Source organism: Plectropomus leopardus, chromosome 1, assembly GCF_026936395.1.
Source record: "Plectropomus leopardus strain MGB_pleo_1.0 chromosome 1, ASM2693639v1, whole genome shotgun sequence".
NCBI lineage: Eukaryota > Metazoa > Chordata > Actinopteri > Perciformes > Serranidae > Plectropomus > Plectropomus leopardus.
Window position 1 is genome coordinate 30809222 of NC_142176.1, and position 144179 is coordinate 30953400.

Genomic DNA, 144179 nt, shown 5'->3' on the forward strand with positions numbered 1-144179 from the left:
AGTCCCTTTTCAATGTTTGTTTAGTTTTTTTTTTTTTACTTCTTATGTGGAGAAATCTTGTTAAACTAAATGTTAATCATAAAATTTTGACATACTTTAAAACATATCTGAAAGGAAATTTAAAGGCCAACAGAAAAGACAGCAGAGATTGAGTGACTTTCAGCTAAGGTCACGTGGCAGGGCTGTATCCATGATGTCATTACCACATACGTACACCGTACAGCGTACACCTATACAAACTAAAACACCAGCAGCTTTTATATGGGGACGTATAGCAGAAATAGTCGAAGAAAAGAGAAGTGGTCAATATAATGCTTTTAGAGTAAAAGTTTGAAAATGAAAGAGCCACTATTGAAAGACGAATAAACTGTGACATTTGCACATAAGACTGTCTTAACCTACTTAGAAGACAAGATGGATGTTACCATATGGGGCAGACAGTTGTGGAAACGTCAGGATGATGTTTAAGAGGTACAAACTAGATGGCCATGTTAGCAAAAACATAAAAATGCACGAGATCATTGGGATCTAATAGAGGGCCACCATGATTAAAATGCCACATTTTAAAGAAGTAAACATTCCTTTATTGATAGATACTTTTGTGGTTGTATTTCTGCTCCTGGAGTTTCTAAACTCTTTTCTTTAATGCACTGTTGCAAAATGGATAGTAGAACTGCCAGTTTCCACAAGCACAAAAAAATGATTTGCAAATACTCGCCAACCCAAGGGTTTTCCTGCTGTACGCTTTGAACTGTCAGAGAGCACATACAGTTCAGCAGTGAAACAAGCAAAGCTGACGCTGAAGGTGGAGACTGTAGTAGTACACTACTACATTTGCAGAAGCAGGAAGAGGCAGAATGAATGGGCTGATTCAAGAGCTTCGCACAGTTATTTCCCCACAGGCGGTGAGCTGTACCTCATGAGTCCAGCCCTCACCTGACTCGCTGTGCTCCACTTGCCTGCCCCGCCAATGAAATATGAGGCATGCTGAATAGCCCAGAAACCACTTGGCTGCTGCTGGAGGATGGAAACACAACGCACACACTAATAATACACATTCAGACAGGTGCATAGGCGGGTTCAGTATAGTATGAGTATGCATGCATGCGTGCTTGTACAGTATTTGTCTGTATGCTCATTGGTGATATTGTGTGATCATGTGTGGTTTTGTGCATATGTGTCCTCTCTCAGACCTCTGCATAGGAGCCTCGCCCTCTGATTAACGGCGATGAGTGGCTGAAGATAGTGAGCCCGACCCCTCTGTCGCTCAGCGAGAGCTTTTATCTAACTTCTCTGGGGATTCTGCCATGTGATGTCGCCTCACTGCTCCTGTCTTAACTCTGTGCCCTCATCTCACCCTCTTATCTCCTTCACCTCTCTCTCCTGTCTTTTTTTCAGTCTGTCTGCCTCCTCTGTTCACACGTAAACATACTCAGAACCACAGACCCCACACACAAACATGCAAGCATGCACATCAGGGGCACAGCCAGACTGACAAGAAGACACAAATGCACACACATTTCTCACACATTTTGTATTTCATGATATTAGGATTGGGTTTTTTCACCTCCTTTTTTCAGTTACACTAGAGGTGATGTACTGTTATAATGAAGTAAGGAATGAAGGTGATGTATTCTATACATTTACATAATCCTGCAGCTAAGGCAGGTATGTATGAGGTCAGCTCAGCAAATGAGATCCACTACTCAGGCAGCAATCTCAATGGGAGTGGCACAGGGTTACTGTGTTTCTGCTATAAAATCATTAGGAAGGATTACACTGCCCCCTAGTGGTTCATACAAAAAATACATCTTTAAGTATGACTGATTATTACCCTGAGGCTGTGTGAGAGTGAATAGGGTGGGGCACAAAGCAACTGTTACCTGGCTGATGTGTGTAAAGGGAAACTGTGAAGCCGGCCATTACTATGGAGGATTTATTCAACTTTAGCCTGTGTCCTAGAAATAACACACTTTGTGTAAATAGTAAGAATAAAAAGTAACATTTCTATTTCTCCTGTTCCTATATTTAAATTTAAATGGCAATATTTAAAAACAACTAAATGCAGTAAATAATTTACATCTACAAAAAGATCCCCTCTGGCCTATACAAATTTCGGATTTACAGATATATTATAATCATGGAGTCACAGCATACCAATATGAGAATGAAGATACACTTATTTTGGCTACAGCCAGCTGCAAGTTACCTTTTTAGCTTGGCATAAACTGAAGACCAGAAACAGTGGAAACAGCTATGCCTATAATATTTCTGTCCTCTGTCTTCCAAAGGCAAAGAAATCTGTCAACCAGCACTCTCACGAATTAACACGTAATATATTTTTATTCAATCCATATAGATGAAGTGTACAAACAATTGTTGGGGTGTAACGATACATTTTAACAACGATACGATGAGTGTTATGATACATGGTTGGTGACACGATACAAGAATGATAAGGGCTCATTTAGAGTGATATGATATGATTTGATTCAATGTATAGAAATCTATATAGTAACTTTTTCCCCCCACAATTATAAGAAAAGAAAATGCCTATTTCTTTTGCAGAGTTAAAACACTGGAAACACATGATACACTGAACTGCACAAACAGTCAATGTTTTGGGAGTGGGGGGGTGGGGGGGGTTTGCAAGGTAATCAGAGATTAATCAACATAATAGGTCACAATTGAATGGCAAATTGCCATTATATTTGATCTCAAACCTGTACATTTTGCAAAAAGCATCAAGAACTTCTCCGTTTTTAAGCCAAAATGTGTCCAAATTTTGGACCACAAACACAGACTAAAAGTCTCTCACTCTCCATTGGCCTGGTGTTTCCCTGCCATGATCTGCCATTATCTGAAGCGAAGCTGCTGAATGCTGATACGATACACATACCCAGAGCATCTGAGAACGGGAGAATGAACCGGAATAATGTTTACAATTCTATACCATTATAAGTGTGAAAATACATCAGCCTCTGTAGTTAGCAGCCCCTCCATAAAAAGCAGTGTCAGAAAAACACTTTTTGTTTTTTTAACATGACCTACTTCATTCAGTGCTTTTACCTCTTTAAATTTCCAGGTCCTTTTGGTTTGGAGTGGAGACCTCTGTGGATAATTTGGGTCCTGGAAAAACCCTCCTAGACATCTGGATCTTAAGTCATCAAAGAAAAAAAAAAGGGAAGCACACATTGGCAAACTGGGTTAGTAGCCTGCCGGCCACATATTAAACAGTGTAGGATTAACACTCATTTGTAACATGAAACTGCTTTATTCATTGTTTTTACCTGTTTAAATTTCAAGGTCCTATTGTTTTTGGAGTGGAGAAGACCTCTGTGGGTAATCTGACTCCCAGAAAACCCTCCTGAATGTCTGGATCTTAAGTTATCTGAGAAAAAAGGTAAGCAGATGTTAGCAAAAAAACTGCTTAAGAGAAACACTCATCTGTAACATGAAATGCTTAATTCGGTGCTTTTACCTGTTCAAATCGCTTGGTCCATTTGTTTTGGAGAGTAAGAGACCTCTGGATCGTTTGGCTCCCTGTAAAAAGCTCTTCAACAATGAAAACTGAAGGAAATCTAACTGGGAGAAGTCTTAGCCGATTGCAGTCTGCTATCCTCACCACTAGGTGCCACTAAATCCCCCTACATCTAACACAGTGGACCTTCAAGTGGCATTGCAATTATAGATATGTAACTCTTGGTAAAATGACAAAATATTGGTTGCAACAAAGTAACAAAATAACAAATAAAGATGTTGCCTACTGCAAACTACTGTCTGATATATGAATGACTGACTGAATGGCTGGGAAAAATAGACAATAGGTTCAATGTTAAGTGAATCAGTGTTTTGTTATATAGCATACAGTCTTTCCTTCAAGGGGAACTACTTTAGCTCATACATGGTCTTTTTGTTTCATTGCAATTTTTTAACATACACTCTATCCTATGCAATGCTTCTATCACAGTTAAGAAGGTGAGCTTAATTTAATCTATGAATGCAAGCCCACACAGCACAATGTATAATACACTGAGATATAAAGTAAAGGTCAAATTGATTGAAATAAGACAATAAATAGCCCAAGAAGTCAGGCTCCGTGGTGATCTTAGATGTCAGTTTTAGGAATGTAAATTCCAGGAAAAGCAGTGAAACAAGGAGTTAAATTGACTGATAAATCTTTAAAGACAGAGGGACAGGAAAGGGATTTAAAGATAAATTAAGATGAAGAAAACAGAGTTTGGTTTAGGTGAAAAGAAAAAAAACATTGAGCCTTACCTTCTTTCTTTGATGTTTATTTACAGAAGAGTAGTTTCCACAGACATCTTGAGAGTTGCTGTGAGTTTTGACATTTTCACATATGGTAACACAGTGGAAATATTCTTACAAACCACAAGTTCTACCTATCCTGTTATGGTACCTCTGAACAAGCAATGTTTCTATCACAAATCATGACTACGGTCGCCATGACTAACACTGAGTTATCCATCTGTCATTTTACAGACTAAGAAAATTGCACTTCTAGAAATGTAAAGATGACAGTCCAAAGTTGCTCCTGGCCCAAGAAGAAGTGCTAATCTAAGTGCTCCTACAGTAGCGTCTTTTGACATAGATGAGGTCTTGTTCAGCACACAATGATTACAAAGGTGTCTGACTAGCTGCAGAATGTCGCTGGTGGCACATGAACACAGAGTCTGTGCTTACACACTTCTGAGAAGCACGACCGAGCTGGTACACACAAAACTAGAGAAGACGTACAGAAGAATGCACAATGTGACATCACTGGACAAAGCAGCTCACCACCAAAGCACCAGAATGTACAGAGAAAAGCCAGAGACAAAAATACACTGCGTGATTTGTACAAAATATCATTTATGCATAAGAGTTTCCTTGATTTGCTTTCCAAAAGAACAAAATGAGGCATCGTTTGACAACAAATGACATGTATCTGAATCGGACATGCTGGCATGATCCTCTACAATTTTATGCAAAGATGGGGCACCTGAGAAGAGACAATTATTTCCAAAATGGCTGTCTGCACTGAGAGGTATGACCTGCCTGGGGAGGATGTCCCTTTAGCCCTTCTCCCTGCTTAGTACTTTAGTCGCCTGGGTTGTGTTAGTTGAGTTCTTTCAAATAGTGACTGTTAGGTTGTTATCCAGCACAAGCACATTTTTTTCTTTTTCTCCATTCACAAGTACCATTTGAGTGAACCCAAGCTTTTAACTCTTCAAAAACCAACTACTATTGCAAAATACCAATGTAAAAGTCAAACCAGATTGCTTCCACTGACCAGTCCTCCCCTCGTTTGTTTACCCCTTCACCACTAGACTGGACCATCTAGGCCACTGAGTAAAAACTGTGAGGTAAAACGAAAACAGTCTATTCTGTCCTCTCTCAACTCACAACACAACCGGATGCTAGCGTACGGTATATATGTTCTACTCATTACAAAATGTGCAGTATAGAGAAAATGATCTGAATCAAATCAACAAGTTACCAACATGAGGTATACTGTTTCATAAAACCCTTAAAAAAAAAGAGGATGAGATAAACAGAATTATCCAAGTAATTATCATCTCTACAAAATGAGAGCATGAGCATGTATCCTCCAACAACAAATCTGATTGTTCTAGCCAACAAAAAGACGAACAAAACCAAAAGAGTTACATGTTTTCAAAAGATAGTGGTTAAAAGAGTTAATAGAGGTCCTACAAGGAAAGCATGCAGCCTTAATGCTGGAGGCAGGTTTTATGCAAATCCCCACTTTAGAGCCTCTGTGTTGGCTCCACACACCATAATAATCCACTACTGCATTGAGACTTGAAACAAAGGCAAAACAGCGGGATTTGACTGAAACATTTATGAAACCCCTAATTGTCAATACTGTGTTACTAAAATGAAATCTACTGTACACTGTACCATTTCGAAGAACGATTAGATTTTGGCAGTTATCGTAAAATCAACATCCAAATGCTGCAAGTCGCTGACACAAAAATAATTTTCAATCAATGTATTAAATTCAGAACAAACCAAGAATTACTGAGCAGAAAGGCATAACCGCAAATAATTAGTACTTTATGATAGTTTACTTGTATTGCCAAATGCTGTGGTCTGTCTTTGTGACAGAATTTCATTCAACACTCTCCATCATGGAAGAGTGACCCGCTGCTATGTAATAGATGGAAGGTAATGGTTGCTTTGCATCAACTTAGAAAAAGACATACAAAATAAAAACCTTTCTTTTGAAAATTCTATGTTTGGTGAGAGAAAACTTCATGAACACTACACTCAAAACAAGAAAATGTTTGAAAAGTCAATTTCATTTTTGTAAAAGGAATACTTCACCCACAAAATGATTTGTGAAGAAAACTTTGTTTTCTCTCATGCATTTGCATTGAATGGAGAATCAAAAAATTAAACATTCCTTACGAACTGAAGTAATCAGGGTCCACATATAACAACAGCGGAACTATATCAAAACATCACACAACTTGTGCAGTATAATCCAAGTCTTATTTATCAAGTCACAATGTTTTTGTGGAAACATTATGATTTAAAACCCATTAGTACAAACAGTCATAAGCATGAGCATGCTCAGGTTGCTTCTTGTACGTGTTTCATATTGTAACGTTTTAGGGAAAATGCACATGTTTGGGGAGTACTGAGCATATAACAGGATAAGTGAGACTTGGATTATACTGCAGGAGTTGTGTGAAAGTTTCTAATCAGATTTTTTTAATACCATTTAGCTTTTGGACCTCAGTTACTTCAATTCATGAAGGATGTTCATCATTTTTCTATTCTCCGCTCACCTTGAAGGCATGGGAGAAAAGTTTCCTTACAATTTCAAGCTAATATGGGGAAGGTAATTGATACACAAATGGTCATTTTGCAGGTGAAGTGTTTCTTTAATGGGTTCAGTGACCTTCATCCACTTGATCGTTGATTTGCAAACTCTGCAGCTCAGGCTTCAGTATTTGCAAATGCTGTAGTGAATGAAATAACTGAACCAAGATGTTCATGAAACCTGTCAGCGTAGGAACACAGTCTGGGGTGTTAGCACTTCTCTTCTTAAAGGTTCATCATCATGGCTGACCTGGACTGAGAGAGGTATGTTCAAGATATCGAACTGGAATGCTTTTTAGAATATTATGATTCTTTCTGCACTCAGGACATACAGGCCTTTAAAGACAACGAGAAACAGCATTACTATAGACCAGTATCAGTGAAGAACCTGGATCAAAAATATACACATTTTGGTGGTTTGCTTTAGCTTACTGCATATAAAGGACAAATGGTCAACAAACCACAGAGCCAAACCTGCAGCTGCACTGATGGAAACCTGCTCTGGCATCACTAATTGAAACGGGGCCACAAGTAAAGCATGCTTGTCACTTTAGATTGATGGGTTGTGTGGTGCAGCAGCAGTTTCCTGCCATAGGTGATCTTGATGTTGAATTGCTCTTTATGTACCATTTAAATGGTGTTTGTTAAATAGCACAGTACAATGAGCGCCATACATTTTAAGTCTAATAAGAAGGTATATCATAAACATTTCTCTAACTGACAGTTGGCAAAATTTGAATTTTCCCGATGTGGCAAACCCCCAAAAGATCTTGCAATTAATGTTTGACCCAGGTTTGCTATGAACACATTCACTTCTGTCCCTATATGTCTGCTACTGCTGCAAGAACATGCTGATCTTGTTGTAATGTTAAGTATACATACATGGCAAGGTTAAAAAAAATAATTCTCTTTAAGGTACCAACCATGCATTTTGTTCAGAAAGTCAAGAACTATATACTTTTTAGAGAAAGCACAATTATGTTGGTGAGTAACATGTTCAGGGTGTATCATACATGTCATGTCTTAAGGAACCATTTACATTTCTGTTGCTGATGTGATTGAATTGAGCTGGTGAGATTTTGACACTTGCATGGACACAGGTAGAAACATGGGCAGGATAGAAGGGGATTAAAAATAAGGTATTATTTAAAATGTGTTCGACAAAACATCCAACACAGACACAAACAAACCAGCATGTAAGAAAAGAAAAAAGTAGCAGTAACACTTTTTGCCTGAAGGTGGCACAAATGTGAAATTGCAGGAACTATTACTTTTCTTGCCCACAGTTGGCGCTGGTTTGGCTGGACCTAGTTTCAGGTGCTTCGTATCAAAGACACTAGGTGTTAATGTTTTGTTAGAGATTATATAGTAACATAATACTGAGTGACAATCTTTCAGAGATATGAGAGGAAGCTGCAATGCATTAAAGCGACATTAATTCCTTTGAAATAACATAAGAATGTACAGTCAGTGTCGGACGATTATTTCTGCAAATACCAAAGGCTGTAAAATCAGACAGGTTAAGAAAAAGATCTTAAAAAGGTGCCAGTTACATTAAACTAATAAAACCACACTGGAAACCTTCCTGAAAAGAAATGAGGTAGTGTTGTTGATAAGGAGTAGGGATGCACCAGTTCCGCTTTTACACTCCCAAAACCAAAACTGACTCACTCCGCTTTGCATATCAGTCAATTATGGAAAGCAATCTGATTTAATACTTGTTTGGGGTCAATGTAAAAGAAAATGGAGGGCATTTATTTTACTTTCTTATCCAAAGTCCTTTCCAGTGGATAAATTCAATTTTGTTTAGCTTATGTTGGTTTTTGGTACTATAGCAGAGTATAGCATTGTGGAAATTTTCTCACACTGCTGTAGTCAGATAGGCTTCTAGAGTCAAGTTGGATTCTCCTCTAATTAAAAACATGGCTAGCAATTCACTTTAGAAAATTATTATACCGGGTTAAAAATCGCAACCAAACACACAGTATCACAGTGGTGCATCCCTAATTGGGAGCCGAATCAGAAGAGTGGTCTACAGATAGGTCATTGTAACATCTTCGCTAGATCACCCACCAACATAATCAAACCAAGATGAACATGTAAATATTTTTAATCCAAAATGAGTGTCCCTGCTTTACAAAATCACACCACCTGGATAAATGGCATTTTAGAAAAGACTACATGTGTACCAAATCTGTATACTCCGTATCTTTTGACATTTTAAGCTTTGTTTTTTTTTTCCTTCATGTTGACGTGTGTTTTGTACTTGTACTTTATAGAATCATCTATAGAAATATACAGAGGTTATAAATGCACCTACAATAATTAGGCACCTGAGACCCCCACACTCCAGTCAGGAAATGTGTGTGTAAATGTGTGTTTATGGGTGGCTGTTTTGAGTTTGTTTGAGATACCGTGGAATCAGCCGTATCTTAGCTTTCTGTATGTGTGTGTTTCAGAGTGTGTGTGTGTGTGTGTGTGTGTGTGTGTGTGTGTACCCTGAGACAGCAGGAGGCTGGAGAGAGACACAGGTGTTCTGCACTCTCCGAGTGTGCAGAAACTTTAAGGCTTATTCCTCAGTGTCACGGTAAAGTACCATCCACACGACGAAGCCCAGGGAGATCATTCAAGCCTGCATTTCCTATCCTTCCATCTATGATGATAGCTTGTCTCGCAGAACATTCCAGGCTTTCTCATTCCTGAGTGGAACAGAGCCATGTGCGACACAGTGGGAATAGCCTCCTTCAATCCACTTATCCACTATGTGAGTTCATTCTTTCTTTTCTTTCCCACAGACAGGAAAAAAAACCCCAGAGGAAAATATGGTTGCAATACTAGAGAATGCATACCCATATAAAGTACTCAACCACTAAAAATATACTGTATGTGTACTGTATGTATGCACACAAGTATGAAACAATGGATTCAAAGTACCTATAAAAACTTTGCAAGGACGAGACAGGAATCCAGTAATGAGGTGCATAAAAATAATCCTTATGGACTCTTCCTGGGCACGTGAAAGAACAAAAATCAGTCTGACGTCTGTATGTGTAAGGGTCAACGCCCTACATGCAGGGGCTACGGGCACAGATAACTGTGTGCTGCTGAGGTAGAGTGGACAAGGCCCGAGCTGACAAAGGGGGCAGGGGACAGCCCAGCAGAGATGGTCTTCCCTGGTGCCGAAGGGCAGTGTCTGGAGTCCCCATTCTCCAGATGCTCTGACCTCAGCGCAGAACGCACGTTTTTTGGGGAGTGGAAGCCATTGGTTAACCCCATGTCCTGTTGTGGCTCTATGTCAGCGCTTGGCTGGCCTACTGTGCCCTGTAGCTCTCCGTTGTGATTAGCCACCAACTTCATCAAGGAAAAGCTCGAGGGGCTTTCAGCCAGTGATAGTTTTTCGAGACTGTCCCCCTCTGCACGTGGGCTCGGCTGACTCAAAGGGGAATATCTGTCCTCTGATAATGAGGGTCCCCTGGTGATGTTAGAATCCTTCTCTCGTTTGCCGTCTTCCTCCTCTTTCTCCACCCCTCGGTCCGACAGCTCTGAGTGAACAATGACTTCTGCCTCCACCTGGTTACTACACACGGATGTACACAGACGATCCTCTAAGTCCTGCAACAATAAAAATGTTACTTCAGGTTGTTCTATTAGTTGATCTATTGGGTAACTCAATCCATGCATGATTTTGGTTAAGTATATAGAAAGTGCACTGTTTGTAATTGTTACTCAAATACTACAAATAAAAAGCATAAGAAGAACATTTCACAGAGAGTCCAGCCCGTTCTCATTCCCAACTCATCAAATCCTGCCTCTTTGTCAGTGATTTAGGTGCCGTGGTATGGTATGCCACTGGGCAGCCCATGTGAAGGTCTAAGGACAGAGGGGTGTCGTCTGCTGTAAAGCCCGCTGAGGCAAACTGTGATTTGTGATAATGGGCTTTATAAATAAAATTGACTTGAATTAGACAGCATTACTTTAAAATGCTGTCGTAAAACATCAGTTTAAAAACGCCACTGGTAAAAATGTTATAAAAGGTGCCAGAAAGTCCCCATAGGGCAGGTGGGAGGGGAGGTGGATTAGTCGAACAAGCCCTCCACTTTCACCCTATTCGCTTCCCATGAGATTGTTGAGACAAACCATGATGTATTTTTCTAAACCTGACCACCAAAATGAGGTGTTTTACCAATGTTGTAAGAGTATTGGAAATGAAAAACATCCAATGCAATGCATCCAAGAAACTGTACATTTCCAATAAAAACAAAGGTATTCTTGAAAAGACACAATGCATATACCAAGTGTAAATTGACACACCCTCTTAGAACGTCAACAACAGATGCAGAAGGTGACCCAGCATGTTATATTTACACGAGAGGCCACTGCAAAAGCAGCAATGTATGACAAGCTGGGATGAGAACGCATTGCATTATCAGCAATCATCATTTTCACTGTCCACTAAACCCCTTCCCCAAACAGCCATGGGCCCATCTTAGCTTAGTGCCTGTAGCTGGACAATTAAGTTTTGAATTTTCCATGCTGATGGTAAGTGGTGTATATTTTTAAATAACAAAGAACAAAAAAGACTTTTACGTTTTGTTTTAGGATATAAAACACGTCAGTAAAAACCCCAATCATGAACTTTGAAGTTTTGATTATTTCAAAAAAGGCGGCTGCTAACAAATGACTAAATGAGACTACAGAACATTATTATGGCGAACATGGCTTTACAGCCTTAAAGAGGTGGCAGCATTAAAGTCGTGCTATCAAAGTTTAGTTTGTTTATAGCCTAATGTTAGCTTTTTACCTCTAACAATTGCATTTAGGCTTCAAAAATCCTGAAAGTGGTGTTAATTTGTGAAGATTATCTTGCTGAACAGAACCTGCAAGTATCATAAACTTTAGTTTGCCACAGAGCTTATTTTCTGCAATAACCTAAAATTCAATGCAAAAATCCCAAAAGCTTTTTGATGATGGCCTAGGGCGATGCTAACCTCCATGTTGGCCCACAGAAAAAAGTCATTACGTACATGTTTTTGTTTTAAACCGATCAGCTGGAAACCTCAAAAGGTCCAAAGGAGACAGCATTTTTAGTTTGTGGAGTTAAACTTAGCCTAATTAGCCAGCTAGAAATACCTGATTAAATCTGCCAGTGAAAATTTTCATTTCTAGGAATGAAAACCCGGATTTTGTTAACCTCTGTCTGTATTCATGGAGCTGTTGTTTCAAGAGTGACTAGAAATTTTAGCATAAAATCTAACCGGTGGCCCTTATTATAAACTATATATTGCTGCTGTCGAGTGCATACCTCTAATCTCCAAAATCGCTATTTTTCAGGAATTAGAAAAAACAAAGTGTTTCAAAGGATCCAATGGAGACAGGAGATTCAGTCACAGGCTTTTCAAAATAAATTTCATTAGTCGAGAAAAGGTTTAACCCACTGATACACATAGAGGGGGACTGATAGAATTAATTTATGAAACAAGGGGAAAAAAAAGAAAAAAATTTAAATGTAGAGATGCGAGGATTGCACCCGACAACAACGATATGTACCTTGCAAGAACAGAAAGCTTTAAAGGCATAGCAACAGTAACTAAGGTGGGTGTGGTTTAGTAAACAGTCAATTACAAATGCTATTTAACCAATTCATGCTACAGCTAAAGTTGCTTATCAGAGACAGGCTGATAGCTAAAATTGATCAGTCACTGAATTTAGTTTATTTATTTACCGTGCCGTTATCAGTAATTAGCATGTTGAGAGCTCCATTAATGAGTGATGGAGAGTCTTCTGTTATGGTGTCTCTGTATCTTGTGATTCTGTTGGCCCAGTTATGACTCACAGAGCCATTCCAAGCAGCCTGCAAGACAGTGGAATGCACCAAAATTACAACTATTATCCCTCTATCAACACATGAAAAATAACCCAGTATCCAAGGCCCATCCGGAGAAGAGCTAACCCCCCCCTCTTGCAGGTTTTGACCTTGGGTTCAGGTGCAGGGGCATCCTCCCCTTCCCCTGGATTAGCACTTGCCATCAGGCTCTGCTCCTCTGGGGCCTCTTCTAGCGGCTGACCAGACTCTTGGCTGCCTGGGGGCATCAGTGTCTCCAGCTCGTGGCTATCGCTGCACTCTGGCACGTTGGAAGGAACGGGGCAGCCCCCTCGCCTGTAGTGAGGGGTCACAGCTGTAGAATCCAGGACCCCAGACACCTCTCTATTTGGAGGAGAAATGAAAGGGATAGTATAAGAGTTGTGCACAATACAAGACTAAACGTAATACAGTTGCCAGGGTTGTTTTAGCTTGCTCTCTGTTTGTAGGACAAACAGCTAGTCTGTGTAAGTAAAACAACTAAAAAATGTGTCCTGACACTGTGGAGACACCTTACCTGGATTTACCATTACGAAAGCTGAAACACATGCAGAGCAGGATGCATATCAGTCCCAGACACACACCGACTATGATGCCTGTCACTGCATGGATGTCCAGTTCTGTCCAAATGTCACACAACATGGAACAGGAGGAAAACAATGTAAGAATTAGTGTAAACAACAATCAGTGTTGACACATGGCAGAGATGCTGCCACTCCCAGAAATATATGCCATATTGGTTGTCATATGTTGCCAGTAGCTTTGGCTCATATCTAGAACACCAGCTTGAAAAAATACTAAAATTTAAAATAACATATCTCGATTGAAATACTATTTGGCTCAGGTCTGCTGTAAAGAGACTGCATATTGATTCCTTAATTTAAGACAAAGTTACATTAGTGAAAAGATATGAGGCAACATTCAACCAGGGACAGCAGACCTTCATTGATATTCATTTATGCTGGGTATCTTTGGCAGCCTGGACATTGAGAGGAGAGGAAACAGATGGCAGGAGCTCTCACCCACCCACCAGCCACCTCACTCCCATACACACTGCATACTGGCAACACTTTTTCAGCCTATGTGAACAAAATAAACCTGTTACTCTCTCTTAGTAAGGATATGGGTACAACAAAATGCATTTGCACTGCTTATTGAATCAGGGAAGTTCAATATTTGGATATTCAAGATATATGATTCTTTTCGCAATCGGTTCCTACTGATTATGCACTTAATGACTGGCAAGAGAAAAACAAAATAAAAAGTCTTTGTGGATAAGTACTATTGGTTGGTGGATAGTATGAACACAACAATATTCCTCGTAGTTTGAAAGAGAAGTTAAAGGTATGGCTCAGATTTTTTGTAGCTTTGTTCTATGGGGTATTTATCCATAGACAGTGTGTTACCTACAGTAGATGGCGTTTGGCACGCCCCCAGCTTGGAAAAGAAGTCAGTAGTTCGACATGGAAACTAAGCAATCAGCTGCTGTAAAGGGGTCAGCAGCAAAACATGTTTTTTGCAACCTAAAAAAGTTCCATCTAAATATCAGTTTATGTGTAAGCTATATTACAAAAATTTTCACTGCTTTACCTTAATGTCAGACAGTGATTTCATACTGGAAAATAAGAACTCCATTGAAAAATACTATGAATTCTCACTGCTGAACACAATAGCTGCTAGTCTACTGTCTCGATCAGTTAGTTTGATTGTATTATTGTGTGATTTTGGCGTTGGAAATGGTTAGTTTTTTCACCAAAGTCACACAATAACACAGAAAACTAACTAACTGATCAAAGCAGTGGAAGAACACCAGCTCCATTGTCCAGGGGGCTAAAATCACTGTTTTTGTCAATGGCATCTGGTGAATTTGACATAAGCATAGATGGGGAACTGAAACCATTAACAGTTTACGCGTTGAAACAGACTGTCCGATGGAAAAGTAAAGCAGTGAAAAACCTCTTAATATTACATAAACTGATGTTGATATTGACTTTTTAGGTGGGACTTTTTTAAGTGACAAAAATACATTTTTTTGCTGACCCCAATCCCCAGCAGCTGATTTCTAAGTTCCCATTTCTGGCTCCAGCCTGTTTCTCTAAACTGGGGGCATGGCAACCAGCATCTACTGTATGTAATACACTGACAATAGATAAGTAACCCATACAACCGCACGCCAAAAATCCTAATTAGCCCTTTAAATGCTTAACTAAAATGTATACTTCTTATTTCTATTGCTGGTGGTTCACATAACAGTTTTCTATTTATGACTCCCTCTGTTTAAAGACAAAAGGGGCATTTAATAATTACAGGCAAAGCTAAAGTGCTGACTTATGGAATTAAAAAGTGTATAATGAGATTGCGTGCTTAAACACAAAGTGACATGAGAGTAAAGAAAGTGCTTTTCACAGCAAGTCTGCTAGGCACACAGAGCAGTAATTCAAAGATCTCCCCTGGGGGTCGCTGATGAGGCCGCCCCTTTGATATGCACACTTAATACTGTCCTCAGAACGCACCAGAATGGAAGAAGCGAAATAACGGTGTCCAGCCGAGCAAAACTTTCTCTGCTGGCAGGGACAAATCACCCACTTTAATAGGAAAGGCTGTGCAAGTGTGTGTGTACGATTATGGATGTGAAAGAGTGTGTGTGTGTGTGTGTGTGTGTGTGTGTGTGTGTGTGTGTGTGTGTGTGTGTGTGTGTGTGCATGTGCTCTTGTCTGCTTACGAAAGCAAAAATATCTATAATATTTAGAATCTTAGAGGCAAATCAATATCTTATTTTGTAATTTAACCAATACTTTTGAATACTTAGTGTTACAATCAAAATACTACAAAATGTACAGCACTGAATGAGTTTACTTACAAAACCATCTGAATCTACGTGGTTTGAATTCTGCTCTACATTTCCATAAGGTAAAAAAAAGACGTAAATTCAAAGATGTAATTTTTGAACTGAATGTAATTACTAGTGATTAAAGTTTACAGTAAGGTATTCCGCAGCTTCTGAATTCAACTTCAAATTATTACGAATTATTATCTTACTATTATTAAGAGTGTAGATTTGATTTTACGATTTAGGGGAAACATATGAAACAGATGGTTTGGGGATCCTCCGTCAGAAAATTTTTAGCGTCACACACTTAATTTATTGCTTTCTTGTAAACTTAATGCACTAAATTGTGCCTTTTCTGCATCAGTATATAATGTAAATGTCTTTAATTTGGTCATATTTCAAATTACACTGCTCCTTTCATGTTTTTATTGAGGAGTACAAATGCACACGTTCTAAATAAAGAGGGGGACATGTTTCCTGCATCCCCCCAAAAATCTACACCTATGTGAGAACTTGAATACATTTTGTTCAAAGAAAAGATGAAAATAGGGGCGAAAACAAAATATCTTATGTTACTTTCATTTTGTACACATTGAAATTAAAAAATAACAAAAGTATCAATGTTCTTGGAATAATAATAATCAATGGTTTATGTGCATCATAAAAGTAGTCCCTTTATGTATAAAAAAGGCATTAGATAAGAAAGGTGCTCTTCATTCTCCTGGTAGTCAGTTTCTATCTTAACCGTCACAGCCACAGTAATGCCTCTGCCCCTAGTAAAGAGATAAGTAGAGTCCCTTTTTTATTAAACATCTTTGGACCTTCTGATACCGAGACTGCCTCTTTCTTACTCCTTCTGTTGTCAATTTCCATTCACAAATTTAACCTAACTTAACTGCTACTATTACCACAACCATGACTACTGCTAATTTCTTGTAATGACTCAATTTCTTCTTATCATTGTCACCTGTTTATGTGCTTTTTGACACATACCATATTTCTGCAGGGGGATGTGAACATCCTTTACAGGTGAATAAGGCCCTGGTCCAACCTCAGTAGATGCTCCCAGCTTAAAAAAGTATTGGGTGCCACTGGACAAACCCTGGACCTCCACACTGGTAATGCTCCCTGAAAAAGACAAGAGTCAAGGGCCATCATAAATCACAAAGACATGGAACTTTATTGAATATCAAACAAGATTATAAAGATAAAGGGGTAAGTTGTGCTTAAACTTAATGAAGCTATGAGCCAAAAGTTCAGTGCAGTGAAGAGGAGTCATGTCATGACATCTGACACCCACCATCCTGAGAGAGGTTTTCCCACAAGTGCTCCGGCTGACTGAGGTTGCCACTGAACAAGATCCTGTAGCTGACGATGATACCGTTAGGCTCCAGCGGAGGGCGCCAGCTCGCCAGCACAGAGGAGGAGTCCAGAGCACTCAGCTGCAGCTCCTCAGGAGGTGTGGAGGGCCCTGAAGGAGAGAGAAGGACTGGGTCAGTAATTAGAGCCCAGAAATGAGGCCTCACAGCTGCAGAATATATATTGTCTTGGTGGGGGATTTGACATGTTGTGTGACAACCATCTGCGTCCTTGTGTCCCCGCCACCTGGGTACAAGAGAGAGGGGACAAGCAGGGCAGTGGGGGAATGGGCTGGGGCTCAGGTAATGATGCATGGCAGTGGGGAGCGTGGCAGGTGACTGGTGGTAATAATGTCATTAAAACAGCCCACTCTACACTCTCCACCCTTACTTGGCTTGGAGACAGAGCTGCTGGCCAACATGAGAGCCACTACTACACCTGGGTATTTCATTACAGCCAGTTATCAGCCATCAATGCCAGCTATGAATTCCCTTGTCCGCTGGCCACTGGCCAGCCAACACGCTGGTCCACACGTAACTGAGCACACTCACTTGCATGCACAAGCATATGCATATGCATATATTACAGTACTGCAGACTTCAGAGAGCAAAACACCTTTACCTGACTAGCTGGAGACCAATGTTAAAATAACAGAATAAAACTCAAGTGGAGCTAATCGGACAAAAGCTTTAAAAGTGTGCACTTCAAGAACAAAGATCGAATATCTATAAGGGATACGATGTAATATATTTTAACAGACACAGTGAAAAGATAAGTGTGACATATTTCAAGCCCAACTGTAAATGTAACAGTAGACAGGGTCAATTCTAAGGTCTTTTATAGCTGCATTGGTTTAAATGAATTTAAAAAGACCCTGAAGTTTAACCACTTACTTCTTTCTTTGACTGTTATTAAAAAGGAAAATGCTCACTGACCTCATCCTATTCAAAAAAAATATTCCCACACATTTACATACCTTTACACATAAACCTATCAAACAAAGAACTACACTCTATTTTTTGGCACACTGTAGTTCCCCTTGAGCTGTTCTGCGTTAAGTGTCTTGTTTAAGGGCACTGCAAAGGTTGTGACAGAAGGAGCTGCTTCCATTAATCAATATCAAGTGAGTGAAAAAATACTCGAAGTGCACACTTGAGTGTGTTTACTGACCATTTTTTTCCCAAGCAGGTAAATGCATGTATGTGCTTCCCCCTATGTCATAACTGTGCAAGTGTCAGAATGCCTGCATCTTTTAAAAATAACTTTACGAGCACTCTTCAAAAACAGTTACATGGTGCTTTTCACAAGAAACAAACAGAATTAGCACTTTGTAGCTTCTGCCAACCAGTCAAGTTACAGTTAACATCCATATCTATCCAGACTCATATGTAGTCATGACAGTAGGAAATGCTTCAAATGTGGATGTTGCTGCAAGGAAGCTATACATTTTATAAAAGGTGATCCTTCAAACACATTTCCAACCTAAAAGTGCAGTGGATCTATACAATCAGCCCAATTTCATGGTGGGCACCCAAGATTAGTGTTGATAGTTCAGTATCTGACCAAAGGTCCCCCTATCTGTTCCTAAGTTATAGCACTGAATAATGGTCAAAAAACATTATGATGTCACAGTGAAGTTCACTTCTGACCCTTTGAATATAAAATACAAAAAACAAATATCTGATATTCCATTAGAAGTTTGTGTGAAATATTGTTATAGATATTTTATGAGTTCTTGAGTTATGACCAAAAACATGTTTTGTTAGGTCACAGTGACATTAACACTCTAAACAGTTCATCCTTGAGTCCAAGTGGACGTTGAGCCGCATATGAAGGAACACCTTCAAGGCATTCCTAAAAAAAAATGTTTACACAAGAAGGGGACGGATGGATGGAGGACGACCCATAAACATAATGCCAGCGCAGAGTCATAAAAAGCAAAGAATAAATTGTTAAAAAGAAGAAGCCACAAAATACTACAGAAAAATCTTCAGGGATTTTGTTCATTGGGTTTTAAACACAATACAAACTTCACTGACTACAAAGAAAGGAAGCACAGCAGCGACTCACGGTCAGACAGAGTCGACTCCTCCACTGTGCTGCTGAAGGGTCCCACCACGTCCACTCCATTAGACTGCACCGCCAGCTCATAACGGGTGAAGGGCCTCAACGCCCCAAGCAGTATCTCCTGAGCAGAGCTGCAACACACAAACATAGCTGAGTTCTGAGTGTGTGCTTTATGTTTATATTCTGCGCTCACCCTATTGGATGCAAAATATATTATCTTTATATTGTTAACTCTTATTACCTGCCTTCTGCGTGACAACCATTTACTGTATTATGTACACTGCAAGCATGTACGCACCTCTTTAACCCTAGAAGGGGTAAGGACAGGCAGAATACAGGGCCTATTTCTTGGCAGAGTAAAATTAGTACCACTGTAAGTGTACAGGGTAAAATCAATGCAAGGACAATATTACATGCTTCATTTTGATCACTGTGTAAATGGTAATTATTAATGGAGCTACTTAAAGCTACTCAAAAGATAGTAAAGCCATTACAAGAAAAATGAATTGTTTTTTTTCCTAGTGTTTAAAATGCAGAAGCCAGGATGTAAAGGAAAGGCCTTTCTGACGCTTCCAGCAGAAAAAAAGGTATTAAAGACATTATTTAGTGAAGCAATTTATTGACTTCAAATGCAATCTAACTTTGATGAGAAAAAAAAAGTAACAACTATCTGTGTCTGAGGAATACTTCTTTTTGGTGACCATTTTTAATAAATAATATCATGGCACTTGTAAAGGTGTTTATTTCATAACAGTGTAGGTTTATACCATTACTGAAGATTTGTTCATACACACACACATTTAAAATGAGCTCTGTGATTAAAACATTGATACACAGGGAGTTATGCAGGAAGCAGTTTTGTTCAGGTGTTGGACTATGGTGACAAGATTTTAGATGTTACAAACAATAATTATGTTTCTGTTGTGCAAAGTGTTCTCTGACCTGGTGTAATAGGAGACCAGGGAGGCGTTGGTGGTTCCCGCTGGGCTGCAGCGCACTGTGTAGTTGATGATGCGTACGTTGCTGAACCTTGGTTTCTCCCAGCGCAGCCAGATGGAGGTGGAGCTGTTGGCCATGGCTTGGATGCTGCTCGGGGGCAATGGAGGGGGCCGCATGGGCGGTGGTGGCGCTTTAACACACACATAAACATTATTTGCCTCAATATAATTTCATTATTTATTATCCCATAAAAGTGATGGAGGTCATATTTTCTTTTATGAGACAGTCAATAATTTCTGTATGTATGCACACATGTAGTAAGAGAAATGTTACTTCTGTCATGAGCCTTGTCTGTCCTTCCCTTCCACACAGCAGCTGCTCCATCTACCTGCTTGTTGAACGCCCAAACTTTCACCTCATATTGCCGGTCCGGGACTGACACAAATATACAGTGAGAGCAAGAGAGAGGGGGGGGGGGGAGCAATGGAAACAGAAAAATCTTTTTTACAGCCATACCTGCCGTATGCATGTGTTACAAGTAAAGCTAGGCAGCCTCTTGCATATTGACACTCGGCCCTAGATGTAATTTAAAAGCAGTCGATCCAGCTCTGGTCTGATATGATGTGACATGAAACGGCAACTGAGCCACAACATTCAATCAAATGCTTTTGAATGAAAGAAAGCTTTCAAATGAAATGCTGAATCATTAATTACTTCTCATGAAAGGAGTCTGCCTATTTCTGCTCCTTTTTCTTTTTAAAAGTAAGAGCACTTCTGAAAGAAGTCTTTGAATGATGCACAACATCATTTGATTTTGTATTTAGTCGAAGTGAGAAAAATGAAAGCAGACTACATATCAGATTTGGAGAGGACTCTGTCAGGAACTCACCAAGCCCTGTGAGGAGGTGATACCTGGCCTTCTTACGGAGCCTGATAGTGTGGGTCTGTGTCGTCCTCTTTCCATTGGCTGATTCATCGGCCTCCACCTCTCGACATGACAGCTTGTAACCAGAGACCAGTGTGTGATTGGGCGAGAGATGCCATGTCACATTGAGGGTGTTCACTCTGGCTCTGACTTTAAGCTCAGTGGGGGCAAAGATCACTGAAAACATTTGGGAAAGGAAAACAAAACGATAACAAATATTTCCACACAATAACTGAAACACTAACTCAAGCAACATTTTGACCTGTTGCTTGTGGAAAGGATCAATGTCTAAATCCAAACAGTACTGCTACTAACTGATACCTCATATAACATGTATATGATAAGCAATTCACAATAAATCTATGTCTGTAATTTAAAAAAAGATGTATGAATTGAACAATAATGAAACAAGACCGCTGTCATGCAAGACCGACAAATACAAGATGAAAAGATTTGACTGTGGAGGAAAACAAGTGATGCGTATTAAGCATGTGCATCAAACTGAAAGTTCATAATCTTGATAATGCTATTTAAAAGTGCTGTATTTAATTCTGGAGAAAGAATGGTGTAATTGTTTGCTAGCACAGGGTTAATATAATCTCTTCTTTTAACATTGGGTTGTGTTGTTAATGTGCTGACTGGCTAACTAGCATCTTGACTCTGTCCTGTCAGTCTTATGGTCCTTTTTGGATAACAAATACAGACTAACAACATCTGCTGGTACAATTAGTTCCTCTCATGTTAGCTGTTGGCTGTTGTCTTTGCATTGTATTTAAGCGCAACTTTCCGGCGGAGAACCAGTCGGCCTTCATCGCCACAAGTTTTTGGATGTCAGCTTGGTGTTTCTGGGCCTTTATATATCTCTCAAGCAGAAAATTTACGTTACAAAAAATTAGTTGTTGCACAGTGAAATATTACAGTCCCTGTACGGAATATGACTGAGCACAAACAGAACAAATGCTAAGGGAGGCAGGTCGGGTGTCTTCCTTACCCATGCTGTGGTCACTGTGGCTGTAGTGGGCTAATGTTTGGTGCTGGGCCCACTCAGAGGGAACCCCAAAGCCTATGCCTGTCCCAGCTGCTATCCTCAGTCGGTAGACCTGGTTGGGCTGCAGCTCTCTTAGTGTGAACTGAGTCTCATTACCTCCGACTTCCACTGAGAACACTGCGTCCACTGTGGGAACACACAATACAGACATTCACATACTGTATGTATCTACTAATAGAGTATCTAATTATCATGATGTTCTGAATGTTTTCTTTCAAAAAATGCACAATTCATGGAATTCAACCTGTATTATGTATCACACAAAGAAAAAATTGCATGTTCCATGCTTCATTACATTCATTAATTTGTTGCTGTCTCTCAAGGACAATCTGGGATAATGGGCTCCATACAGAGTGAACTTGATCTGTACATTCTGGAGCTCTAGCTAATCAGCGTATACATTTTTTTTCCCTTCAAAATATACTGAACCCCATCATGCATGTTTCTTTGCACTATTAAGCTATTTTAACTATTATCAGAAACAGAACAAAAACACACAAAATTAGTAAAGAAGGTTGTTAATAATTGTTTTATATTAAGAACTTATGAGAGGACACAATAAAGAATACATCTCCTGAATTATGCTGTGTCATTATATTCTGTGTTCACTTGCACTTACAAATATGGTAACTTTTATGAAAGTAACCATTGAATCATATTTGCTGAAACTTTCACTATCTTCTGAAAGAAGTAGATGAGACAAGCAGCCTTTAAAAAAAAACATGTCCCTTGTCCTCTTCCTACTGGTTCTAATGGCATTTGCTAGGATCAGACTGCAGCAGTCAGCAAAAACCATTAGAGCCCAAGAGTCCCCAACATAGCTGTCAATCATGTCGATCACTGCTCAAGTACTGTGGTCAAATTGTAAACTAGGCAGCACTGATCAAACATGAATCAGGATTATGTTACAGCATTGACTTTTTTTCTCCTCAAATGTTTTCAAATACATATTTTGTGTCCGGTTTAGCTGTAAAATGAGAAAGTTGATCTGCTGGTGGGCGGTGCTTGGTGCTCCTGTTCAACTGTATCCAACATGGCAGCCAGGTAGCAAACTTTCTCATTTTACATGTAAATAGTACACTAACATATGTTTCTGAGAGCATTTGAGGTGATGAAAAGTGCAGCTGCCTAGATTGAGCAAAGCTCACAAGCTGTTATTGATATAATTGACAGCTTTGTTTGAGACTCCTCAGCTCTGTTTTGTTATTTTCCTTTACATGCAATAAGGCCATTAGAAAGGCTTCAAAGCATGGACTAGGCGGAGGAATGTGATTCTTTTTCACAGATTATCCGTCTCCTTCAGAGTTCTGTGAACATACTGTAGTGGCAGTTTCAGAAAATATGAAAAAGCTTTTTTTGTTGTGTTTTTTAAATAAAAGCACTAACTACAGCTTCAAGGTCAACCTGTTTTCCAGTCCAGCAGTCAACTCACCCTGATCCAGAGTGCTGTACTCAATGCGGTAGCGGGTAACAGCTCCTCGACTGTGCTGCGACGACAACGGATGCCACATCAGCCTGATGTCTGTGGGGGAGGTGCTGGCTATAGACAGCTGAGGAGGTGCACTTGGCACTGCAGAAGGAAATAAAATGACACACACTTAACTGTTTGATGATGAACATTCAAGGTATATCTGCACAGTTACTGGACGACTGTAAGACACACTATGTCTAGTAAACCTTTACAAGCGTGCACAAAGTCTGTGTTTTCTCAAAGAAGTGGATCAATTGTCTATCTGATTTTATAGCAAAAGTACTCAGTTGAGTCTCAAGTGAAATACTATACTATACTGCTTATAGTCTATATACTGCCTATACTAATACTGCTTTTTAAAAGCTAAACTGACGCTCCATGAACGGATGATATTGATGATTCACAAGCTCTTAAAAATCGTAAGGTGTTACAAGGTTGGTTTTGTAATGATTATTGCTCTGTGAGTCTGTGAGGCATCCAAGGCTGACCTTATTTTACCTGTGCGGCCTTATTTTACCTGTGCATTAGTCTGATTACTCACCGTCCTCCAGCATCTCTACCGTAACAGGCAGGGATGGGCGGCTGGCACCCATGGGAGAGTAAGCCACCACAAAGAATGTGTAGGCAGTATGGGGGAGAAGCTCTTTTACATGATACTCTGTGGTGTCGTTGTTCATCGCAAACTGGTACTCCACATTATCTGAGCCTGAACGGGATAAAAATATTAAAATCTACCACATTCTTAAGGAAATATGGACATGCATGCTGTACAGCTACACACACAACCATGAATACAAACCTGCAGCACGTTGGCAGTGCACAGAGTAGCCGATGATTTGATCTGAGTTGTACTCAGGTTTCTCCCAGATGAGCAAGGCAGTTGTGCTTGAGTAGGGCGTGACGGACAGGTGGCGAGGAGGGCTGGGAAGACCTTCCCTCACAATGACCGTCAGCTTGGCAGTGGCACAGGCCGTGCCCAGCCCATTGTCTGCTATGCACTGGTAGTAGCCCGCATCCTCCAGTGCCAGCTGGTTGATGAGCAGGACTCCGGGGCTTTGGGTCTTCACCCGTCTGAACGATCTGATGGGCTTCCCGTCTTTAAGCCAGTGCAACACTGGAGGAGGTTCCCCAGAGCTGTTGCACACAAACCTGGCTGTGTTTCCCCGGGAGAGGGACACTGTCTCTGGAGGTTGGAGAATCACTGGAGGGGCTGTTGAAACGAAGACACAAAGCTCAGACCTATGCCAATTTTATATGTACTATAAAATTAAAAGGCCTGTATTGCACTTTGATAAAGTTAGAGGAAATGCTGCAAAGATAAAAATTACCTTTAAAAACAGTAAAATACTTTTTCTTCTCCAGTACCATTAAGCCACGTTTCCACCAAAAGATATAGATACCATCAATGTAGTACCTTTGGAACCAAAAGTAACACCTACAAACAGGAACCTAGACCCTAGATCTATTGAGCGTCTCCATCGAAGACAGTGCTCGTACATGTGGGTGGGGTTGTTGTCACTCGCTGCTCAGTCCAGCAGCACCGACTGTATTTCCTTGTTCACTGGTGATACAGAGGGAAGTCTGCACCCCCTTTATCATCCAGAGAAGAGGAATGCACAGCCACTTTTTCAGAACAAAAAAGAACAGGCTGAAGTGAGAGGCTCTCCTGATGAGATTTACAAATAGCAGGTTTGAGTGTTCAATCCTTGTCAGGCAAGAGCAGGGTTTTATTGCTGCCGGAGCCCACAAGCATGATTCTCCACCAAGTTTTTTTACTCAAAGTGAGGATTAGAATATATACACTCCACATAAATGGCCCGTAGTTAATATACATTTTTTAAAACACTTGAAGATCCATTTATTACTAAAAGTGTATGTTATCCAAGAGAGAATATACAGATTGCTGTAGCAATCTGGCACATTGCCATGGGTGGCATAGCTATTTTTGCACATTGCATATTTATTTATTTTTTTTATATACTTTTTAGCATTTTATGCCTATGCCTATTGCGATTTTTAGATTTGTATGTTTTGATGTACTTGTCTAAGGTCTCGTAGTTGTATGCTGACCATGGTGGCAAATGAGTTTCCCATATCATATCCTAAAACGAATGCAATGGCCAAAGTCGTCGCATTGAAATTTAAGGTGTGTTGATGGATTCACGCCATGAAGCATTAAGTAACATTTCAAGCAAATGTTCCATCTTAATAGTTGCCGGCACACAACCAAGTGAATTTTCTTTTTGTCCTCAGTTTACAGCTACTGCTAGAGGCTGCAAAACATCCTTTCATTTTATAGTTATAGTCAGCTAATGTATGAAAAACATATCACAATATGAACAGTTGTTAAACCAGCCATAGCAGCCATAGTGAGTGTTAAACGGACTGCAGTGTTTCTAGATCCACCTTTTGGTAACAAATCGGTGTGCTACGTACCCCAAGCAGATGGGTGACAAAAAATGAGTATGATAAGGAGCGGTTCCAAAGGTACTGCCAACAACTTTTCACAATCGAAATGCAAAAATGCAGCTTTAAACTTTAAATTATTTGGTGACTTAAAGGGAAGCTACTGACTGAAAATAGTTGACACTTTCTCTCTGAAATGTAAATCTGTCATTATATACAGTAGAAAACACAACCTCCTACCAGGCACATGCAGCTCGGCAGCAGCAGTGACAAACTCTCTGGTCTTGGGCTTGTTGGCCCGGCAGACATAGACGCCGGCATGGTGACGCCTCGTGTCCCTAATCACCAGGTTTGTTGCGAGGACGACCACATCAGTGGAAATGGGCTTTCCATCTGATCAAAGGAGAAAGCAACAAAGGAAAACAGGACAGATCATACAGATGAAGACAGCCAGAGATTTGCCTTATGAAAAGTGGAGATCATTTCCCAGGCTTTCAGTTGCCTGAGAAACAGCACAAAGGAGAGGCAGCACTTTGAGCAGCAGAGGATTTGACCTGTAATCCCACAAGATGACCAACAGGAGGCTCTGTGACTTTTTAGTTTGGGTTCACTGAGGTGTCTGCACTGGCACATTCCTAGGCTGTGTGTAAAATCCTTTACTGTTCACTATATAGACCAGTATTTAGTTTGTCCGCCATTTTGTGCTGTTGTTGGTTGTTTTACAGAGAGTGATCATCACCGTCATAGTGAATTTTCTCACCGTGTCACATAAAAAATATAGCTATTGAGCACCAAATCTGAATAGTGTGGTGCAGTTTTTGAAGTAAAATGTTGAAAGTGCAGTTCAACCCAAAATCAAAAATCCATATTTTTCGTCTTAGCTGTAGAGCCATTTTGTGGTGGTTTTGTGAACTTGCTGAGTGCTGGAGATAACAGCAATAGTAATATTTTGCTTTCTCACAAATATAATAGAACTATGTGGCACTCAGCTTGTGGTGTTAAAAGCGCCAAAAAAATACATTTAAAAAACAAAACAGCACTGTCTCTTCCCAGGAATCATGACCCTGTTACTCAAGACATTCTACAAACCTTGTTGTGAGCAGTTTAATGTTTGCACGATTTTCTTTCTGCCAAACTACATACGCAAATTGTATCACAGCGCAGAGGGAAGCGTGCATCTGCTCATGGATGAGAGGCTCGTGTTTGTGACAGCAGGAGAAGAAGACGTTAATGACGTCCTCCTCTTCTGAGCTGTAATGCTGGTTACCTTAGTGGTGCTAGGTCAGCTAGATGCATGCATCCTTCTGCACAGTTTGTGGATGCAGTTTTGGTAGAAAGAAAATAGTTCCATCATGAAACTGCTCACAACGAGGTCTATGGATTATCTTGAGTAACCAGGTCATGATTCATGGAAAGAGACACTGCTGTTCTGTTTTTCAAATGTTTGAGGTTTTTTGGCCCTTTGAGCACCTCAAACTGAGTGTCATCTAGTTCCATCATATTGGAGAGAAGGCAGACATCTCTATGGCCGATGTCCTTAACACTCAGCAACTCACACCAAAACAACCAAGACTGATAAATAGCACTACGGGTAAAAGGGAAAATATGTATTTTTGATTTTAAATGTAAATGAAGGAGGAATTTCAGATGCAGAACTCCATTTAGAAAAACTGCAGCGATGATGCCAAATCACAGCGCAAAGGAATTTGTTTTACATGACATAATTCCCACCAAAACTAAAAGTGTGTGTGCATCAAAGCTGTAGAGGTGTGAATTATTCAATGTGACAACTCATGTGATGTAAAGCATGACTCAGTGCACAACAGAACAACACAGGACTAGCAAAAAGGAGAAAGCTATCGTCATAAAAACAGCAGCTCTGCAAATCTGATTCTGAAGTGTTGTTTGTTCCTTCTGTGTTATACAGATAGCTGGAAAGCGGACAAACAGAGATTATGGAAGTGGGATCAGTGCAGTTTAAAAAAAAAGAAAAGGATGAGAATGGTGGCGATAAAAGAGCGACCAAAAGCACTTGTGAGCGTTACCTTGTCTGCTCCAGGACACCAGTGGCTTCGGCTTGCCTTGTGCCATACACTCCATCACAGCAGGACGGCCGAGCACAACTGTTGCATTCTGAGGTGGTGCAACAATCGCAACTCTGTTCAGGGCTTCAGCAGAGCCTACAACAAAAAAAAGTAGTATCCAGTGTATAATAGAGTAGTAAGTTTGTGATTGGGAAAAGTGCCTGTTTGACTCCACTGACTGAATGAGAGATGCTATCAGCCTAGTCCAGTATTCTCAATCTCTCACAGGTTTTTCTGCAAATCAAATACTTCATTCTTTACCAATGAGGTGAAACAAAGTGGCAATTCAGTCTGATTATCGGGCTACAGAGCTTTTCCACTTCTCCCTAATTATTGTTGAAGTTTCTCTAACTATTCCTTCCAACGACATAGACACCACATTACGAGTGAGCTGAAAAACGTCCAGGCCTTTTTGGGTGTAACTGCAGAATATTTATGTGAACAAACAGCTTGTATTCTCAACAACACAATGATGATAAATTATTAAGTTAAGAAGGATCAGATCAACTAAGGAAATTGGTCGACCCTCTAAATACTGGTTCCCAATTTTCACTCTCCTCACTGAGTTCTGGTGAGGACTTTCTCCCATTTGAGGATGAGTCATTAGAAACGTTTGCATGCCTCGTGAACTAACTTATCCACACTTCTACTGTACACACACTTCAAGTTACAACATGGGGTAACCACTTATAACACAGGGACATTCCCTGACCAGTGCGTGGCACTATGCATAAGTGTTTCCTGTTAACTGCCAACATGAAGTGGTCGAGAAATAGATTTCCTCTGTTCTATCTGAAAAATGTTCAAATGAGAGGAGACAGGACGCAAGCCCAGCACTATTTTTGCCTCATTTTTAGCTGCTGAAAACCCTTAAAAGAGGAGGAAAAATTGACTTTTAGACACATACCTAATGAAGCCATCAAAGACACAACTGACTTTCTGACCTGCAAAGGGGATTTTCTGGTGATGACCCAAATACTGATTAGCATTAGCATCCTGATAGCATGGCCATTAGATCAGCAGCTAGAATTTCACAGTCGTCAAGCACAAGGGCTCAAAAATGAAGCCAACACAGAGGTGTGAAAAACTCATGTTCTTCAGATGGCCACTTGAGGCTGGCTCTAAGAGAAGATACCCATGTTAAAATACCTAAAGCAGAAATAGACGTTTTCATAGCCTGGTACAAAACACAGTTTTCTGTATAGCTAATGTTCTTTGTTAATGATGACTGTACTCTGGGTGATTTTTTAAATCTTTTTTTTTTTCTAATTCATTCTTTTAAATCTCATTAAGGCTTTAAGTTACGCATAATTAGGGCGTGGCCTCTTTGAGTGACAGGTGGGTGCCATCCGTTAGCAAGTCACTGCCACGTCAACAGCATTATCTAGGCAACATTTCGCTGGAGTAACCAAAGATTCAGAGGACGCCACTGTTTCAGTGAGTTTTCAGTCCATTAAAGTTATTTGTGACATTTTGGTTGCCTAAAAAGTCTAGTTTAGCATTTGGTTGTTCAAAAAGATATTTAGTCTTTCCAGTAAGTATGTTTTGTTTTAGTTATAAGCCTGTTTTTTAAAAAAGAAAAAAGCATTTATATAAGTATTATCATTGTTTACCATAGTGGTAAATGCACTGTGCTAATCAAGCTAGCAGCTACAGTTAGGATTATCTCATCCAAATATGGTAACTTCTGGCTCTAAAATCAAATATGGCAACGGCCAAAATGCCACACTTGAGGCTTCAAAAATGGAGTCCAAAAACCAACGGGTGATGTCACAGTGGCTCTGTCCACTACTTTATACTGACTATGGTACTTCACACTAGTCCAGGCAGAAGACAGGTTTCCAAACAAAGTTTGAAATAACTCAGTGAGAACTTGTATGGGAGACTCTCCGTTTAATACAGCAAGTCACATCATCATAAAAACAGAACCTATCGTTGACTGACTGGTACACGGTTAAGGCTTAATCAGTTCTTAGTGGAGGTTGGATATGGATACAATCTGAATAGGAAACCTTGACTATAGTGGTTTTAATGTGAGAATATGACAGGATAGAGGCCCTTATAGCACATATTATTTACAGGTAGCAGCATAATCTGACGTAACAGAGGTGATGGTGTGAACGAGAAAGAAGGTGATGCTGTGACTAAAGACAACTAATGAAGCAAAGAGGTGTTCGAACAAAAGAAAGAGGCAAAAAGAGAACACAAAAGGAATCTTTCTATGAGAGAAAAGGGTAAAACAGTTAATGGAATAGCCTCAATAATAGAACTGAGGAACATCTCTCCTCTTCACTAACTAAGGATGTTATTGAAAGCATATTGGTATTTGGGTTGAAGGGACCAGACTACTCATTTCTTGAGTGTGTATCAGTCCCCAAGGTAACACTGTTGTGAGGGGGCCTTAATTCACTGCAATTACACTCAGCCCAGCCATCCTCAGCAGCACATAATGCTAATGACCTCCAGAGAGAGGCCTGGCATTCTATAAACACATTATAAATTAATCATTGAGATTACATTCAGCAATCCTTGGTTATACATAAGGCTTTAAGTGGGTCAGTCCTCCTTTGCGGGCTGCACTGCAGGGTGCGCCTTCATAGGGGTCTTATATGTAGATGTAATGAGTGTGAATGCAGCATAAAGCATGAAGAAAACTGGGGGTAAAGTAAAGAAAGTAGAAACTTGAGGTTTGAGGCAGCTGGAGTACATGTAAAATACAAGGACTTGTGCACCTCAGCATTGGAGCATTAGAGCTTGGCTATGTGCGTTGAGTAGGCTTGGGCAGTATCAAGTTATTAGGGTATACCAAGGTATTTAGAAATAGAGAATTTTAATACTATCAAAAACACTCCTCTTTCTATTAAACAAATATAGTGATGCTGTATGTAGGCAATGTATTGTAATGCACAGCATGCATCACCAGAGGCCAACATCTACTGGTGGAACAAGCCGCTGAGCTGAGACAATGGCACGAGTATGGATAACAATTCAGGGACTTCACAGCCAGCCACCAATAGCAGAGAGAGACAATGGGGGAAAACAGCAGTAGAGCCAGCATATTTCCTCGTCTAACTGTATAAAATTAAAGGTTTATTTTGATGAAACCAGAGGTGATGACTGCTGGATCAGTAAAAAGACTAGCCAAGATGGTTTTGGTGAGTTAAGTTTTGTTTGAATGTGTTTGTCAATGATATAAAGCCTTCAGAAGGCGTGTTTTCTCCAGGGGACAGTAGAGTGCGTTGTTAAAAAAAAAAGTCTGTATAAACAATGGACTTTTTTTCTGCTGTTAAAGTGATAGTTTGGGATTTCTGAAGCGGGGCTGCATTATGTGTAGTTACTGTAGTCTATTATACAGTAGCTGGCGGTCGGCACGCTCCCGGTTTGCAGAAACAGAGGGGGCGCGCACCCCAAGGCTTAGCATTATGCTGCTGTAGAGTGGCTAATATCATAAGACATTTAGCCACTGTAAAAAGGCCTACCAGAAAAAAAGCCATGCCAGTCTAAGTGGACGCTGTATTGATAATATTGTCACGCTTTGCCTCGCTGTCACACAGCCCTTTCTTTTGAGGCTACATTTTTCAACCATAAAACATCCATATTCCTACACAGAAGCTCAGCTGAGCCGTCCACGGCATTACGGTCATCTGTTTAGGTCAGAAAGTGCTGTTACATGTTTCCGAGGATTTCATATTGCGTTTTTGCTGGTTGTTCGAAGAAAGAAATGAAAACTGCTGTGGCCAGTTTCACTGAATACAGACATCAACACTTCACTTGCACGACTGAGACAACTCTGCAGCTGCAGCGAACATTTCTCAAGACAATTACATAAAACCACCGCCAAACCGTCAACTCCGGAGAGCAACGCTTAACCCATCCACGTAATATTACACTAAATACCTACGCATAAATGAAACTACTCACCAAACAACCAGTTAAGTGTGAAGAGCTGACATATTCTGAATCAGACAGATCCTGAGGTTTGTGTTTGTTGTTTCTTCCGTAAACCGCCAAGTTTGACTCAAACAGCTGACCGGCGGCGTGATACTGTGGGCGGCTCTGTTGGGCTACTGCGTAGGAATATGGATGTTATGTGGTTGAAAAATGTAGCGCCAAAATTAAAGGCTGTGTGACGGCAAGGTAAAGCGGTAAAATCCTCTCAATACAGCTTTCACTTAGACTGGCATTGACTTTTTTCAAGTTGGCCTATTTAAAGTGACTAAAATATGTTTTTATATCAACCACACAGCTGGCTTATGCTAAACCTTGAGTTGCGCGCCCCCTCTGTTTCTGCAAACCGGAAGCGCGCCGACAGCTAGGTACTGTATGTAAAGTTAATTTACATAGCACCTTTCACGGACACCATGTAATATGAAATACACAAACCATACATACGTTTCTCATACAGCCCACTTCAAAAATCCCAAACTATCACTTTAAGATGAGCATTTTACCATGGTGATCTGACTCCAGAAGCGAGTCAACCTCTAGTGGCCATTCAATGAACGGCAAAGACGAAGGTGATCACTTGGGAGCAGCACATCTGGCTGCAAAATACCTGCTGCAAAGATCATTTACCATAATCAGCTGTAGCTTCTACACTGACCAAAGAAGCTGCACTTTCCTGTGCAGGGACTGCGCTGCTCAACACAATTTCTATGTGGGTGGTCAATCTTTTTTATTCTCTACGCATGGCTTAGCGGCCCTCCAACAAGTAAAAAATACATAAAAATGGTGTAAAAAGAGTACAATCTGTTTAGAAATTAACTACTTAATTAAATAAATACCTCACTGTACCGGAGGGAATGCAAAGCAGCAGAGTCATGATGAGGTTTGTTTTACATTTCACATTAAAATAGATTAATCAAATCAATGCATCCTAAAAACAATCAAGCTAATTAATTAAGTACCAGTTAAAATAGCCTATGGTTCCAAAGCCCACAGAACCAACTTCATTATCACTTGGCAAGTTACACACAGGGAAGCACTTTGTACTTTGCTTCCATGACAGCAGGAAAACCATCAAGGAAAATATCCTGGACGCATCATAACTATCATTACAGGTATGAAAATCCATCAGAATATGAAGCATACATTTTGGCAAACTAATATTCAAAAAGCTTTTTCACTATCCAAAGACAAGAGCATTTGTTATGCAAAAAAAGAGAGGATACTTTTCTTCATATTTTGTAATGTAAGTACGAGAAAAGTGAGAAGAAATATTTAATGTCCAAATGCTGTTTCTGACTCACTTCTTTTGGCCTCATCTGTCTGTCTCTCCTCCTCTTTGTCTTTCTTTTAAAGGACACAAAGACTGTGACTCAAGAAGGACACAATGGTTTCCACAGAGCAGCCAATTACAGCTGACAGATAGCGACAGAGGCAGATAATACAACATAACTTTAATGTGGGTTGCCTAATGGAGAAACACATCATCACACCACTATTCACTGTTTCACTGCACCATGTAATCCACTAATGCATGTCCATGTAGGGTGCAGTCACCCTGGGCATTTGATCAAACTGGAGTAAGGTGTATATTGATATCAAAGTAGTCAAATACCATGGATGGATCCTGAAGGATATCCCTTTAATCTGTAAACAGCATTAATCATTTCATGTAATTGTCAGATTGGGTTTCATTGATGAAGCATAATTACATCATAAAGTAAAATGTACCCTTTGTTTGTTGCAATGGTATGAATTGATCTTAATAACATTTTGATAATTTGATTTCTTCTTGCTTGTTGTAGATTATGTGTAATCATTTTGATTATTGTAAACTGAGGTAAATTGTAGAAAACAAAGGCTACTGGAGTCAATTTGCTGTGGTTTTTACAAAATTATGAGTAATGCAGTTTAGATGAGCTTTATTGGGAGACAATAAAGTGTACATATGTAAAAAAAAAAAAAAAAAACTCACTCTTGCCAGCATTTACTTATGACTAACATAACATTTTTATCTGAATTGCATAACTTTGAATGTGTCATGCTCTTAGTCACTGAACTGAAATACTGAACAATTTGCAATTTCTTGCAATTTGCAATTCTTACCAAACAGGGAGAATGAGTCCTGTGGATGAAGGGATGACCAAACAAACAATGCCAGTTGCACACAGGAGACTGAAAGTTTAAACTGAAAGTTTAAGCCCAATGCCAGCACTAATATAGACTATGAATTCAATCAATGAATCAATGCCATTTTCTTCATATCTGTATGTGTTGCAGCAAATGGAGTCTGAAGGACAGGCGCACACTTGCATTCTATACAAGCCATCAGCAGCTTGCTGATGCTTTTAATGAGAAATGGGACTGAAATGTATAGAAATAATACTGTATAAAGAAAGCATGGCAAAGGTTGCTGAAGTTTTAGTTGGCTGAAGTCACATGAAAAAGGTTTTTAAACTTCTTTCAAGAGAAAGATGCCAAGTCTTAGATCCTCAGAGTTGTTGGTCTTTACCAAACGCATATTCTAAGCTCCTATTCTGTCCACTTTCGGTTTAAATATCTCTGAAGTTTACAGCTATATCTAAGGTACATAACCATATCACTTATATTATGCAGCAAGCAGTCTTACCCTGGCATTGGATGAAATACTACTATTGCTGTAATAATGGAGTCTTTTTATTTTTGCGTTACGGAATGACTGCTTTAGAACTTTTGTAACAGAAGCCCCTTTTTCACAGAAACTGTGCTATCGGGCCACAGTGAAGTCCGGTCTTTATGCTGCCTTTTTATTTTTACACAGAACAAAACAGCGACATCATGCTGCCCTAGTGGTGACATGCATAGCTGCAGCGACAATCAACTTGAGGGCGACATGACATACTCCAGACAAACCACGCCCACCTCCACTACAGGGCAAACCATGGGGCAAACTCACCAACACAACGGTTAGTTGAACTCCACTAACAGGACTTATAGGGACCAAATATGAGGCTAAACATAAAACATAACAATAATCCACTTTATCCATATACTTTATTTGTTACACATGAAGACATGATGTACCTTACAAGTAACAAGTTGTAACCCTTACCCTTATCCTAACATTGAATGCCCCAGGCCAACTAAGAAGCTAACACCGCCCTTTTTCCCTTGTCAAAAAGCCTATGGGATTTTTCCATTGGATTTTTGATCATTGCAGAAAATAAGCAAACAACCATTTATGATACTCACAGGTTTTGTTCAGCAAAATAATCTTTTCTAATGAACGACACTTTCTGGATTTTTAAAGCTTAAATGCAATTGTCTGAAGTAAGAAGCTATTGCTTGGCTTAAACAAACTAAACTACTGCTGTGTCGCCTCCACTGTGCGGCTGTAAAGTCGCGCTCAGCGCGGTTTGGCTTGCTGAATTTCATGTCGTACAACAAAACATTAAAGTCTTTTTTAAGCAAGCGTTAAAGCGTTAACCAAAGACCTTATTTAAGGCTACTAACCAAAAACCGATTCAAAAAACCCATTGACTTTGAGACTAGGGAACCGAAGGTGGTGAAATGCTAACAGATTCCTGGGATTTAGGACTCATTCCTGGGGTTCTTTAATAACCGCTTCTCTTTTTACTTAACACTTCATAGCTAGCTAAACGTTATCTTAGCATTTTCTTCAGTTCTTCCGGACCAAGAGGGCTGATTGTGGATTGAGGTCACATAACTGCCAGACCTTCTCACCCCAGTGAGTGATTTTGAGATAGCATGCTGGCATTCCAGAAGCAAAAAAGGCGTGACATGTTACACAACAGCATCAGCATCTCGTGTTACATATAACGTATGCGTTGGCAGCATCCTCATAACAATAACAATGGCAGCTGGTCTTGTCCTCTGCTCAGATGGTAAGGAGCTCCTGGACCTCATTGTTTTCCCAATATGTGGACATTTTCGGCTACTGTTGTTCTTATTTGAGATATGCATTATAAATCTCTTGGCTGTACGGTACCACACATAAGACGACATTAAAACATCACACCCATCCCATTCATTGTTCTGTCCTGCTGGCTGTCCCTTTTACACAGATGTCGAATTGGTGCTGTTGCTGTCTGCGTGACCGGCTTAAAGGCCAGTCAACTCTGCCCCCCCAACTCTGTGATTGCACCTTTGATAAAGAGCCATGAGGCAGAATGATGGCGCTAAATTCCTGCCCAAGATAGAGATCATAACGCTTTCCTGCTCACTGATGATGAGATTGATTCAGAGGTTTCTTTTATTAACCTACTGCAGCTTGAAAAATAATTAAGGAACTCGTTCACCAGCTCATTGTTACTTCACCCGTTTGTTTGACCTTCACTGTGCAGAGCGAGGTATGAACAGAGTTTAACACTAGAATGCTGTTTTCACATTCATCTGCTGAAGAGGCAAAACGTTTCTCTGTTTCTCTTTCTCACCCTAAATCAGAGGTTAAGGGGTGTATGTACGATCATAATTTTGTATCAGCAGTATCAAGTTTAGAGGACAATCAGGACAAAATGCAACTCAGACAAGTGTGATGTAGAAAATCAGAAACATTATTATTCAAAACTTGCTAGTTCAGTCTGTAAAATAATTGACTACATTTTTTTTTTCAAACTGGATTAGATTAGTCACTGACAGACAAAACAAGCACACACAATACACGGTGAGACACTTTTCAAGCATCTAGTCCTAAAACTCACATTAGATTTTTTAAGGTTGGCCCTGGCAGCTCCCAGCGGGGCCTGGCTGCCTATTCAAACGCTATAAAGCACTGCAACAGACCTCACCTGTGGCGACAGTGAGCCTGGCTTCATGACTGATGTCCTTCCTGGCAGAGTTGGACGCAACACAGCGGTAGGCGCCCTCATCCTCCTTGGTCACCTCCAGAATCTGCAGCACCCCGTTAAGAAGGGAAATGAACCTGTTGTACACAGGGCAAAACAGAGGAAGATGTGACAGAAGGAAAAGGGCAAATGGCAGAGAGAGAAAATCGACTGAATAAAGGGCTTCGTGCTCTGCAGCATGAAGCATCCAGTTGATCAACTCTGCAGGGATCCTGCTGGGTCCTCACAGGACTCCATCCTTATTTATTACAGAGAGAGGCTTTTTGTGCACAACCACTACAAGGAAGGGTTGCAATTATATGTCATGCATTCAAAAAGTGACTTAAAGAAGTATATCACCAATATAAAATCAGTACGTCACTAGTGTAAAAAAACATCAATACTTTTGAAATTGGTGCAACACAACCAAAGAAAACAGAGAAAAGGTTCTGTGGCACACACTTTTGCTTAATAGGTAGAAAATTACAATTAACAGGATCGCAGTGCTTTACCAGATGAATAAAAGCTTCCTCTAGTGGGTGACGCGATGTAGATAGGTCCGTGCAAAACAATGGTAGTCGTTGATCTCATATTCCAGTTTAACAGTAAGTTAAAACAGGCAACTCAGTAACAGAATCTTGGTTTATATTTGATTAGCGCTGCTTTAACATTTGATTGTTTTTTCTGCCTTTGTTTTCGCTGTGCAGGAAGCAGTATGGCGCCCACTTCCTGATCACAATCTGTCACTATTAAAGCTAAACAGAGCATTAAAATATGTTTCTAAAAATATTATAGGAAAGAAATGAGCAGTGCTGTAACATAATCTTAAGTTATATTCGATCAGCACTGGCTAGTTTTACTGTTTGATTGGATTTCAGTCAGAGTTGGAGAGAGAGGAGGGGGTCAAGCTCTATACTATTTGTGTCCGCAGTGGCGGCACAGATGGCGGGCAATACACAGATGTGAAAGTACAGTCTGTGGTTTGAGCAACCACCTGAGACCCAGCGAAACTCCGCTGAATGTATTTTACTTTATTCAGCAGAGTTTTGCCTTGGAGGGAGGAGGGATATCTAGGCACAATGGAGGAAAGTCTATCACAGTTCATCTACATAATTTACAGACAGACACTATTTTGGTACAAAGCTGGTTAGAAATCGGTAAAGTATCTCATAAAATACAAGGACAGAATGATGAACGTTATTTTTTCAACCTTCACAGAAACACAGAATGATTTCATTTGTGTATATTATCTTTCTGTAAACATATCTGTGCTGTTGATATTTACTATTTCTGCTTAAATCCTACATGTCTCTACTTCTCCCTCCTTCACAGAGGTCATGATCCAAACATATTACTCCAAGCCCCTCAGGGCCCTGGCAATGTAATGCCACTGCACAACCTCTTATCATCTTTATCACAGCCTATTAATCCCACCAAAATATGACCAGTGGTAGCCTGAGTAGAAAGGGGGCAGGGAAAGTGAGTGGAGAGGAGTTAAGAAAAAAGAGAGAGGGAGAATAAAGGGGCAGTTGATGGGAAAAACAAAGAATGAGAAAAGAAAGAGATAATGGGGGGGGGGAGCCTCGAATGAAGAGAAAATGGGAATAGAGGGGTAACAGAAATAGAGATGTAAAGGGGGTAACAGCAAAGAGATAGAACAAGAGGTGGCAGAAGCGCCAATAGAGAGAAAAAGGCACATTAGAGCAGGAGAGAACAGTGAGAGAAAAAGCCAGTGATATATCAGCCATCCTTTGGCTCATCTTTGTGAGAGGCCATTAACGGCGCCTGAGGTCGGAGAACTACATCCCACCAATAAGACCTCATAAGCAGCGAGCTGTTTGCGGGTCATGCAGGGCTACAGCAGCCATTAGCACTTATTTCTGTGCAATAAGGTTGAAAACAAATTCCAAGGCGCCGGAGCCAGTAGAGTCACAGTAAAATGTCAGCATCGTTAAGTGGCCCTGTAAATGAGACTATGTGCAAGAGCGACCAGACAGAGAGGGATCTGTCAAGGATGTGACAGCAGACATGCATTCTGAAAATGTTTTTTTCATTACTAGTAAGAGCACAGGGAGTTCATAGTGAGCAGTGTTATATAACCTCAAGGTGATTATTTAGTGCTGTTATAATAGATGTACAAAACCTGAATATTTACTTTGAAACAGTCCTGTAGCTAAAAGAAAATTCTTCCATTGGCATGCGATTTTTCTGGCAAGAGGAGTTTTAAAACATACATTAACCCTTTGAGACCTGAGCAAATTGCCTTTTTGTCTTTAAAATACATTGGTAAAGGACAATGAGCAACTTGTGAAGAAACTGCACTAATTTTGAATATATAATTATGATAAACATAGATTTTTCCCTCACTTCTTTAAAAAGAATTTTCCACATCTACTCATTGCTGGCAATCTGCAGAACAGTCCTTTCAAAGTTGCTCATTGCCTTTTGTTCCCATGTTTTCAAAAGAAAGCAAAGCAATTTGTTCAGAATACGAAGTTTTAAATACTAAATAAAAAAAAAATTAATTAAAAATTAAATAATAAGGGTAGGTTAGGTTTAGGATAGGTTTCTGAATGCAGCACAAGAAAAGTAATGTGGACCCAGGTTTCAAAAGATTAACCATTAAAAACAATCATTGGAAATACCAGAAACATTATCAATGTTTACATTTTATTTCATAAGTTCCATTTTTTCCTTTGTATAAGGAGGATATACAAATCCTCCCTTGGCAACAGATCTGCTTGGAAAATAGCTCTATATGTATAGAGCACTTATACGGTTTTTCTACTGTGACACAACAATTAAATAAATGCACTTGATGTGACTACATGTGCTGTTATTTGTCTCTATTGTTAGTAAGTCTTGTAGTGTATTATCAGGGTTAAATTAGAGTGCTTAGTAATCACTTCACTCTGACCTCTGCACTGAAGCTTGTTATTGCATATAGTTATGTTCCAAGAAATACATAAAGGAAGGATGGGGAAATGATATGACTGTAATTAAATGGCACTACAATGATATGCATGCACATGTATGTTCTTTATGTCTTAAGAACACGTCAATGTCAACTAGACGACTTAAAGGTTTTTAAGATTTCCAAGTATACTTTGTAAACACAGCACAGTCACATCTGGGTACAGGCAATAAAAACGAAAAAGGAGAAAAAAGAAAAAAGAAAAAAAAACCCAAAACATCTGGGTACAGGCAGCATGCGGGGCATGTACGAATCCTAGGAGCAATTTCAAATAAAATTAAAGGAAACTGAAAAACTCTGATGTACGGAGTAACTCCTGCTGAGCCTCAAGCTTAAGAACTATGTCCATTTTGAAAATTCATACATTTTATTCCTATGATCTAAGACAATCCACAAATATTAGTAACCAATAACAACTCTCAAAAATCCAAAACTAGAGTGCTAAAACTTAAATTTGTGATTAGGGTAGAAAGTCTGGAGCTGCACCATAGGCAATGAATTGGGATGTTCTAGATGACACAGAGCATCCAGGGAAATGTTATAAATATATAGGGACATTTTCTATTTCAGAGCTGAAAAACACTAAAATAAAGCTCATTTGGACATAACAAGAAAACAAACCATCTCTGGGTAAGGTTCTCATTCACTGTCTATGGAGCCGCTCCAGACTTTATACTTGATGACATCACAAGTTTGAGACTTATTCTCTGGTTTCAGGCTTTGACAGAGAGAAGCTCATGTTCACAAATATTGATTGAACTTTCCTAGGCCATGGAAATAAGGTATTGGAATTTTTAATTTAGGTGTTTTACACAGAGCAAATTCTGAAATCATTTACTGTCATGAAAGGATAGTTTGCAAAAGGAGACAACTATTGGCTCTTTGTGAATGAGTTTTAAGTCCATACTTCCACTAACATTAGTGCAAGAGATGCCAGGAAATTATACAAGAAGACCTTCCACTTTTCACTTTGAAAATCAAAAACATATTCCAGTGAAAAAAGCAGATTTATTTGCCGCACTTTTTCTTTTGCATGGCTGAAAAATAAACCCACATAGCTAAATGAGCTATAAACAAGGTCACTTCTGTGTGGCACGTGCTTTCATTTCTGAAAATTTGTGGAACTCAGCATGATTTTTTTTTTCAAATTGAATGCAAGCTAACACAATATTTGTTATTTTTTATATTAAACCGTTTTTATGTGCACTGAGATTTAACCTTAAATCAAAAAGTGGAGGGCTCAGCCAGCTCGAGCTTAACAGTGGTCTTCACATCATATGCACTGAGGTCAGCTAAAATTCACACTTAACTTGTGTGTGTTTCCCAGATTAATTACTTCCTAAACTATGGGTTATTTCAATTTTACAGGAAGTAAATAAACTAGAGCCATGTCAAATATGACTTATCATGTCCATCATTTAAATGACTTGATGCCATGTAATGGACAGTTCTAGGATATTAACGTGAGAACAAATTAAGAGAATGTATAAGGTAACCAAAAAAGGTATACACTCAAAATAATTTGGTTAAAATCCCTTAATTCCTGAAACAAACCTGAGTAATGACATTGTTTATTTATTGATATATTGTAAGAAAATCAAAAGACAAAAGAGAAAACGGAAGAAGGAGATGGTGAAGGTCAAAAACAACACATAAAAGAGTCACCTGGTGTCCTCAGGCATAGCCACTGTGTCCTTTTCCCAGGTAATAAGAGGTGTGGGTACTCCCTCAATCTGGCACTCAAAGCGAGCAGATCCCCCAATGGGCACCGTTTGGGGTGATGGCTCCTGATGGAACTTCGACAGACCTAGGGGTAGAGAGGTGATAGAGGTCAGGGAGGTATCTATCAAAGAAGAATTGGTGATTTCCCACAGGAAAGACAGACACAAAAGGTGACCCACATCTAAACTACTGCCTGTGCAAATGACCTTTAATAAATGATCTAAAATATGTGTAACATGTTGTCTACCTCTAGGACACAGTTTGTTTGATGTAGGTCACACATGATGTGACTGACTGTGCAATTATCTTGAAGGCGGTTGACAGCTCCCTCATGGACAAAATCAGAACACACACACACACACACACACACACACACACACACACACACACACACACACACACACACTTGGCTGCAAAACCAATGTGGTCTCAGGGGAAAGGGTTCTATGCACTAATTGTGGGCTCAGTCCTTAATAAAACAACAATCCCATTCACAGTTTTTGCTTAAATTATCAAATTTATGAGTTACTTTATTTCACTTGGTTCACTTTAAAAAATAGCATAATCGAGGTTAGAATCTGTCCATGCAAACTTCTGATCAGTGCATTTAGGCCATTTTAGGGATGTTAAAGGTACCATTTCCATTTTTGTAATTTAATTAAAAACTTGTTGAGACCATTTAAATACCCTTGAATGTCCTGATTAGGAGAAATTTGGGGATTTAATCAGGCTTGGCTAGATTATTTCTCTCCAGGTCGAGTCTTGGCAGGGCTCCAGTTTTCATGGCCTCAACACATTCACACGCACGGGAAAGCTTCCTACTATAGATAACACTGAGCACCAGGGGGCAGCAGTGAGCACTGTCTGAGGGCCTCTAACCTCTGACCCCAACAGGCTGTTGGAGAAGAGAACAAAACTGGTTGGCTGTCCCAGCCACTTTGCCTGTAGCTCTGACTGAGGAGTGGGGGGTGGATAAAAGGAGAGAGCAGAGAGAGAAGACAGAGAAGGCAACCAAAGGCAGGAAGAAAACAGGAAGGTAACAGAAGGAGACCCCGAATCCCAACTGATATAATCAGACTAGTAAAATACAGTGCTGTAGGCCTATGTAGTAACGGCAGAAAACCAACCTTTGCACCACAACAATCATTATAAAGCATTATAGCCTAATTTGTGTGTTTGGTAAAAAAAAAAAAAAAACAAGGCACGGCATGGGACAAAAAAAAAAGAGCATCCTGATACAAAAGCAGTCTGTAATCAGTCATTCTTTCTAGTCTCTTTATCCTGTTCTGTTAACACATTTTCTCCATGTGAGGCTAATCACAGAACTGATTCAGACCAGATCTGCACAGCATGAAAACATGTAAAGATTAACCAGCACTTTATAACATACAGAAATCCACCTTGCAGGAAAGACAGAGCTGATTCATGCATTTCAAAGAGCTGCTGGTGGCAAAGATACTGTTTAATTATACAAGTGATTACATGAGAACAAATTACACAGCTTCTTCACTGTAACTTATCTTTTTTCAACAATAGATTGGATCTTATTAAGAGGTAACGTGTAATTTGCTTCCAAATTTTAACTGCTGTATACATTTCACATCAGCGTGACGCCTCTCACATCAGCAAGATTGTCAGTTTCCACCAGTCATTTTCTGCCAAAGTGTGTCTAGCACTTATTGTACATAGGCAAAGAGGTGTTACATGTTAAATGTAATCGTTGGTATCGGAAAGCAGGGTTTACTGTGTTGTTGTATTGACGTCATAGTTTACCTACAGTGTAGGCTGACGTGCACACCCATAGAAAAGTAACAATATGTTACATAAATTCCTACTGAAAACCATTTCCCACAGCACAAATTAAGCTTTTGTTAGCTTTTATTTCTCAGATTAGCAGTAAGAAATTGTGAAGACATACACCACAAAATAGTATTTTAAGTACTGTGTGTGATTTATCCCAGCTTAGTTTGAACATAGAAAAACCAATACACTGCTAGGCTAATTTATGCAACGGGAAATGTTAAAGACTTATGCCAATACCGTTAGCATGTGTGTAGAAAACATGTCTAGTATTAGACAACTGTTTTGTTGGTGAACGATGTGAGTTATAATGGGTCTGAAATTTTAAACATTACCTATGTAAATGTTTCTGTTGTTCCCAGCATCATATGAGTAGAGGAAAATGCTGCTAGCTGCTTGGCTAACAGTGGGTTTAAGTAAAATTTCATTGGCCTACGCTAATAACTTTTGCATGTTATATTTGTGGGAAAGCTTGTCTACCAAGAGACAGTTGTTTTGTCTGTGAACCTTGTGAGTTACAATGGATTTGGATGTTGAATGTTTAATATTGCCATTAAGCAGTGTCTTCTGTTTGTTTTAAGTGTGTTCTGAATAAATTAAAGTTCCCTGCACTTCATAGAAAGTCAACACAATGGCAAAGGAACCCCACAGTTTTGTCAGTGTATTTGCAAGCAACTGAGACACATAACCTCACAAGTATAAATGCTCACAACAGCTGCGTAGGCTTCGGCATAGGTTCTACGCAGAGCCTAAGCACAACTATAAATCAGCCAAGGGGCTCCCATCATGCTAACATACAGATGTTTAACACAATGTTCACCATGTTATTCACTGTCATATTTTAGTGTGCAAGCAAGCCAACATTTTCTTATTAGCACTGAATAAAAAGTGCAATGAAGTGCAAACTGAAACACCATACAAAGTGTATTTTGACTTGATAATGGCACCACATAAATGCACTGAAATGAAAAATGCAGATCTGCTGGTATCACTGGAGGTAACAAGGAAATCACTTTAAAAACACTCATATTCATCCTCCGAGGACCATGATTCTCTGTGAAAAAAAATCATGCCAATGCATCCAATAGTTGTCAGGATATTTCGGTCAGGACCAAAGTAGTGGACTAACAGTCCAACACAACAACATTCCCATCCCATTCCCATTGACCTGCTGCTAGCATTGCTAAAAACCAGCATAAGAGTGGAGACGTGGATGTCATCTGACTTTAAACAAACAAACTATGGAAGGAAGGACTGAGTGCAGAGCCTTGCACCACCTCCCAAACTTACTTCTGTTTGTGGGTGTTTTCAAACTTGCAGTTGCCTCAAGATTTCTAGCTACCCCAATTTATTGGACAAGATTTCCTCCAAAAACCACTGCAAGCTTGAGGAGACACAGGGCGGACTTTCCCAGATTACTCTAACCCCTAACACACCAACTGTTAGTCATGGCAACAAACTGGCCATCTGTGTTTTCCTACCACTCTGAGGGAACAAAGTTTCTCAATGAGCACACAGAGGCAGACACACTTGCTTGGCCATAATAGCAGAAAGCATTTCATTCATTCTCAAAACACTTGCAATGATTGTTGCGTAGCAAGCTTTGCAGGAGGTTTTGATCATTAAACCCGCCACTTCTAGCCATTACACAGCACGATGCCCTCATGTAAACACACCACCTGTGACACTGCCAGAAAGTGCCTGACAGGGTGCCAGACTCACTGCATGTGTGTGTGCATGTGTATAAAATTGAGCACAAGCTACTTGTACCTCAGTGTTGGCTCTGGTGCTTGAGTGTGTGCCTTGATGCCTGTGCATGGACTGCTTGTGATTACATTACTGGATCACTGTGTGCATCTATGAGTGTCGGTGGGGGGGTGTCTGTATGTGAGTGGTGAACAACAGCTGATCAGCGAGAGTGCACATGAGCACACTTTAGCGCAAAAGGGGGCGGAGGGTATTCAGAAAAGACACTTTGCCCATGCTGTGATGGAACAATGGCGACTGGCTGGGCTTCCACCTCCACTCTGTCAAAGCATAATCATATGAGTCTTTTCCCAGGACTCCATGAGTGTCCCACGCAATGAAATTCCTTGACAGACGTACCAGGAACCATAGTGTTTTTCAGAGTAACACTCCCAACGAAAGGTGACATATCAAGCCACAGGGTCAAAAAATATGTCCAATTGCTTCCTAGCAATGGGAACTTTCTATGTTAAAAAAAGCAAAACAAAAAAAAACAACAACATGCAGGCAGCTCTTTGGACATTGCTCTAAGAAAAGTGTGTAACCCCTCAATGCACTCCATTAAAAGTCCCCATCTTGTCTTTCTTTGCTCTTTCTCATTTGTCTCTCTCTCTCCTGCCCTTGACTTTACCCCCAACTCTTTCTCTTTCTCCGTCTTTGTCCGTCCCCCTATCTATGCCCCACTCTTTGGCCCCACAGCTATCAGATTGCAGCATTTTTCCCCTCCCCTTGTGCAAGCAGATAATTCCACCCGTGACCTCTTTGCTACCCAGCTCTTAGGCAGACTAACAGTGTAAAAAACCCATCAAGCGTGCCCCTGGCCTCGACAGATATTTGTAATAGCAACAGGGAGCAGTATGAAATGTTAATTTCCAATTTACAGTATGCTGCCCTTAAAAGCTTTAAAAAGGCGCCCAATTCTCTCAGTTTTCGCATTCATGTAGGACTGATCTGCCAAACAGTAGCCCTGACAGAAGAAATCCATTTACAGTAACTCTGTGGCACTTTTTATGTAAACTGATTTAGCCTGTAAATTAGTGTTAGATGCACATGAACTACCATTGTTGATCTTGAATGATTCTCCTTCTTCATCTTTTAAAGGCATGGGGTGCACAGACTTGTATATTTTATGACTGATGAAGACTGTATGCATTAATATAAGGCTGCCTTAAAATTATAATTTACTAAAACCATGTCTGTTGAAAATGAAGAGGCACTTTGATGCATCAGCGTGCATTGCCGAAAACGTGTGCAAAAATATCAGTTTCTTGAGCTTAAAATAAAAAAGAAAATGCACTTTCTACCATGTCCTTTGTAAATGAAGAGCAAAAATTCAAACGTAAAAAGTACAGCTTGTTTGTATGGAGGAGGGAGCACACTTTTTATGATTATGACATCAGCTCTTTGACTGTAATGGCTTTGCAAAAGCTGGTAGGAATTAGGAAATACTGACATTCACCTCAGCAGTCTCATAACGAGAAAGGTTAATTGGTCTAATTAACATTAAAAGCTGCTTTTTTCCCTGCATCATCATTTACCCGTGAATGTGTTTGGGAAATGTAATGTACACACTGTACGCCGCCTCTGGCATTTTGCCGAGAAAAGAGCGAGTTAGAGACTGAAATGCTGTTTATCCAAAGAGGAAGCCAGTTTCTTTCACACTGTCTCTCCTTTTCCGACACGTTCACATGCTTTTAGACAAGGCCACATGCATCATGTACTGCGACAAGGAAACTGGAGCAGGTGGGTTTTCGTAATGTGTTTTCACAGATGTGATCTCTGCTACGTTCTCTCTTCAGTCTCATTTCTGCTGGCGAAGACGCAGTAGGAAACGGGAACGTCCGCTCAATGTCAATGTTGAGGCAGTTTCTGCTTCGACCTCCCGCACACACTGGTCACATCTATCTCATAGCCTCTTGCCGTTGATTTAATTCAAGAGCCACACACAAATGCATGTGCGCATACATAAACACACACACACACACACACACACAAACTGAAGGTCATTCTTAATGGTCTCTGAAGCTTTTCCTTTCACCATCACTGCAAACTCTCTTCAGCCTTTTCCGCCGTCTCGCCATTCATCCCACACATACCCCTACCCCTCCTTTACGCCTTATTGTCCCCCAAACAAGAGCTCCTCATAAATAGGCATGTGACAGCTGACAAAAGCAGGGGCATCCACAAAGGATACAGTCTCATTTTACACAAAGCTAATGACTAAATAAAGACTAACACTTAAGAGTGTAAGAGAAAGAGGCCTTCTTGGAAGGGTGATTAAAAAGCTACAGCCTGTCCTCTCATCTCTCCCACCCGCATCTCCCTCTTCATTTCTCTTCATTTCAACCCACTCTTCCTCCTTTGCTCTGTGCCTTTTAACAGACTATTGCTTAAAAGTGTACCTGTTCCCAGGACACTTGTTAGCGCTCCACTAGAGGATAAGTCTGCTATCTGAGGCAGAGGAAAACCAAGTTCATCTCCATCCATGCAAGGAAATTCCCTCGGCAAATCTGACAAATCACATTGCACTCTCTCTCTCTCTGTATACCCAACCGAATGCTTTAAATGGGTGGATGAATCAAACCAATATTCCTCCATTACATTATCGTCTTCCTGCAATTTCAAACATTTGGACTGCCCCAACACATACACACAACACATGTGCACAATAAAATCGCTGCAGTCTACAGCATTTTTCTACAATCACATTTTTTTCAGGCAGAAGGGGTGCCTTTATCATATTGATATAATGTATTATGGTTTCACACTACAATCCAATATCACGATTGTTACGGCTGTGGCTCCCACCTTAGGCTTACTTTCAATAAAATGTAAAAAAAATGGTGAAACATGTTCATCACAGTTTCCCATAGGTGATGTCTTCAAATGTCTTGATTTCCCCAACTTAGAGTAGAGAAAGTCAAATATACACAATTTACTATCGTGGAAGACTCCACAAAGCTACAAATATCCACATCTACAAAAAACTGGATCTGGAGCATTTTTACTTAAAAGATTACAATTTTTTTTTATTTAAGCGTCAATCTGGTTCCCTCGACTGCCGATGGGATTTTTTCATTGGATTTTGGATTATGTGCAAATGCAATCACCAGAAGTGTGCTATAAATTAACTACACCACGGTGACATGGCTTAACCCTTTAACACTTGCATCGACATCAGTTTTCTTGTGCTGCATTTAGACACCTTTCATTAGCATTTCAACCATTTAAAATTGAGAAAATCGATATGATTTGGATTTCTATTATGATTTGGGTATTTGATTAAAAATGTCCAGAAAAATATATGTATAATTATCTTTAAAACTATATGCATAATTCTCTCAAGAATATATACAATTATGTTACAGAAAACTTTGTTTTCTGAAGAATCAAGTCAATTTGCTCAGGTTTGAAAGGGTTAATACGACCACCAGGACACCTAAAGCCTTCAAAATTTACAAGTGGGGTATTTACTGACATATTTTATGTCTTAATTTCTTAAGCTTGTATTAACCACAGACCTATTCTGAGGCTTCTAACAAAAACCGCATTCAAAACAAAAAAACAAAAAAACATTGACTTCAAGGCCAGGGACAAATTATTGTACCACTGTTTTGTGGATTTTCATGTACCACTGTGTTGTTGTGGATTCATTTTTTGTTTACCAATGTATCGATTAAATTTGTAATTTCTTAACTCTACTCCATCTACTCATTACTTAACCCCAGGCAAATCACCAGTCAATCAGAAATGCAGAATACAGAATAGTGCACCTACAAAGCTTCCAGCTAACCTGGGGCACTACATGCAGCATATGCTTTAATTTGCATACTATGTGATTCATTTCACTAATCAAAACAAACCACTAAATGTATCTGCTGGACACCTACTTGCTAGAAGAACATTTACAGTCCGGCTGTTCAGGGCTCCTATGGCGCTGGCACTCATGCAGCTGTAGCCCCCCTCCATGCCCTGGGGAGGCTGGCCAGACTTAGAGATCGGCAGCAGGAGGAGGGATCCGTTGGCCAGATACTGCAGGAAGTTACTCCCCTCTGGAGGCAGAGGCTGGCCATCATGAAGCCAGGTGACATTGAAAGGTGTATCGCTGGCCCCAAGGTTGCAGTCCAGCAAGAGGGGCAAACCTGGCTCCAACACTACATGGCTGGGCCCAGCGCCACAGCTCAGCTCCACCGAAACAGGCTTTTCTGTGAGGGACAAAGAGAAAAAAAAGTTTGTTAACCATTCTTTGTACCTGCAAAAGTTCATCCTTGATGTAAAAAATACGTCCCTAAGTCATTTTCTATTTGTCAGCATAGTTTGTGCACAATATATCCAAAGCCTCTGGAGGAACCTTTATATTGCTCTGTGAACACTATCACAGCTGAACTAAATATTGCATGTTTCTTCTCCACTGATCCAATTTTTCAGATATCTGCATCATTTGTCATTTTTCTGTCTTCTTTGTCAGTTGGAATGTTTGGCAATTTGTCATTTTATATCATAACTTCAATGAAATCAATAGTGTTGGCAAGACAGATGAGTAAGGGTAGTGGATTCCAGACACTGGGTGTTTTGGGGACAGACAAGAGGCCAGAGTCAGAGGAAGAGTAGGAGGAGTTCTGAAAATTAACTGGGTGCAGAGGCATGGAGGGATTTGTATTTTAGCAGCAGGACTTAAATGTCAGTGGGAGAGAGGAGAAGTCCTGGAGTGAGAGGTTGATGAGTCTGTGTGAGATGAGCTACAGAGTGCTACATAAACTGCAGTGAAAGGTGATGTAGTTGTCTGACCACAGCCATTCTACCATGCTTAAATTCTCAATATAAAACATGATTTTGACAGAAAGTTGCAAATTGTTCAAAAAATGAATGCATTCATGGCCACATTGTAAATGTTTTAACACACTTTTTGAACCTTTATCCTATCTTTATATCATTACGTATATCTCACCTACATAGTTGATATTATCTCTGTGTTGTTGCACTTTATTTTTGTTAGAGATGTTTGGGTTGTAGCCAAGTCATCAGCACTGTTAAGTGCTGCTTAACAGTTTTAATTCTGTTCTTTAAAGAACGAGATAGAAAAGGGTAAGAAAAAATAGTGACAAATCTAATGAAAAAGGGATTTCATGAAAAAAGTAGAGGGGAAAGATCAAGAGAGAACTAGTGATATGAGATAAAAAAAGAACTACAGACTTCAAACCTCGACTGACACGACAAACAGGCTGAATAGCATTACAGAAATAAGGAAAGAACATAAAAAGTAAGGGCCACAGTAGCTCTACTTTGCACTACTTTGATGGACAACCCATATTATCTTATTGAGAGTAGTGTTGGTGCTTTTAATGCATGCATTAACATATATTCTGTTATCCAGGGGAGGCCAGACAAGAAGTACAAGACAAGTTGAAGGAGAGTGAATCTGCCGCATTTAGTGCTCAGGTGATGTTTAACTACATTTTTTTATGCTTGTATTTTATAACAGAAGAAGGGAGAATCAAACTTTTAAAAAGACATTTAGAGACATTAAATAGCAATTAGGATAAAGCATTAATCATATCTCTGTTGGACATGGGCAGATCATGAGAGAGTGGGCCTCTGGGCACAGGTATGCACCACCCCTCCTATACAAGAACTAGAAACATAGACTTTGTGGTAATTTTGTCTCTTTATTTGTTTTGCATCTGTTTGTTACCATTACATAATACATCATCTTGTGGTTTTGTGTCTCCTTGTCATTGTTTTGCCCCTTTTTTACTTAATTTAAGATCATATAAGAGACAGCGCAAACAGCAGGCATCCTGAAAAAAACAAAACAAAAACAAAAAACCAAAAACATGAAGCAACATAATAATTATGTATTGGTTTAAAAAACACAGATCAGTGTAATAAGTCTACCGTAAAAAACAGAACAATATTATAAGTAAGCAGAAAAAGGCAAAATATAATAATAAGACAATTGTGTCTCTTTGCAGTTGCTTTGCATGTGGTCTCATCGGCATGTGGAGTGAGTACGTTTTAACTTGTATTACATTTTGCAGGTAAAGTCCAGGGGGCCCTAACACTTTAGACCCCTGGTCATGTGTCTGGTAGGTCAGTTCAGAAATTCATGCTGTTAGGTAACTGTATTTGACATGCTGTTTGTAGTCAGGATTTTCAAACTTGCTTTCCATTAGAATTATATATCATTTAGCTTTCCCTCTTGTAACTGAAGTGCCGTGACCAATTTAACATCTTCTGAGTGAGTTCTCTCATCTTGCTTATAAAACCTCTGTATTCCTATTGTCTGACCTCCTCTGTACACAAACCTGGTGTCTGACTTTTCTGTTTTGCTCTTAAGTGCAGTCGCAATTACTGCGGCATCAGAATCCAACTGAACACATTAACACTGAAAGCAGAGATGTTTGGGTTGTAGCCAGTCGTCAGATGAAAGTAGTCTGCGTGAATGTGGAGGTTTTTCAGTCATAAAAGTCACTAGTTTCAAATTAGCTTTGACAGCCTTTGGGAAATAAAACAACATTAACCTATCGCTTTAGTTCGACCTCCACAGTCTGGATGTGAAAGTGCAGTGCAGCAATTAAACCCACCTGGAATTACTTGCTGGCTTATGATTTAAATCATCACCCTACAATTCATTGCAATGTAATCAGAAGAAAATCATCTCTTAATAAAAAATATATATTTCACTCTTTTCAAAAGTGAAAGCTTGTTGGCAGAGCAGCGAATAACAGCAGCCTAAAAAATACATCCAGCCATCTGTCAAAACTGGACCAAAGTCCCCTGAAATTTTGCTTTAAAAAAAAACAACAACATCCTTTCTTTTCATTTAATGAAAATAAACTGCTTTACTGAACACTTGGACAGCTTTTTGGGCAAAGTGTCATTTATTACAGTACTATACACAGGGATGTACAAGTGAGTTTCCACCACACAGGGGCGCCCCCAAGGGAAAGTCAAGCAGGGCGATGGCCACCCTAATACAATTACTGCCCCCCTCATGTAAAAAGAGTTGAAAGCTTCCATTACTGCCTCTCAGTAGACAACTTAAGGAATCAATTGGTACCAACTTTACCAACATAGCTTAGAGAGAAGGGACCTAAATAATACTCCAAAATCTGGCTAAATTTTGACGAAAGAACAACTAGCATGTCCATTTTCAAGGGGGTTCCTTGAATGAATATGGATTCTTAGTCTCCCCATAACTTAAGGCTTGTTCCCTGTAAATGTTTTGTTCCTTACAGCCAATGTGCTCTTCCAAATTAAAGCTGCATATTTGTCTTTTTAAGGAAAAGGACTACCAGCCTATTTGAAGAAAAAATGAACCACCTAGATAAATTACACATTTAAACAGGCTTGTTGTGGTAGTCAAAATGTTGACTGTACTAGTATTAGTCAGTAAACACCAGATATTTGTATTATTAACTGCAAAATAAGAACCCAAATTACATCAGGATTCTCTCCATATTGACATAGTTTCCTACTAGCCTATGTACTTCAACACCATAATTGAATTCCTTAAAGTCTGTTATGGCTTTTGGTTTTGGTGCCATCCCAAGAAGCCCCAGCTGGTCACCCCTATGCCGAATTTCTGAAAGGACCACTGCCATCACAGCAATGGTAGATTGTGTTACCGCCAGGGTACACCTACAACTGACAAAAAAATTAAAATTAAGGACATGTTACTTAAAATGTCTTTTTCATGAAGTCATTACTGCATCTGTGCAAGTAATATCATTTAAACTCCCCTTCTACAGTTCATTTAACAAACCACTTCATGAATCCAGCTTAGAAACACTATTTTCTCATACTTACATTAACACACACACACACATACACACATAGGCAGGTTTCTTTCAGCTTCTCTTTCTCCAGCATTGGATTAATTAAGTTAATGGGAGATGGAATTTTTTCCTTGATTAAATGAGGCCTGACCCCCCACCATCGCTTCCTGATGAAGAGGCTGGGTAATGCTGAGAGAGGCTGCACACACAAACACACACATACACATCTGCCATGGAGACAACATAAACATGCATGCACACACATGCACCCAAACAGACACACATGTAAAGAAAACTAAAACACGCTCTCACTGGCGTTGGAGCGCGCCAACACACACACTGACACAGATCACCTCCACGGCTCCTCTCTTACTCACTCCCATTTCGACTAATTAGGTCTCATTAAGTCATTAAAACGTTAGCAGCCATTTCCCAGCTCACTGCCAATGGTTTCAGTTGGCGAGAGGTGGGGATCATTCTGCGTTGGATATGGAAGCCATTACGTCTCATAAAAGTGAAGTAGAAGTGTGATGAGGAACATGCAAAACAGAAAAAAGCAGGAAAACACAAATTTTCCTAATTAACCTGTGCACTACAAATTATGTACTAAGATGAAATAAAACATGGGTGTTAAAAAAGTTACTGCTACAGTAAGGTCCTTTTACAGTATGACCTGCTGTCCTTTAAAATAATAGGCATAGTAAGCATAACACATGTTTCACGTAGTGGCTATTTCATTTGGGAATAAAACACTTGATATTGAGACACGTTCCCACCGGAAACCTCGAAGTGTCCTTGATTTGTGGCCATGTGCAGCACACACACATGTTCACACACTGACATGTACCCACATGCCCATTTACAACACATACACAGACACATGCACGCCCACAGAGTAACTATCAGTGTCTCATGCGGACACATTGTGGTAAAAAGGGGTGGGGGGAACTGTGAAGTGGCCATTTTGCCATTTTACTGTACGAATGGGAGCTGCTGGAAAGGACGGGGTGCACTCTGGGATATAGTAGCGGCTGTGCGGTCTCACTGACCTGTAGTGAATGGATTGTGATGGCCCTGCGCCAAGAGGTTCATAGCTTACTCTAAGTAGAGAGAGGACAGTGGTTTACAAAAGGGAGAGAGGATGAAATACAGCCTCTGTCGCGGTTACTACAAACAAACCCGAGGACCATGACAGCCTGATGGACAGCAGGAGAAATACAAAAAGGGAGAAACAAAGACGCAGGCAAACCACACACAGACAATAAAGTACCCCTTAGCAGATCTGAAAAAAAATTGACACCTTATCTGGAATTATAATATCCTTTTAATTGTGCCAATAACAGTATTTTGGGTGGGAGGTTATAATGGTTCCAAAGATTTTGTGAGTTCCTGTTTGGTGCACCTTCACATGACTGCCATATATCAGGCGGTTAAATGGTTAAAGACTGATTTGTAGCCCTATTAGTTATTAAACACACACACAAAGAGGAGAAACAAAACACACTTAGACAAAGAAACAGACAGTCTCTGTCTGTCATACTGACGGAGAAAAAGACAGAGAAAAGGAAAGGGAAATGGAGAAGTTAGGAGGGCAGCGCTCTTGATACCATCAACACTATTTGGCTGGTCCATTTCTGTTAATGGATCACCTATTCACAAAATGTTTGGGAAAACAGAAGGAGAAAGAGGAGGAGCAGGAGGAGGAGAGTGACCCAGCACAGCTCACTGTCAACAGAGACTGAACACCACATGACCCGGGGGCCACAACTCAGGTTTCCACAGTCTCTGAAGTGAAGGTATCCAATACCTCAGGCCTTTCAGGAACAACAGATAAAGAGGCTCGCCAAAAAGGCTCCAAAAACGGGTGCTTTACGTGATGCATCGAATATTGTTTTAACCCCGATGCGATGTACCCAAGTGATACCCAAGTAGAGGTGAAATATATGGCTAAAATCTTCTATCACAGTATAATTACAAAATCAGTGTATGGTGTGTGTATATATATATATATATATATATACACCAATACAGTAATTGTTCTTTAAATTTAATTTAATTTAAGAAATGATAAAAACATACTGTACTTAATCATATAATAATAAGACTGCCTCTCATAAGACAACACTTGAGTTAAAACCAGGAGATCAAAACAGTACAATCACTTTTTTTTTAATGGAAGCTAAAGTGTTTGACATAGGTGTACATTTGAAATGTGCATTTGTCCCCATCCATAAAAACATTGAGGTAGAAATTTTCTACACCATATTTCTACACCCTAGTTCTACACCGTAAATTAATGCAAAAAACTGCAGCATAAAAATTCACCACAATATAGGAAATTAAGTGTTTGATGCACATCATTTTGCGCAGAAACCCACTATAGCCACTGCTTCATGTGCCCCACCACTAGTACTAACTGCTCTTTTTTTGGTCCTCTATCATCACTAATGTTTACTACAGCAGGCTAATTCTCTGCTACAAACCAAGAATATACACCATTGTCACGTTATAGCCTTGTTATATTTATCTTTTAATAAAAAAACATAAAAATAAATTGTACGCTGTCATTTTCAATTTCCTCTGGTATCAAGAATGAACATCTATATCTCCTTTAAGGTGTTGTATCAAAGTTAGAAATGCCAGCATCATGACAACACTAGCTGAGGCAGATGGGAATGTCATTAGTTTGAAAGTATTTGGTGATAAATCCAATTAATGGATGAATTAAAAATTAAGTAAGTTATAATCATTTATCCACTGGGAAACATGTATGAGTACCAAATTTCACGGCATTTAATTCATTTATTTAATTCAGGACCAACAGACCGGCACTGCCATCCACAGAACACTGCAAGCATGGTTTAAAAGTGCCACAAGTGGTGCTGAATAACAAGTGCCAAGTAGTAGACTGACCAAGGTCACAAAAAAGATATTGAGAGAGAGGATACAAGACCAAGAGATAAAACCCAGAATTACAGAATGAAATACAGGACTGAACAGTGCAGATAAGATTAGGGCAGCCTTGAGACTCAATTGAAAGAGAGCAGCGAAATGTGATTACAGACACTTTTGTGAAGAGGGACCACAAAAGCACTCAGAAGTACGGATAACCAGATTGCCTTGTATCCCCTGTTAAATTGACACAGAAGCAGCAGATAATTGCTATGAGTTGTTCCTGAATTATGTTGGCAATGTATTGTACCATACACTGAGGAAGTACTTGGAAAAACAGCACTGGAGGCCACCACCATTCACTGAAACCTAAATACATGCTGAGTGGACAGGGACAGATGGTCTGATTGATAGCACTGGGCCATTTACAGCAGGATAACTCCTGTGTGTGTGTGTGCATGTGTGTGGTAGGTCTGGATGCCACAAACCAAACCTCAATTCAAGCTCAACTAGTGCTCGCCTGTTGTTCTAGCGCAGCCCTTGTTTGCAAATTCAATCCCCGTACATCGATAACAACAAGGTAAAAAAATAGCCCCGGCACTTACACGTGCTTGTGGCCAAAAACTAACCTGCGTGTGAATGAATCGATATTTTGAAGCCACAGTTGTGATAATCTGAGCAGAGAGGCAGATAGCTATATACCCTGCAGGGATACGGAGACTCTCAGGTTTCAGTATGCAGGTGGAAATGCCTGTGTAATAGCAAAGAAACAGAAAGCTTCACTGACAGATGTGCCTAACCACTGTCGAAGTAGTAACGCTTTTATCAAGTAAGTAGGTTTTATCTCTGTCTTTCATGCTAAAAATGTTGCCTTGGGAATTGGGATCTTTCCAGAAAAATGTAAAAAAAAAAAAAAAAAAGTGTCATCATGTGTCTGAAGCATGCTACACACTCAAACCTCTTTATGAGTCTTAAATTCCTCTGATGGCAAATAAAAGTCTCTATTTACTAGTTAAGCAATGCTGAATACAGAGAGCTCAACATTTCACTGAATCCACAGTGAGGCTGTGAGTCACTCAACAATCTAAACAGCTGCCGTGTCAGGTGTTAACCGTTCAAGCTGTGTTTCCTCCCATGACGATACAGCAGGGTTCTTCTCACACCCCGTCATCTTAACCACAAACACACACACTCACTCTCACCGACAGAAAGCTGATAGAATGAAACAAAGATTTCACTCAGCGCACTGGAGAGTTGACTGAGTTTACAGATACCGACAGGGATGCAGTATTAATAGAACTTGCTTTATGCACTTCTTTTTTCTGACAAAAAACAGTCTAAAGCATGTTTCTAAATAAAAGGTGCTAGGCCTATTTATGACGTTCAAAGTCTGTGCCGAGATTGCGAGCACGTAGCTCTCACCTCTGACGTCAAAAACATGGGGACGGATGAGCCAAAATTGCAGCAGCAATCTTCCCAACCATTAGCTGTAACCATCATATAAGCGCAGTGCAGAGCGGCAGCGGTTAGCAATCCAGTCGGACACGAAGGGAGGGGCTCACGTGTACAAGCATGTACAAGCATGTACATGCAGCCAGCCTGTCTACCAAAACAAAAAACAGATAAGCTCGGATGACAACACACTGAAGGTCCATGAATTCATTCTCTGCTCAGGATGCCATTATTCCTTTATATTTTTACATAGCAAAGAGTTGTTTTTTGCTATATTAATTTTCAAAATCTCATGTAGAAACTTTAAATGCACTGTCAATGTGAAACCATTAAAATTGCTTGCTTGTTTGTTTCTTTCTTTCTTTTGCCACTGACAGGCATAGATTGTTATTGTAAGTGTCCGGCAAAAGTACGGAAAGGATCCAGCGTTTTTCTTTGTCTTTCACTCGATCAAGTCTGTTTGTTATTGTGTCTGAGTCTTGCTTAAGGAGTCTCACTCTGAAGTCTTGCGGGACTTGAGCTGTTACATGAAAAAAAAGTTGTTCTCATTAGTCACTGAGACACAAAAACATGGGAAATAGGATCCAGGTTGAAAAATTCCAACGTTTCTCTTTAAGTATTCAGTTTCTGCTCTGGACCACTGGTGTCAAGATCAAATGGCATATTGAAAATCTTCACTGTAAATTAAAAAAAACTACACATTTGAATTATCACAATCTAATTACCTCCAAAAAGCACATTACTGACATGTTAAGATGAAGAAGAAATGTTTATCTTCATTATTAGTGAATCTAATGATTATGTTGTGTGATTAATCAAATAGTTCAGCGGCTGTCTGGCTTTAAAATATCAAATAAATGGTCATATAAAGGGTCATCCCCATTCCTATTGCTTAAGTTGACATACTTAAATTGCATGATTTGTCCCTAACATTTTTAGTTAAATATTGCTAAAGAAAAAGAAATCTAGCAAATAGATGAATAACTACATTTAAAATGTTGGAACCAGTAGATTTTGGGCATTTTTGAATAAAATTGGTTCCACATTGTTTCAGCTCTACATGTTAACAAAACTTCACTGACAATTTGTCAACCTGCCTTTGCACCTGTCACACTGTAAAACACTACTACTGTCCAAACATTTTACATGAAAAGTTTTCATGTTTTGCATACAGTAATGAACCACAAAGTTGACATTTATATTTATGATCATGAAGTGACTTTTCTCAAAGCCAGCATAACAGCAAATGGCATGAAAGTGTGGAATGAAAGAAAGAGGGGCTGTGGTGAGACAAACATGGCTCCTGTGTCCCGCTGAAAGTGTGTGCACAAGAGGGAAAAAAGGGAGCAGAGCAGAGAAAGAGGGATAGAGAATGAGAGAGGGGGGGCGCACCAGTACAGTCCCTCATGCCTCCTGTTCTATGTACAGTGCTCATTCATCCCAGTCTGGCTTCCTCCAATCACAGAGCAGCATTCCTGTATGCAGGGCCTCCCAGCAGCATGGGGCCTCCACATGGCCATGTCAAGTGCCAGGCCCACTTGCATGAGTCAACAAAGCGAGACAATAAAACTAACATGGGAGTAACACGGGAGATCCAAATCAGAATCTGTTTGTTCATGCAGCAGCGCAATGAATGTCCAGGAATTTGTGCCGGCAACATTGGTGTATGAGACGCTATACTGGTAGCGTAAAGGTTCATGGTATGTGGAGAGAAGCGCAGCAAAATGGCACGTACTGGAAGGTCTTATATGGAAAAACACCCTCCTCCTACTCAACTCTTTGAAGTGAGGCACATGTACATTTTAATGCTCGTGTGCAAGGATCAGGGTTGAGCATCTCACACAAGGTCAGGATGATGAATGAGACTGCTATGTGACACTACCTGGCACATGCAGGGAAGGGCATACTGCACTGAGCAAACTTCACATTATTATGCTCACACATTGGGGTTCTCATTAATGACATTTCCCAGCACTGATGTGAGAGAGATGTGCTGCGATCTTTGAGTAATATACTGCATCTGAATGAGAACTAAAGGGCGGGTGTAACCTAGAATGCAGAGATTCCAAATGCAATATGAGTTATCCAGGATTTAAAGTACAATCTAATGTGACAATCCTCCTGTGGTTTCTATGCATGTGAATTTCCTGAACTGCCTATCCCCACTGCAGCACATACTCATCAATGTACCATTCCTCTGAAGCTGAACCACAACTCGGGAGTGACACAGCATTTTTTTACCCAAATCTTCCCACCTGCATGGCCACCTTCAGTTTAACTCCTCTGCTGTCATGTGACCAAGCAGACAGCGGGGAGGAATGGAAGGAATGCGAATGCAGGTTAGTTGACCAAGCAAGCACCCCCAGACTGCTGCTTCTCTCATAAAAGTGCACAACCACACACACACACACACACAAAGATAAAGCTACACTGGTAGAATAAAAGCCAAAGTAAAAAAAAAAGAAGAAAAAAAGGCAGTGACAAATCACTGACGAGTTGTAAAAGGTAAATAAAACCAGAAGTATGATAGGTAGACCTTTTAGTGACCAGAATACAAGATCCTGGGTGAGTTGATCAGAAGTAATCTGATCTGATTAGATCAAATCTTGGAAACAGGTTATTCAAAAGTTTTGAAATCAGATTGCTGTAGATCACGTAATCCAGTTTTGGTTTTGATTTGGATCAAACCTTCAGTATGTGCTGTACAAAACTTTTGATTGGGATACAATAAAAAAAGCCATTATCCTCATCTCACAGGAAAGGTAGATTTCAGGCACAAAATGCAATACCAGTTTTAAAGTTGTCAAATATATATACATTTATTTATATGTTACACTTTTTAACCACTACAGTGATAAAGCAGATAAAATAGACATATAATACAGGCCTCTCAGTACAGTAAATGAAAAAAAAAATCCACATAAAATAACCTCACATATAGTAATAATATAAACTTAAATTTACATTATATTAACTTTCATTTTGTGCTTTACATTAATTGCAATGATACAGTCAAAAGTTTCTAACAATTGCTTTCCCTGTGCTGTTTTCTGTCTCTTCAAATAAAAACACTGTGACTGCACACTGGCTATTCTGCCTGTTGTTTGTTACATAGCTACATAGCCTACATAGGGATATGTAGTCCAATTTAGCAGACTGGTTATCTAGTTATTTGGCAATCTTAAAAAGTTTGTATCTGGATCAGGTTGATCCAATCCAATGTTGCCTTGAAAAAAAAGAAAGTAAAAAAGATTAGTTCATCGTGGTTCCCAAAACATGGGTTTTCCAGATCCAGATAACTCTAAACTAGGTTATTTTTTTTGTAAATAACTGTAAATAACAAAGGATCCCTAGAGGAATTTGTGGAGTAACAAAATATCCACTACTATAAAGGGCTGGTTGAAGTTGATGTTCAATACTGCAACCGCTGTCAGCGGAGTTGTGGCTATAGTTAGAACAAGTGCTGGGATTCAAATGAGGTTATGATTAGACCTTGGACTAAGGTTAGCGTTGGCTTGATCAGATAAAATACAGGATACTCCCTTCAGTGCAGCTGTGACCTGCCTATGAGTTGTTGGGCAAATTTCACCTTCAGTTTGTTGGTTAGCTCAAGGAAAAGATTTCTGGTTTGGGGTAAAGTGAACGGATTTCTGCCGGAGAGGCAAAATTCTCCAATGCTGTACACCAACCTCAGCTCAAAACACATCATGTAACATCATGTTATCAATTGCACTATGTGGCAAACCTCACTGACCAGGTAAGCCAATAGGATAAAATAGCACAATCCATCTGAGTTGCATCACTGCAGCAGTGATATCTATTTGTGTTCCTGGCATCAAAGAATTAACAGATAGCAGCTTCACAGAGACCTGAAAATATTTGATTTCTGTATGCAATTGAGGTGCAACTCCATGCAAAAGCTGCTAAGAGAGAATATTGTTATAGGTCCTGTGAGGTTCTCTGTGATGTAAATGCTCTGCCTATTTTATGTGTTGGCGTCATCTGAAAGTACTACCTTGTAATTTTTTTCTACACAGAGCAAGTGTGAACAAAAGTAGTATCATTGCTGGTACCAACACATTCAAGATTACATAGCTGTTACATATGACATTTTTGGTGTACTGAGTGCAAACCACTCACAAAAGACTTTTAGGTGAAGCTATGACTCTGAAATGTGACTAATATGAGCTGTGCAAGAAACATTCTTTTTTTAAAAAAGAAAATGACTGAGAATTGGTGTGATGGCCAAATTAGAGAATGGCTCTCCTTCAGATGGCAAGATAACAAGATATCTTAGTGATACACTGCAATAAACAATCTCTCACTTTGGCACCTGGCATGTCTCATGGGCCAAATTCCAAACAGCTCTATATAACCCTCCTGTCATGATTGAAAAGAGTCAAATTGATCTTTTCCATTACTGAGACCAACGAGTGAATGCCAAAAAGCCATTACTTTAGCAGATGGTTAAAAATGTTCTATATCTGAAAATGGTCTATACATCTAATTACAGCATACTGGAATGCAATAAAATAAAAAAAAATGAATGACGAACTTATGGGAATTGAAGGGTCGTGGTCTCTAAATATATTTGTTCGGCAAATTATACAATTATAACCCCTGTCAAAGGTTTTAGAGATATTTTATCAAAGATATAACCCACGCTTCACATAAATGCATACATGTATGCTTATGCGAAATTAAACACTCATTAGTTCACAAGGTTCTATTTTCAGATAGTTCTAAGAGGCTGTGCTATTCATCATTGGAAAAAAAGAACTAGCAAAATAAATTCAACACAGTGCTTTGAACATCCCAAGAGAGCAAATCATTTGAATTCATTGCAGACAAAATCGAGCTCAAGACTTCCTTTCCTTTCACACAAACACTTCTGCGCTTATGATTGCCTCCCTGGCAGCATGAATAGGCGCGCACAGGGCACCATAAAAATCAACATATTCACTGCACAAATATACCCCGCTGAAACTCAGCCCAGGGCATCTTTAAATAATATGCATCCTAATTTAGCATGGACTCTCTGGGGAGGGGATCAAGATGCACTCACAAATCGCAGCTGACACACCCACGCTTACACACAAGCAAGCAGGCAGGCACACTGGGGGTGAATGTACCTCAGTAAACACACAGATACTTAATTTACTGCTAATGTGTAACGGGCTATTTTCCACATGCACTGCTGTCAAACAAGCTCTGATTCTCAAGAGAGCTGTGCATGTATGTTCACAGAAAGATTGTAATAAGTTTGGGCACAAAGTTTAAACAAGGCTAACAAATTAGAACACAGTCATTAAAAGTACAATTTACATAAGTACATCATTTATACATCAGTTAAATTAGAAATGTAATTGCATGAAGTCATTAAGGAGGGGATCTCTTAATCTGCTACAGGACATGGAAGAACGGAACGTTAATAATTGGGTATAATGTATTTTTCTTCGTATTTGCCAACTTGTGCAACACATTGTTACTCCAAACTCTGGTCAGTGGCCTTATATGTCAAAATATGACGTGCCAGGGAGCCCTTCTGTGTCAGCTTTTGACGACCAGAGACAGCTTATCAATTTACACTCGTTACATGAAAAGTCTCTTTTTTATAATACATTTCAATTTTCACAGGAAATGCACTATTTCTGTTCCTTAAATGCGTGCAGTCTGTTTTCAAAATAAACTTCAAACGTAGGGAAAGAAACTTTGTTTTTAGCTTTAGTTCCATAGGTTTAGGCAATAAAAGCATGTGGTTAGGTTTAAAAAAAAAACAAAACATCATGGTTTGGCTTGAAATAAGTATGTTTCTCACAAACCTAATGTAATATACCATGCACATACATCACATAAGTCAGTGGCGTAATATGTTACACTTACTAACAAACTATGTTGTTATTTAAATAACTTTACTGACTTTTAGTTTTACACAAGAAATGAACAGCAGGCTCCCAGATTAAGTACAGAATTTGTTTGACCCATCCACCTCAACTCCCACCCAACCTATTGCATACTTTCTCTCTCATTACGACGGTTGATTCGAGCGTCAGAAAATCCAGAGGCTCTATGTTTACGAATTTGGGAGTGAGACTGGATTGACTTGTCAGAATAAGAACCACAAATACAACCTTCATAAATATTTTTTTGTGACCTCAGAGCCATTTCACACCAATATTAGGCACATGAGCAGCATCAGTAAAGGCAGTAAAGGCCAGAGCAAGTTCTACAGAAAGAATACCTCCCTCTACAAATTCAGTGTTTAATATTCTGTAGCTGCCACTATACAGGAGGCTGAACAGCTGGCCCTCTGGAGTAGGCACAACAAACTAGAGCTGAACACACTCTAAACATTACAGATGACAGAAGAACTCAGGAGGAGACCTGGACGCTGACTAAAGGTGGAGACCAACACTGACTCCATCTTCCAGCAGTGGTTAAGAAAGCTCTGCTTGCCACCGGGTCTGCATTCACTTCTATTATGACCAATTTGTTTCTGTGGCTCTTTCTACTACGGATGTCAATACCAGGTTAAACATGTTGGGCAACAGATTCATTTTGCTTCTCTTCAGTTTACTGCTCTGAACATCCAACCGGGTCAGGAGGGAGTTAGCTAGCGGTGCCACTCATTCAGCGATTACCACTAACGTTGCTGCTGTAATAACATTATGCCCACCCTCTGGTCTTCCCACAGCTCACACTGGTAACTGGCTCAATTTTATGCCCAAAGCCCCCTTAAGCATCTATGTTATCACTGTTAGCTCTGTTAACATGGTTAGCAGTGTCAGCACTCAACGGTGCTAACATAGTTAACAATGCTAAAGAGGTAACCTGTGGGGAGACCAGATGGTGGCTACTATGTTTCTGGTGACCGAAAACAGAAAACATAATAAAGGCAAGACATTTAAATCACAGATCACTGAAATTTCAACAGCCCTGAATGCATATCACTTTGAAATGCTGCTCTAAAGTTCAGAGTCTGCACAGTGCCAGACTTGAAGGAAAGGCCACTTAGATTTCAAGTTTCATAATTAATGGATGTGAGGCTATCTAAAGTTGTCCAAAACTGACATCCCTAATGTCTTTACCTATTATGTTTGTTCGTTAGTCTTTACATTGCCACTGACAACTCCATCTGTATGCATACAAACGTGGCTGAAAGCTTGACTCTACTTCAAGTTCTGAAACCACTTTGATACCAAGTATGTAAAACTGAAGAATGATGGATGACCTCAAAAACACTACTAGATCACTGGCATACTGATGCCTCGTGGACCAGCGCAACAGAATCAGATCATTAGACAAAAACAGTCAGCAGGGAGACAACCAGTGCCAGAAACCAAAACCAAGCTTTAAAGAAAACTTTAATTTCTGAGCCAGAAATTTTTCTCAAAATTTGGAAGACCAGTAAAGGCCAAAAGACAAGAGTACTGGACTTAAATTCAAACTGCGGTGGAGAGAAAAAAAATTCCAGTGGGATGTCCATGCTGCTTTGTTTGTGCTGTGAGTGTTCTTGATGCACTTTCTATTAAAAATGTCCAGATGCTCTGACAAAACAAATATAGTTTGTTATATCACAGGTTTGTGTTTGTATCTTTGCTTTACATTTCTCTGGTGTTTTGACACTCCTAGCTTGAGGGCAACTAAATGGAAGTTACCACAGAAGCAGAAAAATATTTGGTTAAAAAACCAAAAAAAGTTTGATTTAAAATCTCAATTTTTGAATGTGTGTGTGTGTTGAGAAGAAATGGCTGTTGTTGCAATTAAATGTAGCACAGGTACAACTATCATACAGATTGCCATTCAGCTTCAGCAGTCAGTGATGCAACTTTTGTGAGAGTGAGAGACCCATTACTTAACTATGCCACAAACTAAAGTTTGTCCAGTTTGTGGTAAAAATCGATCTTTAAATTTCCTAACAAATAACCTTGTTCAGACTTTTTTGTTTAATGGCACACTGTTTGTAACACACCAATCTCACTAGATCCAAAATATCTTCCTTTGACACTGTGCCAAGCCAAAAAAATGTAACCCCTTGTGAAACTTTACATCTCCATGATATTTAAGCTAGAGAATGGACTTTGCCCCACAGTACCCTGCTGCAGTGTGTGGAATAAATGGTTGACTCAAAACACATTTCCCTCCCACCACTATGCCTAACATTGCACAGGGTCACTTCGGCAGTAACTTTCCAACAGCTAATGTTCCTCGGGTGTTCAAAATATTAACTTCGTATGAAGCGAGCTGTTGAGATGACCATGTCTGACCTGAGAATATTGGAGGAATAACTTTATTTTCTAGCCTAAAACAGTAACTAATGTTGGGTTGAAGAGTTATCCATCAGTTTCACAATAAAAAAAAATATAAAAATACACACTTAATCTTAGTTGATTTCAAAGCGAATTAAAAATAAGACATCAATGGTGTAGTGATTATAACAGGTCTGCTCACCGGTCTGATAGGCTTGTAAAGAGCATGTGAGAAAATGCTATTCATATGGATTCCTTTATTTTGAATGAAGATCATCATAGTTTTCAGTTTTCACTAAACTGGGTTACAGCATGCTTAATATTCAGAAATCTGTGATGGCCAGTTATTCCCTTTCATTTGCTTTTATTTCTAGATTAAATAAAAGTATGCATTAGCTGTTCACTGTTATCACTTTGTCGGTATAAGGTCACATTACAAGTTAATGAAAGGGTGAAGCTGTGAAAAACACATTATAATCAGAGACACATTAATAAGACTCTGCAGGTGTTCATACAAAACCTTACACCGGTGGTTTTTGACTTTTCGAGCCTCAGGGTCCACATTTCTCCCCAGTCATTAAGTCACTAACCACACAGGGTCTTCAATTTTCTCCCATTTAATTTCACAACACGGAAATAAAATTGAAGAAAATGTAATTTGGGCTTAAAACCCAATGAAATAAAATGCATGGCAAAAAGAAAACACCACTGGGGCTTAGAAAACAATGACATTAAAGACGCTGTAACCGCAATTAGACCAAACTCCTTCAGGCTGCTTATTTTGACTTCTTTTTTTTTTTATGTTAATAGCAAGGCGTTAAAACGATTTCTCTGCTGAAAAGGTATCAAAGTTGTTTTTAATCCTGAATACAATGTTTTGTCAAACTTTACTTTTAAAGCACCTATTTATATAGAAGGGGTGTAAATCACTGGTTTCATCATGATAAGATATTACATTCATACTTTGGACAACTATACGATATTCGCTGGTATCACAAAGTCTGCCACGGTAAGATTAAAATTAGATTTGATTTAGGGGCGTGTGATCAATATGGGCCGATATCATATGCCCAACATTGTCGGTTACAGAAGAAGCTGACACCTCTTTCTTTGCTTTTGGCCAGAAAAGATAAACGCAACATATACATAATTGGAAATAACTAAAACTGGTTCATTCTGTTTTAAAATGCTTTCATTTTACACTGTATAAAATTGCTTAGCAGCTAGCGGACTTTTCTTACTTGAAGACAAACTTCCCCCAGCATCCTCAAAAGGTGGATTAACATGCTAACACCATTAGCATTAGCTCACCATCATCTCCTTGACGTTGTGTGATGGTGACAAAGTATTTCAAAATAAGGGCGCATCTAAAAAGTATGTTATGGATCGATGATTATACTTTGCATTGATATTACATGATCGTTGTTCATTTTACACCCCTACTATACAGTAATGATATCAACTTTACTGTGGTACTTTTTTTTCTTTACTTTGGTTCACTTTCAGGGCAGCAGGCAATTTGAGGAGGGACATGAGGGGCACCAGCCCCCTTGTTAGCAAAATGACCAAAATGCATCCCCCTTGTTAACCTGCCATACCTCTCCATACATCCTGGTAACAGACCAAGACGCCATACTATTTAGGCACAGGCCTATATTTTTTAAATGATTGAGAATTATTTGACGCAGCCTTTCTATCTTAACTGTTGAAGCATTTGTACGACTGGTTTAGCAAGGAGGAAACTCACAGACCAATTCCATACAATACATCGTATATATACAGATTTGATCTTACGTAATGCTGCTCAGCCAATCAAATCTGTGCATTCAGATGAGCGATGCGAACCAAGTGAGATAAACACACAAGAGAGACGAGTGTGAAGACAGCATTCAGAGAAGTGATTCAGAGAAAAGTAATTTAACATGGTGTGTTCCAAAGAGAAAAAAAGTACACAGCAAAAACAGTGCTTTCAATCAAGAACAGACAAATTCTTGCATGTTCATTCTTCCCACGGGCAGTTAGAAAGCAGAATGTCTCATCATATGTTCAGCGACTGTGGTGATTATTGAAAGTGGCAATGTGAGGTGCCAAAACAAGACAAAGCACAGAGCATCTTTTGAGCAGACATACCCACTCAAAACTGAACTGAGGGCACAGAGAATAAAATATTTTAAAAATTAAAAATTAACAAAGAGCGTACTGCTCTCAAAGCTTTCATAATACAATTTTCAGTCACACCAGGCAGCTTTTATTCCAGCAAAAAAAGCTCTAAAAATCCACTGTACACTTCCTGCTAAGCACTATGCGGCAGACAAAAACAGTTACCGGATAACTGGTGAACATACTGAAGTGTTTATCTTCATTTAGCATACAAGCATTTGGATATTTCCTGCAAGAGACAGTAGAGACCAAAAACTGAGCTAAAACAGATTAGACCCACAGTCAACTTTTTTGACTGCTACCAATTGGAAGACATTGTTTTTGACAAACTGCCCTTAATAAATGTTTGGTAGTTCTTCTTTCGGGTTTAAAAAGGTGTTTAATCAATGGCACTTTTCACACCAGCTTCTTGGGTAATCCGATTACAAGTGGACAGTGCTAAAGCAAGTGTAAACAACTACCATGACGCATTGCGATATAATCACTCAAAACACATATCTGGGTGGTCTGGGATGAATTTTACCACATATCTTTTTTACTGTAACTGCTTATGCGTCTTGATTAGTCACACACAAGCTCCAAGTTATCAATGCAGAACATGGTGGTTGTTTTGGTGGTAACGCACTAATGATCTATAAGTGTTGGACAAAGTGTTGCGTGACCGTCCACTGTTTTGCCCTATGGCTAGCAGCAATATTTCCCGCTTAACTGATACAATCACTACAAAAAGTACAGAAAAAAAGTTAAGTACAGACGTAAAAACTGTGTACAGGGCCCTTTGACCTTTGAGCCTAAGTGAGTAATGTAATATGAACACAAGTGGTCAGCTGGGAACACGATATACATGGGTGAGAACAGCAATGTTTTTCTGCTGTACACTTGTGTGGATCACCAAAATGCATGCTAATACCAAATGTAAACAGGCTCTATGATGCCACATATTAGTGAGAATTTACTTGCAATCACACTAGGCTGCAATGACAGCAGACTGCTGTTGCACTGCATCTCCCAACTGTGTAACTACTATGCATAACACTGCAGAAAAGCTTCATGTGAGTCTAATCTAAACGTGGTGGTACAAATCAAATGAGTAGGAAGACTGTGAGTTTCACTGAGGATAAAGGTGTACAATAACATTGTTGATACAAACTGTTTCATATACTAATTTAGATAAATGATCTCACACGACATTCTCAATCAGTGTAGAGCCAACGCTTGATCATGCAACTGTTGCTGTGTTTACAGTTTTCATGTGCATATAAAATAGCCAAAGGCGTTACAATAATCACATTTATTTGCTCATAAAGTCTTAGACGAGTGCAGATTTCATTATGCTCATTAATACCTGTATGTGTGGACTGTGAACACACAGACGCTCCGGCCCTTTTGTTTCATTCATTTGCTTGGGATATGTTATTAACCAAAGTTGACATACTTCCATTTTATCTTTAGAATGGGCAAAATAAGGTCTTTGTTTGTGGTTGTAGCAATGGCCCTTACCCTCAAATTCGCCCCACCAGCACCCGCTAATTCATCCCTGTCCCAGAATCCCCCCCCCACACACACACACACACACCAGCCTCAGTTCCCACAACGACCAACACCCACTACATGCGTGCTCCACTTTTTAAACACAACGAAATGCACACACAGAGAAATATGCACGCACTAAGTCTTAATGGCTGTGTTGTCTACTGATCCTGATGACTACTAACAATGCAAAGTCATGTATTAGTGATAATACATGCATGATGCTGCTGTCAGTGTTTGCAGAGAGATACGCATGTGGCTTCAGCTCTGAGGCAAAACACATTGACAGTGACTATACTTAAATATTTTAATGGCTTTTATTCTGCTATTTGTTTCACGTTCGTTCAGTCATTTTATAAGTTTGATATTTTAAATCCAAAGCATTTTTCAACATCAACCACATGTCAAAACTTACTGGTACCAACTTGCAGTGATAAATCTCCCAGTTCAAATAAATCAATTTCCACTTCACCCTTATCACAGACAACCTCTATCACAATCGCCATTTACCTGCAAGAGATTTCATCATCTGGATGTGATCGCCCTCAGTGTGGCACTCACTCTCCTGTCAGGAGGATCTCAAGGGGAGTCATTTTTTACTCTGTCTCTGATGGAGTCTGCAGGGCATGGTAATCTAACTCTATATAAATTGTATCCTCTGACCTTCTACCATTTAATCAGATGGAAGTCAAGGAGGCATACCTCTAGTTGCCTTCTTTTTAAGGCCTTTATATGCATAATTGAACAATGAATAATGAAACTTGTGTGATAAAATTACAGTATATCTGAGAGGGGGTGGTGTCTACTTGCATGTGCTATAGTACTTTAGACTTTCTGATATATTCATCCTGCCATGCATGACTTTTCACCACCACACCAATCCTTGTAAACATTATCCCTTTATTTCTTGCCATCGTGTTGGTAACAATTACAGCGGAGCACGTCATACTGGAGTTGCAGCAGCAGCAAAACTACGTGCAGGCAATCTCCAGACACAAGAGAAGGATAAAATACTCTAACAAAAACTTTATTAATGCAGCTTTATACTTAACACAACTCCACTGGCAGGTGAGTAAGACAAAAGGCAACGGTAAGCAAAGTTCTCGATGCAATTTGTTACTAAATCTCCACTTACATGTGTGTTGCAGAAAAAGAGACATCACACACAAACAACATTACAATAAGGCAATGTAAATCTTTAAGCAGATATTTTTGCCAAGAGATGTACTTTGGAACTGAGATTGGACAAAGCGTCAGCGAGAGATCTGGAGGGAAATAATAGCTTGTGCAGTATTTGCAACCTCTCAACAAACACAAATCAGTAATAAAATGCATCAGAAATTGTATACACCTAAGATACCAGTCAGAGGTAGTCAGCTTGTGGTGCTCAAAAAGCCAGAAAAAGACATTCAAAAAACTCAACAGCGGATATTCAACATAATCCACAGACTTTATCGAGTCTAGTTTCATATAGGAACTGTTTTTTCTCTACCAAGCTACACGCACCGACCACTTTACTGTGCAAAAGGGAGTGTGCATTTACTGAGTTCACCTCGCACCATTGAGCTTGCTAACGTTACAGCCCAGCCAAGGAGGATGCCATTGATGCGCTGTCACAAGCATGAGCCTCTTGTCCATGAACAAACTTGCAAATTATTTTCTAATTTCGTCTTTAAATCAAAGAATGTCCAAAACCCATAAAGTATTTTTAAAGTTGCATTATGTAAGTTCCAGCCACCCAGTCCAACTAAATGAAGGGCAGTATTTCACCCTATTTCACCCTTTTCCACCCTGCGGGTGTGGTGATACTGCAGTAAATAAGCATACTGGCTTTCTTTGGCAATTCATGTGTTTTGTTCCTTTTCAGCCAATCAGCTACACATTAAAGAGGAACCACATGGCTACTTGAGCAGCTGCCGCTGCATTTAAAGTAGGCTAGTAACTGTTACTGCTAGTGCTGGAAGCTGTGTGTGCTTTCATCATTGAATGAAGATGGAGCAGGAAAAACGCATTGCAGAAGACCTAAATGGGGGCTGTTACAGCGCAAATCTTTGACAGTACTTCTTCAAGAAGCCAGAAGCTATCTTTTAATAATCCACTGTGAGTTTCATTAATGTCCAGGTTATTTAGCTAGCTAGCTCAGTATTGTACATCAGCATCTGCTATTAATTTGAAAAACACACCAACCTGATAATGTGTGAGTAACACACCCATGGGTGAATGAATAAAGTATTCACTGACACCTGTGGGTTAACAGATGTCAGTGATAGCTAGACTGGTAGGGGGTTGGATTTATGTAAATGTGATGCAGATGAGCAGCCACTGTTACCTGGCTCCCCACGTAGATGAGAATCTTTCAGAAACTTTGAGACTGGATTTCTCACAAAACTATTTTGAGGAGTGCCTGAATTTAAATGGCCAAATCTTCTTCAAATATTTTCATATTTCCATGTGTTAGACACTGTTAGAAAGCTTAGAAACTACACTTTCAGAATCTGAAAATAACTCAAAATGCCCCTTGAGGCGAGACAACTCTTTCCCCCATTTAACAATTGTACCTTATATACAGAACGGCAAGGCAGCATAACAGCGCAATATTCCTGAACAAGCAGTGTAACAGATGCTTCTCTCTCCCTCTCTGTCTCTCTCTCTCTCAAACACACAGTGCCACTCCTCTGGTCCTCTCATGACAGGCTCTTGACAAATAAATAGTAGGGGTGTAAATAACTGGTCTCATCACGATACGATATTATATCGATACTTTGGACAACATGATACTTTCCAATATGATTAAGTCTACTACAATACGATTTTGTTTCGATTTAGGGGCCTGCGATCCATATGGGCCAAAATATATGCTCATTTTACACAGTCGGTTACAGGATAAGCTGCTTTTGGCCACAAAATAAAAAATAAAAACAACATATAATTAATCTGAAATAATTAAAACTGGCTTATTCTGTTTTAAAACGCTTGTGGAAAAAATGTTTTCATTTTAATTCAAACCATGATCATCTTGTTTAAACTTCAGGTCTGTCTGACTTGAAGACAAACTTCCCGCAACATCCTCGAAAGGTAGATTAACATGCTAACGTCATAAGCATAAGCCTATGGCATTTTACAATGCAGAAATTAGCTTAGCGGCTAGTGGACTTTACTCTACTCAAAACTTTAGAAATTCACTAATATTTATGCTTTTTCTCACTCACAGCTGGTTTAAGTCCCTACACCTCCCGACAGAACGGCACGGATGATTTTCAATCTAAATGCACATTTTTAGTCAACATTGTTGAAACAAAGCAGCTAAAGTGACATTAGCAAGAAGTCAGTGAAGTGGCCCGGCAGGTATGTCGTGTTTCCTCAGTACAGCTTTTGTTAGCCTATGATGTGCACTGTCTGTTTACTCGCAGTTTCTTCAAAAACAAAACATTTCCACACTGATGATTTATTCCCCGGTAAACAGCATTATCCTTATCATCTTTCTCTTGGCTGCTCACCATGACATCATCATCTGCTGGAGGCCGTGTGACACAGAATTTCAAAATAAGGGCGCTCCTGAAAGAGGATGTGGATCTCTGTTTACACTTTGCATCTATGTTATGTGATTGTTGCTCATTTAATCAATATGCAGATCGATGGATCGTTACACACCTAATAAATAGGTCTACCAACCTGTTAACATGTTAATGCTTCATAGCTACCTTAAAACTTTATGTGGATAAATATCAGTCACGGTCAACACTTGAAAGCAGAAAACTAAAGCTACAGTTTGTAGCAGTTTTACATACACATTTTGATGACAAGTGGTTTAATTTCAGTGCTATTTTACCCCCTAAAGATTGTACAAAGATATTGTGGGTGAGATAGGAATTAGACAATTTTGCTTTGTGCAATGCAGCCATGAAAGTGCTTCCATGGGACAAAACATCTATCTTAAATGGAAAAAAAGTTGGAAAAAAAGAGAAAAAGTTCTAAGAAAAAAAATGCGTGACAGGCTCACTGTATTTTCTAAATGTTAGCCTATATATTTTCTCTTGGCTCTGAACTGTGTAACCTCCACTGATACTCTGCAGAGGTCTTTGTCATGGAAATCCTGTGGTCGGTCTTTCACCCACTCATCGCTGCCTGTGTAGGCAGACCTCCCTCTCTAACTAGCACGCTTCCACTCTCACGAGCCACCGCAATGTCTGGGAGATAAAACTGCCACTGTGCATCTTTCACCAGCTCACACACATACCACTTCAATTTTATCAGCATTATTCAGATGAAGATACAATTTAGTTGACATGATAACGCTTTCCTCACAATCCTCTCACTCAACTTTGTGAGCCAGCGGCTAAAAGACCAGACGTCCCACGCGCACAGATGTCGTTCTATGTTATTAAACCGTGAGAAAAAAAAAACTTCATTTTTTTATTGGCAATGGACGAATTTGAGACTGAGCTGCTTCCAGCGCGCTCTACTCTTATTAAAGACCAAGCCCACATGTCCTCATAATGAGCCCTATCCCGTGTTTGATCCGAAACTTCCACGGTCGGTTCAAAGCCCCCCCCCGGCCGCTCTGTGGCACCACTCAGGGGCTGCTCCTCCGGCAATGCGCTGCAACTTCGCATCGCCAAATCCTCCCAGCGCGTCCTGACAGAGACACCCATGAAGTAACAATACAACCCTACCTCATACGAACCGGAGAGGCCACATGAGGTGAACACAGAACATGGAGGGGATATTGCACGTCTACCGTGCAAGGTGCAAAATCACCCAGAAGCTCTCATATCTTTCATCGCAGCCCACTTATGTTCTGAGTAACTGCACTTCAGTGTAATGTGAGTGGCCCACTGCTTCACGCATGCAGTCCACTGGAAAAAACATGCAGATGATTAAAGTGAGCGTTTTACCTTGCTTGGATGGACCACAAAACAGCGAAAGAAGACAGAACAGCCAAATTGTACTCTCCACCGCCATGTACAGCCTTTGATTTCCACCAGTGGGGTAGCAGCGTTCGTCTATACAAGCAGCTATACCGTTATAGCGACATGCATATGTTGGAATCCGCTATTGTCTCCGCCGGTGCGTAAAGGACTCTCTGTGAATGTTTAGGTCTCTTTGGTTAACAGTCCCCTGGCTTTCCAAACAATAAGCTTTCATTAGTCGGGGGAGAGCCGTCGTGTCTCTCGGCGCTTCAACGCCATGTTGCGAACGAATGTTAAGTGTGTGTTAGCTGCTGGTCCACACATACACACACACACACGCATGGACGCACACATGCGCGCGCACATACGCGCACACGCACGTTCACCAGACACTGGCTGGCTGGTCGTCGCTGGAGTCCTGAAAAGCTGTCGGTGATTCTAACACACCCCTTCTTCCTCCTTTTTGTTCAACTCCATGCTTCCCACTAACACATGGGAGATTCATTCAAAGCGCGTACGTTGTGGAAAACATTTGTAAGACCGGATCTGTCAAAATGAGTCCTATATTTTACCCCAGGCGCCCTCTCTCTCTGTCTGGAATGATGAATTCGTTAGGGATCTCTGCTAGTGTGGAGAATGGTCCTGCTAAGCAGTTATCTGTAATGACTGCAAATGTGTTGCCCTGAATGAACCCAATGTTGCAGACACTGGTTATTTTTAATTTGCACTTACACATCCAGATACACATGTTCTCCTGAAAACCACATTTTCTACTCATGCAAAATCTGCACTCATTCATTCATATGATTTAATCAAGATATCAGTGTGTTTTTGGTTCCCCTCAGTGTGTGTGTGTGTGTGTTTGTATATGTGTGTGAGCGTGCACCTGTGTTTATACACATGCACGGACATGTATGCATGGCTGCACGAATGTGTGTGTGTAATAAAGCAGGTCTGGGTAAAAAGGGAAAAAAAAAAGGGAGTAGGAGAGGCACATGTGCTCCCTGAGCAAGAACAGGCAGGAGGAGGAGGAGGAGGGGGGCATTGGTGGTGTGCATCCCAATCAATCAACCAGCTTGCCTCCTGCACTGAGTGCTGAGGGACCCACTGACTTTTGCACATAGCGGGAGCCAGCTGGAGCCCAGCCTTCCCAGAGCAGACAAAGACTCGCCTCGTGCAGCATTCTCAGCATCACTGATACCAGCAGCATCCCCATATTCACCAGCATACAAAGATAGAGCAGGAGAGGGGAAAGCACAAGCTCGAACCAGTCCAATGTGGCTACAGCAATCTACATGTAAATAAAAGCTGCTACTTATGACGCTGTAATTAGCAAAGTATTGTCCTTAGAAGTTCCAAAATGCTATCACATAATCTGATGGCCCAGACGTTTGCTTTAATCAGACCTTTTGATGGGACATCTTTGCATGCTGTTTGGGTTGAAAATACAGCCTTTCACAGAGACATATTGCACCATTTAAATTTAAGTTAAAAGTGTGTGCTCCTTTTCTTTTTTTCCAAATGTGTTCAGAACATGTAGGAGTGGAATGCTCTCTATATTGCCGACACTGTGGAGAAAAAAGACAGGCAATCATAAAAGGAAGTAATGAATGAGTTCTCTTTGGTAATAATATCTTGTCCACCCAGATTTCTCGTCTCAGCGTATTCATTTAATGCTGATATGAGATTGATTTGAGCTGATGAAATGAAATGGGATGGATGCATTTCCCAGGTGTCTGATTAAAGCAAATGTCTGGGCCATCGGATTATGTGATTGCATTGGAAAACTAATAGCATTGCTGTGTCCTCTGTGATTGTGGTCAAGCTGTAATTTCCCTGCTTCTCCTTTTACTCTCCCCAGCTCCCGTGAAATAATGAACACAAACTACCAGCTGCTCGCAAATCACTCTGCAAAAGTGCTATGATCTGAATCGCAAACCATATGAGAAGTAGCTTTGGTTCAGTTTTGTCACAAAATGTTGACACTTCACTATTTGCTGCAGTTTTGGCTGTGTGCCTCTATCCATCTCACTGTGTGTGTGTGTGTGTGTGTGTGTGTGTGTGTGTGTGTGTGTGTGTGTGTGTGTGTGTGTGTGTGTGTGTGTGTGTGTGTGTGTGTGTGTGTGTGTGTGTTGCTCTATGGTTACGGAGGAAGTGTTTGCAAATAAAAGCAGTGCAAGTGTACAATGCAGGGCATGCAAAACGAGTTTATACTGCAGTGCTTACAGTCCAGACATACAGGAGTAAAACAACTTGCGTCCTGTTAGAATCACAAAAGCTGACCCGCCGGAGGGTATGACCCGCTCCAAGCTATGTTCTTAATTATGAGTAACCTGATTCCCTTAAACCACAGTCCCACTGAACATGCCGCAGCAACAGTTGATATCCAATCTGCAATTTGTTACCCCCCCGACAGACATTGCTGGCCATGTACTCAGGTTGATATGCATTATAAGCTTGGTGGCTCTGTGATTGAACATCAGTCTCTTATTAGCATTTTAAAAGCAGTTACAAGATAAAAACAATGTGCTCTAGGAATAACAGGACGTTGTTCCAACAAGCACGGCTTTCTTTTCCCACTCAAAGAAGGAAAGCCAGAATAGCCAAAGACAGAGCTGGCCAAATGCTGAGAAAATTATTTACACATTTGATGCTCTGCCCACTGAGACTAATTAGGATAGTAAACTTGTCTGGCTTGAGTCAAACAGCAAGAGGTTTTAGTAGTTTCTATTGGCAGTGAATGGTAAGTTGGTGTTGCTGTTTTTCTTTGAAAACAAATTAGATTCTTCTACTACAGACAAGATTGTAATTGGTTGGCAAGGAGCTGAGCAACTCCGTTGTGCTCCAGAAAACGGTTGTATGTACGGTGAGGGAAAACGCTGGATGGATTGAGATTAAACACACTTGTTTCCAGTGCTTGCTTACTTACTCTGCAGACCCAAGTATTCTTGAATCAACTGAAGAAATGCAATCTGCCATCACTGGGTGTTTCAGCATCATACACCCTCCTGATGAGACCTCAGCTTGTGTCCAGATGGCTATCAAGCTACTTGCCCCATAGTTCTCCTCTCTTTAGCCAGAACCATCTTGAGATTCTCTTTGCTGCATCTGTTGTGTTACTGGTGCCTCTTCTCTATTCTCCCTCTATGCCCAATGTGCTGTAAGAACTTGTGAAGGATTACACTAGAAAGTCTATACATCCAACTTCAACCAGGAAGCACCTTATCCTCCAGCCACTTTGTCTGCATTCACCAACCAGATAGGCTTTCTCTTGAAGGCCTTGTTCAAGAAATTTACCCAGTGTTAGCTCACGCATGATGACTTGCTCTGAGGATTCAGACATAAGAGCGTTATCTGATTACAAGGTAGGGACTTTGATGTTCCAAGGGAACTTGAGCTGTTTTTCCAGATCCACCATCAGCTTCCAGTCCCTTGCAAAGGTAAAGATTCATATTTGCGTCCTCACTGAGGGTCCTGGCTATTCCCTTGCTCTGAGGGTGGTGGTGGTTTGGTTTAAGAAGTGGAACTCCTTGGTCCACTTAACTCTGGTGCTGATGATTTCTACAATAACTCTGAGGGGTTGATCATGATACCAATCAGCCCTCCTCTAGTGCCTTGGGGCAGCAACCCAAGATATGCTCATCATAGCGCAGCAGGCATGCCAGTGTCTAAGTTTTGCAACATGTGTAGAGATATGACGGTCTGAGAAGCATGTCGTAAACTGCTAGGACATGGAACTTGACGCAGTGGGGCTCAGCTTTTTCACAGCATTGCCAATGCCACCTATCTCTAAACCTTTCCCAGGAGCCTTGCTACCATCATCTTGCATAAGCTTTCCTCCTCTACTACTGCTCTCCCCTCCCTCTGAACCAGGCAGCACTCCTTCTTTTTGGCACTGTCAATCTGGAAAGGTCAAAAAGATCCCCGCTCCGGTCTGTCTTGAGTCCCACTGCCTTGCTTTGCTGCAGTCTTGACTCTACCTGTTGAACGGCTTTCACTATCACTGCTCACCATTTACTCCCAGTCCTTACCTTGATTCCTGCTTCGGCCACCTTCAGGTCAGTCGACTCTATGTGCTGCAACATCTCTGCAATTCTTGTCACCTTGAATTTCTCTTCCAAAGATCTGAGTGGCAGCTGCAGTGTGTTGTTGTGCTCATAGAGTGTTATCTTCTGAGGTGAGAACTTATTTTCCTCTCCAGGGTCTCGTCTGTCGAGACTGGCACCTCGGGCTGAGTTGTTCAGAAGTATTCTGATCAAATCATGAACATTGGTTGTTTAAAATAAAAATAAAAATAGATTCTGAAATAAGATTAAATAACGTAATATAATTTTGGTTTTGATCTAGATCAAACATTTAGTATGTATCACCTTTGATTTAAAAAAAAAAAATCAGGATTATCCTGATCCAAGCAGAAGAGTGAATTCAAGGTGGATTTCAGGAAAAAATGTAATAAAAATGTAAAATTGGTAAAGAGAAAAATGTAACTTTAATTATATTTTGCACTTGATTTGTTTAATTATTAAAGTGAAGAAAGACTATAATCCATAAAATTATCCTTTTAATAGCTGTCAATATTAAACTAAAAGTACTCAATTTCTACTTGAATTTGTCACTTTATGTAAATTACAATGACACTTTCAAAAAAGAACCTAACAATTTCGTCCCCTCGTGCTGTTTTCGGTCTCTTCAAATAAAAACGCTTAAAGTGACCCCAGACTGGCTACTCTACCTGTTACTCTTTACATAACTGGTGGCCTACATTTTGACATGTAGTCCTATTAAGAGCACTGGTAATCCAGATTTAGTAATCTTGAAAAGTTTAAATCTGGATCAGGGTGATCCATTTCAATGTTGTCTTGAAAAAGTGGCACAAAAGTAAAATGGATCAGCTGAGCTTAAATAGAAAAACATGGATTTCCATATCTAGATGATTCTGATCCAGATTACATTTTTTCAACAACTGGGCCTCGAGTGGCTACAGGATTCAAGGCAGAACGGCATGCTGATCCACTGCTCCTACTCACCTCTTCAAATCAATGCAGGGGGGTCGGATGGATGATGCATCCCTCAGGGTGCTTGTCAAACACCTTGTCAAGGCTCTCTACTGGCTTTACTGTGATAGTGAAGATAGTAATGCCTCCAATGCTGAAACTGCTCTCTTTAGCAGCAGTGACCCAGACTTTGCTAGTTGCATTCGGGCCCACTTCATCAGTCTCTCCAGCCACTGCAGTATCCACCTACAGCCTGGCTACCGACTCTGTGTTGACTGTGCGATGGTGCACCCTGTGATTATCCCCTCTTCAATCTTATGCCAGCCTGATGCTACTGCTCCAGAGGAAAATGTCATCCAGAAGTTGCTGTAATACTTAGCAATGAGATTTGGGGTTCTGCTGGCTGCTGCTGCTGTGTTAGAGAAGCCACAAAAGTCAACACTGGAATTAGTACTGAATATAAAAACTCACTTGCAATTTTAATTAATGCAATATTATTTCTTTTTGATTTGCATATAATATGTCTAAGCACAGAGCATGTATTAAAATTTTCTCCTAATTGCATGGCACTCTAAGAGGCTAAATTAGGGAGTCCTCAAGCAAAAACAAACACATAAAATGATAAGATTAATAGCTCAAATCTATCCTGGTGTCTTTTAAGTTCATGGCACATTAAGTGGGTTGTCTAATGATGATAACACACTTATTGATCATTATCGCCATTCTTAAAGAATACATACTGTATGCTTAATGATACATTACAATCATTGGCATAAAACATTACATATTAAGCATCATAAATGTAAGCATCATTAAATAAGTTTAGTGTATTTTCCCATAAGGAACAGGGAATTGTACAGAAATGTTTATTGATGATGTCATTATGAGGTTCATTAGCCACCCTGTGGTGCAGGATTAAGTGTTCATATGCCAAAATGATGTATATGACATATACTATAATATTGACCTTTTATATCTTTTATGTGTTATTAAGTAGTGATATGGTTATTAGAAAATCATTTTAATTGGAGTCTTTCATTTTTTTAAAACCTTTAATTGAAATGTATTTATCATGATGTGTTTTTTTTCACAATGTTAAAGAGTCTAAAAGGAGCATTTCACTGATTAAAATGCTCAACTTCATTACTTTCATCCTAACAGCGGGGGGGGGGGTATTATTATATAGAAATCATTGAATCATTGTGGCTGTGCGGCAGTTAGTCACGACTATAATCACAGCCCCAGCAAAATATGTTAATCATGTTTTAGCTCTAGTTCTGTTTCTTTTGATTCCATGAATATTTAGCCAATTAATCAGTGAACCTTACAAATATTTAAATGAGTGAAAATGACCCTGCTTTCTGTATTTTTGTTCTATTTAGCCTTATATTTCCATGTCAGTTGTAAAAAGTTGTAAACACTGATTTGACATAAAGCCAGAAAAAATGACCAAATCACAAGTAGCCTCAAAAGTAGCTCTTTTTTTAGGAAGTGGCATGAAATGACAGTAGTTTTAACGTGGCTGTCAATAAATAAAATATAAAAGTTATTTGTCATCTTGCCTCTTCCTCTCTTTGTTTGTGTCCTTGTATCTAGGCCACAAGCGTCTTGACTCTGGGAGGTTTGTATATTTGAATGCTGAGTACAGTAGCCTCCTTGGTGGCTGTCTTTCATCTTCCTCAAGGTCAGAGACACACAGCTCCATCTGACAGCAGAGCGTCTCTTGAATAGGTAAGGAAATACCACAGAGCTGACTGACAGACAGATAAAACAGTGCCCCCAGCTGGAGGTGCTGAGGAGTGACCACATAAGGTCCAGACACAAGCATGCATCATTCATGTCAGCGGTACAAAGGGAGCACCACTGACCTGAATGCTGAGAGATCCCAGTGCACAGTGAAAGATGGTTTTTTTTCATTCTGAGAGAAGAAGAGCATTTTTCACTCTAACTTTTTTCTTTAGCTTGCATAAAATTTGAAAATGAATAATAATTATTATTATAATGAAAATAATAATATCTGTGCTTCACTTTCAGCTGGGTTTAACCAACTACTGTGAACTGTTTAGTGAACAAACACTGTATGCCACGGTCCATGGTCCATGTTTGGATATGTAAATGAGGTTGGTGTATGATTGCCTTTCCACAATGTTATTCCACCTCCTTCCGCTGGAGGGGTGCCCTCCACATGCTTGGTCTGGAGGAAAGCGTCTCCATAGAAACCAAGACAACGGTGACACATGGGCTTAGAGGGTGATTGGGAAAATGTTTTTTTCTCTTGGAGGACAATGACACTGGGGTGCACTGGCGCTGGGCCACAATTGAGAGCATCAAGCAGGGATATTGAGTGCTGAACAACAGACACTTATTTTTACCTCATTTAAAGTGCATTTACAAGCAAATAATGGAGAGAAATAAATGTATTCATGCGTTCAATGCGAAAAAAGTGGACGAAAGTGTGTGTGTTTAAGTGTCTGCTGCAGTGTCAGTGTGTGCGTGCTTGCGGTGGTGGTGTGGGACTTCCACATTTAACTGGCAAAATGTGACAAAGTTGTTTGAAAATTTAGCACAAACTCACAATAAAAGGATAACACTTTTAAAGGACATTGTCTTTTTTTCCCTCTCTTTCAAAAATGACAACACAAATGTGGATGATAAACATAGATAATTGGTGAATAATGAACTTTTTTTTTTTACTTACTTTTTTTTTTTTAAATATAGGCTTCTACCCCTAGGTTGAGATGTTCTTTCATGGTATCTGAAAAACATAAAGAAAAGAATATGAGAAATCACTTACTGTCATAATGCTTGCAACAATACCAACATACCAACGCTAATACTAACATATATCAATTTGTTACCATTGGATTACTGGTATTACCAGTTCAAGTATTATTTACACATATTTATTTAAGATCAGAAGTCTTCAATGTTTTTCAGGCCAAGGACCCCTTAGCTGAAGTTGAGATGGGACAGGTACTCCTACTACAAGTACTGCATAAAACTGAGTTGCATATTAAACTAAGTGTACATCATAGGGTGGCCTTATGTGTCTTAAACATTCCTATATATTGTTATAAAAATAAAAATAAAATAAAATAATAATTGTTGACAGATTCATATATTTGTACATCATGAACCCTTTTGATGAGGATTAAAGGTAACAGTAGGCCTATCATCAACATTGTGAAATGTAAACGACATGTTTATCTTTTTTTTTTTAATTGGGAAATTTATCTTTGCTAACAATAGGTTGGATTCATGTTAATGTGTATTTTCATACATATTTTGACTTCTGAAGGAAAAAAACCTTTCAAACAATGATTAGCAGTGATTAGCAATGAGCAGTGAACATTCATCCTTTAAAAAAATAGCATTAAGGTCAGTTTAACCATTTGGTAAAGCATAGTTTTAGACAGTAAAAAAAATCATACTGATGAAATTATTTCTGCATTAAATATATCATTTCATTCTATTTAGCTTAGCCTCACTCCCTAAGCTATAAAAGTACAAAATATAAGTTTGGTAGAGCAAATTTTTAAAAGAAATTACTTGACCCTTATTAGATTTACAATTTTTGTACAAGGTTACATACATCTGTTTAGAAAGACTTCTGAAACTATAACATGCCCAAAAATATGACTTTGAGCATTACCACACCACACAGAGCCCTCATGTATGGAGTGACTTTTTGTTGCTAACTTCCTGTGGAAGACAAACTGAAAATTTAAAAATACAGCGACATCTCGTGGATTTTGTAGCGTAACTTATCTCAAGTGAATAGTAGAGATAGCTCAATCAGGTTGAGAATTCATCACACATTTCATTAAGATACAGAGATTTAAAATGTGCTCTACCAAACAGTTGAGCAGGAAGATTTCAAAGTGTAATTTTGTACATCTAAATTAATTGATTATTTGTGAGTCAACATCCAAGACAGGAAGCAGCAAAGGAATTTTCACTGATCCAAAATAAACCTTCGGCTCCAACAAAAATACAACATTGTATCTCTCTGCCTCTGATGTTCAATAAATGTTGACACTAAGATGGCAGGCCCATCTCTCACCCTTCATTTCCTCTTTTCTTCTCTCTGTCTTCTTTCTATTTCCCTCCTACCCCTCTCATTCTCTCACTGTCTTTCTCTATACTTAATATCCTGCCTTCTGTCTACTGTGCATCTAGACAAAGCACTCAGCAAAGAGGACTCAGAAAAGACTCATTGTGCTGCATCAATAGTGTGTTGGGAAAACTCATGGGGGAAATGTGACTTTCCCATTCTAATCTATGCAGAGTGAAGCACTGTTGGTGAGCTGAAGTGGGAGGTGGACAGTGGGCTCTGCAAATACAGAGTGGGACCATTACTCTCTGAAAGAAGCAGCCCTTGTCCTAATTAGCTTAAAAAGTAGATTCTGAATCTCTGTTGAAAATTGCAAGGCGTTACAGAAAGGAGCTCATCTCAATGGTCCTGTCAATGGTGGCCTTGTTTGGCAGGGAGACTGGAAAGGCAGAATGAGGGATGGAGTGAGAAAGACAGACAAAGAGGCAAGAAAGAGAGACCACTTAGGGTCAACTCTTCTGTAGATTTCTGTTTCAGGCCCATGCCATGGTGGCCTTAGAACAACCTGTCAGAAGCTTGTCTAGACTGAAAGTCTGCCAGATAAATATTAATGGAGAGAGAAAAAATGAGAGAAAGGCAGTTGTGACAGTGTGAGGTAAGCTTTACTCGCTTTCCAAACTGAGCGACCTTGACTTGACAGATAACAATTGCATCTGACTAACTCTTTAGTTCCTGCAGACTTTTATCTGAGTTGGATGTTTTTTGTTAAAATGACAATGATTAGACAGTTACCTAAACAACCACGCTGCTGAATTCACTAATAGCTGTGGACTGAAGAGACGGCACTGATTAGATGATCGAAAACATGCATGAAAACGTTAAACCTGATGAAAAGCTACATAAATCTAATTTTCCATATGACTAATAAAGAAGCAGTATTCACTCATTATATAAATTTCTCACACATTTTCATGCTGCATTCATTGCTCATTTTCAAGGAAGTCACTTATTACTGATTCAACCTCGACAAGACTAATCTAGTCTGGCACTGCTGGACTTATTCACATCTGCCAAAGCAAATATAACATGAGCTCAAAGATTCGTCTGGTTCCCAGGCTGAGAGTAGTCCGGAATATTTGTGACTCTACTTTAAATTATGAACATTCAAATGCCTTAATTGCTTGTCTTTTGTTTAAATTACTGTGGTAAGTAGATTTCAGTGTCTTATCATCTTGCTACTATTTTTACACACAAAAAAAGAAATCTTGCACATGGGACAAATTAACATTTCTACCAATTCTTATATATTTTACATTTCAACATGATGGATGAGAGAGATTTTGTGATTAAAGTAAAATGACCAAAATCTGAAATGAAAATTGAATGAATCATTGTAAGAATATTACATTTCAGTTTGAATAAATATTGGGTAAAGCAATACCATGAAATAACATTAATGTAAGACTCTTAAAAAAAAATAAAAACATGTCAAATGCAAGCTTTCACACATGAAGTCAAACATCTTACATCTGATGTTGTGATTTCACATGTAAACCAAATTTCACAATTGGGAAATTTTGTTGCTACTTATTTACCAACTATTAACTAACTAAAAACTAATTATCATGCCCACACTGATATTTTTTACACGTACAAACTAAACTTAACTAACCTAACTAAGTAACTATGGCCTAACATTTAATAAATGTCCTCTGAGTATTTAACTAAGTTTAAACTAAATACTGGCTTACTTTCTGCTAAATAACTATTCTGCATGTGTTAGCGTACAGCTAATTTAAGCTCATTTGTAAGCGGGCAGGAAAAGTACAGGGATCATGGTTTCTCGTTCCTTGGCAATAAAGGGACAAACAATTGTCAGTGGTTCATTCACAGAAAAAAAGCACTGCTTAAATGTTAGCCTACACAACAAATTTCAAAACTTATCACATGTGAAATGCTGTTTCACATGTGATAAGTTGCATGTGTTTTGTTTTTCTTATGTGAAAGTGATATACTATCCTTATACATATACTACTCTCTATTTTCCTGGCACTTCGACGCTATTTCAGTTTCACGTAAACTGTATGAACATTATTTCTACACTACAGCAGTTTGTTTACATCGTTTAAGCCAGTTTACCTGTACGTGACTGTTTTCTATGAGCACAGTGGATCCTGTGTTTCAGGTTTATATTGTTCTGGATGTGAAGGGAAAGACACCTAGTGACACACCATAGTTTTATTGCAATAACTCCTATTGGTGAGATGACTAATGTTTCTCAATAAAGTCATTTTTTAAATTTTTTGTTCTGACAAACTTAGTGACATTTTCTCTTGACATGTGCTGAAAAACTAATGTATTTAACAGACCAACCCTATTCTGTATTTAAACTGTGTCCACACCAGTTCATCTTTACTGAGTGTCATCAAAAACGTTGATAGTATGCCAAAGTTGCAAGGACTGTCTTTGCTGTGTGTCACAAATTAACTTTGTTTGGCCAAAGTTTGCAGATCAAGAGGTCTCTGTAAATTAAAGCTTTGTAATGTAGTTAAAACACCTGTGACACCTTGTGATCCATGTGGGCTTATCAGAGTGCATGATGTCGTACACTGACATATGCAGTGATTAATACAGATGATTCCCAGAGAGAATTTCTCTTTTCTTTTCTCCACCTCCACAAGGAGATCAAGTGTATGTTATGTCAGAGCTCTATATAATCAAGGCAATGTTGAGTACAGTGTGTAACATATTGTGATTTAAAATTCAATGTCATCAGACTATTACTGAGAGCTCAAAATGTGACGAAAGTGAAAGTTATGTTGTTGGAAAAAATGGGCCTTGATATTAATTACTTTAAGTCATAAAAATACTTTTCCACTTATTTTCTCAAAGACTTACTTTATACTTTAAATGTGCTCTTATGACAAAAATAAATAAAATAAAGTCTGCCTTCAATCATCACATCATGAATTGGCATGAATACAATGAGTATTTTATAAATAAAAACATAATAAGGTGCATTATTCTGAAAGGGGAGATTCTGTTGTTTTTTATTGTTTTTTTAAAAATTATTATTTAATTATCTGTTCTTGATGTTTTTGGTTTTTTTTTTGTTTGCTTTATTAATGTTCATGTTTACATTTAAGTTTATTGCTAAAATATAAATTGATGAACTGTTAAGTATTCACTTCTGCCTATTCAACTTTAGCTATATAATACTTATGTTGTTGACTGAATATGTCTGCCAGGCCCCTTATTTTGTTTTATTACTTATTTTTTTGTCATCATATTTTGATTTTTTCCACATTGTTTAAAATAAAACTTGTTTAGTCTAGTCTGCTTTGAGTCCTGCTTTACTCCACAGGACTTGTAGTCATGTACTATAGCACCACACCAACCACATGTGACTCTGTTGTTGGGGGGAAAAAAAGTCCTTCTCAGTTAGCCAAGCAATACTATGCCAACAAGTGTGTTTACTGCCAAGAAACTGTTTCCTGTGGCGCCAACCAAGTTTCCCTCCAGAGTCACTCACTGCAGTGAAACAGCAACCCCAGCTGGAGAGCCGGAGTCAACTTTGTATTTAGGGCAGCATCATAAACACAAGTCAAATGTAAAGTATTTCTATCTTCTTATTTAACTCAACCATCTGAACCGCATATTTCTAATATTGCTGCTGCTCTGAATATATTATTTAGGCTACTTTCTACATTTTATAAATTGTGATGTTTATTTTAATTTGTTTTTTATTTATTTATTTGCTATTGCAAAGTATGAACATGGGACACTGGACATCCCACTGGATTACAAAAATATCAAGTTACAAAACAGCACAATCATGTGATTAAATGTGTGACGACATCATTCCACATTAACTGTAAATGCAATGTGGTCATCATAAATGATACTGTTAGAGAAATGGCGATAGAGCAGCTTGCAGTTTGCAGTTTAACGCCACACTGTTTACCTCCGTCAGTAGGACAGGTTCAGCACCATGGACAGAGAGCTAAACAGTGATTGGCTCAACAGTACAACGCTCAAGGATTAGAGTCATCTGCCTATTGGTCTGAATCAAAGTGACAGCAGACTCACGCACGCTGATTGGTAGATGGTCTGGATAGTTAGGATTGATCGCTCATATTGTAACTACAGAACAGAGTATTTTAATAGTCTAATAGTTTGCTTGCAGATATCATTTACAGTTCCACTCATCCATCGCGCAGCTAAAGCTTCAGTTGGAGACTGTGCACTGTAAACGGAGAGGCTGTGCTTTCTGGAGGAGGTAAGCAGATTAGGTTTCCGGTGGAATCCGTAATTCCTGGCTGTGATGGCTAGCTCTCTGTCAAAAATATCCACGTCTCCGCACATGTACAGCTAATATTGCTGCCTGATTACGTTCAGGGTGGTGGAGCGTGCGTGTTTTTGTAACTAGCGCGTGTGTCTCACGGTGTGCGTGCGTGTCACTATTTGCCCCTGAAACCGCAAAGATTCAGTCGTTAAAATCTTCTCACCACTACTGAGACGGTGCCTGGAGGGCTCACACATTAAATCCCCCGGCAGTACGTCTGGACGGCGATGCTTAGCTTATAGCACCCTCTGTTAAACGCCTTCCTCGCAGAAATACGTTATTCTGTTAGGCCAAAGGTCTATCCAACACCTGCGACATGCATGTGAAAACATCTGCTAGTGACCACACTGCTTATACGAGGGCTGCAAAAATAAGCAAGCACCAACAAGTAAGTCCTAACCTCCAGTTTCTTCTTATCTGACAGGCTCAGGAGACCGAAGAAGGTGTAAATCTGTGCAGCAAACTCCACACTTTATCCACATGGCAGGTCAGTGATTATAAAGAAATAGCTATGTAATAATAATGCCAACAATGCAACAATGTCCTGAAAATAGAATTATGCCTGATAGTATAATAAAATTTGCACTTAACTTGATCAAAACTGTTATAAAACCCATTCATGTAAACACCAGTATGTACACAAAATATGTAATAAAATGGCCTTACTGGTATTGTGATTAAAAAAAAACAAAAATAACACATCTAACCCTAATCCAAAACATATATTAAAAAAGCTGTACTGGTGTAAGAGGAAGGGCTCGCTGTCAGTAAAGCTCCAGTTCATAGCAAATAGCATATACATACTTTTGAATAGTACAACTGAATTCCTATCAACTTATCCCTGCAGGACTATTTAGGAAGTTTGATGTTACTGTTCAAATGTATTGTTCTTCTGTAAGATAGTTATTGGTATTTATTAGGTTTACAATTGGTTGTGCAAGCTCCCCTCTACCTATGCAGAAATTTCATAAGACCATGCAAAGGCAAAGCATTTTTTTTGTCTATTTCTGATGTTGTCACTCTGGTCAAAAAGACGATCAACATGGGTGTGGATGGCTTTAATTCCCATTGATATTAGTTTGATGCATTTTTTGCCTGATAACAATGTACCACATTCCATCTGTTGTAAATTTTAAATCCAACATAAAGCTGAGAGTTTACATTTACAAACATGAAATCAATGTCAAATGTTTTCATGAAGGCTAACATTACACTAACATTACTGTACATTTTTATAAACTTGCGCATTTTACATTTCCAAGGGAAAAAAAGCATACTTTTTACCTTACTTGTCAAAATTAGTTTTGAGAAGAAAACTACTGGAAAAGTATAACATTATTGATAGAAATGTTACCACAATACATGTCAGGACATTTTGTTATGTTATTACATAATTGTGTTTAATTATATTCTAAATTATGTTAAGTTCAAATTGCATTTAATTTTAAGGTATTATTCAATTTTTAGGAAGTTATTACATTATTGGGTGCTACAAGCTATGCTAGGAAATAATTACTATGTGCAAGCTGCCATGTCTAACTGTTAAATTATTTGTCTCAGAGCCCAACTTTCCCCCACTGCCGGGATTCATTCCAGTCAAGCCATGCTTCTACCAGGACTTTGATGAGATCCCTGAACAGCACCGCAGCATGTGCAAAAAAATGTACCACCTGTGGATGTGTGAGTGGCTTAAAGTAAAGTTGTATTGTTATAAGAGTGGTTTCCAACACATTATGTTACATTATCCTTGCATCAGGCTCCTCTATGAAACTTTAAACTGACTTTTTTTCCTGCAGACGCCACCTGATGCTTCAATAAAACAACAGAAGCCCAGAATTTTCCTGAAGGTCCTATAAACTGTCTTCTCCTCTATGGTTACCTCGTAATAAGAACTATGCAACAGAAGGGCAATGGTTTACAAGTGTCCCTTTGCTCCAAAAATATATTCTTTTTATTGGCTGTGGCTGTGTTATCCTGACTGGTTTATTTGCTAATGAGTCATAGCGCTGACCAGATGGCCTTGGTTTGAGCAGAGTAGTTAACATTGAAATTGTGTTAAACAATTTTTGCCAGAAGCACTTTCATCAAAGTTTATTACACCATAAACAAGCAGTACAATGATGTTTGTGATATTGCTCTGGTCTGGAAGCTCCCTGCCCGTCCATGAAAGCGTGCGAGGGAGCCGAGTGAGCGAAATAGCTCAAAGCTACTATAACATTTACATAGGTGCAATGACACTAGCAGTGGGGAGTCACACAGTGAGCCAATATACAGTAGAGGTACATGAAGATAACGAAAATAAAGTTGAAGCTGGCATGTTGATGCCAGGTGGCAACTGGCACAATGAAATTCCAGAAGTGCCTCTCCACTCTCGTATACCTGATTTCAATTTTCTTTGCTGTGCCCACATAAAAATATGTTTTCTATTTGGTTTTCACACTAGAAATATTTATCTATTATTGTGAACTGTCTGTCATTGCAACTCTGTTCTCTCTGCAGGTGTCGTCTTTTTTAGTAAACCTAAACATCAGCAGGTATTCATATTCCTGATCTGCTTTTGGATGTGCTGTTATTCTGTTTCCCTCTGTAGCAGTTTACTGTATGCATGGCATGCACATCACTTGTATATTCGAGTGTTATTCAACTATTTTTTCCGTTTGCATTTACTTTTCCTTTCTCATTTCATGCTTGAAAATCAGTTGAAGCCCACAGATTTTTTTTTCTGTGTATTTAAGACACTTAACTGTGATCCTCAATGGCTGTCATGTTGCAGCTGTGTTTTGCCTCATAATTCTCTTGTAAAGTACTCTGCATTTTCTCCATAGACCGAAATTTGAAGCTGATTGGTCTTCTTTGCTGGTTTAGAGAAGAAAGATGGGACCAAAGCACAGAGCTCCAATTAGAACTAAGTGCAACTTAAGCGGGGAGTACTGTAGCCTCATAACATTACTGAGAATTAATAGAAAAGGACGCGGGCAAAAAGGCTATTCAGGGAACACAAGCCATCTTGTGAGTGAAGCATAGCAATTATATATTTCACATTATGTTAATGCTGGCTGCCTTCATAATCACATATCAGTCTTTGTTCAAACACGTTTCTGCGTGTTTATGTCGGTGTACCAAAAAGATACCTTATTTGTACCTAAAATACAATGTGTTTTATGTTTTGGTCTTACAGTGAATACTGCTACTCTTGTGGTGAATCTCATTGGCTGCTTTGCTTGGATGTTTGGTGGAGGTGGCGTGACCAACTTTGGACTGGCTATCATCTGGCTAATCATGTTCACTCCCTGCTCTTATGTCTGTTGGTTCAGGCCCATCTACAAGGCCTTCAAGTAAGTCAAACATAAAGCACAGACACACACAATACTGTTTAGTTGGTGCACAAGTAACACAAGTGACATCGAGTTGCATAGAGATGAATTCTGGCTGAGACGCATATGGTAGTACGTCTATGATCATTGCAGTTGCCCTTTTTTGGCTTCCTCCCTTCTTTACATATCAACATGCCAAAAATATGTGGAGATTTGATATATCAGTGTACACATCACCGGATATTTTCTTCTCCCAGATGGCCACCACGTTGTAAGATTTTGATATTTGGTTGAATTTAGGTTGTAACGTTGGGTCACCAAGATTCAATGTCAAGACGATGTCTAATGCCACTGTTAATTCAAATACAGACGACAGATAACATTTTTTTGGTTTTAAGTTGGGTTGTTAAGTAACCAATATCCAACGTTTTCCAAACATCTCATGCCAACGTCATCTTGATGTGTGATAATGACATTTAGTTGTATGGTATCCAGAACAAAACCCAGTGCCTGCAAAACGTCAAAATGTCCAAACAATGTGAAATTCCAACGTTAGACATTTAAAATGTCTAACCCAGTCTTCATTCTGACCGAAATTTAATGTCTGTCTGCCGAAAAATTTAAATGTCTTTCTGACGTCATATTGACATCTGGTGCCAGCTGAGTATACCACGAAGTGAAACATTTTTTAAAACACATTATTATTGTGCGTTTAACAATAGATATTCATAAAACATCTCTCAGTATGAGAGTCCATAAGAACTAACAATTAACATAACTCTTGTCAATGAGTTTCTATAATCACATATATCAAGTGTTACTAAAGACTAAGTGGGAAACTACTGGTGAGGATGGTGGCATTCATATTTGTTATTACTTCAGTGTCTAATCTGTTGAAGTAAAATATAATAGGTGACCATATTTTGGGAAACATTTAATGTGAAAATGCAGGAAAAAAAATCGCTTTATACTTTGCGTTTGAGAGGCTCATCATCACACTCTGCCATTAAATCATTTCTGCAATCCATAGTCAACAGAATAGCAATGTGTACTTACCAAGGGCAATGGTCCATCATGGGTGGCGGCTTTAAGCAAATTTTTCCTCCATTCTCTGAAAATGTTGAGTGGCAGCCGAAAATAAATAATTCAGTCATTTCCTCTGGAGACAGAAGGGCACCCAGAACATCCTCTCTTTGCCTTCACTGAAGGGCAGCGTCATTTCCAGACCCTTCCAACAAGGCCGTTGATGGCTGCGTTATTATCACTACAGAAAGGTGGGAGAAGTGACACCATGGTTATAGAGGCATGTGATCAAATAGTTTCATTGTGACTGACTGTGAATAAACCTGGAAATGATCAGTGTGTGAATACCTGAGTGAAGAACCACAGTGGAGGGTGAAGCCTGTGTCAAATGTGCATCATCCTGAAATACATCATGGATAACATAAAACACGGTACAGCATGCAACTGCAAAATAAGACATGTAGTGGTGATAAATTTTGTATGCACATGTAAATATTTCTTGTTCATTTTGTTTTTTTTTCTCAGGACTGACAGCTCCTTCAACTTCATGCAGTTCTTTTTCGTGTTCATGGCCCAAGTTGGCATCAGCATTATCCAGTGCATAGGCATCCCTGGTTGGGGAGTATGGTAAGATTCAGAGATTTAAAATGCATTAAAAATATTCTCTCAAATAGTTTTTAATGACTTACATTTTAGTGAGAACATTCAGAATACAAAAGGAATCATATTCAGTTTTTTTTTGCATATTCATCAGCTATTCATTCATTTTTTAGGTTAAATCTTCATTCGCTTTTTTTAAGTACTAAAGGAAGAGAAAATAACTTCTCAAGTGAGTGCCATTACACCAAGGTACAAAGACTCATACTTGGAGTCAGCCAGTCTAATGCAACTCAGGCACCAGAGCCATTACTGAAGTTAAGATTCTTCTACAAGTGTTTAAATAATTAATTCATTGTTACGCATTCATTAACAGAGAATAGAATAAGAAGTTGTTTTAATAAGACTACAAATTTACTTTTGAATGGAGCATTTTGAGCTCAACTGTCTTCTCAGGGGGAATATTTCTTCCTTTTTTTCTTTTTTTTTCATAAAGACCTTGTTCGCTGCTTTCATTAACACGACAGTGATGGAACATCAGAAATTGCCCTCATATAACTTTTATGATCGTCCTGTTATTAGATTTTGAGAGGCCGTTAAAGAGATCCTCAAAATGTCACCTCACTCAGGCTGATGATCAGAAATTAATATTATGACAGCCTCCATAAAGTTTATAAATGTCACCATGTGCAATTGGATATTCTCATGTATGAGCTATAAAACTTTTAAACTTTATATCGCAGCACTTAAAGTCCACAAAAATTACTGGCATTTAACATCCAGATGTTCGGTGGTGGTGTCATGATAAGGAACACCAGACAACCCAATAACAGATAATTATGCTTCATGTTGTTTGCATAATTAATTTTTTTTTTTTTTTGTATGAATTTGTCTTTTTCAGTGGTTGGTTGGCCACCATCTCCTACTTCAGCTATAACATTTTGATTGCACTGATCATGTTGGTCCCTACTATCATGTTCACTGCAGTGGCCTCACTGTCCTTCATCGCCCTCACCAGGGTAAGAATTTCATTTGTACACTCCTGCAAAGAAGTGTTTTTTGTGTTTTTTGGAGAAAATAATGTTTAACCCTGAGAAACCTGGATCGACACCAGTTTTCTTGAGCTGCGTTCAGATGCCTTTCACAAGCTATTTGACTCTTTGAATCCTGAGCCTATTGGTTAGATTTTTTTATATGGGATAAAAGGCAATGACCAACTTAACAAGAAATGTCCCTTAAATTGCAAGAAATTTTACTTAGAAATATTTTTTAAAAAAGAGGGGAGGACTTTTAGAAAACAACCCCAAAACATAGGGTAAAATGTCCAAAACTATAATTGTAGTGTTTTTATATTTAAAATGATGTTACATTAGAAAATATAATATATAAAATAAATATTTTCTTTTCTAAGTTATTGGGGTTTTTTTTTTTACTTTTTTTTCCTCATTGACAGGTAATTTTCATATGACTTTTTGTTTGTGTGGTTTTTTTTAAACCTTTTTTTGGCTAGTTTTTAGGCCATGTCTTGTTAAGTTGCTTGTTGCCTTGTACCTATGCTTTTGAAAGAAATCAAACCAGTTTGCACAGGTTTCAAAGGGTTAAGGTCTTTGTCAGTCCAGGATTCAAGATGTATTTATATTTAGCATTTTTAGGTTTAAAATTCTAAATGCCAAAGTCACATTAAATACTTAGCTGTACCTAAAACATTACTCCTTAAACAAATTTACTGATAAGAAAATACAGTTGCATAACTTCAAAAATCTACATAATGACATTAATTGAAGTAGTTTAAAGCACTTACCTTACACACATGAGGTCTTGTTGATATTCACTTGTGAACACACCTTGCCTACAGATCCATAATTACTACCGTGGCAGTGGGGCCAGCATGTCCAAAGCTCAGGAGGAATGGACTACAGGAGCCTGGAAGAACCCTCACGTCCAGGCTGCGGCCCAGCAGGCAGCCATGGGTGCGGCTGCTGGAGCCATGCAGGAACAGTACTCCAGCCCACAATATAATGACAACCAGATGTAGCCTAGAGGTGTTTAAGGAAAGATGTGTCAGTTATGCCAAAGTTTGAGCAACAGGATTAGGTAGATATGACCATTTCCCACTATATTGGTGATTATTAAACTAAAGAATAATTCTTTATTTAGCATATACAGGTTTTACATTATCAGTGATTTCAAGCAATTTTATCATTTTGCAAACAAATACATCTGAAAGTCTGTTGGAAGCTGGTTTTTGCTTCCCTGGATTAAAGGTCCAGTATGTAGGATCTAGAGACATCTATTGGCAGAAATAGCAGCCTATTTAATATCTTTAACTATGTTTTTATTAGTTTAAAATCACCTGTAAAAATAAAATAAAATAAAAGTGTGTTTTTGTTACCTCAGAATGAGCTGTTTGTATCTACATATGGAACCGGTCCTCTCCCACAGAGTCCGCCATGTTGTTCCTACAGAAGCCCAGAACAGACAAACCAAATACTGGCTCTATATTGGGTCACGTGTTTTTTTATATGTCTGTCAGATTCAAAGAAGTTTCAGCTCTGCAACCTTACTGCTAGATGCCACCTAATCCTGTACTAGACTTTTGAAGGGCATACTGATTATTTGTAGTGTTTTATATAATTTCATATGTTTTTTTTCTGTTCGGGAGGTTGAAAAGAACATAGTGTTGAATGTGTATTTTACCTTAGCAATTCTGTAAGAGCTGCATACAAATGTATTGTTTGTGTTGATCTGCGGTTTTGGCAATTTTTACAAGAGAAAGCAAAACATCATTTTTGAAGTACAGTGATTTTTTTGTGATGAAGATTCAGTGATTTAGTATAATCTATTTAATCAGCACACTATTAAAATGGTAATTTGTTCGGGATGTTAGGTTTTTTCTTGTACTTTAAGTTCAAATATAAACCAAAGAATATTGTTGTAATGTTGTAACTTTAATTTAAATCATGATACTTCATATGACCTCAGCATCATTTGGTCATATCTATGCAGTTCATCAACAATTGCACTGTGAGATGAAAGAATGCTGTAATGTTGACAGGAAGTCTATCTGCAGCACAGTAAGAAACAGTATTATTGCAAGAACTCAGCTGGATTTCAACAGAAACACAAAATTTAAACTTACTTGAAGCTCACTCTTTGATGTACTTGAAGCTCTCTGTTGATGTGTCTATCTTTCACTGAAAACATCAGATTTACATCACAGAGGAATTACATCAGTGTTAATGTTTCCATGTTAATTCAGCAAAAAAACAAGTGAAATATCTGACCCATGTGCTGTAATCTGCTCTAGTTTTGTACTGAATGTCAACTTTTCTCCTGTAGTATGGCCATTCTGCCACAGGGAGGCACTGGTGGTTTTAGTAAGAAATAAAAAAAGCTCCAACATGTACAGATTACCTTCATTCATCCTTCACAGATCATAGTCTGAATTTATGATACTCCTTCTATTTCCTGCGTCTCTCTTTTTCTCTGTCTCTCTTTCTTTGTGTCCCTCCCTCCCCTCCACTTTCTTGCATTCCCTTGCCATCACACTGAATGAGATCTTTGGAAATAAAGGTAATTACTATCCAACTACAGCAACACATATCAAGTATTGTTTGTTATTTTATGCTCTATTTTAATAGTAATCTGCATCATATTGATACAGTTACATATATGGTTATTTGAAGTCGCTGGGGACCCTATATAGCTGTACTGCAGCAGGGGACGGTAAAAAAAACCTTGCTCAAAGGCACCTCAAGGACAGTTGGTAGTGAATGGCAGATTATCGCTCACTCACTCACTCCTCCCACCAAGCTTGGGTATGAAACAACAGGTATAGGCTTTCTCTCAGCCCCCTTTTAACCACCACCATCCGCATTTCACTTCTGATTCTATATTGAGGAATATGTGCTAAAATAAAACAACATGAAACAAATTGGAAATGGAAATCTGCAAATGGTTCTCAACATGGAGGTGGCTGAGTTGGCAGCTAGCAGTTAATGGTGCTAACTCAAGAAAGCGCTAATAAGAGAAACAGTGCTAACACTAAACAGCAGCAATTAGCTAGCAAGTGGGGTACACAAGCAGGACTTACATGCACTAATATGCACGCACGGCTAGACCACAGACCAAAACATACAACAGAGAAGCTCAGATTGCATCACACACAAAGGTAGTGTGACTTCATTATTTGTACGGGATGCCATTACTACACTGCATCTTTACATAGCAAGAAGCGGCATGCTGCTGTATGCTCTGAAAGTCGCATAGGCCTATAGCTCCTTTAAAGGTGCTTTGATATATAGACACATCACTCTTGACAATTCGTTTAACTCATATTTGCCAAAAGATGCGAGATGTGACTCTTGTTTTGTTTTTCTCCTGTAACAAATTGTGGCTATATGAAGGTACTGTGGGCAACATTTTAGCCGCACAGCAGTTATTACATTCATACTCATACAACTTCATAGGCTGAGATCAGGGATCATGGGGTACTGAACACCCAACTGTTTACATAAAGTCTTGAGACAAGCTGCTATATCAACAGCCTGCAAACAATTCATTATATTATTACTCAAGAAGGTTGCTTTGCATAGATCCTCTTTGTTTCTCATTTGAGTATTTTGTTATGTTTGCCCCATTTAATCAAGACATTGTACTCAATCATTAAAATGTGATTTTAAATTGTTTCCAATACATTACACACAGCAAATGGTGCTGCAGCCACATTTAAACACTGTTAAAATGGGAAATTAAAAAGAGGAGGAACTTTCTTTGCCTTCAGGTGGTAGTATTGGTTCTCTGCAGCCATGTGATAATCACACAGACTGTCCACCGGGGGCACTATATGACCTTCCTTTTTCTTGCCACTGATCTATTTATAAAGTCTGTACAAGTACATAAGGAATCTGAGATAATTGATGTGACTTGATTGACCAAAAATTGTGGGGTTTTTTTAAACTTACACAAGAGGAAATACAATTTCTCTTGTGAGAAGGTGACCATCATAGATCGGATTCAAAATACACTTTAAAAGGATTTGTCTGTGGATGCCCTCTTCCCTACTGTCTGCCTCTCCCTGTGTTGTGAGAGTGATAGAATTACTCTGCAGAGAGGGGGATGAAATTATACAGCTATATAGATACCCAGAGGACCCACCAGCAGCCACCAACAAACACTGTAATTGCCATACACATTGAAAATCTCTTGTGACAAGTGTTGACAGCAAAGACTTGCGCCTTCAGGTAAACAGAACTGGTTGTCAGCTACAGAATATAGTCAATGATTCATGACAAATCAAAACTGCACAGATGCTTTTCCTTTTAAAATAAATTTGTCCAATTGTAAAACATAGGTGGAAAAACATCCAACACGCTCTCATCGTTTCATTCTGGCTGGAACAAAAAAATGCATATCTGACTTAAATCCCAATTTACAGTGTGCTAGTGGCTGTTCAAGCCACGCCACTACAAGAGGGCCAGGTTTTCATCTGGTTTGTGATTTCCATACAAGCTAACAAGGTACTCTTGAGCAAGATCCCTCATAGCCACTATCATGTTGGGAGTGCTGCAATGACTAGTTTGAAGCATTCTGTTTTGGTTAAGGAAAAGGTGGGAGGTATTTAGGGGTTACAAAAGCAAAAGTCTCAACCCTCACTGTCACTGTGTTCAACAGGTCAGTGTTTCACAGCTTTTATGTACACGGGGTTTCTTGCTTTGGTATATCTAAATCTTGTAATTTTAACAAACTAGTCAACTTTCATATTATTAGCATTCAGCAGCTGTTATGGTTTGTTTTTACATAGGCACAGACGATTCAGTTCAGTATAAAAACAAGCTGTAAACACAATGCTGACATATTATCCCCTTGGCAAGCTTGTTAGCAAATGATTGTTTATTCCATCGTATCTACACACAATGGTACAACGTAAGGTATCTTATGAAAATGTACATACAAAAATTTGTATGACATTTAATTAATTTGCGCCCCCAAGAAGGATGTTACGTATAGAATGTTAAGTTACATACTAAACATAAAGTTACTCTGGTTAGGTTTAGGAAAACAAACCTGGTTGAGCGTCTTTAGGTTTAGGCAAGTAAAGTTATGTAGGTTAGGTTTAAAAAAGGGCTCAAAAAATGTCTCAAAAAACAAGATAGTGACAGCTGAAATGCCAAACTTAAAGGCTTCAAAACAAGCAGTCAGCAAACAATTGGGTGACATCCTGGTAGCTATGTCTATTACTCTGCACAGTCTATGCCATTTATGCACGGGTCACGTGATTGCAGCTTTCCCAATTATGTGGAACATTAATGAATTATTGTCTCATGATTAAGTGGATTATACACGAATTGTGGTACATCTGTATACACATGAGCAGTGCATGAGAACAGCCTGCTGATTTTATACATCCAGCCAATGTGGAGCAACATTAGTATTCATTTGTAAACAGTGTTTATAGTTCCCAGATGAGTGTACTATAAGAGAAATATTTACTTCATCAACATTCTCTCCTTTTTGCTCATTTTTTGGTCTACACCGACTCCTGTGGCAAATATCTTCCACTGCTAAATGCTCCACTGTGTTAGACAGCAAGTAGGCAGTTTTGTTTGTCTGCAGACTGGTTCACAGCAGGTAGCCTAGAATGCTTTTTTTTAAGAGCTCTTTCACTTCTTCAAATTGCTGCCTGCTGTGTCTGGAGTGAAACAAAACTGTAGAGTTGCGGTCCTTAAAACCAAAACAATGGGGTTAAGGATGCTAAAATGCTACATAGTTGGGTAATAATTCGTCGAGGGAATGGCATTACGGGTGACACCTTTCATTTACATATGGTCTTTTGATCCATATATAAAAATATTGATGATAGAAGCTGTAAGTCACTTATCTTATGTAAAGACCTCGTGTTTCGATTGGACGTCAATCGCTGCATGACCTAACAAGAAAGATCAATTTATTACTTGTGAGAATCCATAAATTTAATGAAAAATGATGTTTGCATGACTCCTCTTAATGATGGTACATTTACACCAACAAGAGTTCTCTGATACGCAACTCCTCCTCATTATCAGTCATACCAACAGGGGAGAACAGAGAGGTTGGAGGAAGGACGGAGGAGGTGAATTCCACATAAAGGGCACAGTATGACCTAAAGTTGACGGAGCACAGAGGGCCTTTTTGTTTAATTTCTCAGGAGAGATGGAGATAGAGTGCCCTTTCATACTGTTAAATGCACACACACACGCGCACACACGCACGCACACACGCACATGCACACACACGTTACCGTCTTGACAAAGGTGTACAGATGTGGAGTCATGCACTCACACAGGCATGCATTTATGCTTGTGTATCACACATGTACACATAGAGCTGGAGTCCCACTACTCAACATGTATGCTATAAAAGTGTTTTCTGAGGTCATGAACCCACTCAGACTACCTGTGGGTGAAATGTAGCAGAGCTGAGTTCGGGGAGAAGGCTAAGTAGGAGGTGCTGTCCTAAACATGGTGGATCATACAGGCTTGCAAATACATCTAACTCATTGGCCATGTTGCTATTCAAAATGCTACCTGTTTAAGACTTTCTTTTTTTGGTCTAAGGGAGACAAAGTTGACTAAGACTAATGATAAGCACATGACAAGAATCCGAAACAAATGTTTGGATTGAGTTTACCAAATGACCTCAAGAAAAAGACTGGAATCAATGTCTGGGAGTGAGTCATTTACCTCTGCCTCTGTGAATGTGCATCTGCAGCCTGAGGTTCTGCAAATTGGGTAGTTAAAGATCAGGCTGGCTTAAAATAGAATGAAAAGTAAGACAGCAAAAAATAATTGCATTCATAATTGTTTGCAAAATTGTCCATTTGCATCTCTGTAAGTGGTTGCTGTTAATGATGGAATTAAAGCTGGTGAACCAAAAAACTCTTTCCCTATGTGTGATCACCGATGTCACTGCAAGATGTCACTAGTAACATAACAGCAACTAAAATCAAAGAATTTCACATAGATCATCAAAAGTTTGGTGTGACTTCCAATGGTCATATGAGACTGATAGAAAGTTGAAGCTTTGTAATCTTGAATATAGTTGACTATGAAGAAAGGAAAAATAATTCAAAATATTTGGACGTGACACAACCATCGTAAAGTCCAGGCCCGACTGGACATGTGTAGCTACAGTATTGATTTTGGGGAACTAAAGAGACAGAGCGCAATATGTTACACACTGAAAAACACACCACAGAGCGGAAAACAGGGCTGAAATGTCGACAAAATGCCGGCAGCTGGCTAAAAACATTAGATTTCTGCATGAAAAAGGATTATTTAGCACCATATGGCTACCAGATTGTAAACATTATATTGACATACTAGATGCTGTTGGTCTGCCTCAGTGTCACGTCTCCTTATCTTGCTTATCTTGGAGAAATAATCCCACAGAATGGCTAGTAGTGAAACACTTTGATATTTACAACTATTTTATCAGATCACCAGGGAAGATCATAATAGCTTTGCTGAGCTTAGTTAGCCTCAATCTCTACAGTTTGTCTGGCCAAATAAGCAAAATGCTTGCTGCTCACAGCGTACTGACTGTCAGGATCCCAGTTTTCTGACTCTTCCTGCTGATGCCTCGTGTCTTGCTTAAAAGGCTTGTTTAAAAAAAGAAAATTAAAAAAAACTCAGCATGCTTATAAAAACTTAGTTGTTGGTTCTTTATCCATTTAGTGGGCCTACTGCATCCCATGACACAGCAGCTATTCAGCTTTTTCCTGTTATTGGCTAGCAGATGGACATGACAAGGAGGCTCCTTTACACAATACAAAGTCACTGGAGAGCAACGAATTGTTTCTCCTTCAGTGAGGACGCTTTGTCTCTTTACTAAAATGCATGATTACACGGCAACACTGCAAAGCTTTCAAAACCCGCCTACCAGTACCTCTAAAGCTAATTCACACAATATACAGTATTATTATATTATTATTATATATATCATATTTATTTCTCAGTAGTCTCATTACTAAAATACAACCAGTATACAGTATTAAAAAAATGCAAATATTTCAGAGTAAAACAGCCTCATCAGGCTTAAGTTGCAAATATTTACTGTTTCCACCATTTCCACTCAGCATGTCTCGACCTCTCTTAGGCAGGCAATATGATATTTACAATACTCAACCTCTGGTGTGTTTACACCAGGTAGCATTCAAGGCATGTCCAAAGCTACATATTGATTGTTTGAGCTACCTTTTGTTATGGTTGTATGATTCCATGTTTCACACTAAATATTGTCTTCAGTCAGAAGAAGCCATTTTGTTTTGACTTTTTTGCTGTTTTAAAACATTGTACATGTTCTCTGTAGTCCACGTATCTTCATAAAGAGACTAAGCAATAATTGTAGAATAATTGTATCCTCCATCGTGGAACCAAAAGGGGCGTGGCAGGCCAGAGTGGCACCATGTGACGAGTTTGGAGTGAGAACATGTTGGACAGGCGTGATGTTTAACACAACAGCGTCTGCTTCTCATGTGACATTAAACATACATCGGCAGCCCTTTCTTAGCAATAACATGACAAAAACAATCACTTTCATTTCTGCTATGTGGTGGTTGACCTCGTTTTCTGCTTGGAGGGTAAGAAGCTTCCGAATGTCACTGTTTTTTTTCTAATTTGCAGACATTTACGGTCGCTATTCTTCTTCTTTGAGTTAGCTGCTAACTGTAGTTGCTTTTTAAATCTCTCGCTGTGGGTCACACAGACAGCACACTGTGAAAACGTCACACCCATCCTGCCCATGGTCCTGTCCTGCCGGCTGTCTTGTTTATACAGGTGCCGTTTCAACACTGTTACAACCTCCAGTGGCAGCTTAAAGGCAAGAAGAGCCCCCCCCCCCAATTTCTGCGATCATACCTTATATAGAAATTCGAAACGGCATAATGGAGCGATACTCCCATCTTGAATGTGCAATTTAAAAGCAGCTAGGGATGTGATGTCAAGGAGTTACTGCTCTGAGTCAAGGAAGATTTTGTTGCCTTTGAAGCAGGCTAGCTGCTTCATCACGCAACAACAAAATCCCACCCTAGATCATCTTTACATGTGCATGATGAGAGGAATCAGAGCATCCAGCCAGCTACTAAGGAGGGGTCACCCAGCTGTCTGGAGCGGGGCCGTGTTAGTCAGCTACAGCGAGGGAGTGCTGCTGCCACCAGCCTGTGAAATCACCGATCTGATGATGGGAGTCGTCCCCCTGACAGCACAGGAAGCGGTGACAGTGGAGGTTGGAGAATGAGTCTGGTGAAATATGGGCCTGTCAGAGGGGAGAGAGGCTGAGCACAGCAGTGCAGGGCTGATGCTCCCCGTGACTGACTTCATCATTGACACTCCCCATGGAGCCAGTGGAGGAGTGGGTGGGTTGGTGGGTGCAGTAGCGGGGCTTTTGCGGAGGCCCGATTAAGGCTAGAAGCCTATCTTCCCTCCACAAGATCTCCTCATTTGTTCCAATTGCCTGGGACAATAAACACGAATATCCCAACTTCAATTTCTGCCTTTCAAGGAAGAAAAGCCTTAATGAGAATTTATTGCCCTGTTGTTGTAACTGTGTGGACTCCTAGGGATGCTGGAGGAATTGTCCATTTGCATACTCCTTAAAATTGATGAGTGGGGAAAGTGAGGGAACTAAGTTGTAAGAGTGGGTGCTTTTTTGCAGCTGACACCAAATACAAGCCAGATGTTTCAGTGATGAGGCAGGCGGTATTTAAACTGTCAGGCAGTGCACTCGAGTGTGTCTTGTGTCTATGACACAAGCTGCTTCTTTGTCTCGTATAACGCCCATCGCTTTCAATGTGGAGTGTTAACACAAGAAGTGAAATGTTTGTTAACTCAGACATATATGGTGGAGTCAGCGCTGCACAAAGTGTGTGCAGGATGAGGTATTATCAAAACAAATGAGCCAGCAACTGCAGCTGCATGTAAATCGGAGCACAGTTTTCCCCTCTCACTATTCAAATGTCCTCAGCCATTCACTATCTTCCAGCCAGTGGTTTCTCATCTGCATCTATTCTTCCTTTACAAAGCCAGCCTTTCCTCTTACCTTTCCCGTGCAGCAATGTGTTTATCCCTACGGAAATGAAGATTTCTTCACATCTTTATTCATTTAATTAGGTCGCAAAGCAGAGCTAGAGCCAGAAGATGAATTACCTGTGGCCTTGATATTGTGCCACAGAATCTCTACACAGTAGGCTCTGCAGAAATTAGACCTCAAGTCTGAAGGTGGGCTTTTTGGCAATGTTGGCTCACAGGCTAGTCCCTATTCTCTCTTTCTACTAAATTCAATTATCCTCACATAAACCTGCTGGAGTGAAGAATAAAGGTCTCAAGTCGTGTCTTTTAGCCCTGTCTCAGTGTACGCCAGATGGTTACATTAGGGTGGAGTAGTCTGAGTATTTGTCAATAGTCTTTTTATTAATATGGGAGAAAGTCAAACGATGTAGAAGGAAACTTTGTCGCTGTGTTGGACAAAGAGGGCGTTCGTAAGTTGAGCAATTTGCTCCAGAAGGACTTGTGCTTTTGAATGTTACATCTATAAATCTTGCAAATTACAATTTAAAAAAACTGCCTGAGAGATAGTCCAAACTATTAAATAAAGATGTATGCATTCAGTAAAAGCTTAATTAAGCTCTTTCACATGCAGCATGTGGATTATCGAGGCAAAGTGCCCCAAACAAAAAGTCTGATTAAACACAAATAATAATTATAATTTGAGCACAAACACTCCCTCGTGACGTGACCTCGCCATGAACCAACACACACACTGTGGCTAAAAAAGGACAGGCGTGGGGAGGGTGAGCAAATTACTGAAGCAGAATGTTGTCACCTTGTCATCAGTGTCACCAGAAACTTATGATTATGCGCTGCATGAGTGAAATAAATGTCAGATCAACTAAACTATCTGGTGCACAGGGGAAGAAAAAAGAAGGTAAAGGAGATAGGAGCAGGGATGTCATTTTGTAATAATATCTTTCAAAGTGAAGGAAAAGGTTATACGAGAATTGGGAGTTTGTTATATTTATTTCATTGATTTATTATGTTCAATTTATTATTTTGTGTTTATCATTTTCACAACTTGCCTAAGGTGCCGAACTACACTGTGATCATGGCTTAGCAGAGATATGATGGATGTTGGAGAGGGACAGCTCAGCCTCAGTGGATGATGATAGGTCAGTGATGACAGGCATAACAACCTCCACAATCTGCTTGTACTCATCACAGATCCCCAAGGTCTGACCTCTTTCAGCTTCATCACTGTGCAGGCAGTGCAACTGTAATGGCCCACTATCATCCTGCTTTACTGGTATTGCCAGAAATTTAAGCCAAAGGCCACTGATGATACCGAGCCCTCATTTGGTCCTGACTGACAACTTCAACCCCCAAAAAGGTGTTTCCTTGTGTTTTTCCATTTTCAGCATCAGCAGCATTACACCCATGGCTCCTGTTCCCATGGGGGTATTGTGTATTCAATGACGTCTCGCCACTGAGAACGCTAGAAGATCTAATCAGTCGTGCTTCACTTCACTTGATCTGTTTCCTCAATTAGGTTGCAAGCTTGCAGCTGCAAAATGGTTGTTGCTTTACATGGGTTTGCTGGTAAAGTAAACGCAGCCTGCTGTAAGGGGAAATATTTGTCTTGAGGTTCTTTACAGCCCTCCCTACAGATCTTCCGCTTATCGACGATCAGACGTAACGTTTTGCTGCCCAAAGCGAGGTATTTACATATGTTATGCATTTGCTCTTATCATGTTGCAACCTCATCTGTATGAGCCATTCCCTTTTCTCATGATACGACTATCTCGCCACATGTTCCTTTGATCAGGTGCCAGCATGCTTGCAGAGCTCACGCGCTGAAAGAGAAGGCGCCTGCAATGTTCAAGGAGAATTACAACATGCTTGTTACTTCAGATACAGTCAGAAAATGCAATCTTGTCTCCTGGAAATTACAGCTGTATGTCACTAAACTGCTTTCTTAATAATGCTGTTGTAGCAATGGAACTGTTGCCTGGGCTTACATTCAGAGGCAACTTTTCCGTCAGGTGACAAAACACTAAATTCACATTCCGCTTATGCTTCGGAAAGAGGTGGTTGAGGAGGATGGCGGGCACAGACTACAAGTGCAAAACCTTGACACCAGAACTTTTTGCGTGCAGACACTTGTCCTGGGTTTAGGCAACAAAAGCACTTTGGTTATGAAAGACTGTTTTGAAAATTATACTAAAAAGGTAATTAAAAAATGCAGAATTCAGAACAAGTGGATATTGTACTACAAGATTGCCTTTTTGGGAAGTGTACATCATTTAAGCACATAACTGAAATCTGGCTGTCTTCATGCACTGCTGGTATGTATAGGCTGTTTATAAAGAGTAATGCACCATAATTTGTATAAAACCTACATAATCGGGAAGGCAGTGATCATGTGACAAATGCGCCAATGAGGATTTAATATTAAGACCACAAAACACAGGACTTCCCCACTGACTTTAACAGTTTAACCTAGACAGCAGACCAAAGACGGTGCCTATTCATGTCCATGGAGTTGCTTGCCTGGTGCATAGGCCGAAAAAGATGCTGCCCACTGACTATTCGCAGCAGCATGCCTCCCACTGGCCCTGGCCGCCAGCTCCCACCTCATAGACTTCACATTATGATGACATCACAGATTGTTTTTGCTGCAGTACCATAAGTGGCCACTGGGGGAAAATGCTACAAGGTTGAGCAGCTTTCCCAGTTTTTGGGACTGCACAAGTGAAGTCTGAGTTATTTTTAAGCCTTGTCTCCACATAGCTATGTATAGGTATGTGAGACGGCAGGAAGTTCATTCATTCCTATAAGAACCTACAACCTTTTGCCTTGATTACACTTTTTCTAAGTGAAAATTCATCTAGCTAACATTGGTAGCATGCTAGCTGTGCAACATATAGAGTGCGTGTTTTGTGGATTGTACGTCTTTCCACAAAATATTCCATAAAACTGACTTCCTGACAGGCTGATCTCCTCATTTATCTGTTGCCAACCGTTATTGGTTCTGTTTTTGTCTCTGCTTCATGTGAATATTCCACAAGATTAGATAGCGAAAAACACTCAGCCTTGTCTACATCTACGTTATGTAACCTAATGTTAAATATTAGATACATTAATTAATTGTTAACAAAAACAGTAATATGCTCCACATTACATTTTCCTAAAAATGTATTTGCGTTTTCAAATCACTAGTATATAAACATAATTCCTAGAAGTCGGAGCAGGAAAATGTAATATTAAGGAGATAGATTTGAGATCATTTTTGATGTCTGAATTCCCCTGGGATGGAGCTCTAAGTGCAGAATATTTAATGCCCCATAGAGTACCTCAGCATGATTTAACTCCTGGATCAGAAAGAGCAGTGACAACCCCTCACCTCATACTCTGAGAAAACAAACACTTCCTCCTGCTATATGCTTCTAGTTGTGCTAATCCCCCCCCCAGTCTCCTCCTATTCTAGTTTCTCACGACCATGCTTGCGTTGGCATCTCTGCCATTGTGCATCATGTATATTCTGTATCTCAGCGATACAGTATGTGTGGGATTTTGTTCTGTACACCCCTTGGGGTATTTTTATGTGCTCCACTCAGAATCGCACACTGTTTGGATTCACTTGGGAAACACCCTCTAGCACATCTCTGATAAACACAATTGCATATTCATTTGTTGCAAGAAACAATCCTGAATCATTTACGAAATCCAAATGCATTGACAGCCATGCAGACACTGCTGCTGGGAATGTGCTGCAGTATGTCCTTTTCATTATCAATAACAAGAGCATGAAGCCAGCACTGTAAAAGAGGCTCCTGGTGGACACTGCATTACTGCCTTTACCCTACAGAGGAATGTATGGCTTCATTTAAGCTGCTTAACCAGTAGCTGCACAAGAATACATAGGAGCAAAAACCGGGGCGTGCTTATGAAAAATGGATATATAACAGCCAGACTTTTTAACAGGACAGGCAAAGACTGTCCATTCTTTTTGGAAGAGTACCTCTAAGTAAAACAATTCATTGCATCATTTGGCTCATCTCTCCCTCATTAGGAGTTACCCATCTGTCTTTCTCTCTCTTACACACATACAAATACACAGACACACACACAAATACTCTAACATAAACACATACGGTCAAAGTCGAGTACATGGCAACATGTACTGCAGCACTTTAACAAAACAACATAATGTGGCATAGAGAGCTGGAATGGGGTGATTTCGTGTGAGCAGCCTGAACAAACAGCCCATACCAACAGGATGTCCCATCACGGGGGTCAGGGTTTTGTTAGGACAGACCAAATATGAGAGTGAGAACATCGTATGAAAACAACCAGATAATGGATTCTCACTCTTCTGGCGGGGACAGGAAATACTTCTATGAGGAATGTCTGTGTGTTTTTCCCAAATATCATATTTCACAACCAGTAGCATACCGTGGGGTTTCAGTCAGGGCCAGCAATAATTACCTTCAGTTCAATAAGAAAAAATTAAATGTGTAAGTTACACCCAGCAATACTTATTACAGCCTTAACAATGCATACTGTTGTATAAAACACAACAATACAATAACGATATCTGAGGAAAAAAAACAGCACTCACCCATCACTTGTAAATAAAATCCATCCTTCCATCCTCTCTGATGAAACATTCAATGACCTCCTGCGGTTGCGCTTCCTGCTTTAGATGAATGAGGCTGTGGACACTGGGATTGTTATGATCAAGCATGTGATGGCTATCTGATTATCTGCAAGCCCTGTGCTCCTCAGAAATGTCAGTAGATCACTTGGGCTCTTCTCCTGAAAGTTTGTCATGTTACACATCACTCTGAGTTCAGCTCTGGGTCTGGGAAGGTCAAACTGTGCTCCATAGCTCTCATTCAGGCTCCTCAGCTCTGACTCAGGAAATGTCTGCTTGAATTGTGGGAACAGTTGCGAATCAAGCAATGCAACAAACAGCAGCCTCTTGTTATCTTCAAAACGATTCTTAGTTTGTGCAAGGATGCTGTCCATCACAGCTGTGTGTACCTCTCTGTAGTGTGTGCGACAGTTTGGTCTTCATCTGGTTGCCATTGGCTGTCCCATGGTCTCTACCGTCTTGTCAAAGATGCCATTAAATGTTCCCCGCTCACCTTCAATGCTCCTGGAACTTTAAAAATCTCTTTTACACCTGTTTCAGTGACGTACCTAAGTAAACACATGACAGCTGGGCAGCATTGCTGAAGTCCTGGTCTCATAACTGCCACAAACTTGGCTGATCTCTTTCTTGATAGCATCATGAAGCACCTCAGCAGTCATTTTGAATTTTTCCCGATGTCTCAGTAAAAACTGTGGTGGTGGCAAGGTGGCGTTGCAAGTTAGCATCATATTCTGATGGCAAAGTTAGTAACTCCGAGTAACTACCTCGTTTTAGCGACTCTTTCGCTTCCTCATGTCCCCTGTAAGATCATTTTCGCTTTTAATTCTCTCATTGTGCAGACTTGTCTCACGTCTCCGCTACTGTAAATCCACTCTGGACTCACCAAACGTCTTCAGATGCTCCACAGCCATGAGATAACGCTCAGAGGCTTGATGTTTGATAGCTGCCTCGGTGAAGTTGACCAGGCTGCTAAAACCAGAGCTATTCCGCGTCCCCTCAGTGCTGTTAAACAGTAAACATGGCCAGCTAAATAGCTTGTTCCGCTCCGTGCTAGCTGTTAGCCACTAATAGCGGTCATAGTTGCTCCGGGTGAAATGCCGCATACCCAGTTTAGGTGTAGGCCTTTCTTTCTCCTGTATCAGTTTTTTCCTGTCTTCTTGAAAAAGGAACTTGAAGTAGGTTGGCAACAAGGTCGGTTGCAGCTGCCATTGTATTTTCCCATCAGTGCGTACATAGCTCGTGCGCTAACGTCAAACCCCGCCAGGTACATTCAAAGCTGATGAGGAGCGCCCCCGGGGCGGTCTGTCACTACATATCGAAATCTGATTGGTTGATAATACTGTCACTCAAAGTTGTTATCAATTTGCAGGTCTATGATAGACCCATAGTCTGGGCTCCAGCAAAAGGCTAGCACTACCACAAGAGCTGGTTTGAGGAGCTGTGATGCATTTATGTGACATAGGAAATCCTAGCATAGCCCCATAAGAGAAAAAAAAACATATTTTGTGGATAGGTAGCACACTGAACAAGTAATAACATACACACACGTTTCAGACACATTTCTATTTAGTTATGGTTAAAATTATGGTTTTGATTTTGACAGCCTGATGGCCCTGACAGCCTGCTACTGTTCTCAACTGAAACAACTGCACTGTAACCAGTTTATTAGTACACTGGTGGTATTGGTACACTGCACAATGTAATACAATAGCTGTTCAATGAATATTATGTTTGAGAGGATTATCATGACCAGTTTATGTCAAGACTCAATATATTTTTTAAATATATTGAGGACTTCTCATTCATGTTGGCTAAAAATTGGATTAAAACTTCAGTTTAACATTTTTTATCTTATTTCAATTTTTTCGATGAATACTTATCGGGTCAAGGATGAAAACAAAAAAAAGTAGAGGAAATGGACAATGTTGTTGTATTTGATGTAATTAAAATTCAAATTACCATTTGAACAGCTGGATTAGATCAAGGATTAGACAGAATAAAATTTAACCTGCCTCTTCTCTGTTAGACTTGGTGCTGGTGTGTATCAGTGCAGGTGTGTGTTGTACTTTCTGTTGGTGCTTGCTGTAATGTCCTCTCCTCTGTTTTCTTTCCTTTCATTCTTTATATCTTATTTTCAGAGACTGAATTAATATTTTGGAAGGCATGTCCTCATATTTCTATTGAAGTAGATTATTTCTTTTGAGCTTGTAATTTCTGTTCCCGATTGAATGGTTTTCTGTTAAGAGTGACAACAGATTATCTCGACACTTAGTCATAAAAGTGTGATGAAGTTTGTAATCACTCCACAAGTACCGCCCATTTGTCTAAATTTCCATTTTGAAATGACAGTATGGTACAAAGTTGCTACCTCTTCTCCAGTTACTGTTTGGTTATGAGAAATTTGCAACAAAGTTGGAGAAAAACAAAACAGAGGAGAGTCAATATCCTTACTTGGAAAAAAAACAAAGATTACTTTTTGTGTAGTTCTATGATTAGATAACATTATAAGCTCCTCTATTACTGTTGCAACATGGTGGTGTGTTTAATGTAATGATGCATGATGCTTCAGCTCCTTTAACTTGTGGACTGCAATTTATTCCTTGTTTTGCGCCCTCTTGCATTGTTGGCTACTGCTTTATCATCGACCATGTTTCCACAAATCCCAGCCTAAACAAGACAGCTGTATGGTCGCTTCTCCTGAGCAATGGTAGCGACTCCGCTCTGCAGCCGCCTCTGAACAGCATGTAGCAGTGATCCAACGCAGGAATGGGACAGCACCTCACATTTTCACCATCACACCGGTCCTTACTCACTGTGAAGCACACGCCTCTATTCCTTCTCTCGCCAGAGTCCTCTGCTCTGTTCGATCGGCATAAAGAAAAAGAGTTTCCTGGTAGAATAGTATTGTCAAGGATTTAGTTTTGTGATTCAAAGGAGGTGCCTGGTATCCTCTTGGACACTAATGCAGCACAGAGGCCGTCCATTTTATTTTCTGAACACCTGTACAATGTCTAGCATGATGCAAGTCCAGCTGGTTCCCATTCTTCTCCAACTTTTCCTCGATGTTTACTTATATCTACATTTGAATACCTCGACCTGGCCAGCTAGCAGCTAGCCAGCTTGAAGCCGGCGAGAGGAGAGTTTACAGGTGATTTCCACACCCCGATGAGTGACTCACAGCCACACGCCACCGTCCACAGCCAAACACAAAAAGCACCACTGAGACTTGCAAAAAATATGTAAATTTAGCACAAATTTAGCTGAGCTGACAAAGAGGCAACTGAAAATGTCCGCACCTACGTCATATGCCTCCAGGTGAGCTTGCTGCTTTTTCCCTGCTCCCAGCAGTGCTCTTTTTAAAAACTTTAATCCATCCTCTGAACGCAGAGTTTCTTCTGTTATCGGCGTCATCCATTCCAGAAAAGCCTTTCTTGGGCTCTTCTGGGGATTTTCTTCCATTGGTTCCATCATACTCGTACGTACCAGCTGCTCTGTTGCTTTGGTGTCACCCCTCCTCCTGCCTTCTTAGGCTTTCGCTGGTTCACATAAAATGCTTTGCTTCCAGTACACCAGTGCAGGCAGGTTGCCACAGACACCAAAATTCCAGTATAGCCCTACTGCGAAATACCAAGAGCTTTCCCTGGCGGCAGTAGGTGTATTGTAAATTCCCGCACTCCAGCTTTAACTTGAGAGAAAGCTGGAGTGCGAACTTGAGAGAAATGAATCAATCTGTGGCTGTGCAGTGACAGAGTATGGCCCAAGCTGATTACTTTTAAGAATGTCTTCACACATCTCAACATGTCACATTGTGGGAAATCAACTACAACATAAAAACTGGTGTGACTGATTCTTTTATGCACAGCCTCAGTGCCACCACCCAGCATCCAATGTTTGGTGTTTGCAGGCATCTTATATGCAGTGTGTATTTTTTTTTGTATTCATAAAGGTCAGATTTGCATCCCTGCCTGAATCATGCATGACAGAATTACATACAGTACCCAGGAAACTGCCTTAATGAATTAAACATATTACACCTAATCTTTTATGACGGGGATGATTTCGGTAACCTGTCACACCTGTCACAAAGCATTTCCTTAGAATTTACTGATACGTATTCTGTGTAAACCTCATATGAAGAAGCGCAGGGATCTGCTGGAAGAGCGGTGTATAGCGTTCATATTCCACTCAGCGCACACAGCAGATGTGTAAATGTATTTATTGTATATGACATTTTTGACAGGTGTTCGCTGTTAGAGAATACAAATTTCATCACTGCATGTCAGAGATGCTGTATAACTGTCACCTGCTCTTGTGCTGTTGTTCCACTGAACATCAGAATCATGCTCTTGCATCTTGTCAGTGAGCATACAGTCTTAAGCTACCCATGTGGGAAAATGCAGATGAAATTAAGGGGCTGGCTATTTACATGCTTTTTTTATGGGCAATAAATTGGATAAGTAAACTGACGACCCCTGACTAAGTGACATATTTTATGGATATTGCTTATATTTACTCAGTGCATAACAACAACAGTACAAAGCAGCAGATAAATTGTACATTTAACCTAAATGCCTAACTGTAAGCAGTTTGTGTATGATGTATGATTAATTTTAAGCAGATTATTTCCTGCGAATATTGCATCCGAGATAAGTTTTTCTGATATTTGTAGGAACTTTTTATAGGATTGTTTGTGTTGGGGTTTTTTTGAGGTTTTTTTTTTAACATATCATATTTCATCATATTTGTACTAAAAGGCTTCTTTTTTGTTTTGTTTTTGTCTTCCTTTTGCTTGGCCATTGTTCTATAAGCTCTATGTTGGTTTTATCTGTATACTTTTCTAATGCAGGACAAGGCTGTGTAGAGAGTGAAGACTGTGAATATAGCTTGTGTTAAAGTCTTCATTGTGCACTGTAAGCATTTTTTATCTATTTTAATGAATATCTTGAAAACTAATGTAAACTTAAAAAATGTCAATTTAATTTAGTTTTCTTCACATAAGTTTATAAATTTCTGAAGTATAAGCCTACCATATATTAAAAATAATAATATTAATAATAAAAAAAATCTTTTTTATACCCCATAAAATCAAGAAGGCCTGTTGACCCCCTGTTAAGCTTTGGCAAACCCTAGTGGTGACCAGGACCACCACATTAGGAACCAGTGCTTTAAAGTAACTACAATTAAACCTCATCTTAAAAAGCCCACGCTTGATCCTGTTGTTTTAGCCAACTATAGATCCATATCTTATGCAGTTCCTTCTATTGTTGTCAGCAAAAACTCTTCTCTTTAATTACCAACTTCATGAGAAAGTTATTAAATTACATATGGTATTCCACCAATTTTTCACTGAATTTTCATAAAGTTTAGGACCTACATGAGAGACTTTTTAGGACTAGCCAAAATCGAAGCTTGAGATGCCCTAAGTTTTAGTCACTAGTGTGGGCCAAGCTCCAAATACCCAGATCCTAGATTTCCCATAACTCAGTAGCACCTGCCATTAGACTTACCTTGTCGGTTAAGTGACCAGTTCTTTGAAATTACACAACCAAAGTTTGTAACGGAGGCTAAAGGCTTTGTCAAATGTTGTTGATAATGATGCTGTAAAGCAATGATACTTAACTCAAAACCCTTGGGCCAAATCTGGCCTGACTAGAAAGTTAGCGTAACCTACTGCTCATGTGTGTGATCAAACTCTAAATATTTGCATAACAGGAATAGATGGAAAAACACATAGATCTGCATTTTTTTGCCAAGTCTATTGGGATTTGCACTACATCTGGATGAAAACCCAAATACTGTGCCCTGCTGTTGCACTGAAAACTGCTCACACCTTGTGCACTATGAAATCACATCACAACTCATGGCATGATGGAGGGAGGCCAATTACTGACTGATTTCTTTATTAAAACTTTAGTCTGTTTGGTTCCACTGTAAACAGATACACCAGGTGCTCTTCTGCTGTACTGCGGCTAACAAAGTAGCTGTTTAAGGAGTGCCTGATGAAGTATTAACCTACATTTGCTGTTACCATCAATAACCAGGTTGGAAATCTTACGCATTTTAATTTCAGGTCTTTTGGAATGTTATTATTACAATTTATCAAAGATTTTGTAATCTTTGATAAATTGAACAGATTTGTGGCTTTTAGTTGTTTGCTGCGACAATTGTAAAAGGCCACAGTGAACCACTGCATGGATTTCCAATAGAAAGCAAACATCTAATAGGAAACGATAGCTCACTCAATTGGAGAGGTAGGTAAAGACGGCTTTCTTACGCTCTGCATTATAATACTGAGGCCTCATTTAGACAGGAATGGCCCTACTAAAAACGGAAAGTCTTTCCGTTGCGTTTAAAAAAAAAAAAAATCCACGTTCATATGATAATATTGTCAGAACAGTCCTGGTGAATACGGATCTGCAAAAACAACCAAATGTGCTGTAGTATGCATGCCAGGCCAATTGTTGGTGGTGTACCACAGAAGAACACTACATGCATGTGCAAAGTGCGGCCATGACATAGCCGTTCTTACAGGATCCGCACATTGCCAGTTTACACGGCAACAGATGGGGGCTCTGTTTTCTAAAGATTATACTCTGGAACCCAGTTTCCAAAGTCTGCGTTTTCAGGCCCCCAAAATGGCATTGTCATATGAACGAAAGGCCAAACCGCAACAAAAGTTTTACGTTTCATGCAAGAACCGTTGCCGTAGCAGTAGTGTTTTTTTCCAACAAATATTTGAATGATTCAGATTATCAAGAAAAAAAAAAGTTCTTTGAATATCACAAAATACAGTAACAAGTCAAACTGGATAAACAAAGTAAAATCAGTTACAACAAAATCATTTTCATCATTGAAGTCATGCATCAGTGGAATATTTGTATGTACATTCTTCAAAAGGTAAAGACGACCTTTTTGCCATCTGACCAGTGTTGGTAGTTGAAGAAGAAACCCCAAGACAGTATAAATATACAGCTTACATACTGTGAGGCTTGTTTTCTGAAAAGCAAGTTGAGTTTCCTGTTCCTGTTTTACTGAAATAAGAAAGGACAAACGGGGATATGGCATAAATATGCAAAGATTTAGAGGAGTACAGCGCCTAGTACTGACAGTCTGTTTTTATGTTGACTTATAATTTGACAAATACAAATATGACCTGCTGTCTTCCTCTTGCTGTTAACACAACATTAAACAGGATGTGCCCAGAGAATCACAGTATCCCAGCCTGACCCACCGAGGCAGTGAAGAGAAAAAACAAAACAAAAAAACCCTCACACATTATAGTTCTTCTGAGTCACTTGGCATCTCTGTCTGTCCCCACGCAGCATGGATGAATGCACCTGGGAAGATTTTGTCCCCTAATGTTATTTGTTGGATCGCAGCTGAACCCTGACTTGTCTGGAACCACTAATTTCAGCACCAGCACTGTTTCACGCTTTATTTATAATTCAAACAGAGTCACACTGCCGGGGGTGTGCATAGATGTTTGTGTGCAGATACAGTAAACACCTCGTTTGAAAGTCAATGCAAGGTCCTCGCATTAACCAAACCAGAATGGTAGAGATGCAATATGAGTAATGTAGTTGGTGGGACAATATCATAACACAGATTGAAGGGATGTCAACTGCTGATTCACTATTTGGATATCAACATGTAACACGCATCATACAACATGGTGTGTGTGTGTGTGTGTGTGTGTGTGTGTGTGTGTGTGTGTGTCTGTCTATTTTTAACCCCGACAATCTTTTCAGTGCCAGTGGAACCCTTGTTTGCCATGGGCTCGAGATACCGAGACAGCACAAAATAGTAGAGACAAACAACATCAACAATAAACCAACAACAAATGGATTCCATTCACATTTCAATGGAATAGCAATCAGGGTCACTCTAGTGTGGCAGCCTTCCAGCGCCTGATCAAGACCTGTAACAGAAACACACAACAAATAACACTTTTGTTAGAGCAGCCAAAACACTCCAGAGTCAATGGAGAATTTCAATGCAATATGAGATACCCTACTTACTGAACAATTCGACTCAAACAAATGAATTGCTTATATGGCATTATTAACTATCTTCGACCCAATGATTTACAAAAAATGTTAATGCAAATTCAAAATTACATTCACATGAAAGATGTTTTCTGTTCACATTAATTTTTAGACCATTTTATTCACACTGTGTGACAAAAGTAAACAAAAACTTTTTATCTTGTACTTGATTCTTCTAAATTGTAAAGTACAGCCACCATCTGCTCAGGAGATTGGATGAGTCCCACCCCCTTACTTTGTGTTACTATGCCTGTCCGTGGACCAAACATAATGCAGTTTGCAGTGGTAACAGTGGCAGATTTACCACTTTAGTTCTAAAATTAATTTTAAAACAGTAGGGCCTAAATTTCAGGCAGGGGTAATCTAAAGCTACCACAGAAGTACTGGAACTTGGAGCAAAGGACAAACAAAAAAGCTTGAGCAAAAATAAAATTTAAAAACTGTCTACAGCATGCAGAAAAAAGTGCAGCTGATTGTTCTTTCAGTGACAGCAGCTTCAACAGAAAGTTCCACATCTGCTGCAGTCAGCTTGGTTGTTTCTGAAAAGGCCTCAACGGCGCACCTCAATGTTTAAACATGTCCCATATGAGATAAATGGTTGTGATTAGCCCGGCAGGAAATCTATCCGTAGCGGAGAGGGACCAGACGCATCTGCCAGAGCAAATATATCATGAGCTATCTTTTTATTTGTTGCTGGCAGATTTCTAGCTAGCTAATAAAGCTAATAGTAGCTTCATAAACTGTTCGAAAACAATGACACTCTTGTAAAAGGGGTCTTAAACATGCACAAGTCGCATGTCCCAAGCAAAAAAAAAAAAAAAATTAACAAGAAATATCAGAAAAAAACTTAAGATTTGACTTTTTCATCTGAACATATCACTGTTTGGCCGGATAGCTTACAATTGGTATTTTTATATTTCTAACTTTTAAAGTTACAAGAGAAAAAGCTTTTAGGATGAGGACTAATCAGTGTGTTTTGGGGTTGCTGGAGAGTCAACTTTTCCTATTCTAACAAAGAGCAGGACAGAGCCACTATCAAAACTCTGATAGCTTTTTGAAGACTGGACAATCACTGTTGGTGGGATGGACTTAGCATAAAAAAATAACTGTTCTTTTCCTGGGTCGGCTGCAGCACTGAAACATTTAGTCATATAACTTTTTCATGCTTGTGCAGTTATTTTACAACAAAATTTGAAATTCATGCCATTAACAATGCCTCTGTTTGTAATCAGCTACAGTGTGTCAACACATAATCAAAAAAAATTATTTTCAAATGCATATATGGTATTTCATCCTGGTTATATCTGAAGCCATTTGTTATAATCAAGACATACTGTTATCAGAATATTTGCCATTTTGTTTCAGTTTAAAATGTATTCGGTTCATTTGCAATTATAATCTTGCTCACTTGTTTTTAATTTGCCATTTATTAGCTTACTGATTTTTAACATTCATCCCTCATACCACACTGGGCAGAAAATGCCTGTTAAACTGTAACCATATTAGTGTGGACATAATTACATACATTAACATGATGTGAGGGGATTTTTTCCCTCCAAGTATTAAAACTGTTAAATATCAGACTTTAATGATGGGGATAGGGCTTATGGCATCTGCTATTGTAATTTTTTTTACTGGCATTCGTACCTTACTAGTATATTCAGCTTTCATTCACTGCATAAATGCTTTGGCAAACATACTTTTAAGAGTATGTTTCACTGCACCAGTGAAACTAAGCGAGCCCGACTAGAGCACTTGAACCTAATGATGCTTTCCTCATGTATATCAACTCTCTATATAAAGTCTTTTCAAGTGGATATTATAGTAATTCTGAGTGCAATGATACACTTCCTAATAGCGCTATTCAAAAGTTCAACACCCCTACATCTCCCTTTGAGGGAGAATATGAAAGTTTCAGAGGCTATTAATCTTAACTGGAGAATGAGAACATAATTCATTAAATCATCAAATATTTCAGCCAGGAACCCATTAAGTCCACTAAGTAATTCAAAACACTGTGAGGCTCTTCATAAAACTGCATTTAGCTGCCACCTTGTCACGTGGTTCAGTGTAACCCAGTGGGAACATGATACAACGTGATTTATGGTTTTCTTTTAAATACCTGTTCTACATAAGCACAGTATGGAAAAATTGCAAAGGTTTTACTTTAACAAACAGGCAGTAGATTATGAAAACATTACAAATAAATGGATTTCTAAAAATTACAATTACCACCTGGTGGTTGTAGGCCTCTGGGTCAAGTCCCAAGTCAAGTTACAGTTTACATCCATGTCTGTCCAGACTCATATGTAGCCATGACAGTTAACAATGCTTCAAATATGGATGTTGCTGCAAAGAAGCTACATATTGTAAATGTGAATGCTTCACACATATCTTTAACCCAGACGTACAGCAGTTACACGTGTGGTTTTTGCAGAAAATTAAGATATCACAGTGAAGCTGAACATTTTGAATATAAAATGTCATCACTTCCTCATTCTATTCCATTACATATTTGTGTGAAAATTTTGTCATAATTGGCTTTTAAGTCATGGCCAAAACCATGTTTTGTGGGGTCACACTGACCATGACCTTTGATCACCGAAATTTAATCAGTTCATTTTTGAATCCAAGTGAACGTTTGTGCCACAAAAAATCCCTCACAGTGTTCTTGAGATATCCGTTCACAAGAATGAGACAGGCAGGGTCCAAGTGACCTTGACCTTTGACCCATGAACACCAAAACCTAATTAGTTCACTGTGAGACCAAGTGGACATTTGTGCCAAATTTCAAGAAATTCCCTCAAGGGGTTCTTGGGATATTGCGTTCACATGAATGTGTAGATAGATGGACAGATAGACAGATAGACTTATGTACATACAGACAAATTGAATATATAATGCATCCGGCCACGGCTGTTGCTGGCACAGGGACATAAAAATGATTTCTAATCAGTTTCAAACTATGTGATACAAGATTTATGTTCTTTTTTACTTACTGTGCGATCTTGCAGTTGGTTGTTGTTACAAACCGCCCTGTGTAGTGTATATTACACCTGACCACATTGTTGGTGAAGTCTGATTCCATCACCAGGAATTTAGGATTAACCTGGAGCTGAGAGACGAAGAACAGAAGGCACATTATAAACTCACCACAATCATGAAATTAAACTAAAACAGCTAATAGTCCCAATAATGCCTCAGACTGAAGGTATTTCAGATAAATAACACTTAACACATCATGTACAAAATCTTTCTGCAGCCCCACTGACCAAATAAAATATGCATGAGAGCAGACAATAAGATGGATGGGAAACCACTGCTACTGATACATGTAGTGCTCAAATGCCAGGTAACTCGAAACCTAAAAATTGTATAAGCTTTATAACTCTTTTATAACCCAGATCAATTTGTTTTGGTGGCCTACACCCTCACTCTCTTCTAGAAATGTGACCTTGTGCTCTCCACAAACTTGCCATGTCCATACCCTTCTGGATTCTCACTTGACTCCTACCTTTAGTATGTAGTTTCCAGGCTGGACATCCGTGATATCGATCCACTGGCAGTCAATATCAGCATTGTATGTATCGTAGCAGCCTGGGCTCAGACCCTGAAGAAACAGAGGGCAGGAGAGACGCTCATAAGGAATACTGATCCATGTCAGAAATAGCTACTATTTTAAGTCTGTAGTAAAAAGGTTAACATCAGATGTTGCAGTGAACAATGAATAAAAGCTGCATGTTGATGTACCCGCCAACAAATATGATATATTTGTTTTTTAATTCTAAATTTTCACCACTACAACAGTCCTTGGGTACAACAGTGCTAAGCTGGCTGGCTTTTTGCAGTTGCACAAGTCGATAATAGCATAACTACAGTAGATGGATAACAGCATTGTGGTGCATAAGGCATGTGGTAAAAGTAAGTGTACAATGAGCACTGCAGTTGACCACCAAATAAAGGTGAAAATCATAATGTCATGCTTTCATTTGGTGTGTTACCTGAGTGTGAGTGGTGCAGGCATAGCGCTTCAGATGACCAAAGTCACAGGTGGTGTCCTCCAAACAGAAACTAGCTTTATGTCCCTCTGCCACTTTACGGCCAGTGCTGACCTCCAGTAAATCATAGTGGCTGAACTCATCCATACTGTGGTAGTGCCTGTGGGAACAAACAAAAGACTGTGCATGTAGTCAAACGTAAAAGAACAGTCTTAACTTTGAGCACCACAAGCCGAGTGCTTTCTAGTTCCATTATATTGGAGAGAAGTCAGACATATGGCCAATATCTCCAATACTTGGGAACTAACACCAAAACAATATAGATTGATTAATGAAACTAAGAGTGCATTTTTGATTATGGGGTGAACTGTTGCTTAAAGTCAGGCAATCAAAGAGTTCTATAGCTATCTGTTATGCCATATGCACCAGAGAAACAGTATTTAAATAGACAACATTGTCAGTCAATTATGTTTGTTAACTGTATTGCCAAGCTGTTTAAATATAGCTTAGTTAGCTCCAAGTTATCCAAGTGTGACTTTTAAGACAAACACTGCATTTCTAGACTGTACACTCAACTCATTGACCTCATCTGCCAACATTTTTTGTAAGTGATGCTGCACCTTGACTAAACACATCATAAAGTATCAAAGGACAATGGATACTAATTAGTGGTAACAATAAAGTACTGCTGAAGCACGACATTAACACCCTAATGATGTATGAATGTTGTTAATTAGGTTGTATCAGTCTGCAAGATCAGAGGTGTGTGCGTGCGAGTGTGCGTGTGCGTGTGTGTGTGTGTGTGTGTGTGTGTGTGTGTGTGTTTGTTTGCACAGCTTTAGCAGCCTAGGAAACCACTGACCACTGATCATTTCAACTGAAGCAGAATATAAAAAAAGTTACTCTGTCAAAGACATATATAAAAAAGAATATATTCCTGGCCATTGTGTTATATAAATAAAAACTGCACTTATCCATAGCACATTGATAGTCAACTTTAAGTTAACTAGTATGCTGTTAGTGGCACAAGTATGCGCAGAAGAGTTTTAGAATCACGTTACTGTGGCAGAGACTGTGGAGCACTGCTGAACATAAAGCATGGCTGTCAGGTTTCCAGACATGACATCATTTGTCACAGGCACAACGATTACAGTATGTTTAGCAGTGAGCATTCTGTTCTGTGTAACTAAGATAGCAGAGCTCCCACAGTGTTTACAACTTTTTATGCACAAATAGATAAATGTATTGCAATCTAACAAACAGTTTAGCAGTATATCCTGTCTTAATGAAGCTCAGAGAGGTGTTTATCTCTGGGGTCATTTTAAAGAGTGCGAGTGATTTCATTGTGTTTTCATTGTTTGATATAATTTTAGATTTTGTTCAGCCCATACTGACAAAATACTTAATGTTCGAGTCTATAACGCGATTATACAACAACTGTCAAAACATAACAATGCAATACCACCACAAACTACAACCTTGAAAATTACAAAGTTCTCATAGCAATAGTAATCAATTATATTCATATATGCCAATCAATCACCCAACCCAACTTTGGTAGGACTTCGCAAAGCTGTGTGTGTGTGTGTGTGTGAGAGAGAGTGATCATGAGAGGAAGAAATGGGTGGAAGGTAGACTATTGCACCCAATGTTTCCGTAAGTCATTAATAACTTCAACACTGCTGGTTGAGCTGCAGATGTAAAGCAAGTGTTTTTACTTAAAAACAAAACAAAAATTTACTTTCAAATACAGATTTAGATGTCGATTATCACTGCAATGACTGAAGCTTAGAAGCATTAGGGTCAACCATTATTACCTGTTTTCACTTTTTGTTGAGTGACTGCACCTACCCTTTTTGGGAAAGAAAATAGCTCTTTTGTGCAACAAAGGGGTTTTATTTCTTGTTACCAAAGTTCAACATGATGAAATCACACAACAAATTAGCCAAATGACTATTCCTAACATTCTCATCACACTTGAGACTGTTGAGGTATAAATGTTTTCAATCCATTACACTAATGATTACATTAGAAAGCAAAACCTCTCCTAATTGTCAACCCATGTAGAAACGCTTTGAGTCAGCTGCCTACATCAATATGACAATGTTCCTGAAGGAGACAGCCAACTGAAAATACTAGTGTTTATTTAAAGTATTTCATTCCAACATCCTTTGATTCTTAAACTCCTCCACACACTATGTTTAAGTGGTGTTGTTGTAGCAGGTGAGGTAAGCACTGGATCTCCTACAGTCCGACAAACTCAAGACTATATAAATATTGCCCTTTCGCCTTACTTCATGGCCCATGTTTCAACATAGCAACAGCTTTTACTGGAACAGTCATTAAAGATTGAAGGATGACTTGGAGGGAAACGTGGGTACTTTCCACTAATGGAGCAAGTGACCATTCAAGGACTCATTCTTTCCATAGGAGAGGCAACCAATTATGAGCTGCTTGAAGGTAGAAACCTGTCAGTTGTTATCTGTGGCTGAACACTATCTGTATTTTGGCTATGGGTATACATTGCTCTTCCGTCTCTGTTAACATGCTGGAAAGGATTATTTTATGTGGGGGGCACATGGGCACACATGCAATTTATATAATAAATGTGTGAGTGTGTACTGTATATTCACATGTGTACAGACCAGCGTGGGGAGTGGGGGGCCTGGAAGGTTGATGCACAGTCTTTGTTTGTGTTCCCTAAAACTGGCATTCATTTCAGTGGCAGTCTTGAGATAATTATCTACAGAACATGTGTGTATGCGTGTGTGAAGCAGAAAGAAAGTGCAGTAAGCAGGGAAAAGATTGGGAGTGGGAAGTGGTGGATTACGAGGTGCCTGGAAGGGTCTCCTGCCTCCTTGGATTCCTGGATCCCCTCACTGACTATGTCAACTATAGAGAATGTAGTGTTGGAAGAACACATAAAGGATTTAACAGGAATAATTTGTAATCGTGATATACAAAACATTCCAATCCTTCTTCGAAGTCATGAGTCATTTTCCACTTGTGTTGCAACAAACAAGACTTTGAGGGGTTTCTCAGATCACAGCTTGGGTTGTAAAACACAGTAGGTTCTTTGAGAACTACTTAGCAGTGGCCTGACATTTGCCTTCCACAAAGTGCAACTGAAGACATACGTCCAAGCACCTGCACACATACCAGCCATGATCTCTGACCAAAAAGGTCACACACTTTAATAAAGTTGTATCATAAGGGACTGAGATACGTAAATAAGTTTGAAGGTATTTTGCTCTGTCAAACAAAAAAGTTATATGAATAACATTTTAATGACTTTTACTTTCCCACAGTGATTGGCACAAAAATGTTCTACATGGAATTCTGTGTCCTCATTTGTGTAAAAAACATACAGAATTCCAAAATTTTCACAGCACCATGATACTCAAGAGGATGCTGTTCCCATCCCTTCTTCTAATACTCCAGTGAGAAACATAAGGATGAGTGTAATGAAAAGCAAAACTGTCAACTACACAGCCTATTTGACAAAAATGTAGGGCAGGAAAGTTTATTGTGAAAATCTGGGCTAGAGACTTTCTTTCCCAAAAGAGATTTCTGTGTTAACAAACATTCTGTCCCAGTAACCTACATCCATGCCATCACACTTTAGCAGCTGTGTGATCTGATGTCACAGATTGACAAGAAAAATGGATTGATTTGTCATTCCGATCACACAGCCAGTGGAATGATTGTCTTGGCTTTCTGCCTCCTGGGAACCACTGTGTAAATGGAGACTGATGTCAGACAGTAAAAACACTGCCAATCTCCTAACGGCCAGTCAACATTCCTCTAAGATGAGGATAGTAAAGCAGAGACTGGCACTGACGGCAGTGGGGCGGACTTGCTGAAATTGAGATAAAAGCCAGTCTATGGAATATGATGTCATAAAACACTGATGATACCCCCCAAATCACCTCATCAGCAGTCCCCAAGAGCTGGCTGTTAAATCACCTAAAACCTGTCCACTGAGAAAGACGCAATGATGAATGTGCTTGCAAAATTGATCAAAACAATGTTGTTATCAAGATCACCTTAACTGAAACCAAGTCATGACCAAGACCCGAGTGTATCGAGAACAAGACAAGACCAAGACTTTGAGGGAATGAGACCAAGTCAAGACCAAGACAAGACCACTTCAAGTCCCATACTGCATGACACACTTATAAAATATGTAACATGCAAACCAAGGGCACTCCTCAAATTGATCTGAAATATTCAAATTCCCATAAAAAACCCATAGAATACAAATAAAGATTCCTATTCATTTACCTGTGTGTTTACCTTGTGAATATGAAATTGTACTATGAGAAATGTCTTGATAAAAGGCAATGAAGAGGTAAATTTTATATGTAGGAATTTTCCTTGTTTTCCATGAGCAAACAAATACAAACACTAAAGGGGCTAAAATCAACTTCATGTTTGTTTGACACTGTTTTTTGTTTTCTTGTCCGAGACTGAGACTTTCAAAAACTGTTCTTAAGACTATTCTAGAGACCAAGACTGTTTTTGAGTACCACAATACTGGAGCAAACCCACATAACTACATTTCAGTATTTTCTCAAAATGGATAAATTTAAGTATTTTGTCCTGTTTTTTTAATTCACACAGGGTTGGCTCTCACATGAACTCCCTAGGTTTAACCACCCTCTCCTCTTTATACCAGGGAACTACAGTATAATATGTATGCACTTTCTGGGTTCAACCAGGGCAAGCCTTGGCATTGCTTGCAATAAGGGTCTCATAAGACACTATGACACCCAATCTGCATTCATCTTCAGTTAATGACACTGACATGGCACTACATAAACTTACTGCACATGAACTCAGTGCCCTGTGTACTCCATCACTTTAGGTTGGTGCTGATCAGTAAGGATGTGATGGTATGCACTAACATCCACACAGTGTCTTATTTCAACTGAGAACTTTGAAACAGTGGTGCCAAGTTCATGCCCATCAGACAAGCCATCACTAGAGAAATGGCAAATGCACCCTAATTTTGTAAACCAAGGTTACATCCAAAATAATTTACTACTTGAGCCTTTTCTTCTTCTGGTGTCCTCCTAGATATAATGAGGCCAACCTGGGTTCTTAGGTTGGGAAACATCCAACTCCCAATGGTGAGAGTGTGAGTGCTGCTCCTATACTGCACAAGGTCAGTTAGACAGGGCTGCACGTTAACTTTTTTGTACATAGCACTGGTGCTACAGGGGCTGAAAGTTTTAGAACAGACCACAAAATTGTAACATGAGTATAAAAGCAGCCTATCAAGTAGGCTAATTCTATTGTAGTTTGACACTCCAAGGAGAGATACTAATGCTTGAAGCAGTTTAATCATGAAATCTAGCGCTGTATTCTTGTTTATCAGTAAAGTGAACTATACTGCAGACTAGATTCTCTTTCCAGTGACAAACAGTGACAGTGGACTTATGAATGGGTTCAACACAGGTTGAATAATTTCTAATTTCTTTAGTAGCACAGATTGATTTTAGTGTAACACATTTTCTAAGTCAATTTATCACTGAACCATTGGGTTTGAATGTTATCACTTATTAAATGGATGTTATTGTTGGCTATCAGTGTCTTAAATATGGGTTGGAAGGGTTCTGCTAAAGCAGCTAGTATGTTCAGAATGCTCTTATCAGCACATTACACTGGCATGTTTATTGTTATGCAGTGTTGAAAGAGTAAGAAAGTCTGTGTGAGGGGATCTGTTGGGGTGGTGGTTGAAAAAAACATAGGACTTTCACCTAGGAGACAGGGATTTGTGTGAAACCAAAGGTCAGTGTAGAGTTGATATGACTATATTATGGGATATAGGTCACATAACGTAGTTTAAGGTAGACCATAAAGTTTTTTCAAAACCTTCCAACCCATATCAATGATGCCGATAACCACTACTAACGCCTGTCTATTAATTGAGTAATGACATTCAAAATGGGTGCACCGAAACAGATCAGTAACATTTTTAGCAATGGAGCTCCCCTCACTGGTGTCTGTGAGTGCATTTGTGGTTTGTAGTACATTTATTCTTTGTTAGAAGCCTATTAAAAGACTGCCAAACTCACAGAAACAATCACAATCTGACAATTCTGTCATAAATAATAGACTGCTGAGCTATTAACTTCATGTGCAGTTCTTAACTTGACAAATTAGAGCAACAGCCTGAACATACTACTGAATTATAGACAGAATCAGTGCTGAAGGTTTGGCTGTGCAAATGAAAGTGCATTTGAACGGTAATGTGTTCACTTGTGGTGATGCAACCAAATAGCTCCGGAAAAAATGTTGAACTAAACTGAACAAAGAAATTTAAAACAGCAAAGTAATTATTTTTTTTTTTTTTACCTCTAGTTTGAACTAAACCTCTAATTCTATGAGCAAATATGGAGTTTTTTTGCTTTGTCATGTAGTTGCCTTGCTGGACACAGAGTAGAGTTGGCGCACCCTTAAAGGAGAGAAAAGTCTAGACCTAGGAAATACGCATCACCATGGACTTTGGTCAAGTACAGTTAATTAATTAACCACAGCTATATAAAATAAATAAATAAATAAAAAATAACCATATCTGTCTATTTCATAGTATTGCAAGAACCTTTATATATGGGTATGGTGATCAGCATATCACCGACACAAACAAAAACACTGTAAAGATAAAATCTGATTGACATAAAGATGCTTGCCAACTAGCTCCCAAATTACCGCAATAGTTAATATTGTAGCTAGTAAAGCAAAATTATCTGACTGGGTGAAATGTGTTTTGTATTAAGTACTTACTGATGACAGCTATGCCACTCCCAGGTATGACGTGGCCTGTTGGGCATGAAGTCGGCAGTCCCCTTGTTCTTCACCCTCTGTGGGAATCGCAGCAGGACTCTAACATCATAGTCGGTGGTCTCAGGGCCATAGGCAGAGCTGAATCACATACATCAAGACAAAAAACAGTGAGGGGAAACTGCACAAGTGGCTGCAAAAAGAATGTCGGCGTGTCTGTTTCTCATAACTAAGACAAGGGAAGAAAAAAAGAGCAGGGCTGGAAAGGCTTGGAGGCAGGAGCACATCTACTAAATAATTCATCCTACAGATTACAACCATCTCTCCAAATACACAGTTTCAACACGGGGAGAGGGAACGTTCAGTTGCACGATTCACTTTTTTGTGTGAAGAGGGAGGAACAACCTCGAGTTCACAATACCACTGAAGATCTAAGCCATTCATCTTGCGGCTGTTGTTGACATTGGAGTGTATGGCAAATTACAACAGCCCATCTGTCGGTGATTGCTGCAAACTCAGACAGGATATGAAAGGGCTTTGAGGGATGGCTGTGCTTGTGATGGGAAGAGGGCAAATAGAGCAGCCATGGGGACAGCACACTTCCATCATTTCCAATAGTGTCTTTAGTGCAGAGACAGTCAAAGGGCCCAGGCCCGGGGATCAGGGGATGCTATCCACAAACACAGAGAGATGAAACTAACAACAGTCTGTATCCCCGAAGGTGACTAGGATTCGGTTCACTTATGTTGTGCAGTTGGTCAACTTTTTTTCATTATTTCCTTCAGATATTACTGTGCAGAACTGGCAAAATCCTGAAGGCTGTGATAAAATTGTGGATAGTTCACTCACTGGTTAATGCTACCCAAAGGTGAAGTGGCTTATAATGAATGTTAATCCATCCTACAAATTAGCACCTTGCTGTCAATGGATGATCCGAAGCAGGGCACAACCTGGACAAGACATCAGCCTATCAGAGGGCCACAATGAGACAGGGATTTTTTTTTTTATATAGTTTCTCATATACCTCAACTGAATGTGACCACGCTACCCCTAAGATATACCAAGAAAACAATAAAATGAGAACAGTCATCACTGACATGAAAACTTTACCATAAAAACAAAACCCATAGGAGCAAGGAAGTGTTTTTTTTTTATACTGTGACATTACAATGAACCCACTAAAAAGGTACAGAAATACAAAAATAAATAAATAAACACAAGCCAGCAAAGGACATCTTGAATTGGTTTTACCTTGACAGACATTTTTCTTCCGCAGCACAGCGGAGAGAATACATGTGGGCTCTCTGGATATACGTGGAAGCCTGGACATAGTTGGGATCAGGAACCAGATCTGGCAAGCCTGCAACAATAGACAGACTGCTCACACTATATTGTCATAGTAATTGTCATAGAGTAATATGCTCACAAATTACACAAACCTGCTCCAAATACTTACTTAATACAAAAGAGTACTTACCAGATTTGTCAAAGGCATATTTTAGACTCAAACATGATGATATACAGTATATTTAAACATTTTTGAGTGAAGCCAAAGGCAAATTTCCACTGAGGTGGACAATAAAGTCATTCAGTCCATCCGTACATCCCTTATTAAATGTAATTAAAGGTCCCATATTGTGCTCAATATCAGGTTCAGACTTGAATGTTGGGTCTCTACAAGAACATGTTTACATGCTTTAATATTAAAAAAAAATACATTTATTTTTCTCATACTCTTTGCATAAATATACCTGTGTCCAATGTCTATTTGAACGCCCTGCTTTGAGCGCCTGTTTCTTTAAGCCCCCCCTCCTCTAAAAGCCCAGTCTACTCTGATTTGCCAGTGTTTCTGGGTCGGACACATCTGTGCTCTCAGTGTTTCTGCACCGTCATTTCAGCCTGGGAATTACTGGATCAGCACTGCATAGCAACAATTTACACCTTTACCTTCATAACAATTCCTGATGGCTCATTTAAAGGCACAGTTTCTGAATACGGACTATGTGTATTTTGTGTGTGTAGTGAGTGTTTTGATACTTAAAGGTGTTTATATACCACCTATACCTGCTTTATAATAAACCTCTATAATATAGCAGGTATGGAAATTTCACTTTTTACAATATGGGACCTTTACAGCTAACAAACTACATTTATAGCACTGGCATTATGACTTTATTAACTAATCCTGAAGTTGGAAATTTGGGTCACCTTTTGATCTCTTTGAATTCCAGCCCTTCCCGTCACTGCCAGTGAAACACTCCAGAAACAGAGGGACTCTTTCACATATTTGTCATCTACTTTTTATTACTAGGTATTTATGGTGTTGCTGATCGGAGGATATGATGGGCAAAAATGCAGCGACAGGCCCACAGTTCATGACTGGGCCACTCTGGAGAGAGCCTTTGGCCACTAATTACTGTGCATTCCAGATTATTATCATGGTTTTCTAATGAGACACTTTTGCTCCATGGGCCTGTCAGACAGGGGTGAGTTTGGGGTGAGAGAGCAAAGAGTTGCAAGAGGGAATAAGTTTTATACCGATAATTGCTTGCCTTCTTGGCTAATGTCATGTTATCTTCCATGTGCACTGATCTTAAAGCGAACATGTTACTTCAGCTTAACCTCTGATATTGTAAATGTAGGATGACTAGTCATATCTGTTGGGGATGAGACTAAATGTGGATCCGAGCCACAGTATCACAGGAGAGATTGTTGTAATGCTGCCTGTGTTTTTCATACTTTGGATTCTGCAAACAAGTGACAGAGATGAAGAGATGAGGGAAGGCATAGGTGCACAGAGACACAGCAAGAGAGCCAGACACAGAGAGGGAGAACGTGCGTGCCACGGCAAAAACAACAGTGATCTCACACCACTGCTGTTTTTAAAGTGGGCCACTGACCAAGTCTGTCAGAAGACCTGAGGAACAAGAAAAAAAAGCAGGCCTGATTTGTCAGTGTGAATGTCTGTCTGTCCTGCTCTCAGCAAAGGCCATGCCAGCAAGGGTCTTTGGCAAAGTCTTATCACCCCTCTCTGTTTAGCTCACAAAGGCCAAACATGCTTTAATGTGAGCTTGTTCAAGCAACCAAAAGTCAAACCATCTGACCTCTAAGCCTGGAAGCAAGGATAAAATAAAAGAAGTATGTACAACCTTTAATTTGTGTTGCAGCAAGCTTAAACCACAGAAAGGAAAAAAAAAGTTAATGAAATAATGCTCTGTTTTGTTTTTTTTTTTTTTTGGATTAACATGAAGGGCTTTAGTTATGGTCTGTTTATGGGGATCAAATAGAAAGTGCTCTATTTTATACTTGCTCCATTTAATGTCCCGGTGAGTTTAAATAAGGGCTCTGCCTTTGCAGGCATTGTGTAAACATCCTATATGACAGCTCTCTCGGGGGCAGACATAAAGAACAGGGGAAAGCTTCCTGGGGCAGACCATGTAAACACTGTAAGACTGGTGTGAAACGCAGAGGTTTTCCAGCAGCACTCTCAACCCCATTTTTTTTCTCCTCACCCTAGGAAGGCTTTGTTCTCTGCTTCCTAATCTTTTGAAATGTGAAATTGGGTCTCTTTCAGAGGGATAAAGTGTATTGAGAAGCCAAAGCTGATCAGCTCTCGACAGCATGTGACAAAGCCACACATTACACTCTAAGTGGGGCACGAAGAAAAGAAACTGAATCTTGCCATGCTTTTTATAACATCTAATAAAGCATAATAAAAGACATGAGGGCTCCCTCTCTGCTTTAAGCTATAGGCTGTTAGCTGTAGGGGACGGACAGATTGGAATACTTAAAAATCACTGGTCAGTTTAGAATGAAAAAGTGAGAATCATAACAGCGTTTGATGATTAGGCATAAAGTATACCACAGCTTCGTTTGTAGGTAGTTCATTATTCTCTTTATGTTATCTTGTTATTACTTCTTATCTATTTTTATTTTACTGTTGGCAATCAGTTGATTTATTACAGATTAATTTCAGCAAAAGTGAGATGCTAAAACCTTGTCTCTTCATTTGAAGAAAGTATGTTTTACCCTTTAAAACCTCAGGAAATTAACTTGATTTCTCTCAAAAAAATGGGAAGAAGGCAATGAGCACCAAAAGAAGAAATGACACAAAAGTGAAAAAGAACAAGAAAATTATGTCAAAATTCTAAAAATAAAAAAAGGGAAAATTAGAACAGAATGCATTTAAACAAAGATATTACCTGGAAAAGGTGCTTAAAATGATAATTCTGTAATCTAATTTTAAATATGTTATTATGATAATTATAAAAATATATTTTTCCTACCTTTTTTTTCTTTTTTCCCCAAGACATTTTTCCCTAGCTTTTTAAAAATAATTTTATAAATGTACTAATTTATAGAATTAATCTTCTTTTTGTGTGTAACACTTCTTACTAAGTTTCTCATGCCTTTGAAAGAAATCTCACCAATTTGCTCTGGGTTCAAAGGTTCAAACACTTGTGAATGGTGTCTGGAAGCAGCACGAGAAAAGTGATGTTGCTCCATGTTTCAAAGATTTACGCTAATGAGTAAAAAACTACAGCTCTGCCTTGCAGCTGCCTCAAGGAATTAATATCATAGTCTGATTATTCTTATGTATAACTGCTTGTGGATTTAAGGATGAAATGACAATACTGGGGACAATATGTAAACTTTTTTTTAACCAGTCTTTGCTATGGTACTTAATTATACACACTGAGTAAATTGGGGATGGCCTGATTTTGTGATATCATTACAAACTCTAGTTTTTTAATGACAGAAGAGAAGAGCCTTGCTTACTGATGTTAAGCCAGTGTGGATTGAGGAAAAACAGTTTTTGCAGATCTGGCAAAAGGACCTATTTTCTGTACACTTTGAACATACAGTACATACAGTGTGCTTTGTAATGTTCTTGCTCTCTTTATACCACACTCTGCTACCACTGCAAATCCCTTGTAGCTTTGACTGCTGTTTAAAGGGTAATGTTGGTATTTTTTTTTAACCTGGACCCTGTTTTTTCCATGTTTTTGTGTGCAAGAGTCTCATGAGAAAAGCTATTTTTGAAATTTGTCTAGTATTGAGTGAGACCGTTGCAGCCCAGCCCGTTCTCATTCCAAAGTCGTCAACTATAGCCACTTTTACAGTGCTTTCGGCATAAAATACTAACACCAAAGGCCACCTGTTGCTTCTGCATGATACACTGCTGGACAGCATTAGGTTAAATGCTGGTAATTACTTAATATAAGGAGCACAAAGTCCCTATGGGGCAGGCAGGAAAAGCAGTGGATGGATCAAACAAACCCTTGACTTTCATGCAGAAGTCTGGTGTTTTCTTCCCATCTGAACGTGATGTTTTTTTCTATCCCTTACAGTGTGCCCTTTTGTCTAATCCTCACCATTCATGTCAGCTTAATGCTTTTGTTGACAATTTTGTCTTCTAAATGCAACCATGTGCAGTATCATCCCACCATGTGCATTTGTTGACTTCAAGGTAGCATCCACGAACGTAAATAGCAGACACAGACAGATACCCCGAGTGTAATATGTAGATGCATAAGTACACTGCAAAGCGGCAATATGTTACGATTTGGGATGACAACGTGTTGGCCAGCAGCAGCAAAACAGGCTGCAATTTAACTACTAGGGGCACCGTCAATTTACTTCCCCAAAAGTGCTTGTTTTTGCTACTGAGATGTTATTTTAAGTGTTTGACATCTTGCAGAAAGGATGCCTACAGAGATAAACCTTTTTGTTAATGAGTAAGATTCTTGTTATACCAGAAACAGCCTGGGAAGTTGTAACGTGCAACTCCATTTAAATAAACAGCAATGTTATTATTGTAAAACACACTTCATTCAAATTTGACAGAAACAAAATGAAACTCACAAAAGCCATCATGGTGCATCTTTCCACTGTTTCAACAATCCCCAACTCTGGTTTAGTTGAAGTGAACCCAATTAGATATAAAAATATGCTGGCTTTATACATGCTGAAAATGACTGTTTATTTACATGGAGTCTGGCGAGTTTGGTGATGGTGATTTTGGGGTGATTTTGTATTAAACAAAAAGGATCTTACTCTTTTAAAAAAATGTCTTTTTCTGCAGGGATCCTTTCCATACATTGTCAGACACTTAAAATAAATCGAAACCTGTCAGTGGCAAAAAACAAGCACTTTCAGTGAATGTAAACTGATGGTGCGAACATGTCTCTAGTGGTTACATTGTAGCCTGCTCCCTGGCTGCTGGTTGCAGCCCTCTCACTCAATACTGGACACAAAACATGGGGAAATATGGTCCAGGTTGAAAAATATCACTTTTATCCTTAAAGACATATTCGCTATATGTAATTCTGGGAACGACTTGTCTGTCCAACCATTTAAAAGTTGAAAGCAATGAATGGAAACGGGTTCTACACTGAAACTTATTTCATGGCCTTATACTTAAACAATGCAATTTGGTTGCGAGTGAATACTTGCCAACTTGTCCTCCCACACTAAACCTACCCCAAATCTATTTGTGCCTGGATGTATTTTTATGCTCTGACCACATTTGGCTACATATAGTGTAATGAGACAGATTTTAGTATTATGATTTTATTCATATTATTTACTGAGCAGTCTGTGCATTAAATATATGTTTATTCTGATATTTAAATGTATTCTGTGTAGTTTTGTTGCCTCTGATACTTAGGACATTGTCTTTATATGGCAATATGCTTAAATATGCTTGTCTCCTGACTTCAGTTTTAAGTACATTTTAAACATGTAGATCACAATAGTTATTACAGTACGGTAACAGATTAATGGCAAGCCATGAAGCAGTGCAATAAAAATGTCAACTTTTCAACAACTCCCAATGGCTAAATCTTTATCACAATGATTACTGAGAGCACTAAGGCATTTGCACACATGTTGTTTTTTTTGTGCTGTGGAAATGGCTCCAAGCTCTAGAATGCTTAATGAATGATGGCTGAAGGCACACAGCACACTAGAGAGACTGCAGCACAGTAAGGCAAATCATTGAGTTAAACAAAAAGTAAATCTGCGTTATTAAGAATCTTGTTGGAGGTCCTCATCTCTGCTCAGCTCAGACCAGACATAGCCTCTGGCAGTCAGAAAAACTTAACATGTTGTTTGTATTTAGTCATAATTTCCTCAGCATTAACAATGAACTCAAAATAAACTTCTTCCTTCAGTGATAGGTTATTAAATTATATATATTTTAAACCAGGGTAAAGCAAGTTTTGACACTCATTCTTCCCCTAAGAACTCTGAGTAAATATTTCGTTGATTTCCTGTAGCTGAAGCAATGGACCCCATGTGTGTTACCGGGACTTTCCATGCTCTCCCTCCCCCTCAGGGAGTGGGGAAGTACTGTATCCCCCTCCCCTGCTTCCCCTCTCCTGTCCTCAAGCCTAGGAGGTAGCCATGGCCCACCAACACCCCCTGTCACCAGACCCCCTATGAGCTCACCACCACCATTACCCAACACCACACGCCGGGTGAACCAGTCTGCTTTCGTGTAGCACACAACTCCCCACACGAAAACACAGTGGTTCTTGTGTGTGCTCTCTGTACATTGGCAGGGCTTGCTCAACACCTGGTTTCAATAACCATACAAGTGGAAGAAGATGAACCTTGTGTTCACTTGTTTGTAAACTGAAAAACAGGCTGAATTTTGAGCAGCTGTTTTGTTCTGATTACTACAGATAGCTGACAAACATGAAAGAAGAATATTGGAAAAAACATGAAAGTGAACTTTCTCTACTCTCCTGGGTTTTACAAAATTTCAAATTCATGTGTCCAGCAACAACAGAAATCGAATCACAAAGACAGACATAACTTTGGGCGGATGCCTAAAAGTGGCCATGTTTCAAGTTCAACGGAAAATATGTAATATTTTAAGTGCCATAGAATATTGCCAAATCACTCATATGTCACAGCCTCTCCTTTTATTATCAAGGTTTGGTCAAACTTCTTAAATAAAAATGTGAAATAGAGAATACATTGTGTGTTTAAAGAACCCAAAACCAAAAGCTAACCATACCTCTTTGTTCTGGACGGTACACACTCCCGACACTTACGCTGGGGTTCTCGAGGCCAGAATTTGGAGAATTTCTGCCTTGTGGAATGGGATGGGGGAAAGGAGGCTGTGGTCTTCCAAATGGAGGAAACTGCTCATACTGAGGGCTCCTGACTTGAGGCTGACCAGCTGGTCCTGACCTGTCCACTATCACAGGACCTGCCTGGTTGGCATCGGCGGCTGGGACTGCAGGAGCATTTTCCCCATTGAATAGACTGTGGGTGTATCTATGGTCCAGACCATCTGTAAGTGGTGGCTGGGCAGCGCGCGCAGGCACCACAGGATTGGGCGCGTAGCCAAAGGACTGATAGTAACGGTAACCTTCGTCAGTAAAATCAGACGGAGAGCCTGGGAGCACTGGCGCCAGACCACCTCCATACCCTCCACCAGTGTACCCCTGTCCAGGAACATAGCCTCCACCACCATACACTCCACCGCCAAATCCTCCACCACCATATCCTCCACCGCCATATCCTCCACCAGGAATAGGCTGAAAAGGTGGCTCGTAGCTCCTGACTGGTCCATCTACAAAACTAGGATCATATGGCAGTGGTTGGAAGGGAGGCTGTGGAGGAAAAGGGTTCTGTGGGTAGGATGGTATATTATACGAAGATGAAGAAAAAGATGACGATGATGATGATGAGGAAGAAGAAGAGCCTGTGGATGGCCTGAAGCGAGTGCTAGAGGATCCTTGGAACTGGCTACCTCCTGTGCTGCCTGCAGTTTGTCTCCAGTTATCAGGAACTTGCCCAAAGCCAAAAGGATGTCTTGCCTGGCCACGGACAGTCTCAGAGGACCCTCTTGATGGAGCCTGTCGGCGGACATTGCCTCCCTGAGGTCTACGTGATGAGCGTGCGCGAGTGTCTGCCACCACCACCCTGGGACCACTGTCCTGAGCTCCTGTCCCAGCAGGGACATATTCAGCTCCACTGTTCAGCAGGCTAAACAGCCGACCATTGTTCTCCCACTGAATCACCTGCCTCCAAGGGGTGGCAGAGCCGTCCTGCCCCTGGCCCCGACTCTGGCTCTGCCCCTGAGTCTGTGTGGCAACCTGAGCCTTCCCTGATCCCAGCAGGACAAATACCAAACATACCACAACAATAGGCAACATACTGGCTCCAAAGACGCCACAGCTCACCACACAGGAAAAAAAAACCCTCCAGTCCAGCAGCAGCTCAAACTCAAACCACCTGTAGCTCTGTCAATAAAACATGTGTATCCTCTTCCCGCTGGTACAACTGTGGTGTGAGTGTTGAGACAGGGTTGAAAAGTAAGCCTGTGGTTGAGTGCATCTGCAGGTCTTCACTAGCAGCAGTAGAGGAGGTTGAACGTGCATTCAGGAGCAATCACACCCAGGAGAGCAAAAGTGGGCTTCAGAAGACCAACTGGTGGTGTTACTTTCTGCTAGCGCTGTGAGAATATGTCCTGACTTCCGGTCGGTCTGCTGGCTTGCCTGTCAGTAGGCTGAGCATTGCTCTCTGCCTTCTGGAAAGAAGTGTCTGAGCTCTGAACGACTGCAAGCTTCTATTTGCCTGATTGCTTACAATGGGCTGTGAAAAAATCTCAAACTTTTTTTAAGGAGAGGTCCCACATGGCCCTAGTGCTAGTGATGTTTCCTGGCCTGCAGCAGCCAGGGCTCCATGAGGCTTCCAGAGTCAACATTACCATCTGCAAAGGCATTCAGACATATAACACATCTCACTTTCGGGGAATTTCTCTTCTCATCCTGTACAGCATGAGCACAGATAGGGACAACATGACCTTGATTTTTCCACAGGTGTTTCAAAGGCTTGTTGTATTTTTACTTTGCCTTTAAACCTTAAAAAATTCCAATAACCACGTGCAGATGGGAAATTATCTAATTGGTAACAGGGGTTCTCTGTCACAGAGAACCAAAGTGACATAGTTCAAACAACAGACAACAGACTCTTTTAAACTTGATCCTACTGTTAAACATTTTATGGGGCAATGATAATATACAGTAAGAGGGGATTTGCAAAAATCCCTTACGTCATTATAAGTAATTCGACTTCATGTGAAAAAATTAGTCTTGTCTCTACAACACAGTTCTCTATTTATGTGGTGAGTATGTTAGGAAATGTGGTCTGTATCCTCCACCCTAAGAAATATCAACTTGAGGTCAATTAGGGAAGTGTTCCAAAACCCTCCTCCCACCAAAAACAAACACGCACACGCACACACACACACACACACACACACACACACACACACACACACACATCACCACACCTCTCTCCACCCCTCATTCCCCTTGTTGCTTGTAGTACTCTGAATGCACAAATGGCGTGCATACATGCAGACAACACTGTGTCTGCTGTTGTCTACGAATACTATCAAAGCCCCGTTGCACTCTGAGACCTTCATTTACACAAATGTTCTGAGAGACAAGTCATTAGTGAACACATTCATGTGGGATTTGAAACCGCTTGGTTACCGCTTGCCTTGACAGAGTGAGTGCATGCAGACAGAGTCAGATTTCCCCCTGTTATCAAAGTTTGCAAGGCATTTTCCTTGGCATGGCTTTGCGTGGGCAATGGCGACATTGTGGCGTGGACCAAATAAAGGACAACATTCCTCTGGGGCAGTCAACATTCATTTTGCCTCTCTGAAACAGGATCCAGAGCAAGAACCTGATGCACACATGCTGATTTCAATTTATGTCCTCTCCCACAAACAGGCAGAGGAGAGGCTCCATCATGATCATTCCCAATGTAGTGAAAAGTCTTCAAGGAAAATGGTTGGCCATGAGTGTAGCAGAGTGCATTAATATGGGTATGACATCATTACTATACATATATATAACATCTGGGTCTACAGACATGAACTGTTTTCTGCTATGCAATGACTCAAAACAGATGTATAAAAGGCCAACAATTTCATGACTGAGGTTCAAACATAAGGCTGGATACCAGTATTCCATACCTCTCAGGTATACTTTTACCTTTAAGGTATGAACTGAAATTACCCAATACCAGGTAGTATTGAAACGTCATTTGTCAAACGATACCTGCACAATCATTTTTGTGCCAGGGGAGTTTTCCAGAACCATCCTAACCTCAGCACAGATCAGCAAACTCTCTGTTACTGCCGTCTTCAGAACTGCTCTCCTCCAGCCAACGGTCAGTTCAACATCTGCACAGTTAACAAGCTAACACAGCAGCAGCTACCATCTAAAACAGAGCCATTAAACAGTCCCAACAAACTTACTCCGACACCAAAACAGCTCAACTCTGTCATCAAACCTGTTAAACCTTTAAGACCTGAATCAACCTTAGCTTTCTTGTGCTGCGTTAAGATGTCTTTCACAAGCATTCAAACCTCTGAAACCCAAGAAAATTAGCAACTTGGTAAGAAAACTCCCACAAATTGCAAAAAAAAAGTAAAAGGTGACAAGAAAATCGCTTAAAAATGAGCTCCTATTATATATATCATATTATTATATAAAAAAAAAAAACTAGAGGAAGCAAATCCAGAAAAACTATACTTATAAATATATATTTAAAATTATGCTACAGAAAGAAATATTATTTTTTAAAGATCTTTTAGCACTGTCTTAAGGCTTCTTTTTAACTTTTCTTTTATACTATTATTTAAAGGTGAGTTTCTTTTTTTTTTTACTAATGTCTTGCTAATTTTTGTGGCCATTGCTGTTGTTGCTTTTTGCCTTTTACCCATACTTTTAAAGGAGTGAAGCCACTGTGCTCATATTTCAAAGGGTTAATGATCGTTAGGTGGCTTTAGCTGTGTGATGCCAAAAGTTAGCCCTGTCTACTGCGTGTGAAGCTGGTGAACTCTCACACCTGTTCCCAGCCTAGAGCTCATACTCTCGCAGAAGCAGCTACAACCCATACAATCTGTGGTGTGGTGAGGTCGAGCATGGTGTATTTCAGTTCAGTGTGCCAAGAATCCTCACAAAGGTAGAGCTATACTACACAATACACCTTTCACATTGTGGGTATCCAAAGAAATACTCTATATGTATCTGTATAACTTCAAGGGTACTGGTAATGGCACTGGTATCTTATTTTTTTAAACAATACCCAGCCCTAATCAAACATCAAGTTTACATTGTATTTTACAAACTTTTACACAAGTTGTCATAATCAAAGTACATCACTGCTAGTATATGTTCTGTAGTAAAGTGACAGGGCAGTGGAGTTTATTTTGCATTGCATTAATATATGTATTAAATTTTTACCAGACCCTTTTAGTGAGAGCAGATCTTTTTGCTTTGGTACCCTGTGAGGGGATTTTACATAAAAGTGACACAAAATGGAGAAATTCCTTGAGGAAGGGCAGTGTCAGATTCTTCTGGGGCTTACACTGTCCCATATTGGTTAGAGCTTTTAAAGGCACGACTCTCTCTATCTTTTGGATCAGACTTGTTTTCACCTCTTACTCCTGCATTTTATATTCAATCCCCTTCGCTTTTTTGGTTATATTAAGCTTGAGGGTTTATTTTTTCTTAATTAGAGATTGATCCCAGGGGATTTTTCCTCAGAGACAGAAATTGCTGCTTTAAAGAGGCAGTCCAACCGAGAGCCTTGAAATCCTGTCACTGAAACATTCCACAGAGATTAGTCGAAGTTGTGAGGCAAGGTCGGTTGTTTTTGTGAGACTGCTGTGTGCGTCTCCTGTCTGCTGGAAACACCATGTACTCTGTGAAGTTCGGTGAAAGAACGCATTGATCTGAGTGACTATGCAGCACAGGAGGAAAGCCCAGGGAGTAGGCATCCTGCTGAGAGCAACCTTTAGCTGCACAGAATCAGAGCTCGGGATGCTCTTATATACTTAGAACTACATTCATCCCCAGAGTCAATGTAGATAGTAGATAGAAGTTCTTATATGTGATGTTACAACAAACTTATCAGTGTTTCCAGTCCAGAAATCTATTGAATAAAGGATTTAGTTCAAACTCATACAATATGTTTCAGACTGTGCCCTGCTTCTGTGTCCTATAAAGGAAAACTCAGGCAGCACTGCCTGAAAAACATATTCTTGTGATCACACTAACAAAGGTTTTTTAATTGATAAATTTTTTTATTTTTTTAAAAATCAGGCCAGATATGACTTTCTTTTTTTTTTCGGTCAAAAGAGATGCCTGTTCTCCATGGAAACAGGTTTTCTGCAGTACAGATTTCATGCTAATTTTGACAGCTGACAACACAAGATCAAATAAAGACATCTCGTAATTACGGCGTGGTGGGGTAGGGGGGTAGGGGTGATCGTTCTTTCTTCGAAGAAAAAAATCTTTCAACTTTGCAGCTGTCAGATGTTGCAAGAGTTGCGTTTTGCAATGTACTTATTTCATCCTTCCTTATTCCAAAAAGAAATTGTCTGATTTACAAAACAAAAGATAGATGAGGAAGATACAGAAAAACTGTAAAAGTTAGATTGGCCTCCTGTGTAGAGCAGCTGCTATCCTGCACATACCAAACACATCCTGCTTTTGTATTTCTGCACTTAGAATGGAATACAGCTATGGTTCAGAAAACACGTTGCTAAAAACAGAGACCTCTCTGATGGCTAAGTTTATGTATTCAGTGTCAGACATGATGATAAACCACTTCCTGAAGTCGGTTAGGAATTTGACACATTCAGCATTTTGTTGTCCTACAGCTTTCCTTCCCATCTGTAATCTGCTGGAGAAACATTAAAAGATAGCTGTGGCTGCATTTTTTTTTTGTGGAGCATTTCCAGCTTTTTTGCAAAGATGTTTTGGGGTCATGGGGATTTTTTTATTATTATTAAATCCAAACACTAAGAAATGTGCCTTTGTTGTTGAGGAGCACTGATTTGATCGGTCATGTGTTTAAAATAGGTCCGTTAAATTATTCAAACACAGCTAAAGTAAAATCAGTTTATTAGTGTAGTGAAAGCAGTAAGTGAGCAACAGTCTTAAAGTTCTCTTACTTGAAGCACTTCGCTAAAAACATAAACATGGACCCAACAAATACAATACAGAGGCCAAGCTAGTACACACTTGGTGTTTATTACTGGTGAGATACTGATGGCAGCACTAAACCACTAACTCTGTCTTTAGTTTGACCCAGAAAACACTGTTGACTACAGAGGAACACATCAGATCCCCTGTCTTCCATCTGCTTTACTCTACACTGTCTCTAATATTAACTAATTACTTCCATTCACAATCCTAACTTCCACTTCACCGTGGCAGAGACAACAGCTGAGGTTGGCGGTTGTGAGCACATTTGGTCATGCCGTTGGAGCAGTCAGCCTTTGAAGTACCCACCTGCTTTCCATTAATTTCATTTTCATTCAAGGAGAGTCATCATGCACCTGCACTCTTTGGCTCAGTATCAGATACCACAAGACAGAGACAATAAAAATGCTTTCAATCATCAGATAATTTAAATATTTTTATTCTCCGTCTTAGCACCAAAATCAAAATGAACCTTGTGATCTTCCTTTCAAAAAGACACTAAGGATTACTTGCTTCACCCTAAGTGCACTGCTGCAAAGTGTAATTTTTCTTGGGGCATATTTTCGATGTCCTAACATGTGGACTCAAGGTCCTAAATGCATGCCTTGAATACATGTAACGACTTAAGGTCAATATAACAAGCGATGGTAAAAGCTAATAAGCCTGCAGCTAAGAAGATAAGGAGCTTGTTAGACAATATTGCACATTACAACATCATATATAATTTTGCATGTGCAGCCTGAACACCCTCCCACTCCAGTGTTTTATATGGTATTCTCATGTTTAAGTCAATTAAATTGGGCCTCTAGCTCCCACCCTGCGTATAATGTTAAGATGTAAGCGCCAAGATTGCCTTGATTGTTCCCAGTGGGATCGTTTTGGACACAATAGAGCTGATTACATCATATACATTCTTCTGGTAATCAACTGGATTTCCAAGGAGGAGTAAGTGTAGGAGCAACAATAAATGAAGCTCTGTAATGTGTTTTCTACACAACATGTATGCCTGGAAATAAATAGAAAGTCATATGAAACAGTCATTCACAGGACCTTTCACAGTTCACAGGACCTTTAAAACACAGTGAGCCAAGGGGTAATAAGATGATACAGTCCCTGGATGTTATAGACCTAAAAGCAGTGACAGATCTTCCAACAGACGACATAAGTGGTCACCCAGGGTGCCTCCCAGAGGGGAGTACCAAATGGGGTGTATTTGGAAAGCACAGGAGTAAGAGAAAATGAAAAAAAAAATAAAAGAAGAGAAAGATTAAATTTGCACATTTTATTGTTTTTTTTAAATATATTATTGTACGTTTGCTAGGTTGTTGTTAGCACTGAATATACTAGATCTGATACTGCCTGGAGGCGCTGCCACATTAAGCCGAAAGTCAGACAGTGGTCCTCGTGGACTGTCCATGAGCGTCCGTTGCCTTAGTTGCTGCGGTGTGCGGTTTTTGGCTTGTCGGCTTTTTTTCCGCTGATTCAGCGTGAAATCACTCTGAATAGCGGTTCAGTTTACTAGATGAGAAACAGACGTGAGGAATATAAACAAAGGGCTACAGTCAAGAGGGAGTGAGATCAAAACAAACTTGTTTTGTAAGGTGAGATGATTTTTCTTTAGCTATTGAGCTCTTTAGCAGAAACGTTTTATGATGGTTTGTGTTTTTGCTCATTGGCACACAATAAAAAGAATTTGTTCTCTCACTGTTGGATTGTGTTGTTAATGTGCTAACTGGGTAACCAGCATCATGATAGTTTTTCAATTTTGGTTTTTGTATGACAATTACAGACTACCACCGTCTGCTGGTACGGAGGGGTGCTGTCTTTCCACGCAGGCGCAGAACCTACATGCTGGTTGGCCATTAATTGTAGTCTTTGTGTTGTGTTCATACGCAACTTTTCGGCCAAGACACAGACAACAGACGACAACGCAGCAGGGGGCTTTCCTCGCTTATAGGCTTCTGATGCCAGTTTGGTGTGTTTGAAGACTGGAAGTCACTACAGTCAGCTTTTGAAGATCCCAAAGCTTTATCATTCCGCTCATGTCCCTCCACAAACAAGCCAGATTTGATGAGATATGAGCCCTACACCTCCCCCTTTACCGTACAAATGTCCAGGTGGACCTTTAGAAGGTGGTGTTCACTCTTCACACATTGCCACAGAGCTCGAGGGGGGAGGGTATTAATCTCGTCATCTGATCTGTCTGTTAAAGTGTGAGTTCATGACCTGTGACCCTCGCCTTAGTCACAAACTTCAGAGGCAGTGGCTAATTTGAGCTCGGATCCCCAACGACGGTGGCCTTTTGCACACACAGCTCAACCTCGAGGGGAAGGACACGGAGGCAACACACAATCTAAATCAGAGATTATAATGCAAACAGCCCTGTGGGGCTCACTAATGACTAAGGTGAGCCTGAGATGCAGCTTCGACTCTGCTTTGGAATATCAATTAGGTCTCTCAGGGACATGGAGATGGAAGTAAGTGACTGGCATAGTAAGCGCCTGCCGTTTGTCTGTGGGCACCTCTAGCACACACTATGCACCATGATGACTGCTGAGAGACATTGAGCAAAAAAGGAAAAGAGGGAAAGGAGGTGTGGGCGGGGGCAAGTGATGCAAGAGGGAGAATTCAATTGTCATGTATTTTTGCAAAGAAAGAGGAGCCTGTAAATTTGTTAGAGCAGCCTATTCAATTAGCTCCAGATATCCACAGCTGGTCCCCTGAGAGTCGTCTCCACAGATGTGTTGTGTGCTGTTGTCTCCACATCCCAGAGAACAACCCTTCCTCTGTTCTCTCTCTCTCTCTTTCTCTCAACTCTCTCCTCCCCTCTTTGTTACATTCTCTAGACAACACAACAAGGTCCTGGCAATCAGATGCTGGCTGAGCCAGGATACGGAGCATAGAGACAGACAACAGGCTGAATCTGAAATCATCTCACACCTCTGCTTGATATTGTTCAAGGAGAAAGAGTCATCAAAGGCGCTCCTCTGTACAGACACAAAGGCAGACACACTCAAACACACCTACATTCAGAATAATGGACAAAAATAATGGAAAAGCCTGCGTTCAGTGGATTTGTGAAGGTGTGAAGTGATTTATCTCTTAGAGGGCAAGGTAATGTTATCATGGCATTAGTGTGATGCAGTACCTGTGCTGAGAGCAGATTAACCACTGGAAAATCTTTGTGATTTTCCAAACAATAGGCTCTTGATTTCAGACAGAGGTAGACAAACTCAAGCTTCTCATTCCTAGCCTGCCTCCAACTGCTTCTGTCGGATTTAATCAGCTGTAACTAGCTAGCTAACAAAGCAAATGTTAGCTCCATGGTGAAAACATTGTCTCCATGGTGACTTCAGACTCTAGTTGACTCATTTTATTTGAATATGACCTTGTTTTCACTTTTACGAGAAAAGGGTCTTTTAAGAGACCAACCATTGTGTTTGACAAATTATGCTATCTCGTGTGTCTGAAGTGTAAACTATGGATGTTT

At 39.6% G+C, this 144179-nt stretch overlaps 3 protein-coding genes and 1 long non-coding RNA gene across 4 annotated transcripts; 1 reads left to right on the forward strand and 3 right to left on the reverse strand.

The window, feature by feature from the left end:
- Positions 1 to 2324: 2324 nt before the first annotated feature.
- On the reverse strand, positions 2325 to 3942 carry LOC148190442 (uncharacterized). Its single transcript, XR_015777487.1, has 2 exons — positions 3291 to 3942; positions 2325 to 3157 (listed from the first exon to the last, which is right to left on the reverse strand). It is a non-coding gene; the product is annotated as an uncharacterized LOC148190442 (long non-coding RNA).
- A 337-nt stretch (positions 3943 to 4279) lies between these two features.
- igdcc4 (immunoglobulin superfamily, DCC subclass, member 4) lies at positions 4280 to 74282 on the reverse strand. The gene is given in 21 exon segments (XM_042514062.2): positions 4280 to 9971; positions 9973 to 10461; positions 12572 to 12700; positions 12823 to 13054; positions 13227 to 13329; positions 16533 to 16667; positions 16840 to 17010; positions 18969 to 19096; positions 19908 to 20094; positions 20238 to 20339; positions 20794 to 21006; positions 21821 to 22003; positions 23310 to 23447; positions 23890 to 24054; positions 24148 to 24558; positions 25995 to 26147; positions 27800 to 27934; positions 36571 to 36704; positions 41246 to 41387; positions 48739 to 49053; positions 73805 to 74282. Coding segments are annotated over 21 exon segments (3789 nt in total). The 5' UTR covers positions 73872 to 74282; the 3' UTR covers positions 4280 to 9914.
- Positions 74283 to 86974: 12692 nt separating this feature from the next.
- Positions 86975 to 95550, forward strand: scamp5b (secretory carrier membrane protein 5b). Its single transcript, XM_042489668.2, has 7 exons — positions 86975 to 87146; positions 87637 to 87699; positions 88773 to 88892; positions 90391 to 90547; positions 92075 to 92176; positions 93048 to 93165; positions 94002 to 95550. Exons 2-7 carry the CDS (start codon positions 87693 to 87695, stop codon positions 94179 to 94181), a joined length of 684 nt encoding a protein of 227 aa, XP_042345602.1. The 5' UTR covers positions 86975 to 87146; positions 87637 to 87692; the 3' UTR covers positions 94182 to 95550.
- Positions 95551 to 113702: 18152 nt separating this feature from the next.
- On the reverse strand, positions 113703 to 136256 carry loxl1 (lysyl oxidase-like 1). The gene is made up of 7 exons (XM_042514161.2): positions 134689 to 136256; positions 127914 to 128022; positions 126666 to 126803; positions 119880 to 120036; positions 119393 to 119488; positions 118878 to 118993; positions 113703 to 115751 (listed from the first exon to the last, which is right to left on the reverse strand). Exons 1-7 carry the CDS (start codon positions 135833 to 135835, stop codon positions 115745 to 115747), a joined length of 1770 nt encoding a protein of 589 aa, XP_042370095.1. The 5' UTR covers positions 135836 to 136256; the 3' UTR covers positions 113703 to 115744.
- Between the last annotated feature and the right edge of the window lie 7923 nt (positions 136257 to 144179).

What these genes read in the sequence shown, in the direction of transcription:
- scamp5b (XM_042489668.2), top strand. An exon ending in AATGTACCACCTGTGGATGT is followed by an intron (nt 88,893 to 90,390) that starts GTGAGTGGCTTA and finishes TTGGTCTTACAG; the next exon opens with TGAATACTGCTACTCTTGTG. An exon ending in ATCCCTGGTTGGGGAGTATG is followed by an intron (nt 92,177 to 93,047) that starts GTAAGATTCAGA and finishes TGTCTTTTTCAG; the next exon opens with TGGTTGGTTGGCCACCATCT.
- loxl1 (XM_042514161.2), bottom strand. Translation starts at nt 135,835, where the DNA reads ATGTTGCCTATTGTTGTGGTATGTTTGGTATTTGTCCTGCTGGGATCA. An exon ending in GAAGAAAAATGTCTGTCAAG is followed by an intron (nt 126,804 to 127,913) that starts GTAAAACCAATT and finishes TATGTGATTCAG; the next exon opens with CTCTGCCTATGGCCCTGAGA. An exon ending in GAGTGGCATAGCTGTCATCA is followed by an intron (nt 120,037 to 126,665) that starts GTAAGTACTTAA and finishes TTGTTCCCACAG; the next exon opens with GCACTACCACAGTATGGATG.